The 144,179-nt window shown below is 46.1% G+C and overlaps 4 protein-coding genes and 1 pseudogene across 8 annotated transcripts in view; 1 reads left to right on the forward strand and 4 right to left on the reverse strand.

Moving 5' to 3' along the window:
• Positions 1 to 22,621: 22,621 nt before the first annotated feature.
• On the reverse strand, positions 22,622 to 25,842 carry LOC147020916 (uncharacterized; annotated as a pseudogene).
• A 1,696-nt stretch (positions 25,843 to 27,538) lies between these two features.
• SNUPN (snurportin 1) lies at positions 27,539 to 76,037 on the reverse strand. 3 transcript variants are annotated; one of them, XM_085890568.1, is made up of 8 exons: positions 75,807 to 76,033; positions 60,052 to 60,211; positions 58,966 to 59,070; positions 57,428 to 57,521; positions 52,182 to 52,279; positions 33,193 to 33,270; positions 29,530 to 29,610; positions 27,539 to 28,038 (listed from the first exon to the last, which is right to left on the reverse strand). In XM_085890568.1, the coding sequence occupies exons 1-8, from the start codon at positions 76,010 to 76,012 to the stop codon at positions 27,715 to 27,717; spliced, it is 1,146 nt and encodes a 381-aa protein (XP_085746694.1). In that variant the 5' UTR covers positions 76,013 to 76,033; the 3' UTR covers positions 27,539 to 27,714. The 3 variants fall into 3 exon arrangements, with proteins under 3 accessions (XP_085746694.1, XP_085746696.1, XP_085746695.1); XM_085890570.1 differs by lacking the exon at positions 75,807 to 76,033 and adding an exon at positions 60,784 to 60,953; XM_085890569.1 differs by lacking the exon at positions 29,530 to 29,610 and having other exon boundaries at positions 75,807 to 76,037.
• Positions 76,038 to 81,624: 5,587 nt separating this feature from the next.
• On the reverse strand, positions 81,625 to 85,531 carry MKRN2OS (MKRN2 opposite strand). 3 transcript variants are annotated; one of them, XM_085890574.1, is made up of 5 exons: positions 85,410 to 85,531; positions 84,474 to 84,716; positions 83,714 to 83,763; positions 82,983 to 83,145; positions 81,625 to 82,838 (listed from the first exon to the last, which is right to left on the reverse strand). In XM_085890574.1, exons 2-5 carry the CDS (start codon positions 84,677 to 84,679, stop codon positions 82,592 to 82,594), a joined length of 666 nt encoding a protein of 221 aa, XP_085746700.1. In that variant the 5' UTR covers positions 84,680 to 84,716; positions 85,410 to 85,531; the 3' UTR covers positions 81,625 to 82,591. The 3 variants fall into 3 exon arrangements, with proteins under 3 accessions (XP_085746700.1, XP_085746701.1, XP_085746702.1); XM_085890575.1 differs by having other exon boundaries at positions 82,972 to 83,145; XM_085890576.1 differs by lacking the exon at positions 85,410 to 85,531 and having other exon boundaries at positions 84,419 to 84,716.
• Positions 85,532 to 86,075: 544 nt separating this feature from the next.
• NARS1 (asparaginyl-tRNA synthetase 1) lies at positions 86,076 to 129,888 on the forward strand. Its single transcript, XM_085890577.1, has 15 exons — positions 86,076 to 86,340; positions 92,666 to 92,748; positions 99,516 to 99,581; positions 99,743 to 99,835; positions 102,312 to 102,401; positions 110,081 to 110,159; positions 110,340 to 110,410; positions 110,540 to 110,626; positions 110,728 to 110,949; positions 115,386 to 115,585; positions 121,112 to 121,247; positions 122,103 to 122,216; positions 122,483 to 122,614; positions 122,711 to 122,842; positions 129,168 to 129,888. The coding sequence occupies exons 1-15, from the start codon at positions 86,313 to 86,315 to the stop codon at positions 129,297 to 129,299; spliced, it is 1,665 nt and encodes a 554-aa protein (XP_085746703.1). The 5' UTR covers positions 86,076 to 86,312; the 3' UTR covers positions 129,300 to 129,888.
• Positions 129,889 to 133,070: 3,182 nt separating this feature from the next.
• The window catches only part of LOC147020920 (uncharacterized), a 20,436-nt gene continuing 9,327 nt past the window's right edge, over positions 133,071 to 144,179 (reverse strand). Inside the window, exons 2-3 of the mRNA XM_085890578.1 lie at positions 137,748 to 138,072; positions 133,071 to 134,159 (exon numbers count right to left, since the gene is read on the reverse strand). Coding sequence (XP_085746704.1) covers positions 134,009 to 134,159; positions 137,748 to 138,072 — 476 coding nt within the window. The 3' untranslated portion in view covers positions 133,071 to 134,008. The remainder of the gene's footprint in view (positions 134,160 to 137,747; positions 138,073 to 144,179) is intronic.

The following is a 144,179-nucleotide window of genomic DNA, read 5'->3' on the forward strand; positions in this document are numbered from 1 at the left end:
GCAAGTGGATGCAACCCTCGGGGGCCACCAGCTCCCCATGCCGTCTCGTTCCACAGAGTTTGGGCGCCCAGGCGATCTGGAAGAAAAGAACCCCGTGCACACCGAACATATACATCCTATAGGCAATCACCATTTTCAATTCTACTAATCAGTTTTTATTTGAGCAAGCCGCTCGAATTCTTTTTCCCTTTCAGTTTTTAAGATATCTGTATTGTCCCACATCTCTTCATCACGACCATCCATCTGTTTTTGGTTCTTTAGCAACGATTGTTGAAATCTTTCAAAAGGGTTTTTGTTAGTCCCAAAGGCATGAGTGTCTGCACTTTCGTATTCTCCATAAAATCCCACCGACACGGTGTCTCGACTCGATTTCATACGAGGTTCTTCATTTTCTGGGTTTTCTGGAACTTCATAGTTGCTCAAAGATTTGTCGGTCCAGGGAAACTTCATGCGTCACCAACGTTGTCACTGGCAAATTTTCTCACACACACACAAACCGATTATTGCTCTTATGCATGCTATGATGACAACAATAGCGACGAATATCACGAGTCCAATGAACAATACGTGGAGTATCCATGCTCCCCATCCACCAAACATCTTTTCCAACCATGACCCGAAGTTCCATCCCTTATTATAATCATGATATTTGGCGCCTTCTGCTTTAATCTTCCCAGCCAGATCGTCAATCTCCTCCGAGTTATCGGGGATATAGGTGCAACATTCCGACCCTACGACTGCACATGTGCCTCCCTGTGCAGCCAATAGGACATCAAGGGCGATACGTTTCTGCATAGCTACTGTCCGTCTAACAACCATTTCAGCATTGCTTTGGTAAAACCATCAGCAGTTTCATTCGCAAGCTTTTCTAAAGAGGCTGCCAGGTTAATGATTTCTCTCGCAGCTTTCCCAACGCCATAAAAGGAAAAGGCTATCATGAAGAATCTTTCAGTTTCTGAAATTGATCTTTATTGTTTGCTCTGTGACATGAAAGGTGATTGGTCAAGAATACGGATTTGGGGTATTACATATCCTAAGTAACAAGATCCCGTCCAGCCGGCTGGTAACCACGAAAATGCCCTGTGCCCACATATGAAATATGTACCGTTTAATGGTGCCTGGGATTCCATGAGTCTATTCATTCATATCCTTATATCTATCCTTGTCTTAGTAAGTCGTCCCTCAATGGCTACTTTTTCTTACCCATCTTTGGCATAGTATTGGCATGTTGAGTTACCCAAGTAAGGTCCATTTCCTTTTCTACTTACGAGGCAAACTATTCCTACTTTATTTATCACCTCAAAATGCTGTGGGTATTTCTCCAATCCTTCCCCCTCAGATAGTGAGGAAAAATTTGGCCTATATCGGGGAGAGTGATCATATCTTTCCCCTGTATATAGGAAGTTACATTTCACCCGATACTTAGGATAGTACCAGTGCCAATAGTCAGTACATTTGTACCCCCCTCCTTTTTCCAGTTACTTGTTATCTCTCGTACTGTCGCACTTACTTCCCCTCCAGTCCCTTCTATCCTAGATAGGGCTGGGTTAGCCTGTCTACAAACCAGGTACCCACATATATCTTCTCCTGAAAATGGGACTGCCAAGAGGGGCAGTCCATGCTTGGATGAGTGGAGAAGCTGTGAGCAAACCCAACTCTTGCTCCTGTTCATACTTTTAGCATGTTGTAAATATATTGCTGAAAAGGTGTTCAGTGGATGTCCAGTTATCCCTTCATGTAACAATATGCCTCGTTTCAGGTGCGACCATGGGCGTACAGTGCCTACGTCCCTCCATCCCGTGTCACACGGGGTGCATAATTACATGGAAGGGTCAAATAAGTGTTTATCCCATACATGCCTTTCTCATGCAATTGGTCCCGATGTTTACCTTCTTCTGCCCTGCATACCCAGTCACGACCCTTTCCTTGTTTTTCTGCTCTCCATGGCATTCCCATAATGCCCTCCGTCTATCATCGTCCATATTATCACAATTATGCATGTGCTAATCAGAAGCACTACTACATATGTTATGAACCCCCGGTAACGTTCTTCCCACTTGCGGGTTTCCTCTATTCTCTTTACGACTTCCTGTATGCTCCTTTGCAGTGAGATGTGCGAGTCCATGATTGCTTACCTTCACACTTGACAGCTGTGTGGGTGACCAATAATACCTGGTGGGGTCCGGTCGAACGTGCCTTCAGTGCGTTCTTCCACTTGAACACTTTTATGTGCACCCAGTCACTGGGCTGGATGCGGTGGTGTTCCTCCGCAGCCGGTTTGGTAGCGCTCGTTTGACCTGCGAGTCAAATTCTTTGACAACCTTTGTTCAGGCAACACAAAAGTCTCATCCATCATGTGTATGTCCATCTGTTTCAGAGTTAATGGGGAAGTTACCGGCACCTGCATTGGTCTCCCCATCAGTATTTCATGTGGGAACAATCCGCTGCACCTGTTTACCATTGACCCAACTGACATCAGTGCCAGAGGAATAGCTTCTGGTCATTTCAAACCTGTTTCATCACATATTTTATCGACAGTGGAAGTGTTGTTTCATTTGCAAAGCTCTGCAGAATTCCTAAGTAATATCCGATGTGATGAGCTTCTTTCAGTTGTTTAAACACTTTGCCAACATTATAACCTGGTGTTGGCTTAGCAGTTCGGGTGGTGGCTTGGGATCCCAGAGTCCTGAGCTTGAGCCCCGCTGGCCACCGAATTAACACCAGGGGGTTGACTCAGCCTGTCTTTCCTCCGAGGCTGGCGAAATGAGCACCAATATACTGGTAATAGGGTCACTGCATCAGCGGCATAGCCGCGCCACCCACCAATGATGCAACCAGCAGCCAAAAAGGCAGCACATTATGGGAACCAACATTATGGTGTTGGCAATACACACAGCTTCTACAAAAATTTTCTGCCACAGCTGTAAATCTTGGAGCATGCCATGCTAGTAGCACCTCCTTCTGCATCCCCCTTTTGCTTGTGTGTGCCACTTCCATGAGCCAAACGAGTTGTGTGCCACTTCCATGAGCCAAAGGAGTAAGCCATGGTAAAAAAGCCTTTGGGGCAACCACCTTATCCTCCTTTGAGACCCAAAGTTTTGTTTCCATGTCATAACAGCAACCTGTTTTCTTCCACTTTGCTCTTTCACTTTCCTCAGTTGCCTCCTGTGGTGCTGCAATGTCGTCAGTAGTCGGCGCCCTTTCCCCATTTTTCTCTTTGGCGAGCATATTTGTTATTTTATACTGCTTGTTTTGCTGCGAAATCAGTGAAAGCATTTCCTTTTGAGACCATATCTCTTTGCTTTGTATGTGCTCGGCATTTCACTATCGCTATTTGTTTTGGTGAGTGAATAGCTTCTTACAGTTCTGCTCATAATCAGGTAAACCCAAGGCTGGTGTTGTTAACAGAGCTGTTTGGACCTCACCAAAGTTTTCATCTGCCTGTTGTGTCCACTCCATCGGCTTCGGTGCTTTGTCCAGCATCATCTCGAACAGTGGTCTAACCAGCGCTGCTTAATCATGTACCCATTGTCTACAATATCCAGCCATCCCCAATAAACGTCTCATTTCTTTCTTTGTTTTGGGTTTCAGAACGTTCAAAATTGCCTACACCCTGTCATTTGCCAATCTTCTGGAGGTTCCACTCAATATATGCCCTAGGTATTGTTACGGCTGTGGAAATTCGCATTACACCATAAAGGGCCCTCAGGTGAGATATCACCATAGGTACATGTGTAGTTAGCCCAATCCCGTTGTATAGAGGGAATTTATGTGATCCATCCGGGCTGCGGAGGAGGGCGGAGGAGCTCCTTGTGAGCCAACGGCCATCCATATCTAGTGCCCAACTGTGTCTGCGGACGTCCTCCTGCAGTTGGGTTACTTCTTATTAGGAGGTTGGTGGCAGGTTTTGCACTCCGGCCACCGTAAAACGCTTCATTCCGCAAAACGCAAAAACGCAAAAAAATCTGAAAACCCACTCCGTGGGAGTACCTCCTGTGCAGCTTCCCTTCACAGGGCAGCTCACCGGATGACAGGATTGGGGCAAAGCCTTCGGGACCCCCAATCTTTGATAGGAGGGAAACCACGGGGTAACATCCCTGGGTCAGATTGCGGGAGAGTGTGTCGGAGTGGTGCTGAGGTGTCGTCCACCAGACGCCGGTCTCCTCGGGTTAACCTGAGGCGGTCCCTTCGGGTGGGTGCCTGGAATGTCCTATCCCTAAGAGAGGATGATCACCTGTCTCTGTTATCATCTGAGCTCAAGCGTTTGGACATCGGGATTGCAGCTCTCTCTGAGGTTCGGAGACCGGATTGTAGCAAGACCATAGTGGCTGGTTACACCTACTATTGGTCTGGTCGCTCTGATGGTTACCATACCCAAGGAGTTGCTGTAGCTGTGTCCAATAAGCTGACCCCAATGATAATTGAGGTAACACCGGTCAACGAGCGTATTATGAGATTAAGGATTCGCCACTCCTTAGGTGTCATTTCCCTGGTCTCTATTTATGCTCCGACTGAGGCGAGTGATCTCACCGTGAAGGATGCATTCTACGCCACACTCGAGTCTGTGGTTGATCAGTGCCCCAGACGAGATACACTTCTAGTCTTGGGGGATGTCAATGCATCGACTGGAACTGATAGGGATGGTTATGAGGTGTGTGTTGGTCCCCATGGGTCAGGAACTATGAACCAGAATAGCACTAAGTTCCTTGACTTTGCAAGAAGTCATGGACTTAGGGTGGCTGGTTCATGGTTTCAGCGCCCGCAAGCTCATCGCTGGACTTGGTATTCCAACGCTGGCGGTGTGGCAAAGGAGATTGACCATGTCCTCATTGACGGTCGTTGGAGGATGATCCAGAACTGCAGGGTCTACCGGAGTGCTCAGTTCCTCAATACTGACCACAGGCTTGTTGTAGCAACTCTAAAGCTGCACCTTAAATCCTGGAGAATGGTACCATCCCAGCCTAGGCTGGATGTTGCCAAGCTCAGGGATGAGAGAGTAGCTGAGGAGTTTGCGAACAGGCTGAGTGGACACTTGGGGGGTCTGGGTGCTTTGGGGGGTCCTGAAGAGTTGTGGAGCACCTTCAAGACCACCGTCCTTGATGTTGCCGGTGGATGCCTTGGAGTTCACCGCAGGGCAAAGAAGAATTTTGTCTCTCAAGAGACACTGGATACCATTGACCAGAGTCGCAGGGCCAGGCTGAATGGCAGAGCTGAGCTGTTCAGGGAGCTGAGGCGTAAAACTGTACGTGCACTGAGGGTGGACAAGGAGGCCTATGTGCGAGGAATCTGTGAGGGGGTAGAGCATCACCTGTGGACAGGTGATTCTCGTCCCGCTTACAGGGGAATTCGCGCATTACGTTCATCCAAGCCCATCCCTCGGAGCACTGCAGTTCGAGCAGAGAGTGGTAGGCTCTTGACAGAGGAGTCTGAAGTGAAGGCCCGCTGGGCCGGTTACTTTGAGCGGTTGTACCAGGCTGATCCCCCAGCTGTCGAGTTGGACGTCAAGGGTGTTGCAATCCCTGTTGCTGACCCTCGAATCAACTGTGGTCCACCATCGCTTGTGGAAACACGGGCTGCGGTGAACCAGTTAAAACGGGGCAAAGCTTCAGGGATCTGTGGCATCCATGCCAAACTTCTCAAGGCTGGTGGAAATGCTGCACTCGTGTCGTTGCATGCAGTTTTGTGCTCTGCCTGGAACACAGGCATCATCCCAACTGACTGGAAGAGGGGCCTTGTTGTCCCTCTCTGGAAAGGGAAGGGTGATCGCCAAGACTGCAACAACTACCGAGGGGTGACGCTGCTCTCAGTGCCGGGCAAGGTCTTTGCTCGGATAATTCTTGATAGGGTTCACCACCATCTGCTTGAGCACCAGCGTCCAGAGCAGTCAGGCTTTACACCAAAGAGGTCAACGATTGACCGTATCCTTGCACTTCGTGTCCTCACCGAACGCAGACGAGAGTTTCGGCAGGGGCTGCTTGCAGCCTATGTTGATCTCTGTAAAGCGTTCGATTCAGTGAATCGGGATGTCCTTCCCCCTGATTCTTGGTCTTCGTGGGGTGCCACCGAAACTGATCGATCTGATGTCTGAACTCTACTCTGGTACTGAGAGTGCTGTGAAGTGTGGTGGTACCATCTCTGACTTATTTCCAGTTGTTACTGGAGTTCGTCAGGGATGTGTACTTGCCCCCACACTTTTCAGCACTTGTATGGACTGGATTTTTGTGAGGATGTCGGAGAGATCAAGTTGCGGTGCATCGTTTGGCAATGTCAAGATCTCGGACCTTGATTTTGCAGATGATGCAGTCATCTTTGCGGAGACCTTAGATATCCTTTTAGGGGCCCTCGACGTGCTGAATGAGGAGTCGGAGCCGTTGGGATTACGGATTTCTTGGGTCAAAACTAAGATCCAGGCTTTCGGTGACATCTTGGATGCTGCTGTCCTGTCTGTGTCTGTTTGTGGTGAGGATGTTGAGGTCATGGATAGATTCACTTACCTTGGCAGTGATATTCATGTCTCCGCAGGTTGTGAGCCGGAGGTCAATAGACGTCTGGGTCGGGCCTGGGGAGTCATGGATTCACTGGATCATGGGGTGTGGGACTGCCGGTACCTGTGCGGGAGGACGAAAGTCCGAGTCTTCAGGTCCTTGGTACTTCCAGTCTTGCTCTATGGGTGCGAGACTTGGACTTTGACCAAGGATCTGAGATGGAGACTTAATTCCTTTGGTACCAGGTCTCTTCGGAGAATCCTTGGCTATCGCTGGTCGGATTTTGTGTCCAACGAGCGGTTGCTGAGAGAGACTCGGATGAGATTTGTTACCTGCATAGTCCGTGAGCGTCAGCTGCGGCTGTATGGACATGTGGCTCGTTTTCCTGACGCTGATCCTGCTCACCAGATTCTCTCAGCGAGGGAGTCTCATGAGTGGAGGAGGCCAGTGGGCCGACCACGTGCCTCATGGTTGCAGCAGGTTGACCATCATCTCAAGGAGATGGGGATGGGCCTGGCATCTGCCTGGGGGATGGCCAGACGGAGGCCCCTGGAGTACCGGCGGAAAGTGGACGCAGCGACGCGCTGTTCTGGCACATGCTCCCATACCTGACCTGACCTGATCCGGGCTGCGACGCTTTGAGTTAGTCGTTTTTCTTCTTCTATCTATTATTTCAAACACAGCATCTCAACAACCATGCCATCCCCATCACAGCGCCAACCACACTGCAACCATGCTACCTCCACCATCTACGCTACTACATCTTTGCCACTACGTCCGCTTCGGCAAACAAAGGTGCCAAGGAGGAAACTGCGAGGATGCGCAGGTTTCCCCGCCTGTTTCTCCCGTTTGACTTCCCCGCGCTTTGGAGTGGAGGAGGGGCGATGCCGGTCAAAGGTCAGAGGTCATGTGAAGGAGGGGTCTCATTTTGGGGGAATAATTCTCTGGCCCAGAGCCAAAAACTGACTCCCCCGGCCCCCGCACGGGGCGGGGTGGAGAGAGGGCGTGAGGGAACGCCCTTTTCGGGAACCCTCTCAAAGGAAGGTGGAGCCGAGAACGGGACGGGGCAAAGGGCGGAGCCCCGCGCTATAAAAGACGGACACGGGCGGGGCGCTCTGGAGCCTCTTCCTCTTGCGCCTCTTCCTTTTTCGTCTTGGCTGGTGGTCTGGTTGGTCTTCGGTTGGTTTTTGTCGAGAGTTGGTCTTCGGGAAGGGGTCCTGCGCCCGCGGCTTGGCGAGCGGCCCTGTCACGAAGGCACGGACGGGAGACGCGGCAGCGCCCGTTGTGAGGTGGACCTGCGCGTCCGGACGGGGAGTGCCGGAGAGGGTTCGCCGGCCGCGAGAGAGGTCGGGGCCAGGCGCGACCACGCTGGCGGTCGTGGGAGAGGGACTCACCAGCTATAAAAGAGAAGTCGCGACTTCTTTCTTTCTTTTCCTTCCTTTGCTTTTTGTATAAATGTGTGTATTGGCGCCATCTGTGAAGTAGAACTGCGTAAGTGTTGCCGTGTGTCGGTCGTAGTCGGTTGTAGCTCTGCATTTGCTTTTGTTGCATGACTGTTTTAACTGTTATATGTGCATTTTTGACTGTATGGCTGTATATACGTGCTTGTCTGTGTGTGTGTGTGTGTGTGTGTGTGAATAAAATGCTTGCTTGTTGAACTGTTCCCGCTCTGCTTCATCTCTTTTCCTTTTTATTGACCCTCCATCTTGCATCATGTAAGGGGTTCGTAGTGGGTGCAACATCCCGGTAACTAATCGGAACCGTCAAGGCCGACGATAACACCGCTCGGTTATCACTGTGGCACGGAACGGGCCGCTTAAGCGGTTCCTGTCTCGAGTCGGCCTGTGGCGTGGTACGATCGCCCGGTCGACCATTCGCGCAGGTACTTAGGTAGATCGAATTTGGCGAGCGACCCTATCCTGCACGGGTGGGCAATTGGCACGATTGTGGTGAGGTTAAACCCCCACCCGTGACTAGCTCCCGGCGTTGTTCCGAGAGGGTCACGACTGAATTGTCCGTCCGGTGGGCGACGTGCCGCGATTCGAGTTACATGGCCGTTCGCACGCCGGCGGGCGTGAATTCGCAACACTATGTTACCTGCGTTTCGCACAGTTGTAATTTGGCCTTTGGCACTTGATGGCCTTTGGCAGCTTGTGCTCTTAAAAGGGTTAAGGTGTCCTTTTTGCAATTATCCTCTGATGTTGAGCAAATCAGTAAATCATCTACATACTGTACCAAGGTAGACCCTTCAGTAAGCACTCTTCTTCTTCTTTCGGTTGCTCCCTTTCGGGGTTGCCACAGCGGATCATCCGTATGATCCGCATAGTGATTTGGCACATGTTTTACGCCGGATGCCTTTCCTGACGCAACCCTGGTCGCACCCTTCAGTAAGCACTACGTCATTCAAATCCTTGTGGAGTGCTCGAGAGAACAATGTAGGGCTATCTGCAAAGCCCTGTGGCAGCACATCCAAGTGTACTGTACCCTTCATAGGTAAAACCAAACAGGTTCTGCGAATCCTCATGGATAAGTATTGAGAAGAATGCACTACTTAAGTCAATTGTGGTGTAACACACTGTATTGGATGGAATTGATGACAATATAGTCACTGGATTCGGTACCACAGGGTGAATTGACACTATGCATTTGTTAATTGCCCTTAAGTCCTGCACAAATCGCCACGTCTGTTAACCTAGTTTCTTTACAGGCAAGATTTACAGTCTCTCTAATTACCCCCTGCTTGAGTAGTGTCGCGATTACTGGGTCGATTCCTTTTCTGGCCTCTTCACGTATCGGGTACTGTTTGACACAAGGTCAAGGCTTGGTTATATCCACCAAAGTATACACTTTCTCCGCATCTTTTATCCTCCCGACTTCATTTGGGTGTGTAGTACACAATTCCTTGGGCACCTGTGCCAACAAGTCCTCTTTCTCCACCATTGATAATATTTCTCTACATGGTAGCTTATTTATCCGCTCAAAGACAGCCACAGAAACCACAAGAGGCTGTTCCCACGCGTACCCTTCATTCTTTTCCATGCGATACAAATTTCAGCCCCGTACCTGACATAAATATTGCCTCGACAAACCCTTCAATCGCGTGATCATCGGCCCAATATCCTTCGCTCTGTGTCCTTTTGCGCCAATTAATGTGATATGGGGCGTTATATTCATGGGTTGGGACATCAAGTCGCATTGTTGTTGTGTAAATTTCACCTCCAATCCAATTCCTTATTTCCCCATACCGTGCACACAAATCCGTGGGGCAAGGATGAACAACTTCACAAACTACACGGCACTCTCGGCACGGCCCGGATGTCAACTCTGCTCATCACAAGTGCGCCCCAACACCAGGCGACTCCTCCCCTCGAACATCCGTGCAGTCTCCACGCCCGGCTCAGTTGCGCATGTTATCTATCTACAGCCCACAGCCGTCACACACAGAAAAATACTTTGCACCATCGTGAGTGGTTCAAATCGTTAAAGCTCATTCACATTAACTCATTCCTCATTCAAATATGTCATGGTAACCATATACCTTGACTCATGGTTCATAAAGTTGGCATGCACATGGCTGGAGTTATTCCTTTCCTGACCACCATCGGAAATGCAATGGCAAACCACCTTGTGCAATCCTTGCACTGAAATATTCAAACTTGAGTGTTGTCACCAGTTGCCATGGTTTTCGTGTGGCATCCTCACCTGCTGGCATTTACTTACACACACACGCTCACCTCCGTGTATCTGTCTGCAGCCATTCACATAATGAGCAATCTGTACCTGTATGCTCTAACATGCCACGCCCTCTGCCACATCTGCATGGTTGGCTCACTCAGTGTTAGCTCTTACCGTCAATTTTAAATCTTTCACCTCTTGTGATAATTAGCATGCGAGATACTCACCAAACACAAGCCATCGTTGGTACATTGATCAACCACAAATTCCTGCCACAATCGACTGCAAAAGCTCAAACCAACAACCAAACACAACCAGCAATACAACCACCCACTCACATTGATGCCATAAAGCTTTGTTATGCTCAAAGAATTGTCATTTTAAAAAATCTTGATCCCATGTTCACTTTGCGATCAACAGATAAAAATCGAACAATTCTTTTAGTTTCAATATTTTTTTCCCAGCAAAAGTCAATTTCCTTATTTCATTCAGTTTTACAAAAATATTTTTTCCTGCAACCAGTTTCTCGAGCATTTCAAAGATGAGCTACTACGACCATTTTTCCCTTATCAGGCAAATCACACACAGCCTGGCAAACAAGGCAAATTCCTCCACTTCACAGCAGGGAATTCCCACTGCATCACTTTTCATTTTGGCTCTTCTCCAGTGAACACAAGCAACTTTCGCTTTAATTTCACACAACTTCTCCATTTTGATGTAAATTCATGTTTTTCTTTTTCTCTCGAAACCAAAGCAGAACTCAGATATTCTCTCCTCATAGGATCCTTTGTTGCCAAGCCGGGTATCGGCTGCCAGCACGACCGCTAGGTGGAGCAGTAGGGTCAACTCCACCGAACACCCGGAATTTAGATCGTACCTTTCGGAAAACTCCGACAGGTACGGGTCCCTTACCGGACCGTGAATCGTCAATAATTCCATGTGGTACAGGGTTATTTTCCAATCTTCAAAATACCGAGAGATCCACGTGGCGAGCTACCGAGTATTCACACCCTCGACGGCACTTAGCGTGCCCGACCCGTGCGCAACCCGAGCAGATGGTTGCTGAAGTCCCGTCGGTCCAAATGTACATTAACAGCAGCAACAGCCTTTGTAATTCACCAACACGCACCATGCTAAGCCAATGGAAGCAACACAGAAACAAGCTGATACATTTAACAAATGGGGTATTTATTCACAGTAGTTGGTGAAGGAGGGAAGCACGTAAGGGCAGAGTTATCACGACTAATAGAAGATGCAAGGCAAATAATGTACAGCGAAGGCACAACAATTTACGACTCACAGACAGGCCCACCGACAGACACACACAAGGAGATACCCACAAGGACATGGACCTGTCCACCTCGTGTGGTTCGGCTGACACGGGAAAACCAGGCCAGCGTCAAGATGAGATGATAGAGTCCAGAGCCCCATTCAGTGCTCGTACCGGCAACCAAAACTCTCCTCTGTATTCCAAACTGTCGAGAAGGCAGGAGGTTTCTCTGCCACTTCTCCAAGTCTTTGAGTTGAATGTCAAAGCGAGGGCTGATAACTCCACACTCGTTCAACCTGCCCGTCAGATTGACCACAACCTTGCCTGCTCAATGGTCATCAACTATCTCAAAAGCTCTCTCATTCACCGACAGAGAGATGGCGCGCAACCGACTTGCGGTTCTTGTCGAGGAAGGATCTCTCCTCGTCCGATCACGCCGTGACCGTATTCACCCTTCTCCAGGGGGGGGGGGGACGCCTCCGCCCTCCACGCACAGAATTGGCATGCAGAATCACTCGTCGCCCTGTCATTGGCCAAAACGAGCGGCAAGCCCGTCGATTGGCCCGGGGGCGTGGTGACGTCACGCAGAATGCCTTTCTCACCGTCGCGGGGTCTGATTGGCTGAGCGGCGGCCACCTCAATCATAGCTGATTGGTCGAGGGCCGCCGCGAGGCTCCTCCTTGAACTCCGCCCACCATGGCGTCGGCCAGAGTAAGGTGAAGGTGAGGGTGATGCTGGCGTTGTTGTAGTTGATGGTGGTGTAAAAATAAAAGAAAACCCTGACTATCAAAATAACTTCGCAGCGCATGTACATTCAATTACCCATTATACAAGGTTAAGGGGAGCTATCTATCCACATTTACTTATCGAAATAACTGAGCTATAGGACCTGTATGTTGAGTGCTCATGGCTTCCAGATTCGCAACACCTTCAATCCAACTATCTCTCCACTGCATCCAACACGATGACCCCACACGTTCATGCCTGATCTGACTATCAAATGTCCCAGCAACCTACTTTGCATATACACAGCCAGGCAGAGATTGTGCACCCTTCCGGATGCCCCTCGCTCTGCACTCAAGCCTCGTGTAGATTTCATTATAATTTTCTCACGCTTGTAATCACAACACAACTGCGTATATGTTCGACACACACGTACTCACGTGCACTGAAAGGTTGTACGCGACACTTTCAGGACATTGACTCAATATAAGCACCTCACATTAACTCACTTTGGTTCCATGCGCGATGAATTAAATAATTCTGATGTTGATTCGTTACCGGGTTCAGCATCCTTTGTTCAAGGAAGAGGTAACGTGATACACAGTGACCTCCAAGTGAGAGGTAACATGATAAATAGTGACCTCCAAGTGAGAGGTAACATGAAACACAGTGACCTCCAAGTGAGAGGTTCAAGGAAGAGGTAACGTGATACACAGTGACCTCCAAGTGAGAGGTAACATGATAAATAGTGACCTCCAAGTGAGAGGTAACATGAAACACAGTGACCTCCAAGTGAGAGGTAACATGATACACAGTGACCTCCAAGTGAGAGGTAACATGAAACACAGTGACCTCCAAGTGAGAGGTAACATGAAACACAGTGACCTCCAAGTGAGAGGTAACATGAAACACAGTGACCTCCAAGTGAGAGGTAACATGATACACAGTGACCTCCAAGTGAGAGGTAACATGATACACAGTGACCTCCAAGTGAGAAGTAACATGAAACACAGTTGCCTCCAAGTGAGAGATAACATGAAACACAGTGACCTCCAAGTGAGCGATAACGTGAAACACAGTGACCTCCAAGTGAGAGGTAACATGATACATAGTGACCTCCAAGTGAGAGGTAACATGATACATAGTGACCTCCAAGTGAGAAGTAACATGATACACAGTGACCTCCAAGTGAGAGGTAACGTGATACACAGTGACCTCCAAATGAGAGGTAACGTGATACACAGTGACCTCCAAGAGAGAGGTAACGTGATATACAGTGACCTCCAAGTGAGAGGTAACATGACACACAGTGACCTCCAAGTGAGAGGTAACATGATACACAGTGACCTCCAAGTGAGAGGTAACGTGAAACACAGTGACCTCCAAGTGAGAGGTAACATGATATACAGTGACCTCCAAGTGAGAGGTAACATGATACACAGTGACTTCCAAGTGAGAGGTAACGTGATGCACAGTGACCTCCAAGTGAGAGGTAACGTGATATACAGTGACCTCCAAGTGAGAGGTAACGTGATACACAGTGACCTCCAAGTGAGAGGTAACGTGATACACAGTGACCTCCAAGTGAGAGGTAACATGATACAGTGACCTCCAAGTGAGTGGCAACATGATACACAGTGACCTCCAAGTGAGAGGTACCATGATACACAGTGACCTCCAAGTGAGAGGTAACGTGAAACCCAGTGACCTCCAAGTGAGAGGTAACATGACAAGCGGGTAGGCGGACATGGGTAGTCGATCAAGTCGAATTTAGTAGTTTTTCAGCCGTTACTAGCCAACAAAAGCGTCCATAGCAACAGTTCTCTCACACATAACTAGGACATACCATGAACCTACCATACCAGTTTCATGTATATCTGACTCAGTCTCTGAGATATAACGAACTTCATTTTTTTATTGTTTTCGACCAGGGTTCATTCAGTCTATCTTCTCCGACAGTTTTTATAGGATCCAGCTGGAAATTTTTGACAATATGGCTGAATGTACTGCCCACAGTCGCTCGTGGCCTGATTTTTTGAAAAATTTCAAAGGTCCGTTGCTAGGCAACGGATGGGTCCATAGCAACGATTCTCATTTGCACACAACTAGGTCATGGTATGAACCTACCAACCAAGTTTCGTCAAAATCGCCATTGTATTAACGGAGCACTGGACCGAACAGATATACATTGACAGACAGACAGACAGACAAACATATCAACGGAAATACTGACAATAAGGGTAGATAGACTAGATCGACCACCCAATACACAGTGACCTCCAAGTGAGAGGTATTGTGGATCATTATGGCGCCCAGGAGGCCAGTCGCCTGCAGAAGCTGTACAGGCACAGTAGAAAGCGTGCCTTTAGGGTGGTCCTCGGGAAAGCTGCGGACAGATATTCTGGCCTATGAGTACCGGCCATATTTGGCCGATCAGGTCGGGGACGACCTGGGTGTGTGGGGGCGTCTGTGTTGCGTCCGCCGCACCGTGGTCGACAACGGTCAACCAGGACACTGGCGAACGCCTCACAGACCTTTTCAAACTCCTCCCACAACACTGCGTTCTTTAACTGTCCAGTCCAATACTCATGGAAACTGGGGCCAGTGTCGACGCCCGAGGGGGGGGGGGGAGGAGACAGGCCGTGGAGCCGGGGGTGCGCCGCGTCAAGGCGAGGGAGCACAGGGCCGGCCGGTTGGCCGGGGCGGGCGGGGCCGTAGCTTCCGCCTCACCCGCGAGTTCAGGCTCCCCCGCTCCATCGCCGCACCCCACCCCGTCTACACTACCACTCAACCCACCCCCAGCCCAAGTACCTGCCGCCTACAGAAAACTGTCACAGGCCTCTTCGAAGCCGGGCCCCTCGGCGGCCTCGAGAATAGCCAACACCAAGTGGTCAAGAACCTGAGATGTCTCCACATCACATTGAGGGATAACCCAAACAGGGGGACCCTCGGCGACTGGCAACACCGGAGACTCGTTACAGGAAACTACTTGTTGCTCCAAGATGGGGAGACACACTAGGGGCTCTGAAACCTGGCTAGACTCCAGTATCAATTCAGCCTGCCCTCCAGAGGGCACAGATCACAAGGCCACCGGTCGGGAAGCGGATAGGTAAATACCTGGGTCTGGGGGCCGATGGGGGCGTCAGCCTCCTCGGCGACCACCCGGTGCATACGGGCGATGTGTCGACGCCACCCCGCGAGTATGGCGAGATGTTTACCGCAGTACTCACAGGGGAAAGTCTCCACATCACAAGTCGCACCTCCGCCTCACCGACCTGGCCTCGGTCCGTCCTCATCCATTGGGAATCTGAATTCAAAAGGTTAAAATCATAAACAAGAGAGAAAAAAAGCTCATTCACAATGATTCAAAACCAGTTCCCAGGATAGAACGGCCACCACACCTACCAAGGATAGAACGGCCACCACACCAACCAAGGGTAGAACGGCCACCACACCAACCAAGGATAGAACGGCCACCACACCAACCAAGGATAGAACGGCCACCACACCAACCAAGGATAGAACGGGCACCACAGCAACCAAGGATAGAACGGGCACCACACCAACCAAGGATAGAACGGGCACCACAGCAACCAAGGATAGAACGGGCACCACACCAACCAAGGATAGAACGGCCACCACACCTACCAAGGATAGAACGGCCACCACACCTACCAAGGATAGAACGGGCACCACACCTACCAAGGATAGAACGGCCACCACACCTACCAAGGATAGAACGGCCACCACACCAACCAAGGATAGAACGGCCACCACACCTACCAAGGATAGAACGGCCACCACGCCTACCAAGGATAGAATGGCCACCACACCTACCAAGGATAGAATGGCCACCACAGCAACCAAGGATAGAACGGCCACCACGCCTACCAAGGATAGAACGGCCACCACACCTTTTTTTTTTTTTTTTTGTATACCTTGGTCGAGGCTCGTATGAGAGCAAACACACAACTCACAGCAAGGAGGCATGAGACAAGAGGGGCGGGAGTGGAAGGGACAAAACATTGGGGAACAGACACAGGTGAACTGTGGAAGGGAGAGGGATGGGGATGGGACGGGGAACATGGCGAGGAGAAGATGGACATTACAGGGACTTTCAGGAAGGAAAGCAGGAGAATTGAAGGAAGTGGGCTTGGGTGGATTATCGGGGGTAGAAAAGATCGAGGATTTGGATGGGGGAAGATAAGAGGTGGTGGTGAACAGCTGTTTTGAAAGCCTGGAGGGAAGAATGGGAAAGAATAGAGTGAGGAAGTTTATTCCAAAGGCGGGAAAAAAGAGGAATGAAAGAGTGAAGATGAGCAGTGATTCGTGATTTTGGTAGTTTTACCAGAAGGGGGTTGTTGGCGGACCTTGAGCGCCCTGTGGAAATGTGGTTGGGACAAATCGCAGAGAGAGCAGGGGGGGCAAGGCTGGAGAGGAGTCGGTAGAAGACAGAAAGACCACCGACCAACCTGCGGTGATTGAGTGAGAGGCCCAATGACTCAGCTTCATTGTGGGAGATGCCAATGATCTTAAAAGCCCTGGTTTCGACAGCGTGAAGTCGAGAAAGGTGGGAGGCAGGAGCACCAGCCCAGAGGGGAGAGCAGTACTCCATCAGGCTACGGACAAAAGCTTTGTAAGTGGTCAGGAGCTCAAGAGGGCCGAGGAAGGACTTTGCACGACGGAGGATTCCCAGTCGGCGACTGGCTTTTGAGGCAAGGTTGGAAATGTGACTTTCCCAGGAAAGGTCATGGCAGATAGTGAGACCTAGAAGCTTGAAAGAAAAGACTTCTTCCAGAGGATTGTTGAGAAAGTGGATGGGGGGGGTTTTGTAAACGTTTGTTTTGTTTTGTAAACACCTACCAAGGATAGAACGGCCACCACGCCTACCAAGGATAGAATGGCCACCACAGCAACCAAGGATAGAACGGGCACCACACCAACCAAGGATAGAACGGGCACCACAGCAACCAAGGATAGAACGGGCACCACACCTACCAAGGATAGAACGGCCACCACGCCAACCAAGGATAGAACGGCCACCACACCAACCAAGGATAGAACGGCCACCACACCAACCAAGGATAGAACGGCCACCACACCAACCAAGGTTAGAACGGCCACCACACCTACCAAGGATAGAACGGCCACCACGCCAACCAAGGATAGAACAGCCACCACAGCAACCAAGGATAGAACGGCCACCACACCTACCAAGGGTAGAACGGCCACCACACCTACCAAGGATAGAACGGCCACCACACCAACCAAGGGTAGAACGGCCACCACACCTACCAAGGATAGAACGGCCACCACACCAACCAAGGGTAGAACGGCCACCACACCAACCAAGGATAGAACGGCCACCACACCAACCAAGGATAGAACGGCCACCACACCAACCAAGGGTAGAACGGCCACCACACCTACCAAGGATAGAACGGCCACCACACCAACCAAGGGTAGAACGGCCACCACACCAACCAAGGATAGAACGGCCACCACACCAACCAAGGATAGAACGGCCACCACACCAACCAAGGGTAGAACGGCCACCACACCAACCAAGGATAGAACGGCCACCACAGCAACCAAGGGTAGAACGGCCACCACACCAACCAAGGGTAGAACGGCCACCACAGCAACCAAGGATAGAACGGCCACCACACCTACCAAGGGTAGAACGGCCACCACACCTACCAAGGATAGAACGGCCACCACACCAACCAAGGGTAGAACGGCCACCACACCTACCAAGGATAGAACGGCCACCACACCAACCAAGGGTAGAACGGCCACCACACCAACCAAGGATAGAACGGCCACCACACCAACCAAGGATAGAACGGCCACCACACCAACCAAGGATAGAACGGCCACCACACCAACCAAGGGTAGAACGGCCACCACACCAACCAAGGGTAGAACGGCCACCACACCTACCAAGGATAGAACGGCCACCACACCAACCAAGGGTAGAACGGCCACCACACCAACCAAGGATAGAACGGCCACCACACCAACCAAGGATAGAACGGCCACCACACCAACCAAGGATAGAACGGCCACCACACCAACCAAGGGTAGAACGGCCACCACACCAACCAAGGGTAGAACGGCCACCACACCAACCAAGGGTAGAACGGCCACCACACCAACCAAGGGTAGAACGGCCACCACACCAACCAAGGGTAGAACGGCCACCACACCAACCAAGGGTAGAACGGCCACCACACCGCGCCACGAAACGATGGGGAAAAATACAAAAGGTCGAAAAAAAAATATTATAACAATAATAAAAATAGAGGATTCTTAATCATATTAATGATCATGTTCATTCTTATGTCTTTCAGACGGTGTTCATTGTTGATGTTTCAAAAATCGCCAACTGGATTAACAAAAAGAACGACAGTCTTATTTATGAACACGGTCTCCAACCTCGCCCGACCAAGGCCACGATGCCTGAGGTAGGATGCCCAATCGCCGGTTGTGACTCCACCACTGAAGACCTCGATCCTGCTATCGTGGCCGCACTCATCACTGCCCACAGTGCCATCCACGCCCCTGGACATTCCGCCAAGGCTGAAAAAGTCAAAAGGCAAAGGAAGTAATAATTAAGGACAGTGACGACATCACACAGGCTCCTCCTGTGGAAAAAAGGGGACGTGGTTCGAGCGCCCCAGCACATGTTCGCAAGAGAGAAGGTGGGACTTATGGTCACAGATGTGGGCATTGCGATCACGATAATCACGTGGAGAGTGGATGTCGCAGTCGGTAAAAAAAAAAAACCGAAACGCACGAGTCCCTCTTCCAATAACAATGAAAATGCTGTGTTTGATACCTTATGTACTGTTCATGTATCAGCACAACGGTCGAATGAAACTCCTAACATAACTGGGCATGAATGTAATGAGTTTGATAACGTTATTTAAATAAAAAATTATAACAATAATTAAAAAAAATTAAAATTCCACCACATTCACCCGAGACAGCTACAAAAGCAACAATTAAACTGATAAGAACGAATTTATTAAAATTTAAAAAAGACCAAGATAAAAAAAAGTTTAAAAACAAATAGAAGTTGAGGATAAAATTCCTCCACACCGTTAGAATCAAAGAAGATAGGGAAAGGGTCCCTGGGGGAATGCCCAATCAAAAAAAACGTCCCCCAGGGACAAATTAAGCGCACCGGGCCACTAAAAGAAGGGGGACCAGTCTATTACAGAAATTTGCGCTTCTCGCCCAGTTGGCGGTATCCATTCACTCAGACAAACACAAGGAAAAAGAAGAAGAGAAGGAGAAACCCACCACCAACACTAAAAATGGGGGGGGGGGAAAGGGGGAAGACCATCCACACCATTCAAAAAAAAAAAGGGGGGAATGGGGGGGGGCACCACCCTCAGACCTCCTCCACATACTGGCGATCACCTGACATGTGCTCCACGTAGATGTCACGCGATCCACTAATCGCGTCGATGCAGCAAAGACCTCGGAAGGATGACGGGCAGAGTTAACCCCACCTGGTGTTAATTCAACAGCCGAGTGGGATTTGAACTCAGGACCGGAGGATCCAAAGCCCACCACCCGAACCATTAAGGCAACACCAGGTATGTATACAGAAAACTGTACTTTTGTATTGCATTATCATCATTATCGATGGTTTTGCTCGTGAGATTTTGATCAAATCACCAGGATTCTCATCGGGAGAAGCGAAATACGAATTGTCATCCTGGCGTTTCGCAGGCAGGATGGACGTCACTTCAGTGGATGTCAGAAATATTGTAAAGATGATGCTGTGCATCATTCCCAACAAAGTAATGGCGACCGACTCTTCGACCAAGGACATCTTGACCACGTGACGCCAGCTATATTTACGTGATATATCTAGATGTACCAGGCAGACTTTACCCCCCCCCCCCAACCAAATATGTTTGCTTCTCTGAAACTACACACACAATTTCGATGACACTTGACCATAACCTTTATCACCCGTGATGTACCAAAGTTTGTTCATGGATTAAAAAAAAAAATTAAAAATCCAGATTTATTCATTTTGTTCTCCAGTACATATTTTACGCATCATCCACACCTACCAGTGGTTCCCTGGTTGCCTTCTCCATCCGCTACCAGGTGAGAGCCCAGGGGTATTGCCCGTATGTTTTCAAAAAAATTAAAAGTCGACCTTGTAGTGTACTTTCCATGGGTGCCAATTTGTTTGTAGTTTCACATCATTAACTTTGTTCATTAACTTGTGCTACCAATGGTAGTAAAGTAGTCGTGGTTTTTATCAGATTTTCCAACCAATCATTTTGCCCCACACTGCAGACGTTAAGGGATGCCGAGTTCAGGGATGGTTCCAATCAGATGTCGTCTGTCATCTAATCTTAACGAGCTCATGAACTGAAGATCTTAGAACAAATAGATCTTCTCCTGCGATGTTCCGACATGCTGTCCATTTCATCCATTGGTAAAGTTTAATAGTTTGTTGTGACTCGTGAACCCACAGTTCCTCTTGATGGCGTTTCAAATTCAATTCAACGTCATTTGATGACAAATTGACCACTGGGTTATCGACCAAACCGAACCGATCGCCAAACGACATTGTTACCTCCACCACTGAAGGTGAACGAGGTTATGTTTTCACCTCTTTCTGTCTGTCTGTGTGCAGGACATCTCAAAAAAGTTGTGGACGGATCCGGATCAAATTTGGTGGACAGGTTGGTTGTGTGACAAGGACGAACCAATTCGAGTTTGGTGAAGATTCGGATCTGACTACTCAAATTTTTTAAAGTGATTCTTCACCATTGAGAGATAGGGTCAACAACGATATTGTAGCACGATATCTCAAAAATGTATTGGGCCCGATATGTTGTCGTACATCAGGCATTACGGGGTGGAGGTACGCGCTCTACCGAGTGCCCTCCTAGTTGTCCTGCAGCGAGCGTTCACAGAAACATTTAAGTTCCTCTTTTAAGAAGAGAAATCCAACGTCTCCATCACTCCTTCTCTGGCAATGATCCTGATGCTCCACCCTTTTCTTCCTTCCCTGGTTTACTGCCCCTCGTTCTGCACAACCATCACATTCCTTCCACTCTCCTTCATCCTGGTTTCTAAAACCGCAAACAATCTCTCGCTTAGTGACGTTTTAAACGGAAGGAGCACTTGAGCAAGTTGAGACAAGGATGAGTGCTTGGGTGGTCGAGCTGCACTGCTCCAGTGGAAGGTGTGTCCTTAGAAGACCCATAGGTGTGGGCAACACACAAATTCTATCCACAGTGTTTGTCAATTCTATGGTTGGTGTCGTGTGTTTTGTGTGCACCACTTTTTATCATTTTTTATACGATTATCTCACATTGTACTATAACTGTTCACTTTCCATCACACAGTGTTGTGCGAATGGGTGGGTGGTTGTGGTTACAATTTCGATAACATCTCCTTTCCTTTTACTCTCAACAGAGATCGTGGTTCGCTTACTGCAGTCGTGCTTCTGAAGCCACACGTGATCTGAAGGTGAGTGTTTGTGTGTGTGTGGTGTGCGTTTGTGTGTAAAATGAAGTAAAACAACTTCCAAATGGCCTCACGTTTTTACTCCACAGAACACAGTCGTGAACAGTACTCCCGACTTTTCCCAGCACGTACCTACGAGAATCCACAAGCATTCTTGACTTTCCCAGCACGTATCGCATCCTGTCGAAAATGGGTGCTACATTTTCCTGTACGTACCACGTCTTATCCCTGAGGGTTCACACATTTCCCAGCACATACTCTCCCCTTTCCCTATCGGAATCTTTAACTCATTGTACTGGTAATCCAATCCAAGTTCAAATTCCATTGTTGTATTTGCTTATTGTCTGCTTACGAGTCACGCATGCGTACACCGACGTTCCCCAATGTGCTTCTCCTGAATGCAATCTCGTGCAAGTTCCTCCATCAATCATAAATTAATGCAAAAAGCACACAAAAATTTGTCAATAATTGACATTAATTAGTTGGTGTAATTGTTTTCTCGATTTTGAGTTGTTTCACTTTAATGTATTCGACAGTAGTAGGGTTCCCCTGGCATTGCCCGTAGTCCTGTTGCCCTTTTGAGGAAATAAAAATTTTCCAGTTTTCAATTTTTGTGTTTTTTTGGGCGGGCCGATAAAACTCTCCTTCACCCACTAATGACTAAGGAATGGGGTCGGGGATCATTTAATATTACCTTTCACAGAGGCACGAAGCCGTTGGCACTACAGAGAGAGAGGTCAAAAAAATAAATAAATAAATTTTCTTCAAAATTTTAAAAATCTTTTTTACCCAAAACACTCACCAGCACTCATTGATGAACCTCAACGTTTGACGAAGAATCGTTCAGTCATCTCTGAGAAAAATGGTGACATACATACATACAAGCTCTCTCATAGTGGTGATTGCTATTAATGTTGTGTCATTAATATGATTGGAAGGGAGAGATAACAAAAAACGTGTGTGCGTGTGTGTTCAAGTGCAGTGGGTGCTGCAAAGTCGACGCAGAGGAATATCAAGGAGGACACCAGAGGAGTTCTCAATGAACTGAGGAAAGTGAGCATTGAGCAAATACAAATCATCAAGAAGCATCGACACCAAGATTCGTTTCAACAATTGAAATGTGATTTAAAAGGTTTTACAAATGTAAACAAGGATTTAGGCAAACAGGCGAGGCAGCACAAATCGTTCGAAGACCACCTGGGTAGAAGACAACATGAAGTTCAGGAGGACCTCCATTCGTGGAAATTTTGGCTATCTACTAAATACCTGCAAGATAGTTTGGCCAAGGTCGAAAAGATGAAAAACGATGTCTCTGAAGATAGAGATATCCTAATAAAGCTGCAGGCTCACCTTCATGAGGTTCAGGAACGAGCAGAGCGCTTAAGAGAGAACAGCGCGCTCGATATCAATTTGAAAAACATGATTCAGCATCACAATGACATGATCACACTTGTGGAAACGTACTGTGACGAGTAAGGGTTGTGGCGTGTAATTTGTGCATTAACAACTGTAACACACAAAGATATAGTCAATAAAACTTGCTGTGCCAAAATGTATGTATCTTTTTTCGCCACTAAATAAGGTGCAAGTTAGGACCGTCCAAAGCTTTTGTTGATATGTTACCATGACAATAAATATTGCTTATCAAAGTCGAGCTGTATACATACCGGTGGAATGCATTTCTGCTCTTTGGAAGGAAACAGACTCTTGGAAGAGATCGTTCATTCATTTCATGTACAGCTTATGATGGTCCAGAAGCTGGCCCTGGTGATGGGAGGTGTGATGCCAGCTATCGATGTCGCCTCCAGCTAATGGGTGACGCGTCAACACAAGTCAGTAAATAGCGGTGCCCATTTTAAGGTGGTAGGGGACTGACAAGATCCACGTGGATCCGTTGAAACGCCTACCTGGTGTTGAAAAGCGATCAAGTGGTGCGACAGTATGACGTTGGATCTTGGAGCGTTGACATTGAAGAAATTGTTTGGACCAACGGCACACGTTGGCGTTGATCTGTGGCCAGACGTAGCGCATGGTGATGAGTCGCTGGGTTGCTCAAATACCCAGGTGTGCAAGTGAGTGAAGTGTCGAAGACCGTACGACGGAATGCCCCAGGTACAAAAGGGCGTGACACATGAGGGTAGTGTTTGTCCCTTGGAGTGATACTTCACAAAATGTAAGTGAACCTGCTGCAGACTGTAGACGATGGAGCTCTGTGTCCTCCTGTTGTGCTGCTGCATGTGCATTAAAATCGATGGCCAGTGTGTTGGTAGCAGACAACGCCAATATCTTGATGTGTGAGAGAAGGTCGGCCACCAAGTTCGTGATTCCTTTGATGTTCCGGATGGCGGTGGTGAATTGAGAGATATAACCGAGTTGGCGAAGTTTGCGAGGAGAGTGAGAGTCTGAATGCGAGGACAGAGCGAAAGTTAAAGGTTTGTGGTCAGTCAAGACAGAGAATTGTCTGGATGCTAAGAAGTGGCAGAAGTGCTTGATGGTGAGGTATACAGCGAGTAATTCCCAATCAAAGGTGCTGTACTTGTGCTCTGGTGGTTTCAGCATTTTAGAGAAGAAGGCCAGTTGACATCAATGAACTAGTGAGGGGTCACACCCACCGTGACCTCAGACAAGTCTACAGTCAGGTATGTTGGTGCCTCAGGCTTTGGACGGATCAAGAGTGAGGGGTTGGCCAATGTGTATTTGATGGTGTGGAAGGCTATCAAGGTGGGCAACGCCCATTGGAACACTTCAGGGTGCTTTCCAGTTGTGAGTAATTCGTTCAGCAAATGCAGTGTTGTGGCTGCATATGGAATAAATCCATGGTAAAAGTTGATGAGGCATTGCGTAGGCTGAACGGCATTCAAAGGAACTCGAACAGGTTGAAAGGCATGGTGACTGCTGCCTTCATTATGTCCTCTAGGTCCACGAGAATCTGATAGTATGCACGACCGAGGTTGACGTTGGAGAAGATTGTGGCGAAATGGAGTGTGGCGGTAAAATCCTGAATGTGTAGAATGGGGTAACGGTCTGGAACAGTTGCGTTGTTTAAGGACCAGTAATGGATGCCAATCACCAGGTGGTTTTTTTTGGTACTATATGTTGAGGTGAAGACCAACCGATGGACAATGGTCTGATGATCCCATGTTGCAACATATCGTCAAACTCCTGGCGGGTGATGCATCATTTATTTGGCGCCAGTCGGCGAGCATGCGCAAAAACAGGGGGTCCCTGTGGTGTCAATGTGATGCATGATCTGGTGTTTGATGGGCTGGATTGTCGGTGAATGGCACGTTATGGACAGGAAATCATAAAGTACTTTCTGAAAAATGGCACGTGGGTGTGGGTGGAAGACGGGTGGTATCCAACGACGAAACGGTGGACGCTGTACCCAGAACATGAAGTTGTGTCGAGGCATCCAATAAATGTTGATGCTTCACATCTGAGGATATTGAAAACTGAAATGATGCAAAAAATCCGCACTGATGATGGAGTATCTGGTAATGGTAATACTAATCACCCATGGAAATGATCGATGTAAACTCAAATCAAGCTGGAGGAAATGCTCTCCAAAAGTAGCAATAGCACTGTTGTTAGCACAATGTAATAAATATTCCTGTCGATTTTTCTGCTCCGCAGCAGACGGCGGCACAGTGCACACTTCTGCCCCTGTATCCACAAGGAAACGAAACCCACGATTATGATCCACAAGGAAGAGAAGGCGACTGACGTATGGCCCAGGTGAACACATCGCCATTAGTTGTGGGCTTCGTCGTTTCCCTGCTGCCAATCTGAGCACGGTGCTCTACACCGACGGACATGAGCACCGAAGGTTACGTGGTACGAATACCAATCTGGAGTGCTCATAGAAGGTGAAGGTGAATGGTAGCTTGAGCTGTGGCGTTTCTTTCTGTGCCTACAAGGAGTACGTGAAGACAGGGACGACTGGCATAGAATGGAGCTCCAGGACGAGCTTCTTATATCCGCCATTTCAGATTGTCGCTGTGTGATGTGCTGTAGTGGAGGTGTTACATAAGCAATGGTCGGTGTAATGGTATCAATGGGATGTTCAGCCATAATCTGCAGCAGTGAGAAGTGCCGGCTCTGCATTAGCTGCAAGTATCATGCGGATGTGTGGTGGGAAACATTTCAAGAACAACTCTTGAAGGAGCTACCGATCGAAAGGCAGTCACTGAGAAGCTGCTGCATGATGCAGTAGTTGTGTGAGTCTTCGATATCCCAAGTCCTCGGTTGTAAGACGTTGTCGAAAGCCTTCCGGTTCCGATTCTTGATGGACTTCTTCCGGTTCCGCTCGGTGGTGTCCCTCAGGGTCTCTGCCGACCTTCTCAAAGATAAGTTTCCCGGTCGTTTTTTTTGCTGTTTTCATGTTTACTGTGTGTTTGTGGTTCGGTTTAGTTCTAAAACTTGTGCTAATTGGTGAGTATTCATTGATCTGTAATGCACAGCAGCAGATTCCTCGTGAAAAGTTGCGTACGTGGACCAATTTGCAACTGGCTGGGTGGAGCCATTTGGGAAGAGAAGATGGACACACACACACACACACACACACACACACACACACACACACACTCTCAAATATATGAGAAGATTATAAAATCAAAGGCAAGATGATGCCACGACACAAGCATTTTGCACCCACCTGAATCCTCTTCCGAACCACCACTGGTCACTGTCCCCCCCCCCCCCCCAATACTCAAACCTATTTCCGTCTGATCTCCCTTCGCCTCTCATCAGTGTGACATCACCACCTCAGTCTTCTCCAGACTCATCTTCAGCCCATGTTTCTCAAATTCCTTCTTCCACCCCCTCCCCAGTACCTCCTACATCTCCTGTCCACTCTCAACCACAACAGCCACATCATACAACATCCTCCCCAGAATACCTTTCATGCTTATCCTCCTGCTTACCAGCTCCATCACCATGATAAACATGAGTGGGGTGAGAGAGAGACAGAGAGACAGAGAGACAGAGAGCCAGAGAGAGCTGCCTCAAACTGATGCTCACACTGAATTCCTCTGACATTCTCGGACCAATCAAAACTCTTTCCTTCGTTCCCTTGGACATCCCTTCCACCAACCTAACTTCTGCTTTGTTACTCCCACCCATCTCAGTGTCACAATCACCATGTACTTTGTACTTTGATTCATCGACCAGTTCTACCCGATCCAAATGCTTGGCTCTCATGGCCACTCTTGCCCATCACCCATAGCAATTCCCCCAACTCGATCCTCAAGATGACCTTTGACCTCAAAATGAATGGGTCTCTCAGTTGTGACTACCTCTACAACTTGGTAAAGTTCATGACGATTGGTTTGGAATTTTGACCTGTAGGTGGAAATTTGACAGACAAACAAGCAGCCAAAGACAGACAGACAGACAGACAGACAGACAGAATAACAGTCGACCAAATAACATACTCGCAAATCTTCGATTTTGCAAGTAACACACAGACAAACAGGTGTGAAAACATAACGTCCTTCCACCTTTGGTGGCGGAGGTAATAAGAAGTGTCTTCCCACCTTTCGATTCCCGCGCTGGGGGAAAGACTGCCGGTTCGGCTGTATTGAACAACCTTGGGTGGTATTAAATTATCACGGAGGCTCCAGCTAGTAGAGCATGCATCGGACTACAAGAGCTGTCTACTCACAGCGACTTGTGTAAAGAACGTTTGGCCATTTGCAGAGATTTAAACCTCAGGCTCAGATGGTGTGCATTAGTGAGACTCATCACGCCCTCCCCCCCCCCCCCCCAAACCCGAATAGTGATTTGACCACAAGACCTTGCAGGGTCTCCATTGGTGTCTGCAAACAGAGAGCGACCAATGCCAAGCATGTACAAAGAATACAAGGATTGCAATCATGGGAAAAACAACAGAATGATAATTTATTCGCAGAAATGGCAGATCAATCTGAATGTCCAGCTGACACATTGATTGAAACAAAGTACAAAATGACACCACAGACAAGATGTCTTTGACCACTGAATTGTAATAAAAGTAATAAAGTTTCAGTTCATGGCCTTAATCCAGGTTAAAGAACCTTACGTCATGGTCACGGAGTCACCTGCAGCCTGTGGAGGATTTGACAAATGTACAAGCTCGTACTTGCAGGACTTTTGTCCCTGCACGGAATCATCCTCTGATGACTTGGTGGAATCTGTTTGCTCAGCACTGCGGCTCGCCAGCTTACATTGTCGAATGAGCTGGAGTTGTTGGGTCGCGCCAGCCGGACGCGCAGCTAAGATGCCAGGCGGCAATGACACACCGAGCACATCTGAAACCATGTACGGCTTCAACCAGCCGACAAGGGGTGTGCTGCCTGGGGTGTAGTGTGTCTTTCCATGATAAAAGAGCAAGCCATCAACCTAATCATAAACAAAAACAAACAAAACAAAAACATTGACACCAATGTGTGACATCAATCAAAGGATACAACATTTATAGGACAGTCGCCAGCAATGGACATACAACAAAGAAAGTGTGCTGCCGAATAAAATAAACACCCTCAATTGGAAACAAACAATATTAACGATATGTGATACAAACAATCAAATGGACTACGAATGGATTCGTATCAGGTAGCAGGTCCTGTCGCATCATGCAACGCTTCAATCCGTGAAGGTACTGAGTCAATGATATCCTGTTTGAAAGCCTGAACTAGATTTCTCTCAAATTATTTTGTTCAAGCTCTTGCATATCACTTGGCAGACAGAGGTTGGTATTTCCGCAGCCCCAAATCCATGTTCCCAGACGTGTTCAATGGTGTTCATGTCGGGACTCTGTGGTGCCAAGGGATCCATACTCCGTGCTGAGCGTTGGTGCTGCCAAAGCAGTCTCTTTGGCTATCGGGCACAGTCCTGGACGGGTCGACATTCCGACACAGGATACCAGCAAACTGGCACTCATTTTGCCGACCTCAGAAGGATGACAGGCAGAGTCAACCCCACCTGGTATTAATTTAACAGCAATATGGGATTTGAACTCAGTATCCTAGGATCCCAAGCCCACCACGCGAAGCATTAAGTCAACACCAGGCATGCCAAGGGATGAAGCTGGAACATATTCTTGCAAGCTGAGGGGGTTTTGGATGCACGGTATTCAGCACCATCTTCCCACAGTAAATGTGTTCAATAATGCAAAATGCCTTGTGGGAATACAAGAAACCCTCTTATTATTATAAGATTGTAATACAGAATATCATCGATTCTGCATCTTCACAGGACTGGCAGGATAGCTTTGAGGTACGCACACTCGCCTGTGATCTGTCCAGCCAGGGTTTGAATGTTGGCCCAGATACAAGCCGTCATCCTGGTGTTTCCCAGGCCAGGTGATTAATCAATGTGTGCGCTGTCCTTCGGATGGACGTTAAACTGGACGTCCCATCTGCGAGCAAGATCCCATGGTTTCTTTCACGAGGAGGTGGTGAGCTATCGCCAGCATCCTAAAACAAATTGTAAGTTCCTGCTATGAACACGAGGGAGCACTGCATCAGCAGCACCACCCCTGCAAGAACTGATGCTATCCCGCAGCCACATGCTGCATACGAGTGACGATGCCAACGATCTTATAAACCTGAACGTCAGGAAATATGTCGATGAGCGATAAGCATTCATGGTGGTATGTATTCTAGCTTGGGTAGTGACAAAGCAGCGCTGAAATAAACTTCCGGCTGGTATTCAAAGTTTCGATTTCACTTTATCTAATACCGGACAATCTAGTTTTGCTTACGTGAAAAGATAAAACTTGTTTCCAGATCAGGCACAGTCAGTAAAAAAGCAAAAAAGAATGAATGAATGGATGGATAAAAAAAAAAAATTAATGAATTATTATGAATGCAGATCTTTGTTTGTACGTACGTCATAGGGGAAAGGGCCGGACAAAGCTGCGCCGATGCCCTTTGGCGAGCACGGATAGGTCTGCAAGCTCACGAACCGGAACTGTCGGCAGAGAACGAGCAGATTTACGAGGTGCAAGAACGGAGAACGTTTCATTCGCATTTTGTTTAAACAACGTAACACTCGGCAAGCTTGCCCAGAGCCACGTCTAATGGCTATTGTACGACCGAGTGCCAGCGACTCAATCATCGACACGAGGAAGACATCTCGATTTATATCTCCATCCATTGTTCCTGTGAAACATAAACAGGATAACTCCCATCACTCATAGGATTAGCTTTTGCTCCTTGGCAACATTTTAAATCATGTGATGCCTCGAGCCTCCCTCTGGCCTCCCAACATCCCTCCAACATTAAAGTAGGACATCCATCCCCTTCGAGCCTCCCAACACCCCAGAGATCATCTTTTATGCTTTTCCACTCGTCGTCCCACTCTCTTGAATGATGCGGAACAAGGGACAACTCCAGTTAAGGGATTGTGCACATCAGTCGGGATGGATTTCACACGAGTCGGGATTCCCACCCCTGGGGTATGAACGTGGGGTCAAATCCTTAAAAAATCGTTACACATTCCATGTTGATTGTCCCCCAATGTTGATTGCATATTCAAAGTTTCATTTTAAATGATTTAAAATATGCCCCTAATTGCATTTTTCAGCGTTCGACCTTTTGACCCCACCCCAGGAGGACGGGTTCAAAATGACTGCTGTTTCACCTTCTTGCCATGTGGTGATCACAACTACCAAGTTTGGTGAATTTCTGCACAACCGTGTAGGAGGCGATGGCGTGGCAGATGAAGCCGATTGCACTATCTCAGTTATTTCCAAAAAGCGTGGGGATAATATTCACCAATCAAATGTTGCCATAGACGGGTCAATATACTGCCTGACCCCCAAAAAAATTGCAAAGTTTTGTTTTATGCTTATTTCTAGTAGTTTACGATGTGGAAGACAACATATTAAAAGTTGGACAATTGTGACGCATGGGAAAGTCCCTCAGTGACGTCAGAAAACAAGATGGCTGCCGGCAGATAAAACGTCAAAAAAAAAAAATCGACTGATAATCATCAGACCACGAAACAATTTAAAGTTAATTTTGCACCAATATTTGTATTATGATCGTTGCTGGTAGTTTATGCAGTGCTAATCCTGAGACCATTCGCAATTTAAAGTAAATATTTGCACAAATATATGTCCTTTGATTGTTTCTGCCAGTCTATGACATGGAAAGCAACATATAAAAAAATTGGACAATTTTGACACATGTGGAAGTAGCATATGCCTTCTAGTCTTAGATTCCAGTTTCATCGTCCTCCTCCTCCTCTATCTCTGGTTCAACATTCATATTGTCACAGTTGCTGTCCTGGCAATGTCCACATGCACTGGTGCATTCGAATCCATGATTCCTACATGAACACATTAGTGTTTTGCACCCCCCTGAACAGTTGCAGTGAATCATCTGAAGTAGTATGTCTGGAGCAGGGCTTTTGTCTGTCATCACCGGAACAAGTTTTCCTCCTTCTACCTTCCATCCCCACTCCGTTGGCTCCATTCCACAACAAAGGCCCATCCATTCCATTACCTGGTAATAGGTCCGCAGAGAATGAAACTTGCAGGCAGCGGATGTCGGGGGCAGTCTTTCAGGAGTGACAAATGCCTTAGCCCTTTCAACCTTTTTGCAGAGAATGTTGTATCTGATCGATGCCAATGAGTCGTTCTGATTTGCTTTAAACAATGCCACCATTGCTCTGCAGCCTGCAGTTTCAATAACATCCTGACTCTGCTGTGGTTTACAGAACACCTTTGAGCTGTCTATCAGTTCCTTTTCTTTCTTGATGATTCTTTGAAACCCTGACTTCTTTCCAATCCCAAAGACACGAGACGTTGCACTTCGGAGTAAGATGAGGAAAAGCCAAAGGTTGATAGACTATCTATCAAGAAACGAGACCTATACAAGTGATGCATTTGCACTGCAAGACCAAGCTGCGATGGTGCAATTACAGCCCTTGGACGCACTGCTTGGATGACTGCTTGTCCAATACCAGCAACCTCCCTGGATGTGTCTTTCCCGACCAAAAGATGCTGCAGCAAGAATCGCAGGCTAGCTGGGACATACCCCAATGCAGCAGTAAGGCTTAGGTCTGCAGTAGTTGGGTATGTATCCCCATGTGGTGCAACTGTTGTTTTTATGTCACTTTTTTATTAGTTTTGCAGCAGTCTGAAGAATTGCACGTTTTTGTGCTTCTTCATCATCTTCTCGTGGTGCATTGTAGTGGTCACGGAGGATCTGGGACGTTTTTTTCTCTGAATGTCACAATGTCTTTTAAGCCTCTACCCTCTGCCATGAATATAGCTGTTCCTTCATGTATTGGTTCCCATATGCATTGGATTCACCATCGCCCAGGTATTGTTCCATTCTAGCCACGAGGTCTGTAATTGTTAACTGTTCCTCATCATTGTCTTCAAGAAAAGAGCACACCTTATCGAAAGCCTCATTCTGGTCACTGTCCTTAGGCCTTCCCATTTTTCGTCTCTTGTTTGACTCAGTCGGCTTGAACCGTTGTGGAATGTCTCGCATTGTGCGAAAATTAATGTTGCAGGACTTGTGGTACACACAGTCAGCTGCATGGAGATCACCCTCAAAATATTCAATGCGGCCTTGAACAGCAATGGCCCATTCATCGCTCCTTGTTTTGCAATGAACCGATATAGTTTTAACAAATGCGTCAGTCTTCACGTCGCCAAAACTGGCTGTTTCTGTATGGCCTCGCTTTGGGTCCTCTTCCTTAACTTTAGTGCCGCAGAAAAGGCAAAGTGTTTTACTGTCATATGGTCCCAGGGAAATGCGAGCACTCCTCTTGACTGATGGACCTGATTCCGCATGATCCTTCTTGGTTAAAGCAATGTCCTTTTTGTTTATGTGATTCACTCGGCATGATTTGTGAACACTGGTACCAGCTGGAATTCTGATGTCGACACCCCTTTCGGCACTTGCACGGTTGATGCCTTCTGCTCCTTTCTCACAAGCTAATACTGTTTCCTCACAGTCCAATCCCCTTTGGCATAAAGGGCAGGTTTCTTTACCATATAAAGAGTTCATTTTCTATCTCTGGAAATACAAAATTGAGATCTTTTAGAAGCATGCAGTCAATTTACATTGGCCATATACATTGAATACCATCAGAGCATTCTCCGCCCCTGAAACCGAGATATTTATGTTAGATATATATTAGGAGGAAACATACTATGGAATAATCTGCATCGTGGTTCGTTTTCGACGTAGTGAATCGTGCATGGTTTTGTGACATTTTTATCATGTCAAAAATTTTTACTTTCCCATGGTCCATTTCTGTCCACCTTTTGATATGTTCCTAAGTAAGTCTTAAAATATAAGGAAATGCAATAAAACAAAAATTTGCAATTTTTTTGGGGTACGGCTGTTCTGGTTGTATATTGACCCGTCTACCATGTTCAGGGTGGAACACAAATACAACCCAGAACTCTCAACACTCGAGTGTTCAATGTTATACCCTGTGTGTGTTTACCTCTCCAGATGCAAAGTTAAAAGTAACTTGTGTAAAGTAAGGGATGCGTGCGACAACGAGCCACGACAAACGGTTACAAACCGGGTTCAATGCTCCAATCTCAGCAATGGCCTTATCTTCTTGAAGTTTTGTCTGTAGCCAGTAGAAGCGAAACTCGGTCTGTGAAATAAGGATGTGGTTTCACTTTATTCCCTTCAGTCCAAACCACAATTCAATCAGAGTCCGGAACATCTATTTATTATAGACTAGCAAATACAACCAGTCACTTCGCCGACAGGGATATTAAGGGGGGGGAGAGGAGGAGCAGGGAGAGGAGGACGACGGAGGGAAAGAGAGAGGAGAGGGGAAGGAAAGAGAGGAGGCAGAGGAGGTGGATGGAGGGAAAGAGAGAGGAGAGGGGAAGGAAAGAGAGGAGGCAGAGAAGGAAGGGAGGGAGAGGGGAGGGGGGAGAGGAGGACGAGGGAGGGAAAGAGAGAGGAGAGGGGAAGGAAAGAGAGGAGGCAGAGAAGGAAGGGAGGTGAGGAGGAGGGAGAGGAGGAAAACGGAGGGAAAGAGAGGAGAGGGGAAGGAAACAGAGGAGGCAGAGAAGAGGGGAGGGATAGAGGAGGGAGGGAGGAATGGAGAGAGAGGAGGGGTGGGGGAGCGAGGAGCTCGGAATGGGAGAAGAGTGAGGAAGGGGGGCACAGGCAGAGTGACGCTTCACCAAACATTGCCATACATTCTGGGAGGGAAGTGGGAATGAGAATGGGGGAGAAAGGAGTGGGGAAGTGAGAAGGGAGAGGGAGTTTGGGAGGAGGTAAGCACGAGGAGAGGGGGTTCTGGATTTTCGTTTGGTAGGAGGATTTGAGGGGGAAATGGGGGGGAATACAACATGTCCATGGGGGTGGAGAGGGAAGGGAGTTTGGGAGGAGACAACTGTGAGGGGAGCCATGGCAGCATGATCAGAAGGGAAGGTGGTGTGACGGGGAAGGGAAGGTAAGGCGGCGTGATGGGGAAGGGAAGGTAAGGCGGCGTGACGGGGAAGGGAAGGTAAGGCGGCGTGACGGGGAAGGGAAGGTAAGGCGGCGTGACGGGGAAGGGAAGGTAAGGCGGCGTGACGGGGAAGGGAAGGTAAGGCGGCGTGACTGGGAAGGGAAGGTAAGGCGGCGTGACGGGGAAGGGAAGGTAAGGCGGCGTGACGGGGAAGGGAAGGTAAGGCGGCGTGATGGGGAAGGGAAGGTAAGGCGGCATGGCGGGGAAGGGAAGGTAAGGCGGCGTGACAGGGAAGGGAAGGTAAGGCGGCGTGACGGGGAAGGGAAGGTAAGGTGGCGTGACGGGGAAGGGAAGGGAAGGCGGCGTGACTGGGAAGGGAAGGGAAGGCGGCGTGACTGGGAAGGGAAGGGAAGGCGGCATGACTGGGAAGGGAAGGGAAGGCAGTGTGACAGGGAAGGGAAGGCGGTGTGACAGGGAAGGGATGGGAAGGCGGCGTGACAGGGAAGGGAAGGGAAGGTGGCGTGACGGGGAAGGGAAGGGAAGGCGGCGTGACGGGGAAGGGAAGGGAAGGCGGCGTGACGGGGAAGGGAAGGGAAGGCGGTGTGACGGGGAAGGGAAGGGAAGGCGGCGTGACGGGGAAGGGAAGGGAAGGCGGCGTGATGGGGAAGGGAAGGGAAGGGAAGGGAAGGTGGCACCGTATAGGGCCTGAACTTTGTTCAAGTCGATCAATATATTCAGTGACAGTGCGAATCCTTTTGCCATGTATGACCATGGCTTGGAAACGAACAACCAAGCTCACCAAGTGGCTTAAGCACTCAAGCAAGCACTCCAACGAAACAGTTAAGGAATGGCTGGCTTGGAAAGCGATTAGCGATCGCCGACCGGGCATATAAACACCATGCACCCGGAGACGCCCGGAATATCAAGCAATGTCTGAATTGGACAAACAAACACTTTATTTTTTTTTTTTTTTTTTTTTTTTTTTTAGCAGTCGGAGCTGCGAGGTTCAATTCCGGATTTTATATTTTGAAACTTGGCTCACATTCAGAGATTGTAGATGAAATAAAATAAAGCCACAAACGCTGGCGTCTGCAGGCGTTTATAAGCGTTGCAATGGATCCAGCGATTCGTAGCTACGATTCGATGATATGAGTAAGGAAAGTGAAGAAAAAAAAAACTATCAAGAAACCATTGCGACCTGTTCCAAGTCAAGACAATGTTGAGCAGGCCAACAAAAAAAAATAAAATAAAAATAAAAACCAAAAAAAACGCGATTTAAGTCCACATCGAGGGACAGCGAGATGACCAAGGATAAGCCTTCATAGAGCTTAATTAAATAAGGCCGTTAATTATCTTCAAAAGGGGTGTTCCCTTAGTGTGCATGCAGTTTCAGGCTGCTCGGTTTCATGGTTTTGGAGGCGACACACACAGTGACGCATTATTACCTTCGCAAACTTCGTTTGACCAAGGTATTGTATTGACCCCAGTGTATTTATTTATTGGTAAATATGTGTGCGGACAACATTGCGCAAAAACTGCTGGACCGATTTGCATGAAATTTTCAGAGATGATGTGCAGTGACTCAAGGACGCCAGGCGAAGCTTTTGGGAGCAATCGGATGAAAGGTCAAGGTCACGAAAAGGTCAGAATCGTTTTTTCGTCATAACGCGGTCAATTTTTATCCGAACGAGATAAAACCAACACCAAAATGTTCATTACTCAATTCTACATTCTAGGCTATGCCACATGAAAGTGTGGCGTAATTACCCTAGGTAGCGGTTGGGGGTCAAAGGTCAAGGGGGTGTTGGGGAAATTATTACTCTCTAGACAAGAAACCTTTGTCTCAGTCTGAGTAGGTCAAAGTGTTTGTTTTTTTTTTCCTCTACTGTTCTATTATTTAGTTGTTAAGGCCTACCACCTACTTATAATCTTGTCTTTCTTTGACACTTTGGACATTGCTTGGTTCTTCTGCAAGTACAAGGTGACCGGGCTGATAAGCTGTACATTCTGTTCTTTGCGATCAAAAGCCCTCTCTGCTTATAAAATGGGATATAGATATATGGAGAGGGGAGAGAAGAGTGGAGAGACAGCAAATAAATTGTACAGAAGAAAGAACTCCTTGTGGACATTGATTTTTTACTGAACTTCTGTGGTTTATTTATCCCGATACATGCAACACCGAGTCGGCTAGACGTTGAATCCTCGAGGAGGACAAGATCCCTCAACAATCTAAAGAATCCTTTCGATCACGACGCGGTTCGAGGATAGAAATCCACGTCAGTTTTGGTGCCGTGACTCGGATTCGAACCGGCGTTGTGCGGCGCTCGTGACCAGAGGTGCTTAATCTGCCGGAGGCAGTGCCTGGAGGAACGACAAGTGCTTGAGCGAAGGTAAGCAGGGAGGGTTCTCCGAGGGTGCGATTTATTTTATTCTGTGATTTTAGAGTGAATTTAGCGGTTGTGATCTGTGTGTGATTTTAGAGATAGGAAACAGAAATTGTAAAAGGAAGGAAACTGTGTATACCGAGGAAAATTGGATTCAAAAACCACGGAGAGGTACATGTGCAAGAATTATGTTTGATAAGTATGGGCCTGAAGCTGTGAGAGACATGGGGAAATGGTGCAATTGGACCAAAAATAGTGGATTACCCTTCCCTGAGAATGGAACGTTCGATCACGAGTGTTTAGACAATTTAAGAAAAGTACTGGAAGTGAAAAATAGTGACAAAAAGGTCCAGAAGCAGGTGAACTGGAGCGTTTATATAAATTGGATGAAGGAATGTCGTGACAGAATCGAAAAGGCATGGTTGTTAAACCTGAAGGGTCAGCTAGACCAATTAACGAAGCAAATGCCGGTGAGACTTGAAAATAAAACCAAGAGACAGCGAGCAGTGGCTGTCAGATTTGAGGATGAAGAAGAAGACTCAGATACATGGCCAGAGTGCACAGTTCCGATAGCACAACCGCTCGAGGACGAAGAAGCGGGAGAGACAGAGGGAGATGATGCCACAGGGCAAGGAGAGGCTCAACGGGGAGCCAGGCGAGTAATTAAGAAAGAAACAAGAACACAAAGCAAAAATAAGGTTCCTCTTGCTGACAAGGGTAAAATACAAACTCGATCAAAAAAAATAATGCCGGAGACCGCGAAGGACGGAGATGATGAGGCACTCATAGGCGCATTTCCATTGCGAGATTACCAAGGTGCAAGGGAGGTACAAGCGATATATCATCCGTGGGGCTCTGAATTAAGAGCCATCGTAAATGAGATGCCGAAGATACGAGAGAACCCAAAAAAATTCCAGGCGGAACTACGCGTGGTGGTGGCATGCCATCGGCCAACATATATGGACAGGGAAATATTATTAAAATTAGTGGTACCAGAGGGGTTACTCCGACAATTGAAACAGGTCGCTGCATGGCCAGATGAAGCTCCTGGAGACAGGGAGGAGCTCAAAGAACATATTGACACCCTCATTGACGCTGTCACAGAGGTGGTAACACTTAAGACCGACTGGGCAAAAATACAGATGTGCAGGCAATGCGCTGGCGAGGACCCATTGGAGTTCTTAGAGCGTTTTCGGGGTGTATACCAATGTCACTCTGGACTGAAAGAAGAGGGAGTACCATTTGCTCATGTATACCTTAATGGTTTGACGGCCAAATTACAAAATGAGATAAAGCGAGTATGTATTGGTTGGGAATTAAAGGAAGTGAAAGACTTGATGGAATATGTAACACATTGTAATTCATTGTTGAAACATCGTTCTGACGAGGAAAACGAATCAACATTAATGCTATCCCAGGTTCAAGGTCAAGGTGAATGCCCCGGGGGAAGGAATGTGAGATATAATGCACAAAACCGAGGGCAAACCTATTACCGTCAGAGACCAAAATACAGAGACCAGCGCAGAGATTTCTGTTATACATGCGGAAAACAAGGACACTGGGCTAACGAATGCCGAAATCGTAGAAACAGTCGAACTTATAGTTCGTATGAACCGGTAGAACAGAGACCAGCGGCACAATACAGAGATGAAACTCGCAGACACTCCACGCCTCCAGTGAATGAAAATCCATATTATAGACAACAGGAAAGATGGGGAACACAGTTTGAGCAAGCTGGTTCATTTCAACCCACTGCACCTCAAACCGAATTCCCTCCTCCTCCTCCCCCAGCCTCGTTCCCTCCTCCTCCACCCTCATTTCTTCCTCCTCATCTCAAGGTTCATTTCAAACCCAAAACCCATTCGTTTTATGACAAAGAAAAGAAGCGACTTCGTCTGAGTTACCCTTCCTGACTTTGAAACCATGTGACGAACCGAAATTGACTTTGAAAATTTAATACAAGGTCAAGAGATTCCTTTCTTCGTCGACACAGGAGCCACCAAATCTGCGCTCAGAAGGAGTGATTTCCCAGACGCCCCGTTATCGCGAGAACGAGTAAAAGTAGTGGGAATGTCAGGAGTTGCTAGTACCATTCCACTGACAGAGCAGCTCCGGGTGGAAATTGGACCGTTGTCTGCAAACCATGCATTTTTGATGGCAACTAATACACCAATTAATCTGTTGGGGAGAGATCTGTTATGCAAGCTGAATTGTTCAGTTAAGTGTACCCCTGGGGGCGTATATTTAGAAATACCTCACGAATCACACATAACTATGATGAATTTATTACAGGAAAATACAGAAAATCTTGTATATCAATGAACTGTGATTAATTGTGAAGCATTTAACCATTTGCAGGAATATTTATCACATTTGGAGAGAAACGTATCCGAGGTGCTCGATTGGGTGAGTAAACACGGCATGGACAGACGGTACTTACAGACTCGACTACATTGCATTGCAGATTGCAACATCAAGGGAAAAGATAACGTCTATGCGAGTGAAACACTCTCGAAATTACACCAGACATTTGACTTAGTGTTGGGAACAATTTGGATTGGGAAGCAAGGGATTGGCCTGGAGGTGCATCTCACGCAGGAACAATTAAAATTGTGGAACCAACCGTCCAGTGTTACACCACATGTTACTTTAGCGATTGCAGAAGGTTACCAAGAAACGGACATTGGTCACATGGTAACCTCTTTGAAGAAAGCATCACAAGCGACTTTGATGGAATTGAGCCAAGTAAACGGACTTTGGAAGATCGGGGAACAGGGATACTGTTGGTCAGAATGTCAAGGATCAGCAAAAGCTGTGTTCGAGATGGTCGATCTCTCGGAATTAAATGGGTCAGGAAAATTACCTGAAATACTCGAACAAGTCCCGACTTGTCTGTGGGCAACACATGCCAACGATGTCGGCCAAATTAAAAGTATGAATCCAATCAAGATCACTATAGATCCAAAAAAGAAACTGCCTCGAAAACCGCAATACCCTTTGTCTCCAGAAGCAGAGGTAGGAATTGCTCCCGTAGTGGAAGCGCTACTGAGACAAGGGATAATTATTCCCACCGTTAGTCAATGCAATACACCGATCCCACCTGTGAGAAAACCTGGGAAGCCAACGTGGAGATTCGTACGGGATTTGAGGGCAGTGAATGATGCGGTAATTCCAGCTTTTCCTGTAATTGCAAATCCAACTACCATTCTATCAAGCATCCCAAGTAACACTACCTATTTTAGTGTTGTGGATCTTTGTTCAGCTTTTTTTAGTATACCAATAGCCCAAGAAGTACAGTTTCTGTTTGCATTCACCTACCAGGGAAGGCAGTACACTTGGACTGTATTGCCCCAGGGGTATTGTGAAAGTCCAACATTATTCTCGAGGGCCCTCAAAGACGACTTGGATGATGTAGTTTTCCCTTGTGGATCCACACTGATTCAATATGTTGACGACCTGCTGATCTGTTCAGCGTCAAAAGACGCATGTGAACGAGATACATTGACATTGTTAAGGAAATCTTTCCTTAGCCAGGAAAGGACACAAAGCATCGAGAGCTAAATTGCAGTTTTGCCAAGAAGAAGTGAAATATTTGGGGCATATTCTGAAGGGAGATAAAAGACGCATCTCCCCTGAACGTATAGCGGCAATATTAAACCTGCCCAAGCCAACTACTGCTGAACAGATGAGGTCTTTCCTCGGAGTGACCGGCTATTGCAGACAGTGGATAACAGATTATGCGGCCTTAGTGCGCCCCCTGGTGGACATTGGTTCGGCAAACCAGCCCACTTGCATGGACACAAAATGCAGACAAGGCTTTTGTAACGTTAAAGCAGGCTCTTTCTTTGGCTCCCGCTCTGGGTTTACCAAACTATGAAAAACCTTTCCATTTGTACGCATGTGAGAGACAGGGGTTTGCACAATCTGTGCTGACACAGAAGCACGGAAATAAATTACGGCCTGTTGCATATTACAGTACTAAATTGGATCCGGTAGCGCAAGGATTCCCCCCTTGTCTCAAGGCAGTAGCAGCCGCTGCGCACGCGGTGCAGGCGACAGAAGCGCTCGTCGTGGGAAACACTTTGGCTCTCCTGGTACCGCATGCAGTGACAGCTGTACTGTTAAAAACGAAAACACAGCATTTGTCGGCTTCAAGAGCAACGACATACGAACTCTCACTCACAGCACCCACAAACATTACGATTAGAAGATGCGCACCGCTGAATCCTGCTAGTTTGTTGCCAGGAGTACAAGATGGTGATCCTCACAATTGTGAAGAGATAATCGCCCACACATGTCTACCACGTCCTGACTTGAGAGACACACCAATCCAAAATTCTGAATTGGTTCTATATGTCGACGGCTCATCATCACATGCACCTGATGGATATTTATTAATAGGCTACGCCGTTTGCTCTGATCACGAAGTAATCGAAAGCGGGAGATTGGCTGAGAGCTGCTCCGCACAGCAGGCAGAACTGTTCGCCCTCACTCGTGCATGCCATTTAGCCAAAGGCCAAATAGTGACAATCTACACTGACTATGCCTTTGGTGCTGTACACGAATTCGGAGCACTCTGGCGCGAAAGGGGGTTTATAACATCATCAGGTGCGCAGGTGAGGAATGGAGCATGGATTGCGAATCTGCTGGATGCAATACTTCTGCCTCACCAAATTGCAGTGGTAAAATGTGACGTCCACACCAGGAGATCTGATGACGTCTCACGGGGAAATGCCAGGGCAAATGCAGCTGCAAAATCTGCTGCCCACACCAGAGCTCTTTTAATATCACAATGTGTATTGAGACAAGAGGCAACGCCGCCCATTGACGATATAAACACTTTGCAGACAGCTGTTAGTGCTAAAGAACGAGATTTGTGGATACTGGCTGGATGTGAATTTGAAAATGAATCCAAATTATGGAGATCATCTGATGGTCGTGTGGTGGCACCAAGAGCTCTATTACCTTGGCTCGCCCGATTGGCACATGGGGCCGGGCATATTAGCAAAGGCGGCATGAGTGCTTCAATTGGGAGACAGTGGTTTGCCCCGGGGTTTAGTCCAATTGCAGAACAGTATTGTAAGACATGTCATATTTGCCAAAAACATAACCCAGCAAGGGGGGTGGAGATGGCCCCAGGGGGTCATCCAATTCCATTCGGACCTTTTGTTCATATCCAGATGGATTTTGTCCATTTACCAAAATGCTGCGGTTTTGAATTTGCGTTAGTCATCGTCGATTTGTTCACCAAATGGGTTAAGGCTTACCCTTGTCGGAAAGCAGATGCCATTACTGTGGTTAAACTGTTGATGAAGGATTTCATCTGTAGGTTTGGAATACCTTGTAGGATCTCCAGTGACCAAGGTACTCATTTCACAGCCGAAGTGGTGAAAGAATTGTGTCGCGTATTGCAAATCAAGCAACATTTCGACTGCCCGCATCGTCCGGAATCTGCGGGGGCAGTAGAGAGGCCTAATGGATTCCTGAAGAATAAACTGGCCAAGATTTGTGAACAAACTGGATTAAAATGGCCAGATGCTCTGCCAATTGCTCTCATGACTATGAGATCGACCGCAAATCGAAACACTGGCTTATCTCCGCATGAGATTCTGATGGGAAGACCAATGAGATTACCGAACTCACCTCCTTTGACTATAAAAGACATGAACGTGCAGCAAATGGACGACACGTTGCTTACGTTCTGTGTCTCTCTGAATGATGCTGTAAGAACTTTTTATGCACAGGTGAAACAAGCTCTGCCAGAACCAGCCACATCTGATCATCACAACTTCAAACCCGGAGACTTTGTTTATGTGAAAATTTACAAACGGAAGAACTCTCTTCAGGCACGTTGGTGTGGGCCGTTTCAAATACTGCTAACTACCCATACAGCTGTGAAGTGTAAAGGAAGAGCAACATGGATCCATGCCACACACTGCAAACTGGCACACGGCAGAAAAGAACCCGAGGAGAACATTGCTTCCTGATAACTTTAATGATTCTTTCCATTGCAGGATTATTTGTACGACTAAATGCAGGTGGTGCAATGTGTACTTGGTCTGTTAAACCGATAAGTACTGTCTGTGATCAACGTTATTTGCATGTTCTTTGGAGATGGGCCTATCAGACTACCCACCAAACTAAGCCTAGGGCGTTCAGAGACCGAAGAAGCTTAACGAGCAGAGTGGGTTCACCACGTGTAATAAACACTTATCTGACTCTTTCTCGTAAACACGCGAAAGCTTTTAATAAAACCAATTGCTGGGTTTGTACTAAGATACCTCATTCAGCAGTTACTGGGATACCGCTTTTGGCTATACCATTTAATCTGAGTGAATGGTGTGGATACTGGGCAAAGGGAAAAAAACTGGGATAAACAAGATAATAACCTTGACGACCACATCGTTACCAATGGAAATGGAAATTGCCTCCGACAACGAAATTTCAGTAACTGGTTTTGGCCAAATTTTAATTTAAGTAAAATGCCTCCACATTTTATGGTTGAACGGGCAACAGAAAAACCCGAACTATGCTTGGTACAAGAGGCATGGGGAGAAAAAAGATTAGGGAATTCTGAATGCAGTCATTATGTTTATGAAAATCACACGATGGGACCACAAGTCGCTTTAAATAATATCTATTTCGTGTGTGGAAATCGAGCATACCCATGGCTTCCAGTTAATTCGAGTGGATCTTGTTTCTTGTCATTCATTTTGCCGCATATGCGCCTGTTATCTAAGTCACCTTTTGAGCATTTGAAACGGGATAAACGGGGTTTTACGTCAACTGAATTGTTCTTCATGATTTTAATCCCTCACTACGGTGTAGGACAAACGTCTGTGGGATTGGCAGAGTTAGCTTCTTCGCTTGAATTATTGGCAAATAAAACTGCTCTAGGCATGGTTGATATCAACTCGGAGGTCGTCGCCTTGCGTGCAGTTTCAATGCAAAACCGAGTTGCGCTCGACCTCATTCTCGCGGCTCAAGGAGGAACGTGTGCTGTAATTAACTCTGAGTGTTGTACTTATATCCCTGATAACTCGGAGAAAATCACAAACATAGCTGACAAGATTAAGCAAGAAGGAGCCAAGTATCACAATTATTTTACGAAAGATGGGCTTTATTCCTGGTTTGAAGGGATTTTTGGAGGCTGGGGAACTACCCTATTGCATTGGATTTCCGTTGGGTTATTGTGGATCATCATTGCAGTGGTGCTTGTTAGATGTGCAACAATTACAATGCCGGCATTGATTGTTTCTTGTCTAAAGAGGAATACTGCTAAAAAGGTGATGGTGGCCCAAGCACCACCCTCATACCCAGGTTTTGAGACTGAGTCCTACGACTCTTTTGAGATAGAACCTGAACTTGGAAATCCATAAGTAGCGCAAATGAATGTGTTCAATATTCACGGGAATTGTCAATCCACTCTTGCCCATCTGCTTTGTTCCCGAAATAGGTTGTTGAAAATCAGCTGTGCAGCCCAACGGGTAGCCTTATCTTCTACCGGTCTAGGGGCCTACCGGAACCTCGACCAGGTCCAAAGCTGTACAACCACATGAAGCCACCTGGCTTGCGGGACAGGAAAGGCTTAGGGACTGAGCTCTACAATGTGAAAGAGGGGGGATGTGACTACCCAAGAAAATGGGCACACTCAAACGCAAGAGAGAATGTATTTCCAAGTGAAGAAAAAAAATATATATATATATATCGTTAAACTTAACTTGTGTTGCCTTTTTAGGCAACAAGGGGGGAGTGTTGGGGAAATTATTACTCTTTAGACAAGAAACCTTTGCCTCAGTCTGAGTAGGTCAAAGTGTTTGTTTTTTTTTCCTCTACTGTTCTATTATTTAGTTGTTAAGGCCTACCACCTACTTATAATCTTGTCTTTCTTTGACACTTTGGACATTGCTTGGTTCTTCTGCAAGTACAAGGTGACCGGGCTGATAAGCTGTACATTCTGTTCTTTGTGATCAAAAGCCCTCTCTGCTTATAAAATGGGATATAGATATATGGAGAGGGGAGAGAAGAGAGGAGAGACAGCAAATAAATTGTACAGAAGAAAGAACTCCTTGTGGACATTGATTTTTACTGAACTTCTGTGGTTTATTTATCCCGATACATGCAACACCGAGTCGGCTCGACGTTGAATCCTCAAGGAGGACAAGATCTCTCAACTATCTAAAGAATCCTTTCGATCACGACGCGGTTCGAGGATAGAAATCCACGTCAGGGGTCACACAAATTCACATTTATAATCGGAAAGTGTTGTGGACAACTTAACGCAAAAAAAAAACAAAACGCAGAGAGGCTTTAACTGTTTTGGATTTGTTTGGCATCATGAAAGGACAAATCCATTAGATTTTGGGAGCGATCGGACCAAAGGTCAAGGTCACAAAAAGGTCAACATCGTTTTTTCATGATGAAAACGGTTAATATGTTTCCGATTTACATCTAATTAACTCCAAATTGTTAAGTGTTCAATTCCCCATCTTCTGAAATGACACAAGGTATAGTACTATTGTCACCCTAGGTAGCGGTTGTGGGTCAAAGGTCATGGGGGTCACGAAATGCATATTTGTATTGAGATGCGTTGTGGACAACTTAATACAAAGGTAATAACTAGAATATATCTCTGTCTCTAAACTGTGTGTCTGTTGATGCAACAAGGGCCATAAGGGCCCTACCAAACTTAGTTACTAAGTAAAATACAACAAATTTTCATTAAGGAGACTTGGTATAGTTTGATATGCACACAGCTTCGCTCATGGTTTAGTAAAAGGAGTTTTACTTTCTTGTTTAATTAGACGCCAATTAAAATGACGTTTTTGTCCTCGCTCGGATTTGAAAACATGATCTACTTGATCCAGGTCGTGTCTGCGTGGTCAGTGACATCCGACCGAATCCGACCCTACATGCTACAGAGTTCGGCACTCGGGACAACGAATCACCTAAAATTGTCATAATCGTAATAGTTCTAAGAACAAAATCCTTTTACAAAATCCGGATCATGGACTTTAAATTTGCGAAATTCCCGAGCAGATTTAGTGGAATTTTAGTTCCTCATTTCACTCTCATGCCATGTTCAAACTAGTGGCTGCGGCGAAGGTATGCGCTCTCCGAGTGCCCGTTCTAGTTGTAGATGCATGGGGAAAAAGTGGGGGGGGGGGAATAATTGAGAAAGGAAAGAGAAGAAAGGCGACAGTAGAATGAAAGGAGGGTGGGAAGAGTAAGGGAGGGAGGTTAAGGGAGAAGAAGAATAAGACATATAACGAGGAGAAGGAGGAGGATGAGGATGAGGAGAAAGAGGATGAGGATGAGGATGAGGAGGAGGGGAAGGAGGAGGAGAAGTAAAAGGAATTTACATCGCATTCGAGATGTCTGAGGGGGATACAAAAATTATCTTATTTACACATGCCATAGTTTGCGTTACACCAGAATATAAATTTACAAAGTGTACACATGGTGTGGAATTGAAATTGGCTTCAGATTTTCTCTGGAGGCGATTAAGGTTTCACCTGAGATCTCAACAGGAGGCTCGCTGTATGAGCAAGTGTGGAGACTGAAGGCACCGTATATTGGGCATAGTTTTGTTGCACATTGACATCACCGACCACTTCAGCCGACTCCACATTGTCGTACAGTACACCGGAGAGACAGGTAGAGAGCAGCTGCATTACACACTGCCGATCTGGATGCTGGTCTGGTAAGTGGAACACGTTTTTCAATCCTGGAAAATCTTACGGGTCACCCTGGCACTTCAGACGGATCGTCGAACTAACCTTCCTGTCTATGTCCATGGTCAGTCGTTGCAAGAGATCTCTTGACCTTCTAGGCCTCAACATCAACGATGACCTGTCCTGCACCAACCATATAGCAAAGCCAGCCTCCAAAGCCATCAGCACACTTGGCATCCTCCATCGTTCAAAGTCTTTCCTTGAAAAATCTGACCTACATACTCACAGCTGACAATAGCTTAATGGAGTAATGCTCTTCATTATGAGCTGACATTCGTCTCTAATGGATTCTGTGCCATCTAAAACTGTCAACATTATTGGACTCTCCTCCCATGAGGCTGACAAACAAGGTCTATTACTCTCACATTGCTATTTTAGTCCTGCAGCGTAGTCTGATATTTCAGATCAATTGTTCAAATTTTGCATAAAAGCACCAAAATTAGTACACATGTAGAATAATGTATTCCGAACAATTCTAGATATGGAGCCACCTGAGATTGTGCCTTGGTCAGCTTCAGTGACCATTTTCCAAAATGGCCGCCATTCTACTTTAGCAAAATTGGCTATATGCTCTTATTTTCTTATTGTATTGGTGGTAGATATAAGGAAAGTGTAAAATTCAGTAAATTGACCATGAAAAGGCGTATTCAAATATTATGAGCCAGTATTTTCGGTAAAAAAGCCATTATTTGATTTGTAAATTGCTGTTCTCCTGAAACTTTTCACTGAAAAGTACCCATTATTGCCTGGAGAACAAGAGTCATATGATATTCATCACATTCAATGGGTTTGGAATCAACAATAATTGCATTATAGATTACATACTTTACTTTATTTTGAAAAGGGAACTGATAATCGTGATAATGACAAACTCAGAAAATGTAGTCAACTTATTGCACACTTCACTTTGAAGCGGCTACGGTTGACCGTCTACTACCATTCTACCAGGACACATGGTACACGCATACATCAGTCTAGTACAATCTGAGTTTCTGAGCTCAAGTCTACTGGCTCTAGATCAAGAAGTCAACACTTTTACAAGCAATGCGACTTTGCATTTGCACATTCTAAGCTAGGCCGATATCTCAGTCTGTGTCTACTGCGTCTGTCTACTGGCATTCTCCTTCACAAGCACACAGTCCAGTGCATTGCGGATTAGCCTTCTTGCATTTGCAGTGGTTTCTACAGCCTTTTTTGCAGCCGCACGACACCAGCTCAAAGCAGCTTTTTGAAGCCTCAAGGAGTGTGGTCCAGAGCGGTTCGTAGGACCCATCCTCTGTTTGCCGCCAGCCCCAGCTTGTTGGTGATGGAAGCACGGGTTGAGGGACCAAGACCTGCGCCCAGACATAGCCACCCTGGAAGACTGATCTCTTCACATGCTGTTCCAAAACATCGTAGGTAGGTGGGATGCGCTGGACGGAGTTCCTCTTGGCGAAGAATTTCTTTCTGGCCTCGTTGACGTCGTATATGGACTGGTGCGGTCATAGAGAAGCACCACAAACCATTCAATGCAGTGCATTGTGTCATCCTGGATGTTGACTAGCATGGTGGTCAGGGTCACAAGAGAATCTGTCAGTTCTGGAAACGACTTCCATGTGGCGCAGGCAGATTTCTTCCCATGCCCCACGAATGCTGATACCGTGTCACATCCGGTCATGGCGTGGAAGACAGGGAGGGCACGTGCCTTCTGTGGACCGAGGAAGGCAGCTATTTCATGGGCAGGGATGTAGCGGTAGTTCTTGCCCGTCCCAAAGGCAATCCAGAGTTCATCCACGATGGTAGTGCCTGGGCTACCATCACAACCAAGATGACGACGTCGGCGTCTACGGTAACCAATATTACCAATTACAACACCACTTCCAGCACTACCACAAAATACTTCTGAACCTGTCACTGATGCTGTGTGCGAAAATGGATTTTCCCATAAAAATGACCATTTTTCCCCAATACAATGGTTGGAAATATAATACATCAACACAAATGACATTTGTATTGTTTTCCTTTGTAAATGCACATCACATGGAGTATTTATCACCTCTGATAAACCTACAAAGAGAATAACAATGACAGATATCCCATGGTGTTGAAGTAGAATGGTGGCCATTTTGGAAAATGGCCACCAAAGCTGACCAAGGCAAAATCTCGAGTGGCTCCATATCCAGAATTGTTCAGAATACATTAGTCAACATATGTACCAATTTTGGTGCTTTTATGAAAAGTCGAACAATTGGTTTGCTATGCTGCAGTACTATTTCTTTATTCCAACAACATATAACCACCCCACCCCCACCCAACTGACAAGGGCATGTATTTATTTTAACAACCCCTCCTCCAGTCAAGCTCCCTCTGCTCAGTCTGCCCTCTGACTGTTGCCTAGCTACCCCAACAGGTCACACCCCCTGTAACTCTGCTCTCCCACGAGCCTAGATCTTGCAAAGGAAAAAAAAAACTGTACTGTTCCAATCTGCACTTTCCAATTTCAATGATCTAGACCAGGGGTCGGGAACGTTTTTGACTCAGAGAGCCATTAAAGCAAAATATTCGGATATCTATTTCAGTGAGAGCCATATAATATATTTTAAGACTGAATTCAACTAAATGTGAGTATAATAAGCCTCTGAATTTATTATTTTAAATAATGTTGTTATAATACTGACCATTAATGGGACTTCTGGTGCTGCATGGATTTGCTGATGGCTTTGTAGTCTGGTTGGTACTTGGTGAGGTTAAGCTTCATGCAAGCGTTGAGGCTTTCATCCGTTAGACGTGATCGTAGGTTGGACTTGATGTTTTTAAGATGTGAGAATGACTGCTCACATGCATACGTAGATCCAAACAAGGTCAATACAGCAATACTCACACGCTGCAGTGTGAGGTATGTGACAGGAAGCGCGTTCCAAGTTTTGATAATCAGCTCGTCTTCGGGTTGAAGTTTTTTTCATTTCTGTCCACATGTGCTTGCTCGCCAACTCTGCTTTCTGTCGTGCGATTCTTTCCAAATCTTCATTCAGTAACTTGAACTTATTCACCCACATGTCTGAGGCCTTCAGGTCAGCCACTTCTGCTTCAAAATCTCTGACGGAGACACCAGGAATGTAACTGAGGTCGGCTGTGTTCAGTGAACACTCGTTTGGATGGGTGATGAACTTAAAAAGACGAGTGTGCTCACGAAATTCTCCAAAGCGTGCTTTGAATGACTGTAGAAGACTGGATGTGAAGCCAGCTAACTGGTGGAGATCAAAGTTTTGAGTGGGCTCACTTGCTGTGCATGCATCTTTAAATTGTCTCAGTTTTTCAAAATGTAGTAAACGACCTGTTTCAAGATCCATGATAAAGAGCTCCAGCTTGTTTTCAAAAGCAAACACGGCTTGTTGAAGGGATAACACTGTATTTCAATGCCTTGCATTTTCACGTTGAGCTGGTTCAGATGTTCAGTCATATCCACAAGATAGTAAAACTTGAGGAGCCACTCAGTTTCGGCTAGCTCAGGATGCTCAATCCCTTTCATTTCAAGGAAAGTCCGGATTTCGTTCAGGCAAGCCACAAAACGGCTAAGCACCTTCCCTCTTGACAACCAACGCACATTGCTGTGCAAAAGCAGACCGTGATAGTTATTTCCAACTTCATCCAGCAGTGTTTTAAACTGGCGAGCATTTAAGGCTCGGGCAACAATAAAGTTGATCACACGAATGACCAGCGACATCACTTCGCCAAGCTGCCCATCACACATCTGAGCACAAAGTGCCTCCTGGTGTAGAATGCAATGGAAACTTAGGATGGGTCTATTTTCATGTTCACGGAGAAGCGCCACAAATCCTTTGTTTTTCCCCACCATACACGGAGCACCATCAGTACACACCGAGATAAGTTTATCCATTCGTAGATTTTTTTCCTGAGCGAACTCCATGAAAGACTTGAATAAATACTCACCTCTTGTGGACCCTTTTATTGGCAGAACAGCAAGACTTTCTTCGCGCAGTGTATCACCAGCAGCATATCTTGCAATCACACTGAACTGCGACAAATGGCTTACGTCTGTTGACTCATCCAAAGCCAGGGAAAAGAACGGCGCTGTATTTATGTCCTTCACTTGCGTTTCCTCCACTTGGTTTGCCATCATGATGGTACGATCATGAACAGTTCTTGCCGACAGAGGCATGTCTTGTATCCATTTGATTATCTTGTCTTTGTTCGGAAGATCATCAAAACGTTCATTGGCGACATCCAGCATGAACGTTTTTGCATACTCTCGCCATCTGTGAATGGTTTTCCGTTCCTCACTATTGCTAAAGATCCAGCAAAGCTGGCGGAATTATAGTCACCTTGCCGGGTCCATACGCGGAGTTGCTGCTGGCTGGCTTGCACCCTGCTCAGTAGCTCTTGGCACGCTTTCTTTCTGCTGTCTCCCACAGGGTATTTTGATGCAAAGGTAGCATGGCGCGTGTCGAAGTGCCACTTTATATTCGACCGTTTCATCGATGCAATTTTGTCATTGCAAATTAGACACCACAGAACCTGCTCTCTCCACAAAGGCAAATTCTTCGGCCCATTCGTCCTGAAATGTACGATACTCCTCATCTTTTTTTCTTTTCGCCATCTTCTTCGTCGAAGGGTTAGCTTTGAGCAAATGAGAGAGAGGGAGATGTTGACCCAAGTGAGTCTGGCTGGCCTGCGCACGGGCTGACATACTCGAGAGGTGCAGCGCGGCCGGCCGACTCTGGGATGCTGTCGCCTCAGCGGTGGCGCGTGATTGGTCGAGATGAATTCCGTGACGCGTCTCGGCGGCGGCAAGTCATTGGAGGAACCGAAATCACGAGTCGCCTCAGCGGTGGCGCGTGATTGGTCGAGATGAATTCCGTGACGCGTCTCGGCGGCGGCACGTCATTGGAGGAACCGAAATCACTACTCGCGTCGGCCGCATGACTGGACGAAACAAAAACCGCTTCAGACAATTCGGAGGTGTTTTTTCTTCTCTCCTTCTGCCAAGTTCAGCCCTGCACGTGAATGAAGCACGGCACCAAACTATAGGTAAAGCTTCTGCGAGAAATATTGGGCTTTCCAAGTTTCAAACTCCAATTTTATCTGCGAGCCAGATGCAATCATCAAAAGAGCCATACCTGGCTCGCGAGCCACACGTTCCCGACCCCTGATCTAGACATTTGCAAAATAATTTGAATCGGCAAACAAAGGTTTTTTTTTTTAAATACAAAGTCGAGGCTCATGAAGGAGGAAAAGTCGGACACTTGCAAGAACTGATGAGGACCGCTAGGTACATCAAAAGGCATTTTGCCATGGAAACCAAGGCCTTCAAGATCATTGGAATCTCCACCATGAAGTCAAGTCTATGGGCCTATCAATTCGCCATCGCAAACAGGTTGGTGTTCTCCGTCTTATACCACCTCCTTTCTGGTCTTACACCCTCTGTTCTGTGTGCTTTGTTCCCCCAATGTTTCTGCAGGGCTCACATGGTCCATCATCAACCCCCTTCTGGTGAAATTACCTAAATCCAGGAACATTGCTCACAACTCCACTCAATTGTTCCTCTTTTTTCCCTCCACCTGTGGAATCAAGTTTCACATCCTCTTCAATCTTATTCCTCCCTCCAAGTATTCGCAACAGTTGTTCATCACCATCTCAGAAATTTCCAAACCCATGATTTTTGTTTCTACCCCTCCCTGCCCCCACCCAAGCCCACCTCCTTCAAATTTCGAGTCTTTCCTTCCGAAGAGTTTGCTTCTGTTTTGACTGTCTACCACGTGCATCCTTCCCTTCCCCCTCATCCCTTGTTTGTCTGTCTCTATCTATTTTGTGTCAGCCCTGCTCCCCCACCCCTCTCTCTGCTGTTCCTTTTGTCTTGTTACATCATGATCCATTCTGTGTTGTAGCTGTTCCACAACACTCAACTGATTTATTTTATTTATTTTTGCAAAAAAAAGGAGTCTTACAGTGACCTATCCATACAGGTAACAACTCCTCTCACCTCACAGTCGTACAGAGGATGTCCACGCCAGCACATCACGTCCAAGATGTAGTACGTACGCTTCGCCTCGTTGAACACGCAATCCAGGATGCTGTACTCTGTAAAGCCATCCCAGAGCTGAATATACACAATGTCTGGTCTCCGGGATCCTTCACATTAGCATATATCAAAATGATGCCATTCAGTATCATAGCAAAGTCCATATAACAAGCTCTTAGTTCCAACAGTGAGGTCAGTACTGTATTATTATTGCATTATTCCACAATAAAATACTTGTTGTGAGTGAGGGTGAGGAAGACTGCACAATGCACCGTATCATTAAGGTTCCAGTGAAAAACAATGACCATCTTATCACAATTTTACAATCAGGATCAAGACTAATGTCCATTAGGGTGCATCATTCCCCCCCTTGGTTTGAAAACTCCCTGTCCCAACCCAACAAACATTTCATTATGAATAAAAACTCTGCGAACTTTGAGCTGATTTGGACCACCATGGGTTTGAAAACTTCCAGTATTCCAAGTTCCAGATTTTGATGTTCAACCATTGAGCAGGTTGGCGCAGACCGGTCAAAGTCACCACCAAGCATGATAAGAACAATGAAGAACGACCAGGTACGACGACTGGGAAGATTCAATTTTTCATTTTCAGGGCTGATATCTGACCTCATGAACATCACTTTCGTCCTCAGAAATGTTACAAAAAAAGTTCAGAATTTGAGAGTAACTTTGTTTTCTCTCCCTTTCTCTTTGTAGGTGACGATTGAGGACGTAGCGGTGGATGAAGGTGCTCCAGAAAATGGACAAGAGGTCGAAAAGTCAGTTAGTGGGGTCAAGAGCAAGCAGACTCGTGAGAAGGCACAGCTATTTGGATTGAGAAGCACCATAGCTGTGTCAGATGCTGAGCTTACTACAAACATGCATAAAGGTTTTACGCTGTTAATTGTATCACAAAGAGGAGGGTTTGCCGCCCAACAGAAGTAAATGCGAGTGAAAAGATACTCTATTCAAAGATGATAATATTCGAAGAAAAGGCAAATATTCCAATGCTCTTTGAGTGGAAGGGCTGTGAGAATATAATGAAGCTTCGAGAATATAACTGGAAGATGAGAGATATCCCCAAAAATTGCAGAAGTGCAATAACAGTTGAGTAGAAAAATTCGAGTAGATGAAGACAGAGCTGGAGAAAACTTTCCAAATTTGGCCAGCGAATGCTGAATGGATGATAAAGAATCCTGAAGATTGAGAATTCTGGAAATCAATGAAGACTGATCATGTTGCGACATTTGGTAGCCAAGATGAAGTGCTATTTGACAAGATCCAACGGAAGAAGGCTCGAGACCCGACTTGCCGATGATGCCATCAATCCTAATATGTCGCGGAGCACCATCACAGCACTGGTGAGACACCTTTGGTACCTAGCTTAGCGAAATGGTGCCCCTTGCACTCATCAGCGAAATCGTACCAAGCAAACGACGAGTTCGAGCCGACAATCTACTGCCATCAAACCAGCTGTGGAGGTCACAGCACCTACACAAATATTTGGTAGAGGTTATGCAAAACCAAAATTTCCTGTAGAAATCAGCAGTAGAACACCACTTGCCGACCTTGTTAGCTCGGACTCTTGGTTCACACTCCACGGCCTGAAACTGGAACATGACTTTCTCGTTGAAGAAGTTGAAAACTGGACCGAGTCGGATTCGTATCACGTTTCTTTGAAGAACATTTCCTCCATGAGTGACATAAATGATGGAGCTGAAAGGGGAGTGAAAATAGGTGCAGACTTGCTACAAGCAGCACGTACTGAAGAACATCATCAGAACATCTTGCAAGTCGCGGAAAGTAGCAAGAAAAGAGATACCGAATCTCCACAAGAGAAAAATCACAGAATGAGTGAATGAATGTAAAGAACTTTAATAACTCAACTCTGTGTCCCTATTCAAGCTGAAATGTATTGGTTAATACAAAAATTAAAATGGTTATGCAATGATTTGCTTCATTCAGTCCCCCGGACTCTGTATAGAATTGATTGATGAATTTTGTGTGGACAGTGGTGTGAAAACGGGAAAGCGGGGGGTGGGGGGGTGGTGAAAAACACCTCAATGGATAGGTTATGAGCTGGAGTTGTGCACCTTGACACTGGTTTTTTGACAGACATGAAGATGCGAGGAAAAACGGTATTTTTAATCGCGCTAATATATTATATTGCGAGACGCCAACCATGATGACGCTGCTAAACATACCCTTATTTCTGTGTTCCCATAACGGCCTTTAACAACAAGAACGATAGCTTCATGGTCATAGGGGACTCATGCTCAAAAGAACAAACCCTTATATTTTGATTTTTAATTTTTTTTCATTTTCTTCAAATTTACCAGAATTTAAAGCCTTGGTGCCCCCCCTCCCCCACCTCTAAATTTGCTTCAGTTTTTTTGAAATTTGGGCTGGAGTTGACCTTCGGGTAGTGAAACAAAATAAACCTCAAGACAAGATGATTGTTGAAACTTTTTGACAAAATGGGGGAAAAGATGCACATATCCATACAACACGTGACAAGTTCAATTGGTTCGGTCAGTTGACAGAATAGCTCAGGGCAGTCTCGTCTTGGTTTGATTTGAGAGCAGACTCTGAACTTTCACTCTGGTGTTTCCCAGGTAGGACGTGGACTCGATGAGTGTGCCATTCATCGGAAGGGATGTTAACCTGGGGCCCATATGCCAGCATCAATTGCTGATGGATGTGGAAGATCCCACAACACCTTTCATGGAGAGTAAATGGGTTATTGCCAGCAGCCCTAACCTACGGGAAGAACAGCGGCGGCTCAGTAACGATGGAACCGGTTAGCCGAATATATACTCAAGTCTGTTCCACAAAGAATCAAGAATGTATAAAATTGGTTTAGAAACGGAAGTATTTTTGGATTGGTGAATTGGACCAGTTCCAATTTTCAAATCTTGATTCACGTGATGGCTTTGGGTGATGCTGTGTGGATTGCTTAGTTTCCCCCTTGAAATTAGTGCTTGAAGCAGTGGTTTTCCAGGTGCTCCTTCATGTGGGTTCCGTATCCATTCACAGCTTGGGTAATCTCTGAACCGCCATTTATGGATGGTTTGAGTACACATACAGGGGGGCGTTCGCACGTGGTCCGCTTTAGTGGGAGGGAAAAGCAAGAGGGTTGTTCGATTGGTTCCCTGAGAGGCACTCATTTGGGATAATCGTGCAAATCCAGTCTACGTGCCAGCGGTATTCAGGACTTCTCTTAGGCCTGCAAATATTCTTGTTTTATAATTTTAATTAATTTTCTAAAATTTCTAGAATTCGTTTTTCTCTTCGAAGTTGTGGGTTATCATGTTAAAGAAAAGTGGAAAAAGTCTGATTTAATGCAATCAAGTTCAAGGTTACAAGGCAACAAAAGGTGAGAATTTTGAAAGGGAGTGTGGACTTTCTATAGGCACTGTGTATATATAGAAAGTTACGGATCTGGAAACCATGTGCATTCAACATACAGGTCCCAAAAGTCAGTTATGTCATTAAGTTTGTGGGTAGACAGGTCCCCTTCCTTTAGTCTCGTGGGAGAATCAAAGACGTGTTGCGATTTCCTTTTAGTTAGGTTATTACATCTAACAACCATCCCATCTGCATGACTCCTCGGCCCATCACGATCCACCACCAACCAGCTGCCTTCTCGCACCCTGACATGCCAATGCAAGATCTCGCGGTTCCGGTTTCTCGGCTCCCACAAACGTTGTAACTCTTTCACGATGATCTTTGAAACATTGATACTGTTGCTCATCAAGTATGAACCCACGTGGAAGAGTGGCTGGGGTTTCCCGGCAGGAGCCGTTGTAGCGTTGATACTGTTGCTCATCAAGTATGAACCCGCGTGGAAGAGTGACTGGGGTTTCCCGGCAGGGGCCAAGGCCCCACCACGGAAGGGTGGGCCATAGGACCCTGTCCAATAAAAGGTGGACAGCGAGGTGTGTTTCACCAAGGGCACCTCCCCATTGAGAAAGGTTGATAAATTCCCAAGCACTCTCTGAGAGCAGAGTTTTGGTGGGTTTTTGTTGTTACGAAGGGGTTACGAAGGCTGTTACGAAGGGGTGGTAACAGTGGTTGTTACGAGGGCTGTCATGAGGGTTGAGCAGAAGGTCGTCGAGGAGGTGACCGTGTCTCTGCTGGCCCTCTACAAGTAAGGAAAGAGCGACCCCGACCCCCCTCCATGGACCCCGGCCATTCACCACCCGAGCTCCACCGTGAGTCCCGCACGTGCGACTGGAGACCAAACTCGCGACCATTGTCAGGTGCTGCAGCATGGAGTACCCCTTTCTCCGGCGGCCAGGTACCCATCTGAACTCTGACCCCCAGCTTGTCTCTCTCCTCGGCTGCGCGGTTCCAATAAAGAACTCTGGTTTCTTTTCATTTGTGTGTGTCTGTGTGTGGGCCCGTCTTTAAGTAGAACTGAATAAGTGTTTTTGGATCATTATAAATATTCCTTGCTTGCATATTCGCTCTGTCTTGCCTTTGTCTTTTACTGAAAATAAAACATATTAGAAATGTTCCCAGTCCGTTTCCGTCCCTTCTTGCATTGGTCCAGCATGGTTTGGATCTGAGTTTAGCCGGGTTTTTATACCCGATAATCCGTTCATTCCAGCCGGCACGGCTTTGGTAGTTTCCGCTCGGCTGCACCCGAACCGGAGTTGGTAGTCGGTACTCGACCGCAGTCTGTAGAGTGACCCGGTTCGAGCAAGACGTGCCGAGGGCGTTGTTTCCCGGGTAGTCGAAATCGCGTAGTCATTTAGGTAAATTTGTTATAGACAAATAGACCCTACGCTACGCGGTTGAAATATTGGCGACCACGATCGGTTCAGCGACCTGCCACGTCACGGAAGCGACGGCATACAATTCCGGGGAGTCTGGTGGAGACGACGTAGCTTTCCCCACCGACCCCCAACAATGTATGTATGTATGTATGTATGTATGTATGTATGTATGTATGTATGTATGTATGTATGTATGTATGTATGTATGTATATATATATATATATATATATATATATATATATATATGCACATACAACCCAATGCTTCGCTGACGGTGGAAAGAGAGAGAGAGAGGGAGAGCGAGTATATCAAAGACAATGACATGTTATGCTTAATGACCGAATACGCATGCACGCACACAGTATTGGGGGGAGGGGGTGAATGGAGAAGAGAATAAATACAGTTGTAGTGCGAGTGAGTGCAAACCTTTTCTCGTGGTATGCTTGCGGGTTCCACCAGGAAGTAGAGAAGGAAAGCGGTTTATACAGTACCCACTCTTTGTATAAACAGCAGTTGTGCCCTACAAAGAAAAGATAAGGCAAAGTGCATCCTCTCATTTCACATGGTTAACAAAATCAAACAGTGGTGTCGGCTATCAAAACAACTCCATGAAATCAATTTTTAAGCGGTGAAGCCGCTTCAATATTTGGAATGTCCCCGTCCATCCATCCGTCTGAAATGAAGACGAAGAAGAACCTTTCTAACCCACCGCGTTTCATTCATTCTCGGCTTTGCTCATTTCATTTTAAAAATGCCAAACTCACCACTTCCTTTGGACATGGGTGCGATGTTATTTTATGCAACTGCTAACAATTGCACGATCTATTCCAACCGCACAGTGTGAATAATGAAAGGGGTGGTGAACACATTCCGACATGAAAGTTGAACTGGCCGGTCACCAGCCAGAATTTACCGCCGTTGTTGCAGCGTCTTTTACACCACCTTATTCAACAAGTTAAATTAGTTATTCGTGCCTGTTGTTTGTGTCCTTTATGACGTCCATAAAAACGGTAAGTTTCCTGTTTGTAATGATTTTTTATTTTGTTTGATTGTCAGACAGGCAGAGCAAAAATATCATCTCACTCCTCTCTGTGCATGTGCGATCGAGACAAATTCAGAGCCAAAGTACGGGAAAACTAGAGGTTTGTTTTCCGATTAATGTTCAAAATATAACATTCAATTTAAATTAATTTGTTCCTCCATCATAAACTCAAGTTTGTAGACAGATGGACGGACGGCCAACAGACAGACGGTGAACCAATTGCTTAACTCCACTTTTCGCTTCGCGTGCACGTGGTAATGAAATATGAGGGCGGTTCGAATTTGTGCTGGACTTTTGTTGAGAGAAAACAATTATTTCAGGTTTAACAGACTCAACACTACAAAACTATTGTTCACCAACAAGCTCATATGATGAACAGAAAATCTTCGGTCAGTCAAAATGAGACCTCAACTCACTTGACGTTTGCATTGTTGATCGATTTGGTCGACCTGGTGGCAAAGTGGTTAATGCTGGAGCATTTTCATCTCAATCTTTAAATTATTTACACAAGTTGAACACAGACGTCCTTGACAGGCAAGAGTTACCGCAAAGTGCAACCAATTATCTGTAAATTTCAACAGGCTTGACGTTCGTGCGGACCAGAAGTTTCTGAACTTTCATTGTTCCACCATCTTGTTTACCCTACTTGCTGCAATCCCGACGTTCAGCAGGTGCAACAAAGCAGAAAACACAAGATTATGGATGTTGCTTACCGGCACTAGAAAGGGAAATTACCGATCAAAATCTAAACCACCTCGCATTCGTACAGTACAATGACCGCCTAAACTATATACTGGACTTATCTATCAGTGGTATTTCATTTCTGACAAAACCAGACACCTTCACAATGAATACTGAAAAGGTACAATTTCCTCATCTCAAACAAGAACTTGACGACGAGGTGTTACCTGCAACAGCTTACCTTTGACGCTATGACAAGGGAGCGTTTCCCAGTTGGGCACACGACGAGGTGCCACGTTTCCTCCAGGTCATCAGGCACTTCCACAAACCATTCGGACAGCATTAGCTACAACAGACAGAAAGACGAAGAATACCGTATTGATAGCTCACACGGTTCTTATCGTTATAATGTAGCTCTTTCCATTTTCACTTGTAGCGATGTCCACAATTTCCAAAGACGGGGGTGAAAACATAAGCTCTGTCCACCTTCGGTGGCGGAGGCAATCAAGGCGTTTTGTGGCGCTCATGAAATAATAAATAAATAAACAAAAATTAAGTGTGCGACTAACCGATGGCCCAGACACCATCAACTCTTCGAGAGTTTCTCAAGGTAGAATGAAAGATGAGCCTCGTTTTGTTTCTCTGCATTAACAATCTAATTTATTCGCAGGAGTAGATCCGGGACACACCATTGGTAACTGCTGCGGGTCTGAACAACACGCCTTGCATTCAAATTAAGCAACGCAAACATTAACCTTGTGACTTGTAAAATCGGAGATTTTTCAAGTTTATTGGTCAGTCGATTTTGTCATTCTGTTCGTTTATCACCGACAGGTCACAATTTCAAACTGATCTTCACGAAACTTCACGACATGGTAGAGTTTGTCAGAAGGAAGACTACTATTGTTTTTCAGGTCAAAAACTAAAGTGACATTTCTAATAATCCTCAATTTTCATCCGATTCACTTGAAATTTGAAGAGGATTTATATTTCAGGTCACTCTTTTAAAAAAAAAAAAAAAATTGACGAGTTTAATTCAAAGACTTTCCAGTATGTAATCACATGCGGTCAGCAGTCTTGCAAACACCCTCGTGGAGAACAATGCGTACAAGTGAGTGAACAACATTTTAAAAGCTTTTATACCTTCCTAATTGTTCTTCACATTTCATGGTTTATACACCTTCCACGAACTGACAAAGCTTTGGTTTACGTTATCCTCAAAATGTGTCAAGGTGCAGGACTCCAGAGCAGAGATCCGAACATTCGCCTGTGAACAAAAGCGGTCACAATCAAAATGGCGTGCAAGTTCAAATGCTCAAACACCTACCTGGTTGGCATAGTAACGAGGGAGCTTACAACGTTTAAGTTCCACTTCCATTTCCTGACCATCATCTTCTTCATCCTTGCCATCTGTTTCGTCCTGACCGGTTTTAGACCAGTCATCGGCGGCGAGCCGCCGAGCGTGGTTCACATAGTCAAAACGACGCCTGCACAAAACCAGAGGAAAAACAATGTCATTAATCATGGGGGTCGTACCAGGAAGATAAACATCCCCCAAATCTATTTCATTAATATACCAGACATGGTGCCATTATGGTTAGACCATCCACTCAGAATGTGGGGGATCGGCAGTTCGATTCTGACCCTGGCAGAGTCTAACCAAAGACTTCACAAATGGTACGTGGGGTTTCCTTGATTGATGCTCAGCAGTTAAAAAGGATGGAGCAAAGACAAACAATCACCGGTTGTCAATCAGACAGCACAACCTTTGATGGGCCCAATAGCCTTATGCTGTGTTTAACTTCTTGTAAGGGAATATATACACACACACACACATTGTCGGTGTGTGTGTGTGTGTGTGTGTGTGTGTGTGTGTGTGTGTGTGTGCACATTTCCTCTCGGGAGATAGGACAGCAAGAGGATAAATTGCCCGGGGAGGGATACATTAGAGAGTATGGATTTGACTATTAGAGAGACAAGAGTGAGGGACTAAAGGGGAAAAGGGTGATGAGGGATTAGTGGGGGTAGTTAGGGTCAAGTTAGGGCCAAAGCCGGACACCTGATCTGCCGACCCCGCACGTTCCTGCTCCCCATGATGAATGATACCATCACGAGGCCGGACAGCATCGCCTGCCGGCCTGGTCCGCCTTATCTTGTTTGCCTTTGCCTTGCCTGCCGCCCTTGACATGCCCTCCAGCAGCACACTGATCATTCATCACCAAAGGACTGCAGTGTATGGCAGCCCACTCATGAGTCAACAAAAGACCGCAAGCAGCCCAGAAGAGTTGTGTTTTTTTGTTGGCCATTTCAAATGGACTGTGAGATGGCAAATGGCCTGCCGTGTTAGGGTAGGCTGCCTCCTGGAGCCGATAAAGGGAATCACTCCGTTGGTTCGAGCCATTATGCCTTGCATTGTGCCAGAACATTCATGTTTGTTAATTTTTGCAGATCCTCAACCATGGTCATGTAAATGAGTTGTTGTTGAACCCACCAGCGTGTGTGTTTAGATGAAATTCGAGTAATGTAGTGTAAGGCTATCTGCGAGAGTCGGATAGTTTTGTTATACAATACATTCGGTTATATTATTCTTGGGACATGGATGGAACTTTTGAAATTTCACACACTGAGGATCCGTAGGTAATTGCCATCGAGGGGACGACACCTGCACGTGTACACGATGACCTGACGACTCAGGACGAGTCTGGTGAAGGGAAGGGGGTAGTGTGATAGTTCTGAGAACCAAGACCCTTAAGGCAATGGTACCCAACATATCGCGGTTCCCAAGTTCGTTATTATGTTATTACTTGTTTCAGACAGGGTCCTCCCCTTGTGTCTGATGGGTTACAAAGAGAATAGGTAGTTTTTTTTTCCTTATTCGTCCCCATTTTCTTCACTGCACACAAACTTCTCCTCACACAACTGAGCACAAGGTGCTCGCAGCCTAATTTGCATACACACTAAAACCTGTTTAAATCTGCGAGCCAAAACCAAAAGATCAAGCTGCGGTGCATCTTTTGGGAATGTCAAGATCTCTGACCTTGATTTCCTAGATGATGCAGTCATCATTGCGGAGACTCTGGATATCCTTTTGGGGGCCCTCGTGATGCTGAATGAGGAGTCAGAGCCGCTGGGATTACGCGTTTCCTGGGTGAAAACTAAGATCCAGGCTTTCAATGACATCTTGGATGCTGCTGTCCTGTCTGTGCCTGTTTGTGGTGAGGATGTTGAGGTCAGGGAGAGATTCACTTACCTTGACAGTGATATTCATGTCTCTGCTGGCTGTGAGCCAGAGGTCAACAGACGTCTGGGTCGGGCCTGGGGAGTCATGGATTCACTGGATCATGGGGTGTGGCGCTGTCGGTACCTGTGCAGGATGACGAAAGTCTGAGTCTTCAGGTCCTCGGTGCTTCCAGTCTTGCTCTATGGATGTGAGACATGGACTCTGACCAGGGAACTGAGACGGAGACTTAATTCCTTTGGTACCAGGTCTCTTCGGAGAATCCTTGGCTATCGCTGGTCAGACTTTGTATCCAACAAGCGGTTGCTAAGAGAGAGAGAGACTCAAATGAGATTTGTTACCTGCATAGTCCGTGAGCATCAGCTGCGGCTGTATGGACATGTGGCTCGTTTTCCTGACCCTGATCCTGTTCAGATTCTCTCGGTGAGGGAGCCTTGTTAATGGAGGTGGCCAATAAGCCGACCACGTGCCTCGTGGTTGATCAGCATCTCAAGGAGATGGGGCATCTGCCTGGGGGATGGCCAGACGGAGGCCCCTGGAGTACCGATGGAAAGTGGACGCAGCGACGCGCTGCTCCGGTGGCATGCTCCCATACCTGACCTGACCTAACCTGGCCATGGTATCCCACATTGTGAAGTTCTTCTGACCGTTTTCGATGATTCAGGATGCTCACAACCCACATTGAACTCCGCATACAGTTTGTCCGCCATTGCCCTCGTGTTTCACCTTGCAGTCCGGACTAATGCCCGTGCATAATGCTCATCACTTAAGCGCTTCCACCCTCTCTTGCCCTTTCTTACGCCTATGATGATGACATCTTTGCTTCTTTTTCCCAGGCTGACATCACCTTCGAGACAGTTCCTCATGACACATTAGTAAGTCCGCAGCCTTTGTCACGTGCAACAATTACACCTTGTTCGAAGTCACCGAGGTCTCCTACTGTGGCATTTTGGCTCTTAATAATGGACTTGAGCCGCAGCCCACACATCTCCATATGAGAGAACTGCCAGGAAGTGATTGGCATAATTGACATGCCGGTCACGTAGTGTGGTGGCCCCACATTTCGTATATACAATAAGGCTGTTTGTGTACTCTGTAGTCTCCATTCTTTTTCCACCATCTGTATACAAGCAGCAAGGTTGGTTGAAGAGGGTGATGTTAGTTGACTTTCAAACAGATGGGAAGATGACCATGGTGGGGGGGGGGGGGGAAATGACAGGGTGAACAGAGCAGAATGTTTGTGAAGTACAACATATGCCGTCTTTTGATTAAAGCCATCAGCGAAGCGATGGGCAAAATGTTGAGTTGCTCATGAATACAAAACCTCGCGTGTTGCCGGAAATTGGGGCAAGGTGGGGTGGGGAATGGCCCCCGCATTTTGCCTGTGATTTTATTTTTAATATGAAATCCCTCGTCACATTTTCCATTGTGTAGCAGAAGATAAGGCCATTCACACTTCCACACTTTCATCGCATCTATACCAGCAGGAGTATACCGCATCACAGCGTTTCAATAGTGACTGCGAATAATCATTCCGCTGGATAAATTTAGAAAAAGCCATGAGACCTGTGCTAATTCATCCAGGGTGAAGATTACTCGTATTAGTGAAGATGGCTCAGCACAACACGTGGCTTTGATCAAGTGATCACCTTTTCATGCCAGGCTCATCTCTCTTCATACGGTGTATTAAGCATTCCATTCAAGTATAATCTGGATATTTGTGAAACTGTCGCTTGAATATTGTTTTCTCTACATTGGCGCCGAGCACGGGTGGGGAACGTGACAGTGCGCTGGTTGTGACTCTCCCAAACACAAGTGAAGCCTGTGATGATCACAGAATCATTCAGGTGCTCACAAACCGGACAATTCAAATCAGTGCGAGATGGACGGACGTGTGGGGTAAGCACGTTATGAATCCAGTGCTGGGAGATTTTCGGGACCGTACTACCTTTTTGACTGTTACCCAAAAAGTGTTTACAGATGTTGAAGTTAAACATCTGCAAATTAATCATCATTATGCATGTAGTATTTGTTGATTTTCAGCCATAAAAATGAATTGGCAATCAGCATCAACAAAATAAAACAACAACTTCAACGTTGTGGATCAGAATAACCATAAGAGCCAGCAAGGGCAGAGTCTGCGGATACAACATTATTTCTCTTCCGTGTCGAGGCGAAACCAGGATGCCCCAGAAATCAGGGGGCAGGCATCACAGTGGTGAAAGTGAGGGACCTGTGGCTTGTGCAGGGAATCAACCAGCAGGCCAAGGAATCCATCTTACCGGGGTCGAGCCAAAGGATGGAGGATCAGAGTAATCGTGGATAACACGTTTTGGGCATTCTATTGAATATGTGTCATCTCGACAACATTTTGTTATTGTTAAAATGCGATTTCATTTATATTTATGGTCAACGTCAGGGGGAATTTACACGAGGTACTGTACATATAAAATTATACACGATTGTGGATGAAGGGCATGCCAGAGATAACAATGACTGTTTGATGAACGTGATGGTAGGTGTCACCACCACGTGGAGATCTGAAAGAATAGAAATACAGGTATAAACGTGATGATACATTGTTTGTTTTGCAATGTGATGAGTTGAAAATTTCCAAAACCCGCGAGATTTTGCCCAATTTCCGATCATCAATTTGGATTCAGCCCAAGTCACTCTACCCTGGACTTGCTGCTCCTGCTTTACCCAACAATGGATGGAGGTCCTCAATGCCAGACATTAAATTAGAGCCATCTCCAAAGACTTATCGCATGCTTTCAATACGGTCTGCTACCCTGCCCACCAAACTCTTCCTATGGTATTCAAGGCAATCTCCACTCATGACTCGCAGACTTCCTCTCCTGTTACGGCCAACGTGTGGCCCTTAATGGAGTTCTCTCCTACTCTTCCTGTCCAGGCTGGAGTTCCTCAAGGCAGTGTTCTGTGCCCTGTTCTTTTTCTGGTTTTCATCAATGATCTCTCTGACTCTGGAAAATCCACTTTATCTCTTGGCTGATGACTCGCAGCAGCCTCTTTACTCTCTGCAGATCTCGATAAAATCACAAGCTGGTCCAACTCGTGGAAGATGTCTTTCAATCCTGACAAATCTCACACTCTCACTATGTCTCTTCGAAAGGACCGTCTGGAACACCCCCACCCTCCCCCATCTACTTTATCAACAATCCTCTGGATGAAGTCCTTTCCTTCAAGCTTCTGGGTCTCACTATCTGCCATGATCTTTCATGGGAAAGCCACATCTCCAAGCTGGCTTCCAAAGCCAGTTGCCGGCTGTGAATCCTCCGGCGTGCGAAGTCCTTCCTTGGCACACCTGAGCTCCTGACCATGTACAAAACTTTCGTCCACAGCCTGATGGAGTACTGCTCTCCCCTCTGGGCTGGTGCTCCTGCCTCTCACCTTTCTCGGCTTCACGCAGTAGAAACCAAGGCATTTCGGATCATCGATATCTCCCGCGATGAGGCTGAGTCTTTGGGTCTCTCACTCTCTCACCCCAGGCAGGTCGGTGGTCTTTCTGTCTTCTACCGTCTCCTCTCTGGCCTCTCCCCCCTCCCTGCTCTGTCTGAGATATGTCTCCCCTATATTTCCGCAGGGTGCTCAAGGTCTGCCAGAAACCCCCTTCTGGTAAAACTACCAAAATCACAAATCGTTGCTCACCTTCACCCTTTCGTTCCTCTTTTCTCACCTTTGGAACAAACTCTTCAAAACCCACTCTCCCTCCAGGTCTTCAAAACAGCTGCTTACCACCATCTCTCATCTTCCCCCATCCAAAACCATGATCGAGTCTACCCTCGTGAATTCACCCCAAACCCACCTCCTTCAGATTCCCTGCTTTCCTTCCTGAAAGTCCCAGTAGTGTCCATCTTGTTTACCCTGTGTACCCCACCCCATCACACTCCCTTCCACAGATCTCCTCATGTGTCTATTCCCCATTGTTTTGTGATTCCATCTCCCATACCTCTTGTCTCCTGTTCCCCTTGTTAAACGTTCAGTGAGTTAGCTCTGATACGAGTCTTGATATTGTATTGTTACGGCTGTGGAGGTAGATGGAGGAATTTAAGCGGGAAGTAAGGATTGAATAGAGTTGTTTGGTCCACGGACATATAGTAGACAACTCGATGTAATCAAGTTGGTAGACTGTGAGCTTAAGTGTAACGTGTCACCACATGGGCGGTGGTGTGGTGTCAATTCGATAGGGATCAAGGATAAGTTCCCCCAGTATGTAATTGGCCCCCTGTGACTTTTCCCTCTGTTTTTGTATTACAAACCATGGAAGAATTGCGTTTTTATAATATGACCAAGTAGGAAGAAGCCCCGCCTCCAAGGGTGATGGCGGGCGAAGTCACGCCCCCGAAGCTGATGATTGATGGGCGTGACGGTTGACGGATGAAGAGGAAGAGGGCGTGGAAGCGAACAGATCTTTGAAGTCAGTGAGAGGCGAGAGATCGGGAGAGCACACGCACGAGACGCAGTTTGGAGGAGGAACGGCTCAATGCGGAATGAGGGACGCATGCGGTTGAGAGAGAATGTAGCTTGGCGATGGCCTGTAAGAACAGGGCTTTACAGCTGGCTTTCCTTTGATGCTTGAAGACAACGGCACGATTCTCTTAATCGTGTTGAGGCGAATTGACTCGCGTAGTGAAGCAAGACACTGGCCTTTGGCACTTGGTTGGGTCGCGAGGAACGGACCCCGAGCCTCATTTATGTCAAGTAGCGGGTCGGGAAGGACGATTGAAGCATGAAGCAGCTGCACAGGGTCTCTGAGCCTTGGTGTTGAATACCGCTCACGAATTGCCTGACGTACGTTTGTCCTGCTGCGAGAGAGTGAGTTGGCACCATTTTGTGAGCATCGACACATGCAAGTAGAAGCGCCGTGATTCCAAGTTCCACAAAGACCATCTCTAGGCCAAGCTAAGCGTAAGACTAAAGGAAGGATCACTTTTAAAAAATATATTTCCCCTTGTTTGCATTCAAGTCCATGTGTCGAGGCACCTCGATTTAGAGCTTAATTTTCCTCATGTATTTATAATTATTACATTTATTATTGCCCTTTGTAAATATTTGTCCATTTTCATTAAATGTGTTCATTTTAAGAGGCTGTATCCATGTATTTGTCGTGGGGTTCGAGTATAAACCCCCCTGTGCTGTGCTTCCCCATGCCTCCGCATTGCCCCATGCCTCTTGTGCCGTCCTGATGCAGCGCTTAACTGTTTTCCCAGGCACGCGTTATTCTCCGAGAATTTTGGCTGTCGGTCTCCAAGAAGTTCGACCGTCCAGGCTGGCGGTGTTAACCGCACATCACCACAATTTGGGTCATGGGATTAACCTGGGCCGCCAGCACGCGACTATATATATTGTTGCAGGGCCGGGTATCGGTGGCGAGCACGACCGCTAGAGGGAGCAGTAGAGTTGGCTCTACCGAACACACCGGAATTAAGGTCGTGCCTTTTGGATAAGTCTGAAAGGCACGGGTCCCTTACTCGACCATGAATCGCCAATAATTTAACCGCATGGGGTAGGGTCAATTGCCAAACTTCAATATACCTAATTACCCACGCGAGCAAAGCTATCAGAGAATTCACACCCTCGACGGACCTCGAGCGGAAGGAGCCGTTACCGTGCCCGAACCGTGTGTAACCCGAGCGGAGGTTACCAAGGCCCGTCGGTCCAAATGAACAATTTTACAGCGCAAACGGCCTCGCTATTTCTCAATACACACCGAAAGCCAATGAAAGAAACACAGAAACAAGCTGGGACATTTAACAAAAGGGATATTTATTTATAATGGGGCAGGGGAGCACGCAAGAAGTCAGAGTTAACCGAATAAAAGGAATGCAATTTACACACACGGCACTTAAACGTTTCTACTTAAAAAAACAGGCCCACATGCAGACACACCCCCCAAAAAGAAATGGTGGCCACGGCCTTTATTGATACCCCCAGCTCGGAGGGAAGGTGAGCTGGAGGTAAGAATCTGGCTTGGACCTTCCCGCTTCGTGCGGTTCTCGATGATCTGGCCCGGTGGGACTCGAACCCGCAACACGATGCCGCTCCAAGCACCAGGTATGAAGGGTAGCGTCGGACGCTGGCACGCTCCACTGGCAAAACAGGCAACGAGGCAGGCAAAGCAAGTCAGTTAGGCAGGCAGGCAAGCGATTCTCCTCCGGCTCGCAGGCAGGCGATTCATGGCGGGAAGACTCTCTCAGAGGGTCGCCCCCACCCAATTATCCCTTTTTCTTGACAGGTGGAAGGGATCCGTCTCGTGTCATTCCCCTCCTCATTGGACAGGCGTCGGGCGATCTCCCGGCCGTCCGAGATTGGTCGGGGGGAGGGGGGTGCTCATATCTCCACCCCTCGACCAGGAAGTCGAGCAGCAATATATTGCGTTGGATCCCATTGGCCGAGAGGCGGCAGACGTGCTCGCACCCCTCCGATTGGCTGAGAGTGGTGCCATGCCCATATTTGGAGCGAAATCCAAGACGCCAACATCCAAAGAAACCCAGCCTGGCACATTGGACTCCGCCCACGGCTGTGCTTGGCACGCATGCGAGTGGGAAAGGCCGATGGTGAAGAAACGAGGATGGGCGTTGTTGTTGTTGAAGTTTAAAATGTAAAAATCCTAACTATAAAATAACTCACAGCACACGTACAATTAATCACCAATTAAACATAGGACGGGACCCTAACTCGAAACACATACTTACCGATATAACTGATCTATAGGACCTGGCTGTTGTGTGCAGTAAGCTTCCAAATTCGCAAAAACAACAACAAAAAAAATTATATATATATATATATATATATATATATGTATATATATATATATATATATATATATATATATATATATATATATATATATATATATATGTATATATATGTTAATTACCGGGCATAGTGGCGTGCGCCTGTAATCCGGCTACTCGGAGGCTTGGGTTGGAGGATCGCTTGAGGACGGGTGCTCTGCACTGGGCTGCGCTATGAGAGGGTGTAGGGCAGCCCGGAATCATGGCGAAACCCAATCCATATCCCTGTGTCGTAAGAGGCGACCAGGGTTGCGTCAGGAAGGGCATCCGGCATAAAACCTCTGCCAAATCAGTATGCGGATCATAACGGATGATCCGCTGTGGCGACCCCTAACGGGAGCAGCCGAAAGACGAACAACATATATTTAGTTAATTATGAATTTGGAAGCCTTGTGCACACAGACAGACAGCAGTCCTAAAGTGTAGTTATCTCGATAAGTATGTGTTTATAGTTCGGGTCCCCGACCTGTGTCTAACGGGAATTACATGTGTGCGCTGCGATGTTTCTTTATAGTTAGTTTTTTTTTTTTTACAACAAATCTCCTTCACTTCACTTCGATCACCGACGCCATTGCCCACGTGCATTCGACCACGTACGTGGGCGGAGATCATCATAGCCTCAGCTCTGACTCCACCCCTTGTCCAATCACGCACAGAGGGCGACTTTCCCATGACACCCCGGCCAATGAGGGTGGAGATCACGCAAAGAGGGCGACTTTCCCATGACACCCCAGCCAATGAGGGTTGAGATGGCCACAGAGGGTGACTTTCCCACGACACCCCTGCCAATGAGGGTGGAGATCACGCACAGAGGGCGACTTTCTCACCCCGGACAAGAAAGATATAAAGGAACGCCAGGCTGGGGAGGTTGGTCGTCTTGGGGAACGCGGGTTTTGGTGCTGGCTGGTTCATCTGGTCCTGGGTCATCGTCATCTCCGATCTTCTCCTTGGTCTTGGTTGATTGGTGGGTGGCCGGTTGGAGAGCGTGGTACCTGGTGCCTGGAGCGGCATTGTGTTGCGGGTTCGAGTCCTGCCGAGCCGGATCATCAAGTTCCGCACGAGGCGGGAAGGTCAAAGCAAGCATCCTTACCTCCAGCTAACCTTCCCTCCGAGCTGGGGGTATCAATAAAGGCCGCGGCCATCATTTTTTTTTGGGGGGGGGTGTCTGTGTGTGGGCCCGTCTTCAAGTAGAATTGTGTATGTGCTTTCTTTTGCTCATTGTACAATACCTTTCTTTATTCGTGATAACTCTGCTCTGTGTTCCCCTCCCCGATTATTGTTATAAATAAATATTCCTTTTGTTGAATGTACCAGCTCGTTTCTGTGTTTCTTTCATTGGCTTGGCACGCTGTGTATTGACAGATAGCGAGGGTAAATTGTTCATTTGGTCCGGCGCGGCTCTGGTAACTCCGCTCGGTTACGCCGGATCAGAGTCATTACCTACGACTCGGATCGGACAGAGTCGGCCGAGGGTGTGGTGCCCCGGTAGTTGGACTGTGTGGGTATTTAGGTATATTGAAATTAGGCAATTAACCCTACCCCACGCCGTCAAAGTATTGGCGACCATGGTCCTTTAAGTGACTTGTCGGCTCCGGAGTTATCCGGGGTGACGGACCTATAAATTCCAGGTGTTCGGTGGAGCCGACTCTACTGCTCCCCCTAGCGGTCGTGCTCACCACCGATACCCGGCACCACAACAAGATATATAGATATATACATATATACTAGCCAAACCCACGCTCTGTGCGAAATTTTTAAAGTAAGGGTTCGTTAGGACGTCAATATATCCAGTGTTCACAATGTGATTTATAGAATTTCTGAATTGAGTCGCCGAAATAGGTGACCCTTATTGTCAGTAATTCTGTCTGTTTGTTCATTTGTCATCAGCATAATTGGTAGTAAACGTGGGCGGATTTTGACCAAACTCGGGTGGTAGGTATATCTTATGACCTAGTGCTTTGGAAATTGTGATGGTTGATAGGGACGCTTTGGTTCCCAAGCAACAACCGAAAAACCTTCAAAATCGGTACCGTTCACGCGGAATCAATTCCGAAAGCCGTTATCCCACGGAGGATTATGGAATTTGGCACGAATGATCTACAGTTGATGCTCTATCAAATATATTCCGGTTTTTGTGATATATGGAATACTTTACCCGCAGCGCCCCCTACAATTAGGGTATGAGCGAAAATTGAAGGCCCCCTAGTGACCAGGTGAGTGCATCGATACGAATGAAACTTTGCAGGTTCATGGTACTCAATGAGTACTACACCTTTGCCTCAGGACATATTGACCGATTTCGCTTGGGTCAGGGGTCAAAGGTCAATTAGTGGAAAAATCGATAATACGCGAGAGCTGGAGGTGCCTTCGCGCCAAATGCTACTCCTCCTAGGGTTATGGTCGGATGGTCATGAAAATTCACACTAATCGTCTGGAATACATTGTGCACAAACGATCGAGCCGGATTTTCGATTAAATCTTTGTTCACCCACAGCACCCCCTCGAACTTTGGGGATTTCCGATTTCAAACCGCATTTTCGGTACTTTTCATTCAAATGGATACCGAGTAGTTATCAGTAGATGGAACTGGATGAGGTTTGATATGCATAATCTTTAGGTGATTCCCTATCCGCTACATGACATCCATTTTGCTCTATATCTGAAAGTTTCCATGCTCGGCGACCCATCGCCGCCTACCGGCTTGTATACAATGTTACTTGTTACATTAATTGTGTCAAATTCACCTTCTGAGGTAGTCAGCATGTGCAGAAGAGGGTTTTACATTGCAGACGCTGTTTTCTCGAAGTGGAATTACACCTCTCAGTGGCGACGGTCTGTCGACGACGTAATGACGTCAGCAAATGACTGATGATGTAATGACGTTATTTCGCCTCTCAGCGGTGACGTCACACGTCGCCATGCAAACGAATGTAAAAAAAAAAATAGAAAATCGTCAAAAATTCCCAAACGTGTCCGTCTGGCGGGATCTCACATAGCCCATGATGTTCATTAGACCACAGAGAAACCGCACGCCGAAAATGGCGACAATCTGTCCGGCAGTTTCGGAGGAGAAACTGTGATGAATTGAAGGATGTGACGCGTGATCACACGTCGCGCGGCTCGCGCACGGGATAGATAAAGCCAAGATTCCGCGCGGTCGGTGGGATTGTCCCTGGGGCATTGTCATTTACGGCGGCGGTTCACTTGGTGCTCGTTGAATGGTAAGAATTGAGAGTATACCGGACTCCGTGCTAATTGCTGATTTATTTTGCGGTGATCTACTGCACGTGTATACATTGCTACACATGTACTCCTTGCTGCACATGTATCCCCTGATGTGCCCGTAGAAGCGGCTTCAATCAAGTGAAATAAAGCCTACACTCAAGGTTCTTCTCTCGCATTCATTTCAATTTATTTCACTTGATTGAAGCTTCTTTGAATTTAAATGCTTCTTTTGTGGGTAAAAAAGACACCTCCGCAACAAATGCCCCGCCAGGGATGCCACATGCATGAATTGTGACAAGAAAGGGCATTATGCCAGGGTATGCAAATCTACTCTTAGAAGAAATAAACCCACTTCTGCGGCTCTCTACTCACAAAAGAAACTAACAGCAGCTTCACCGGGGAATCTACCCAAGGCTATCATCAACGTACGAATTAACGGGCATATGGCTGAGGCTCTGATTGATACCGGTAGCTCTGAAAGTTTCGTCAACAGCTCGCTAGTGAAGGGCAGGAAATGGAAGATCCACCCGACTGACAATACGGTATGCATGGCCGCCACATCACTACAGTCCCGCGTACGAGGGTACTGCAATGTTGAATTGGACGTAAAAGGGTACACGCATCGGGATGTAAGGGTACTGGTGCTTCGTGATATATGTGCAGACGTAATTCTGGGTCATAATGTCCTCAAGTAGCACACGAGCGTCGAAATACCCTTTGGAGGAAGCAAACCTCGTCTAATTCTAAATGCTTTGACCACCGCAGAGGTAACGTCCCCCCAGCTGTTTGCTAACTTGTCACCGGACTGTAAACCGATAGCGATCAAATCGCGACGATACACCGCCGCCGATATGAACTTCATCACTTCTGAGACCAAGCGATTACTGGAAGAAGGAATTATAGAACCGAGCGATTCGCCATGGCGCGCGCAGGTGTTGGTGACCAGCAGCCAGAACCATAAGAAACGAATGGTTGTCGATTACTCTCAAACAGTCAATCGTTTCACCCAACTCGATGCCTACCCTTTGCCGCGCATAGACGAGATGGTCGAACGCGTGGCCAATTATAAGATATTCAGCACCATCGATTTGCGAAGCGCCTATCATCAAATTCCCATCTGAGAGGAAGACAAACCTTACACCGCGTTCCAGGCAGGTAGACGCCTCTACCAATTCAGGAGGATTCCGTTCGGTGTCACGAATGGAGTAGCTTGCTTCCAACGAGTTATGGACGACATCATCTCAGATGAAAACCTCAAAGACAAAGACACTTTTGTTTACGTGGACAATGTCACGGTGTGCGGTAGGGATCAGGGGGAACATGATATGAATCTGGACAGATTCTTGAGCATTGCTAGAAAATATAATCTGACCCTCAACTACGAGAAATGCGTATTCTCGGCAAGGTCAATTGACCTTCTCGGCTACACAATAGCCGACGGCACGATTAAGCCTGATCCTGAACGATTGCGCCCACTTCGTGAGCTACCCCACCTCAGGACCTGCAGACAATGCGCCGGGTGATCGGCATGTTCGCTTACTATGCAAGATGGATTTCCCAATACTCCGAGAAAATACATCCCCTAGTGCATTGCAAAAACTTCCCACCAGATGTCGCTGTTGTAAAAGCTTTCCACAACCTCAAGGATGATATCGGTAATTCCGTGGTTTTATCGATCGATAGCTCGGTGCCCTTCGTGGTGGAAACGGACGCTTCCAATCACGCGATCGCCGCGACGCTCAATCAGTCCGGCCGACCCGTCGCGTTCTTCTCGAGAACTCTCTCTGGAAGCGAGCAGAGACACTCAGCAATAGAGAAGGAAGCGTACGCCATTGTCGAAGCCCTACGTAAATGGAGACATTATTTGCTGGGAAACCACTTCACGCTCGTTATGGACCAACGATCCGTGGCATTCATGTTTGATGGGAAAAATAACGGGAAAATTAAGAATGAAAAAATGAGATGGACGATAGATCTAGCTTGTTATAGTTACGACATTGTTTACCGGCCCGGGAGGGAAAACCCTGCTGCAGACACCTTCTCTCGGGTCTACTGTTCGGCGACAATCAGTCGGGCTTTTGCAAGACCTCCATGTGTCTCTGTGCCACCCGGGGGTAACCAGAATGGCACATTTCGTGCGCAGACAAAATCTTCCCTATTCTATCGAAGACATTAAACAAATGAATGCTTCATGCCCTGTTTGTGCTGAACTAAAACCCAGATTCTATGGTGCGGCTTCTGGCAGATTGATCAAGGCCACTTCTCCCTTCGAGAGACTAAACATTGACTTCAAAGGGCCCCTGCTGACCGAGACAGACAACAGATACATATTCACTGTTGTTGATGAGTATTCAAGGTTCCCTTTCGCGTTTCCGTGCTCGGATATGACCTCGGGCACTGTCGTGAAATGTCTCTCTGACCTCTTCGCTATGTTTGGGAAACCTTCGTACATACATTCAGACAGAGGGCCGTGTTTCATGTCGGCCGGGCTAAAACAATTCCTACTAGAGCTCGGCATAGCAACTAGTCGAACGACGGGTTACAACCCACAGGGTAATGGGCAGGTGGAAAGGTATAATGGAGTTATTTGGAAAGCCGTAACTCTGGCGCTGAAATCGAGAGGACTGGGCCCCGAGCGGTGGGAGGTTACCCTTCTCGACGCTCTGAATTCCATACGCTCTTTGCTCTGCACGTCCACCAATGCAACTCCTCACGAACGAATGTTTACTCACCAGCGACGTTATGTTGACGGCCAATCGGTGCCCGACTGGCTAACCCATCCCGGAACAGTGTTCATGAAACGCCCGGTACGACAAAGCAAGTATGAACCCATGGTGGAGGGGGTCGAGCTCATCGATACTAATCCAGAATACGCTCATGTCAGGCTCCCGGATGGCAGGGAGACCACTGTGTCGGTTCACCATTTGGCTCCCTCAGGTACTCCTCCCGCAGGTACACCTCCATCTGGCACTCCTCCCTCTGACATTCCCTCCCCAGGTGTTTCCCCCCCAGGAACTCCACCCGGGAATGGTGGCGACGGAGCTGCCGCGTTCCACCCGAGAGCGATCGGGGAGTCATCCCCGGCGAGAGTCGAGGCTCACCAAGAGGATCGGAAGCCTCCCTCAAGTGAAACCTCCATTTACTCCCGGAGAGGTCGACGGATAATAATACCCCCTCGCCGACTCGATCTGTAAAGGGGATTATCGGCATCCTCGATGCTCATGCTCCTATATGCTCGTTACATAATATATCGATGCTCATTACCATGCTCCTACAACTCAAAATAATCCTCACTGCTTGGCATGTATGCTTCTGTAGTTTAGATAGTTCGCGTTGCTTGAAATGTATACTCCTGTAGCGCTGAAGTAATCATGGTGCGTTAGTTGGGCCTCTAGTTACATTTTAAAGACGGGGAGAATGTGGTGAATTGAAGGTCGTGACACGTGATCACATGTCGCGCGGCTCGAGCACGGAATAGATAAAGCTAAGGTTCCGCGCGGTCGGGGGGATTGTCCCAGGGGCATTGTCAGTTACGGCGGCGGCTCACTTGGTGCTCGTTGAATGGTGAGAATTGAGAGTATATCGGACTCCGTGCTTATACTGATTTATTTTGCGGTGATCTACTGCACGTGTATACATTGCTGCACATGTACTCCTTGCTGCACCTGTATCCCCTGGTGTGCCCGTACAAGCGGCTTCAATCAAGTGGAATAAAGCCTACACTCTGAAGGTTCTTCTCTCGCTTTCATTACAAAGAGGTACCCCCGAGGAGGACGGACGAACACAGAGAGAATCACGTACAGTTTCTGTTGTTCAAGGAGTTCCCGACGTCGCTCAGCCTGTCCGTGCTCCTCTCCTCGAGCCTTGTACTGTGCGAGCCGCGGATGTGCACGCTTCGTGCTGTTTGCTTCTGTGGACACGGCGAGACCCAAGTCCAGCGCTTCAGACAACTGATCCATGTGCGAGTCGAGTAACGGACAACACTGAACACCGGAAATGATATACATACATCCGCTTGGTGAGTTGGTGGGGCTTCCGGTCACCACAAAATGTCTTCGTCCCGCGCACGTTGTCGTTTACGTTTTACTATCGGAGATTAGGTAATTAAATGTTGAAAGAGAATAAATTACTCAAATCGACAAGGGAAACCGATTACACCGTTCATTGTTGAACCGCCTGCTACACCACCTCACCGGTCGAGTGCCTGCTACACCGCCTCACCGGTCGCGTGCCTGCTACACCGCCTCACCGTTCGAGTGCCTGCTACACCACCTCGCCGGTCGAGTGCCTGCTACACCACCTCGCCGGTCGAGTGCCTGCTACACCGCCTCGCCGGTCGAGTGCCTGCTACACCGCCTCACCGGTCGAGTGCCTGCTACACCACCTCGCCGGTCGAGTGCCTGCTACACCGCCTCGCTGGTCGAGTGCCTGCTACACCACCTCGCCGGTCGAGTGCCTGCTACACCACCTCGCCGGTCGAGTGCCTGCTACACCGCCTCGCTGGTCGAGTGCCTGCTACACCACCTCGCCGGTCGAGTGCCTGCTACACCACCTCGCCGGTCGCGTGCCTGCTACACCGCCTCGCTGGTCGAGTGCCTGCTACACCACCTCGCCGGTCGCGTGCCTGCTACACCGCCTCACCGGTCGAGTGCCTGCTACACCACCTCGCCGGTCGAGTGCCTGCTACACCACCTCGCCGGTCGAGTGCCTGCTACACCGCCTCGCTGGTCGAGTGCCTGCTACACCGCCTCGCCGGTCGCGTTTTTGCCTCAAACTACCTTCCTGGAGCTCTCGCGGATCTCAGAACGAAGTAAGCGATATTAAAGGAGGGATTCCCCTCCCCACCACCTCGGTAGGACAAATCACACCATGTTTTTTTTTAAGGTTATTAAATGGGATGACCGAAGGTGGTGGTTTGGTTGCTGGAATTTGTGATGGCTACGTTCTTCAGGATGGTTTACATGGGAACCACCAAAAATTACTGTATTTACCTAATTAACATAAAATGACCAGATTCGTTAATTTTCAATACTAGTACGTGCCCATACGTGCAAAAAAAAAGAAAAAAGAATTGTGACGTCAATCGTGACGTCATAGCACCGTGTTCTGTCATTGGTTTGGGAAATAAATGACAATTACTTGGGAACCACTTGTCCGATTAATATCAAACCTTGAAAAGGCACATCCTCAGGTCCCCAGCAATATATCTGGCAAGTTTCAATTAGATCGGACCAGCGGTTGTCGAGAAACAGCGGTCACAGACAGACAGACAGACAGACACACAGAGATTGCTGGAATTATACAGAGATAGAGAAGAAAATGTGGTATCAACTTGATCATCATGGAAGGGGTTTCCCGTTTATGACATCACATTTCCTAATGACCTCATTTGCATGTTCATTATTTGATGGAATTTGCATTTTTCCATGAAAGTAATTACACCGAACAGAACAAATCTCACCAGAGAGAGAGAGAGAGAGAGAGAGAGAGAGAGAGAGAGAGAGAGAGAGAGAGAGAGAGAGAGAGAGAGAGAGAGAGAGAGAGAGAGAGAGAGAGAGCCAAAGTTTCCATGGCAACCATTAAAATCATCATTAAATTCTAATTAAATGGAAATCGTGAAACCAGAGAAGGAAAAAAAAAATCATACTTGAGATAAAAAGGTGAAATTGGTATCAAAACGGTCATTGTGAGAAAAATACCACAGGTGTGATGTAAAACAAGCTCAAATGAGCTGAGATCCTCGTCCTCTTAATGATGACGTCACAAAAACGAATATGACGTCATTGTGATGTATCAGGTTTGCGATAAATTACACTGAACAACAAAATTTTTTACTGGAGATGTGTAAAGTGATTTAGACTAATTTGGGTACGCTGATTTCAAAAATCATAACCGTTTTGCTGTATCACGTCAGGATTTTCAGTAACAGAAATATTCCCATTACCTAGAAGTCAGGATTTCAATGAAATTTACAAAAATTCATTTATTCATTTATTTCATCATGAATGCTTCAAAATTATAGAAATTACAGAAAAACTCCACTAGAATGTAATTAAAAATGCTTTAGGCATTTGGCTTTGCGTTTGTGCTGCTCTGTGTCAGTTTCACGATGCAGGAACCAGCAGAAATCGCCCATCATGTTCGGGTTGTGCCGCCCTTGGTAACGCGTCTCCATGAGTGAAATCTCTTGGTGGAATCGCTCGCCGTGCTCGTCCGAGACTGCTCCCAAGTTGTCAGGGAAGAAGTTCAGGTGCTGGTGTAGGAAATGGATTTTCAGGGACATCCTGGAGCCAAGCTTCCTGAAGGACTCCAGCAGCTGCTGCACTATTTCTTCATAGTTGTCCGCGCGCTCGTTCCCCAAGAAGTTGTCCGTCACTGCTTTGAAGCTCCTCCACGCTGCCAGCTCTTTGGGGTTTAGAGTTGTCGGAAAAGTTTCGTCCTTCATAATCTGTCAGATTTGCGGTCCAACAAAGACACCAGCCTTGATCTTGGCCTCCGACAAGGTGTTGCCAAACTTTTCCTTGAGGTATAAAAACCCACGCCCATTCAGATCCATTGCCCGTACAAAACTTTTCATCAAGCCGAGCTTTATGTGGAGTGGTGGAAGGAAAACCTTGGCTGGGTCGACAAGGGCGACATGCTTCACGTTGTGTCGACCAGGTACATGCTCTTTTCGCTCTTCCCAATCTTTCTTCGTCCAGTGATTCTTGTCGTCTCTGCTATCCCAGAGACAAAGGAAGCACATGTATTTCGTGTAGCCTGACTGCAGCCCTAACAACAGCGCCACCACTTTCAAGTCTCCGCAGATGTGCCAGTTGAAGTCATTGTACTTGATGGAATCAAGCAGCTGCCGCATAGTCTCATAGGTCTCTGTCATGCCGAACGCGTGAGCCAGTGGGACTGATGGTTTCTCGTTGCCATTGTGGAGCAAAACAGCCTTCAAGCTGTTCTTCCCCGAGTCGATGAAGAGGCGCCAGTCTGCAGGATCGTGATCACACCCAAGTTCTTTCAACAGACCGTTGATGTCACTGCAGAATGTCATCGTGTCTTCCATCTCAAAGAACTCAGCCATGTCTCTGTGACGTGCTCTGAACAAGGATATCTTGGTGTTAGGTTCAAGTAGATTCCACTGCTGCAGCCTTGATCCAAGCAGCTCTGCCTTCGCCTTTGACAGCGAGAGATCTCTTACAAGATCATTTAAGTCTCCCTGGTTCAGAAGGTGTGATTCTTGAGTGTCGGGTTCAAAAGGTTCATCATCACCATCCTCTTCACCACTGCTTACAGCTATGTTCTGATCAGCTGGAGGTGTTGGAACGGGGTTCTCGTCATCATGAGGCACAGGTTTACGAGCAGAGACGCAGTCAGTGTACTTGATGTGACCTTTATTCTTCTTGTTGAAGCCGGCGATGCTTGTGCAGCAGAAATAACAATCATCATGATGATTCTGCGGCTCACGCCATATCATGGGCACCGCAAATGGCATGCTCGCGCGCTTGCCCACCAACCACTGAGTCAAGGTTGTGTGACAGCTTGTGCAGCAGATGTGTGGTGCCCAGCTCTGTTCTTGGTCCCCCACCTTACACCCGAAGTAGTGAAAGTAGGCGGCCTTCATTTTCACTGCTGTAGATATACTTCGCTGTTGATCTTTTTTGGTATACCGACCACAGACATAACAGAAGTTGTCAGGATGATTGGTACAGGAGCGCCTACTCATCTTTATCTGAAAGAAAGAAATATAACACAAGTTAACAACAATTGTACGAAATAGACATGTTAAAGACATATGTAAATTTCATTGAAATCCTGACTTCTAGGCAATGGGAATATTTCTGTTCCTGAAAATCCTGACGTGATACAGCAAAACGGTTATGATTTTTGAAATCAGCGTACCCAAATTAGTCTTAATCACTTTACACATCTCCAGTAAAAAAAAATTTTTGAAATTTGTTGTTCAGTGTTATCTGTGCTAATGCCCGGCTTGATTCCCGCAAACAAAATTCAAACAGCTTGCCTACTTTCGGAGATAATGGTATAAGCGATTTCCATTTGCGGCGATATTATGACGTCAACTTTTTTTTCTTGGAAGAATTTCCCAAATCGGAGATGGTCACTGCCTGCGCGTGGGCTTTCTACATATACATAGCAAGTTTCACGAAGATCCGATGAAAACTCTGGGTTGTGAAACAAAATATGTCAAAAAATAGGAATGACGTCATAAAAATTGATATCACGTCATAGTGATGCATCATATGTGCGGTAATTCATCTCTGCTAATGCCCTGTTCGATTCCCGCAAACAGAGTTCAAAAAGCTTGCCCAGTTTGAGATAATTTTTAGGCGATTTCCATTAGTGGAGATATTTTGACGTCATAACTTTTTTTCTCGGAGGAATTTTCAAAATCGGAGATGGTTCCTGTCTGCGCAGGGTATTTTTACATATATACGCCAAGTTTCAGGAAGTTTCGATGAAAACTGTAGGCTGTGAAACAAAAAAAGTCCACAAGAAGAAGATGAAGAACAACAACGTGAGTAAGAATTAGAGGTCCTCCACGAGGATCTAATAATACACAAAGTGTGAGTTCGGACTTTCACAGAGAAGGGGCTCCAATATTTAAACCAATCATTAATTATCTGGGAGGTAACTGGTGGAGGACAAAGTGCCCGCTCACGACAAGTTACCCACAATGCGTCTGTCCTGAATACGTGAAGAGAGGCGGACACAAGAATCGTGCTCCACGCCATCGATCTGTGAAAAGGCCATTCGAGACTCCCATCGTTTGCTGTGATGACGCAACGTCTTCGTCATGAAACGGTACGTTACTGCCGTGGAGATGTGCAGGCTCGTGATGTGTCCATGCGTGCTCGTTATTCGGGAAAGATGGTCACACGTGACACGTCAACTCTCCGTACCTGTCCACAGCATGTCAGGAGAGGTGGTCGAGCGGGAACAGAGCGGGAACATGGTTACCCAAGCGCTCAAGATGTCTGTGAAAGAGTGTGCCTCCATTAAACTGAGGAACATCGCCCATCTGTACTGTGGTGACAAGGTCGACAATCTCATCTACCAAGACATTGTCCGTGTCTGATGGCTGGTTTGTCTTGCACGTTCGTGTGCACCAAATACGTACGAACGAGGAATCGTGATTACTCCGCTCGATGAAGACGACACCGATGGTGATTGTTAACATGGCATCGCATCTCTTGATAGCTCTGCTTTATGAAAACAAGTCTTCCATGTACATCAGGTGGTGACAGTCTCCACGTTCAGCAATTCTTCGTGTCGGGAAATTTAATCTGATGAACAATCACGTGATCATTCGCAATGTGAACACTAAATATATAAACAACGAGCAAATACGACCCGTCGCTTTGCTGACGGGGTGTGAAGGAGAGGGGGGGTGGAGTAAGAGAAAGGGAGAGAGAGGGGAAGGGGAGGCAGACAGGACGGAGGGAATGGAGGGGCGGGGAGAGGAGGGAGGGGAAGTGAGGAGTGGGTGAAGAAGGGGAAGCGAGGAAAGGGAGTGGAGGTGGGGAGAGCAATGCCTCACGAAACGTTGCTATACACTGCGGGAGGGGGTGCAAGAGAGGGAGAGAGACAGAGACAGAGAGCGACAGAGGTGTGGGAGGAGAGTGCTGCATTTTATTCGGAGGGGGAGTGAGGAGGGGACAGACAGAGTGGGGGGGGGAGCGGTGAGAGGAGGGGTGGAGGTGGTGTTTCCAAAGAAAGTGATATGTTAGGCTTAATGACCAAACACAAATAAATATTTTTAAAACTCATGTCAGAACAGCTGTCCACACAACAACACAACAGAGTTTGGAAGTACCGCTCACGTACGACCTAATGATCTTATCGAGCGTGAACATCGAAAACAAAGCATTGCGATCAGACATCATACTTAGGTACAAAAAAAGAAAGAAGGCATTGCTGAATGAGGTGTTAAAATCAGTGATTTTGGACTAAACGATGCAGAAATCAAGAAAATGAGCAAATACCAAGACCTCAAGAATGAAGTGAAAAGATCATGGAAGCTGAAGAATGCCAAAGTAGTACCAGTGATGAAGAAGAACCTCACAGAGATATTAATCACCATCCCTGGGAATATCACTACAAATGAACTACAGTTGGAAGCCGTCCCGGGCTCAGTGACGATCCTGAAGAGAGCCCTCAGCACAAAACTTTGAAAACAGAAAACGTCACGGCTTGGTCTTTGGATCGTGACCCCTTACCGTAATGAAGGTGATACTTTGAGCCCACCCTGGGAGGACTCCATTCCACATTCTGAAACTCGGAGTACAAGGAGGTTCGTAAAGGACGGACAAATCAAGACAGTATATGATATTTGAACCTGAGATCCCAGCATGAGTTCGGTGTTCAGTGGGGTTTGGGGGAGGGGGCATGAGTTGGGTGTTTAGAGTGGCTGCGGAGGATCAGCACAGCAACACAAAACTGTGCTTTTATTTAACCTCAAAACCCCTAAGAGTGCGTTCGCCACACTTGTGGTGTCGTTTTTAATCTGCTTGTATTTTGTTTCTCTTTTCAATTACCTCCACTCTGTTTTTTGTTTAACCAGAAAGAATCCAGAAACATCATGAAAGCATCATCGAAGCCAGCGAGTCGGTGCTGTATGCCGCACACGCCGTATTAACAAGGTGGCATCCATGCTGCGTTGCTCCTTCAAGTAGGAAGAGGTAGCGAGAGGCACGGCGCAAGACGGGCAGCACATAAAGGGCTGTGAAGTCCAATTTGGAGAGCGGTGGATGCTGCTCTCGGGCAAGAACACTGTTCCAAAAATCCAAGGCAAAATCCAGGCAGTTGTGATGATGTTCATCGTAACTGCACAAAAACACACGTCAGCCAAAAATGTCAGCCGCAAAGCTCAAAACTCAACATGAAACGTGATGAGACCACGCGGAAGCAAATTTGATGAGATAAAAGGGTGACATTTGTTAATAAATATGATTATTACAATCTGCTAACCGCAGAGATTGCCAGGCAGGAATCTCGGAAAACGTGTCCAGCCAGGCGTCCCAGGCGTGTCGAACTGCGAGGGCACTGGCCCCGAGCAGCGGCACGACCAAGCACTGCCCCCAGCCATCGCCATCTCTACCGACCCCATCTGGGCCAAAACTAAACACTTCACCTGCAGTGACACCACAAGTGCTCAATAGGAATGCGAGAAACTTAAAACGTATTCAATAACGAATCTTTTGTGGTTCATTTTGTTCTTTTCCATTGTTTCTTTTTCAAATTCCAGCTGTTCCATGAGCCTCGATCATTGCAAAAAAAAACAACAACAACAACAACAACATAAAAACCATTCAATGCATGTTATCATCAATAAAAATAGTAAATAATAACATCATTCCTTTCGTGCCGGGAAGGCACATTGGGCTGCCGAGGCAGTTTCATCATCAAGGAGTACGGTCCTGGACGGGTCGCCACTCCGATGCAGGTTACCCCGAATGGTTATTACCCCAGTACACCGGTACTCATTTCACCGACCTCAGAAGGATGACAGGCTGAGTCAACCCCACCTGGTGTTCATTCAACAGTTGACAGGGGCTCCAACTAAGGACTCTGAAGTCCCAAGCCAGCCACCTTAACCACTAAGCCAACACCAGGCTATCAATGCACGTCATAAAGCCAGTATATTCATCGTTAACCAAATACAGACATGAACGTAACAAACGAGCTTCCAGATGACTTACCATTGGATGAAGTGATACCCACGTGCAAGTCGTCATCTGTTTTATATCCGCTGCAATAAAGAGGAATAAGTGGAGTTACCCACGGATGTTCGCAAATGCAGACTGAGCCTCGTGAAAGAGCAAACCTGTTCATAAAGGTCGTTTGTCCATTCAACTTCCCTGGAGTAAAAACACCAATCCCCAAAATAATTTATTTATTTTGAACAAATGTAATTTTATTCTTGCCTTGTATGTACCAACTGGGCTTGCTGGATGGCCTACGGGTACGCACACTCATCTCTAAGCTGTTACGCCTGGGTTCGAATCCTGACCCAGCTTTTAACTGCCATCATCATCTGGTGTTTCACGGGCAGGGCGATGCATCGACGCGTGTGCCGTCCGTCAGAAGAACGTCAACCCAGAGATTCCGTCCGCCAGCACGGGTTGTTTGTGAACACTGAAGATCCCAAGGTGTGTATCGTTTTCGAGGATGGAAGTATACCCGAGCCAAATTACAAATTCCGGCCCAAACTGTGGGTATTAAGCACTCCGCTCTTCCGGGATACCCCTTGACACCAAGTTGCAGTGCTTGTTATCTCACAGTGTGGTTGTTGTCTGGACACCAGCTCCTACACTACAAACCATGTCTAACGACAAAGTTGGCAACAATAAACACAAAAACACAACGTCCAATGTTCTACAACTGGTCGGTGTGATGATACGTACATCAGAGGGAAGAGCACATCACACATCGAAATGAATGGGCAGCAGGTTCAAGCACCTTAAAAAGCCACCAAGAGTGGGCTGCAACACAAAGGCAAAAGGATGGCGATGCCCAGAAACGATGGGGCTTGGCAGAGCTATCGGGGGTTCTGGCAGGGGGTTCAGGGCCAGTGGTGCACGGCAAGCAGGGCAACATGTTGGGAGATCGACGACCACGGCGCGGATGCTGCAGTGAGTGAAGATGAGTAGTGGTGGGGCACTCATGGCATGTCAGATGAGAGCCATTGCTGGAGTAGCAAAGCTGTGGCACACATTACACATCATTAATTATTTTCAATTCAGCTGCTTATGTCAACAACAACAACAAAAACAACAAAAATTTATAAAAACTCATGATATTGCATTTTATGCCAAAAAGAGATTTTTCCCCTTGGTGGGGGGTTTAGGGTGGAATTCGTGTCGAAATCCCAAACTACAAACAGACTCAGCCCTGTCAACGTTCCCACCTGAACCCCTGCACGTGACGGAGGTTCAAATCCCATGTACCACGTGACTGTCCATCGTCCACCCTCGACCACTGGTCCGATCTAATTGAAACTTGCCAGGTTTATTGCTGGGGACTTGTGGATGTGCCTTTTCAAGGTTTGATATTAATCGGACAAGCGGTTCCCAAGTTATGGCCATTTATTTACCAAACCAATGACAGGACACGGTGCTATGACGTCACAATTGCCATTACAATTCTTCTTCTTAATTTGATATGACGTCACAATTGACGCTGGGGACCTGAGTATGTGCCTTTTCAAGGTACGGGCACGCACGTACGGGCATGCACCAGTTAGTAAAATAGCTCCACAGTGCGTACGTAGTAAATAGATGATGTCGGAGGTAAAAGGGAGAGGGAAATATCGAACATATACTTCAAAGATTTATTTCTCATTGTCATAAAATGGGTGAAAGATTTATCAAGCGAGGCATAAATCCGTTTCATTACCCTGAAGACAAAGTGCTCAAAACTCGAATATTTCCACCTTTCGAGTCTCCGCCGTCAAGGAAGTTTGAACTTCCGCGTTGAGAACGTAACGAGTCATGCATTTGCGTGATGACGTCACGCGTATTTTGTCAATTCCCGCTGTGGCGAGATTTAAATTTTATGCTTTAATTGTATTTTCATCGCACGTTATTGATTTATATATTTTTTCCATACAAACTGCCGGCTCACTCACCAGCAGGAAAAAAATGGTCCGCTCTTCGCAGTTTCCGGTCAATGCGACGTTGCACGTATTAATTTTCCCCGCCCCCTGTTATTTGGCCACGCCTCCACAGCTTACAGCTTTCACCGCCTCATTCTGAATGAGAATGATCTGTGTTTCCCTTTCTCCACGAGGACCTCCTTGAGGAGTGTTGCCGCGTCATTTTAAGCGGTGCTGTGTTCCCGATCATTTAATGAGCAGCATAAATGTCCGCAACGTGCAAAAAGAGTTTTCATTTTGAAAAAAATAAACATATTCATTCGGTAATTAAATTATATATATATATATACAGGCAAAATGTGAGGAATGGTTGAGGATGAATGAATGAATGAATGAATGAATGAATGAATGAATGAATGAATGAATGAATGAATGAATGAATGAATGAATGAATGAATGAATGATTTGGTTGTGAATGAAGAAAACACCCTGAAGGGAAGGAACCCGGTCCTTCCTTGGCTGATGCAACTTGTACATTGAAAGCGGTTGAGGCAGTTGAGGCAGTTGAGGCAGTTGAGGGAGTTGAGGGAGTTGAGGGAGTTGAGGGAGTTGAGTTGAGTTGAGGTTTGTTTTGTCTCCAGAAAACTATTTTATATTCCGATTCACTCATCGTCCGATTGGCCTGTGTTGTTGTTGTTGGAGAAATGGCTGAAGATACAGTTTTGACACGGGGTAAGTTTTTGAGATTTATTGATTGTCTTTGTTATGACGGAGGGAGGGGGGGGGTTGTAGCATCGTTGAGGTGGGAGGGGGGTTGTGGCATCGTTGAGGTGGGAGGGGGTTGTGGCATCGTTGAGGTGGGAGGGGGTTGTGGCATCGTAGAGGTGGGAGGGGGTTGTGGCATCGTAGAGGTGGGAGGGGGTTGTGGCATCGTAGAGGTGGGAGGGGGTTGTGGCATCGTAGAGGTGGGAGGGGGTTGTGGCATCGTTGAGGTGGGAGGGGGTTGTGGCATCGTTGAGGTGGGAGGGGGTTGTGGCATCGTTGAGGTGGGAGGGGGTTGTGGCATCGTTGAGGTGGGAGGGGTTGTGGCATCGCGGAGGTGGTAGGGGGTTGTGGCATCGCGGAGGTGGTAGGGGGTTGTGGCATCGCGGAGGTGGTAGGGGGTTGTGGCATCGCGGAGGTGGTAGGGGGGTTGTGGCATCGCGGAGGTGGTAGGGGGGTTGTGGCATCGCGGAGGTGGTAGGGGGTTGTGGCATCGCGGAGGTGGTAGGGGGTTGTGGCATCGCGGAGGTGGTAGGGGGTTGTGGCATCGCGGAGGTGGTAGGGGGTTGTGGCATCGCGGAGGTGGTAGGGGGTTGTGGCATCCTGGAGGTGGGAGGGGTGTTGTGGCATCCTGGAGGTGGGAGGGGGTTGTGGCATCCTGGAGGTGGGAGGGGGTTGTGGCATCCTGGAGGTGGGAGGGGGTTGTGGCATCCTGGAGGTGGGAGGGGGTTGTGGCATCCTGGAGGTGGGAGGGGGTTGTGGCATCCTGGAGGTGGGAGGGGGTTGTGGCATCCTGGAGGTGGGAGGGGAGTTGTGGCATCCTGGAGGTGGGAGCGGAGTTGTGGGAGGGGGGTTGTGGCATTGTGAAGGTGGGAGGGGGTTGTGGCATCGTGGCATCATGAAGGTGGGAGGGGGTTGTGGCATCGTGGCATCATGAAGGTGGGAGGGGGTTGTGGCATCGTGGTGGGGGGTTGTGGAGGTGGGAGGGGGGTTGGCATCGTGAAGGTGAGAGGGTGGTTGTGGCATCGTGGAGGTGGGAGGGGGGTTGTGGTATCGTGAAGGTGGGAGGAGGGTTGTTCCATTAAGTGGGTTGGGGCATTGTGAGGGTGGTTGGGGGCATCGTTGTGGTATTTTGGGGATGGGGTAGTGGTTGTAAACCGTTGGGTTATTTGAGTGTGCTGAAAGTAGAGAAGAACCCACGAAATGGTTCAGGACAACTGTTGGAGTACAATATGGTGGCATGCTTTCACCAGATTTGTTTTGCTTGTGTTGACAAGCTGCAGTGAGCAAGCCTTGACTGGTGAAACTGGAGGATTTGTGTCCGTGTGGGTCTCTCTGAGAACTGTGAATAATCCAAGATTTGCAGGTGATGATAACAGAACAATCAAGGAGGATCCACACAAAGTAACGGACAAGGTTCGACCAGGAAAGCAGAAAATTCAAAATTCAGATCAACATGCAAAAGTTCAAATTCATGATGATTGGTAAACAAGAAGACAGAACGATTTAACGTTGGACACGAAGAACTAGAACAAGTGGACCATCTCTACACCCTGGAGGATTATTCACAAAAAGCAAAAGTGGATTGTGAATTTTAATTATTTTAATTTTTGTAGACACTGTCGAGGCTCGTAGTCGAGATGCCAAACAGCCATTTCAGGGTAAAGCGTACTTTAGTGTCATTACGAAGTTATTATTGTTATTATTGTTTTTTGGTTGATTCATCATCTCTGAGCTATCCTGAATCAGAATCAGCCGGGTGCCAGACTCGCACCCTTGAGGAATTTTTTTTAGAGGCGACAAACAAATGACCACCGACTTTCGATAAATTCTGTTTTAGGCTATATCTTCACTTCTAATGCACTTACAAACACAATTTTGGTGTCGACTACTATGTTTCATGCGACAGACAAGGTAAACGTTGATGATTCTCTCAAGATTGGATGACAACAGATGGTGGAATTTGAATCTGGATGGACAACAAGCTTCAACAAGACACTAACCAAGAAAGTGACCCTGATGACTTCGACCGAACAGAGCATCAATCTGGATGGAAGGCCAGTATATGATACCGAATTGATGTACACCCGAGTCAAATGTCTCCAACAATACAGGGATATTGATATCGAGGATGTCCTCTCTTACGAGCTGTCCCCTGTCCCAGCCTCCTTGTTTGATGAGAGCGGTGCGATGCAGGCTCAGTCGAAAGAAATCCTGAAGACGAAACTCTAAGTTGAGCAATCAAGTCGAATCCAACGTGTTCCAGATGCTGTCATCATCCATGGATGCGCCATGTTATGGACTGTACATTGGCCCACAAATGGTACAGTTGAGGATTATGTGACCAACTTCATGGGAACCATCAAATACCACCTGAAGTGTTGTGACGTATACCTGATTTTGACAGGGACATCAAAATCAGCACGAAACAAATGACGAGATCCAGGCGCGCAGGTCATGATTCAAGTCGAAAACATCAACTCAACTTACACACAACACTTCCAGCGCAAAAAGTGGTCCTAAATGTAGCCGACAACAAAGTACAACTGATCGATTTGATCTGTCGGTATCTGGTGACCCACACTGTGGACAACCAGACCAAACTGGTGATCACCAGAAAAGATCCTACACCAGTACAAGTATGGAACAATTCCACTCTCCAGAGACAGGATCTGAAAACACACCTTGAAGAAGCAGATATCATCATCACCATCATCCATCACTTAGTTAGAATTGTGTCAGGAGTCAGTGGTGACTCACACATCAAAGTGGTCTGTGACGATACAGATGTCTTTGTCCTGTTGATTCATTTCTACCTCGAGGAAAAGATGACTGTGGATGTCAGCATGGAGAGTCCGTGTGCTGGGAGGGCGAACGTGGACATTCACCAAACAGCACTGAAACACAAAAGCATCGCCAAATATCTGCCTGCTGTACATGCTCTGACCGGATGCGATACTGTCGTATTTGTTTGGCATTGGAAAGGCCACTGCGCTGGAGGTTCTAATGGGCGGACATCATCCCACCTTACTTGGTCAACTGGAAGCAGACGAGGAAAAGATGATATCTGAGGCAACTTCCTTCATTGGTGCCTGTTATGGTTCCAAAGTCGAAGGTGATATGTCGACACACCGGTATCAGTTGTGGAAGTCTAAGATGGCCAACTCCAAGATTACCTCTGCTCCGAAATTGAAGCCGTTGCCCCCATCGCATGATACCTTTGTTCAACATGTACATCGCGCTCATCATCAAGTCATTATATGGAAATCGGCCACTCAGTCAGACCCGCCGAACTTGGATCCCATCAAGTATGGATGGCAAGAAGTTGAGGACGGTGCGACGTTGTGTCCAACCACACTTCCACCTGATGTGTCTGCTGCACCTGTCACCATTCTGCAGCTGATCAAGTGTGGATGCTCCACCAGCCGGCCATGCTCCACCGGGAGGTGTGGTTGTGTGGCGGCACAGATGTCATGTTCGATGTTTTGCAGTTGTAATGCTGGATCAGACTGTTGGAACGAACAGACAAGGGCAGTAGCTGCTAATCACGACGATGACGATGACGAAGATTGAACATAATGGAGAACATTGCATCTTTAACAAAGTTAATATTTGTTTGCCTAAAAATAAAAGGTAATTTCAAAATCATATACATGTACCTACTTACTTTAAGACAAAACCCAAAGTCAGAGTCAACTATCCACATGTATCCGGATATATTTGTGTAAAAATCGTATTCCAATATAATCAATTCATTGATCATTGCAAGTAAGTTACTTCAGCCGTCATTGACTATTATTGTACGTAGTATTAATATTTGAGGGTTCATCAAATTAAATTTCTTACTCGAAGTGATCAGGGGAACTGCAAAATAGCCATTTTTCATGTTTAAAATGGAGGCCATCTTGAAAACATGAGACAGGTCTTGTATATACACCTTCAATTTTATCATTATCGGATCCCTTGACCATGAAAACATAGTAGTAGACACCAAAATTGTGTGTGTAAGTGCATTAGAAGTGAAGATTTAGCCCAAAACAGAATTTATCGAAAGCCGGTGGTGGCCATTTTGTTTTTCGCCTCTAAAAAAAAAAAAAATTCCTCAAGGGTGGGAGTCTGGCACCCGGCTGATTGTGATTCAGGATAGCTCAGAGATGATGAATCGACCAGAAAAAACTTCATAATGACGCCACAACATGCTTTTTCACATTTCCGCTGGACTACCGTGTGAGAGCGAACACACAGAACGTACAACAAGGGGAGCAGGAGACAAGAGGGGAGGGGGAGGGAAGAACAAAACAGTGGGGAACAGAGACATGAGGAGATCTGTGGCAGGGAGAGGGATGAGGTGGGGGACACGGGGTAAACAAGATGGACACAACAGGGAACTTTCAGGAAGGAAAGCAAGACATTTTGAAGGAGGTGGGTTTGGGATGGATTTACGGGGGTAGAAAAGATCGAGGATTTGGATGGGGGAAGATAAGAGGTGGTGGTGAACGGCTGTTTTGAAAGCCTGGAGGTAAGACTGGGAAAGAATAGAGTGAGGAAGTTTATTCCAAAGGCGGGAAAAAAGAGGAATGAAAGAGTGAAGATGAGCAGTGATTCATGATTTTGGTAGTTTTACCAGAAGGGGGTTGCTGGCGGACCTTGAACGCCCTGCGGAAGTATGGAGAAGGGGGGGGGGCGAGGCATATTGCAGACAGAGCAGGGTGGGCGAGACCGGAGAGGAGACGGTGGAAGACAGAAAGACCACCAACCTGCCTGCGGTGATTGAGTGAGAGGTCCAAAGACTCGGCCTCATCGCGGGAGATACCAATGATCTGAAATGTCTTGTTTTCCACAACATGAAGCCGAGAAAGGTGAGAGGCAGGAGCACCAGCCCAGTTGGGAGAGCAGTACTCCATCAGGCTGCGGACGAAAGCTTTGTCTGTGGTCAGGAGCTCAGGTGGGCTGAGGATTCCCATTCCCATATGCACGACGGAGGATTTTGAGGCGAGGTTTGAAATGTGGCTTTCCCATGAAAGGTCATGGCAGATAGTAAGATCCAGAAGCTTGAATGAAAGGACTTCTTCCAGAGGATTGTTGAGAAAGTCGATGGGGAGGTTTTCTAAACGGTCCTTTCGAAGAGACATAGTGAGAGTGTGAGATTTGTCCGGATTGAAAGGCACGTTCCACGTGTTGGACCAGTTTGTGATTTTATCCAGATCTGCCGAGAGCGAACAAGCTGCTGCTTGCCGGTCTGAGGGATGCCCAGATGGTACGGCAGAGGATGTAGTTATCAGCAAAGAGATAAAGAGGATTTTGCAGAGTCAGAGATGGTTAATAAAGAAAAAAACAATCTAAAAAAGCCACTAATTAATTATACAACTGTTCGGTTACGAAACGCTAAAGGCATTTTAATAAACAAATTAAGAATGGTGTACAGTATATGAAAAGGTTCGGCCAATACTTTTCAAAGTGTATGTGTTGTCATTTGAGGAATGCTGATTAAAAAAAAAAAACAAAAAAAAAAACGATTATTGCAGAGATGAGTAGAGCAGTAGATTAACTCCCAATTTTATCAATAATTGTCATGGAATTGATCATTGCTGATGATGACAAGTCTTGTCTATTTTCAAACCATCTGATTACTGATCAACCAACGAACAACTCAACTCTGGACGTGTTCCTGGAGCAGTGGTCAAATGCTCTAAATCACAAACAAAAGGACAGGACCATCTCCTTCCACATATCCTCGGCATTTGAAACGGTCTGGCATATTGCTCTACCTTTCCAGCTCGTTACCTGTGACGTACAAATCCACTTTCAGAGCTGGCTTTATGATTTCCTCCACTTGAGCAGTCAATCGTGCTATGAATCGAGCCCCCTCCTCTCTCTCTCTCTCATCCTGCTGGATGCTGAAATTCCCCAAAGCAGTCTTAGGCGCAGTCTTATTCCTCATCGACATAAATGATCTCTTCATTGCTCTGAAAACCCTCTCTTACCTTCCCCAGATGATGACTCGTCGTGCCGTACCGGACCCTCAAACCGACTGAGCCAGACATCAGCCGTGTCGCTCTCTGCTCACCTGTAATTGATAGGATGCTGGTTTAATAAATGCAACATGTAACCCAATGGGCATTGTCTCCTGTCGGTGCACTGTAATGATCACAGACTTGAATCGAATAAAGCTCCATATACATATATCGCAGTGAGAGTACCTTATTGAGGAAAGTTTCTGGGCTGGTATTTAGAAGATCTTGGAGCTCCAAACGAAACCTTTCACATTGATGATGCTTTATTGCCTTCCTGGCAGGTGAACTGTATACTTCAGAGAGGGCAGGCAGTGATGTGAATGGTGATGGAAGTGAAGGAAACCCTTTCCAAACTGTGCTCCAGGCAAGTTGTGCACTTTGTGATGACGGCTCATTACAATCATTCCTGTAATGGTTTGTTTTTGTAACCCATCGTATTAGCCCGTCATACATCATACGTGTCCCATTCCATACCATAATCGTGCAAACCATATAATGTGTCCCGTACAATCATACAGTATATACGATGTGATGTATTGTTGTTTGCACAGGGTGTGTAAACCGTGTGCTCACCTGCTCTGGATGTGTGGTGTGTGTAACTGGGACAGCTGAACAGTGAGTGAGTGAATGGCTCGCTGAATTTGAAACCGTGCTTGGGGGGGGGGGGGGGGGGAAATGAAATCTTTTACAACTGCTTCCTCTCTTATATCACCCTCATGGTGGGAAGAGAAAAAATCCCCACACTATTAAATCGATTTATTATCGAGCCATTGTCATAAAAACGAGCACATAGTCCATGGGCTTATGTAACATTTTCTGGATTTGTCATTTTTTGGGGGGTAGATTCGTGTTACCCATGTCTAAACACATCTATAAACTTCACTGGTTTAGAAAAAAAAAGGTGCCAGTTTTTCCATTAACATTTCGGGCCTCCCTTTTGAATTTCAAAATGGCCACTGCCGAAAATCTTCTTTTAAAAATAATATTGCAAAGTAACCATAACTATTCATTCAAATGTCATTCAATATTTATTTTATTTTATCTAAACTCATATAAAGGGGACAAAGATTCATTAGAAGCAAACTAAGAGCACGAGAAATACTCTAAATATTGGGAAAAATTCAAGATGGCCGCCTGATCTCGGGGGTTTTCGATGTAAAATGCCATTACTTTTGAACCAATAGACATAAGAGGTTGTTTTTGGTGTCTAATCATATGTTTTGGCACAGGAGGATTCCAATAATAACATATTTATGATTGGAACACTCTTTGCCAATCCTAAGCCTGGTGTTGGCTTAGTGGTTTGGGTGGCGGCTTGGGATCCCAGGGTCCTGAGTTCAAGACCCGTTGGCTGCTGAATTAACACCAGGGGGTTGACTCAGCCTGTCATCCATCTGAGGTTGGCGAAGTGAGTACCAGTGTACTGGTCCCGGTGTATGCCCCGGTTAGAATAGGTGTACCATATCCCTGTGTGTCGTAAGAGGCGACCAGGGTTGGCGTCAGGAAGGGCATCCGGCCATAAAACATTGTCTCAAGAAAAAGCCAAACCCCTGCACAGCAGGGAAAAATGGCTGTAAAAACGGTCATTATATAACTCTTTGCCAATCCTCCAAAACATTTAACTGAAATAATATAGAGCATGTAATTCAATACAAATTAATTTGGGCGGTTATAAATACAATTAGAAGATGGATAAGTTTTTTTTTTTTTTTTTTTTTTTTTTTTTTTTTCAAAGGTATGAAAATGCGACTTGTATGAATCAGGAATGTCAATGTTACTGATTAAACATTTATAGTTGTCATTGCTTCAATCATCTTCTAGATCTTTGCCAATCCTTGGTGGTGTCATGTTCGTACAGCTGTCGCCTTCCCCACCACATTTGCCAAGTTCGGTACAGACCACACTGTTTCCTCTGCATGAGCACCTTTTTGAACACTTTGATTTCTCACAGTTACACCTGACGAGCTGGTGCAACCTGAAAAAGAACAATCAGTAGCTTTTTGTCTTGGTTTCGCCACCCCAAGGCTAAAGGGTCAAGAAAAGGTGGGTTCAATACCATATCCTGGCACCAGATATTACACTGGACATGGGCACGGCGTATATGTTCAATCCATGCTCCCTGAGTCGGTGGCAGTTTGTCAACTCCTTGTTCATCTGTGAGTTGCTTGAACAAAAACCATCTCAGAATCTTTGCTTGCCCAAAGTGGACTCCAACTGGAGAGAAAAGAGAGCAAAGAAACTCTTCACAACCACAAAGAACTTCTTCAGATGGTTCAGCCCCTTTGCCAAGGTCAGCTAGTGCTCTCAGAATGGTGGGGCTTGCCTTCAGGAAAGTTGTAAAGCACCCCTTCTTTCCCTTCCCTTGGATATGTCCTGTCATATCACAGCCTGTGAGAGCAAGCCAGTTGATCAAAGCTGCTGATTTCTCTGGGCCAAGCTTGTCATATATATATATATATATATATATATATATATATATATATATATATATATATGTATATGTATATGTATATATATATATAATATATATATATATATATATATATATATATATATATATATATATAGACTGTAGGAAGACTTTCCGTCGTTTTTCGCTTGTGCCCATGATTAGTGCAGAATGGTTGCCAAGTAGTGGTGTTCTTTGTAGAGCCAAAAGTAGCACATCAGTGTCTTGTGAATATGTGTGGACATTCATTCCATTGCTCGCAACTTCAACAGCATGATAACTTATAAGAGTGTCCGCCTCTTCCTGTGTGCTGACACCGGTCATTGTTTCAACTTCATAATTCGTCATGACCTCTTTCCGTGTTGCAGTCATAACCTTGACGGTACTGGAGTGGATGAGCTGATGGGAAAGGTGGAGAGTTAGTGAATCCTTTGTGCTGCTGCTGGCGAGAAACATCTTTTTGTCTTTGATGCCTGTTGAGTCTTTAACAATGTAGGATTTAGTTCCCTTCAGCTTGCCTTTCCGCCGCTCTCTCGTCTGCTCCTTCAGTGATGCATTCTTGGTGTAATTATCAAATATAACTCGCACTTGACAATATCCACGAGCCTTTGAGTCAATGAGTGTGACAAAGGATGTTGCAACTTGTTTGCAAGTCTTGAAATTTGTGACTGCCATTAATTCCTGTACCACTACCATTCCATCAACGACAAGACATGTCTCAGATCCCTCATCAAACTCGGCAGGTTGTGCAGAAGCTTGAGCTGTGCCATTGGCCACCAGATCTTCCAGAAGCTTTATCACTGTGCTCTTGTCTGTAGTGGGATGCTTCCTTGATCTATAGATTCCTGAAATTCAGCATTGAACTCGATCTCTGCAGAAATAAATTCCACTGTATTTTCTGCCTGATGTTCTCTGTTGCTGACTCTTTCTTTGGCTTGTATGTACTTGCGCCATTTAATGGTATGGCATTTTTTGTGATATTTAATGTCCCTTGAAAGAAAGTCGCCATCAGTTATGTTTGCCAGGTTTACTTTCCATTGTTCATTCCCGCTAACATCAACTATGTTTTGGATTGACACTCCAATATCGACACTTCGACAAGTAATAAGGCGTTCTGTGTTACCATCACAAATCTTCTCGTTTTAACAGAAGAAACAGTGTTCCTTTTGGAATGGAGGGTAACGAGATCTCTTTCGTGTGCTGGTAGATGCAGGAGTTGCTTGCTTTGGGGTGTTAGATGTTTGTGATGCGGGAGGGTGACCACCGACTTTACTGAATGACAATACACTTGATTCTTGAGATAAAACTGCTTTGTCATATCGAGCTTTGTCTCCCTCAATGTGTTGCTTGTGTGTTGCTTTACCACGACATGATTTGTGCCACACTGCATGTTGGTTGTTCAGTTCTTTTCCAGATATGCCACTCGGTTGTTGATGCAAACGAACATACTCAGGGTTTTGATATTGAGCCCTCTTGCTTATACAGTCCAACAATGATTGGTATGATTCCAGCTCTGGTTGTCGCATATGCTCCAGTTGATGAACACCTTTAATGTCAGTGAACTTGTCTCCTTGACACAACAAGCAGATTCGAAAGTCAATGGAAGGTTCAGTTGCACGCTTCTTACATGATGGTTCTCCACAGGATGCCATAGTTAATCTGGAATCAGAACCATAAGTGAAATTAACAATTTGCCATAAATTTCAATGCGTTAAGTATTTTACAGGATGGGATGTGCACTGTGCATTTTTGGTCTTCTGAGATAAAGCAGTAAGTTATTTGGTTCACAGTGGATATGCATCATATTGCAAGCAGAAAATATTCGTCAGACACCAGTAATAAGTGTCACATTCAAACCAATATTTCTTGACATTAACATCAAACCTGTTGATATCCATGCAAACAGAGTTCAAATGAACAGTTGTCTCAACGACAATGCATTTGGTACCCAAACTCTATTTGCACACACTTTGAATTATATGTTCAAAATAATGTTAAATACCGAAAAATCGTACATATAGGGTAAAAACAGCAGCCATTTTAAAATTCAAAATGGAGGCCCAAGAAGCTAATAGAAAAACTGGCACCCTTCTTTTTTTTTCCTGAATCGGTGAAGTTTATAGATGTTTAAACACGGGGGCCAAGAATGTACCCAGAATTTTGCTTTTTTTACATAAGCCCACAGACTAACAGCACTCATCAATTAATGGCTGCACGAAACTACAACACGATGAAGCTCTCCCATCCCATGATGCATCTCAATTGGGCCCTGACGGGAAGGGACGGCACAGGGCGGCACAGATACTTGTACGTCACTAAGGGCTGCGCCCTTTCCCGTGCACTGCACATCATCATATCCTTTCCCGTCCCGTACCGTGCCCCGCCCGTCCCGTCGCGCATCATGCCCCGCCCCGTCCCGTGACGCATCGTGCCCTGCCCCGTGGCGCACCGTTCCCCGCCCGTCCCGTCGCGCACCGTGCCCCACCCCGTCCCGTCGCGCACCGTGCCCCACCCCGTCCCGTCACGCACCGTGCCCCACCCCGTCCCGTCGCGCACCGTGCCCCACCCCGTCCCGTCGCGCACCGTGCCCCACCCCGTCCCGTCGCGCACCGTGCCCCACCCCGTCCCGTCGCGCACCGTGCCCCGTCCCGTCGCGCACCGTGCCCCGCCCCGTCCCGTCGCGCACCGTGCCCCGCCCCGTCCCGTCGCGCACCGTGCCGTGCCCCGTCCCGCCGCGCACCGTGCCCCACCCCGTCCCGTCGCGCACCGTGCCCCACCCCGTCCCGGCGCGCACCGTGCCCCACCCCGTCCCGTCGCGCACGGTGCCCCACCCCGTCCCGTCGCGCACCGTGCCCCACCCCGTCCCGTCGCGCACCGTGCCCCACCCCGTCCCGTCGCGCACCGTGCCCCACCCCGTCCCGTCGCGCACCGTGCCCCACCCCGTCCCGTCGCGCACCGTGCCCCACCCCGTCCCGTCGCGCACCGTGGCGCATCATGCCCCGCCCCGTCCCGTGACGCATCGTGCCCTGCCCCGTGGCGCACCGTTCCCCGCCCGTCCCGTCACGCACCGTGCCCCGCCCCGTCCCGTCGCGCACCGTGCCCCGCCCCGTCCCGTCGCGCACCGTGCCCCACCCCGTCCCGTCGCGCACCGTGGCGCATCATGCCCCGCCCCGTCCCGTGACGCATCGTGCCCTGCCCCGTGGCGCACCGTTCCCCGCCCGTCCCGTCACGCACCGTGCCCCGCCCCGTCCCGTCGCGCACCGTGCCCCGCCCCGTCCCGTCGCGCACCGTGCCCCGCCCCGTCCCGTCGCGCACCGTGCCCCGCCCCGTCCCGTCGCGCACCGTGCCCCGCCCCGTCCCGTCGCGCACCGTGCCCCGCCCCGTCCCGTCGCGCACCGTGCCCCGCCCGTCCCGTCGCGCACCGTGCCCCGCCCGTCCCGTCGCGCACCGTGCCCCGCCCCGTCCCGTCGCGCACCGTGCCCCGCCCCGTCCCGTCGCGCACCGTGCCCCGCCCCGTCCCGTCGCGCACCGTGCCCCGCCCCGTCCCGTCGCGCACCGTGCCCCGCCCCGTCCCGTCGCGCACCGTGCCCCGCCCCGTCCCGTCGCGCACCGTGCCCCGCCCCGTCCCGTCGTGCCCCGCCCCGTCCCGTCGCGCACCGTGCCCCGCCCCGTCCCGTCGCGCACCGTGCCCCGCCCCGTCCCGTCGCGCACCGTGCCCCGCCCCGTCCCGTCGCGCACCGTGCCCCGCCCCGTCCCGTCGCGCACCGTGCCCCGCCCCGTCCCGTCGCGCACCGTGCCCCGCCCCGTCCCGTCGCGCACCGTGCCCCGCCCCGTCCCGTCGCGCACCGTGCCCCGCCCCGTCCCGTCGCGCACCGTGCCCCACCCCGTCCCGTCGCGCATTGTGCCCCATCCGGTCGCGCATCGTGCCCCGTCCCGTCCCGTCGCGTCAAGAGTTGTGATAATGAAACACTCGGAAATTTCTGGTTTTCATGAATCCCTGTTTAATCACTTTTAACTCCATTTGTTTTGTGGATATATTTTGAGGAGTCTTTCGAATGACAGAACCAACATGATGCTCTGATTGCACAGACGTGGCAATCACCCATGGTTTTTCTGTTGAAGAAACACAAACATTAACCGAATGTTTCTGTGGAACCTCTCTTTTTTTTTAAATTTTACACAGCAGTTCTCTCTAAATGAATTGCTTGCACGACCTGGAAGGAAAGAACCATGTGTCGAGACTCTCAGCACGGTAGTTTACTGTCGATGGGCATGTCGTGTGTGTGACTCATGTGGATGACGTGTTTCAAGTGTGAGGAAAGCTCATTGGGCGACAAGACACATCGGACTTGCTGAACCTCTATCTATATAACTTAGCCCGTCATCAAATTGATTGAAAGGTGCCTGCCATGTCTGATGTCTTGGCACTTCTGACTGCTCCCAGACCACTTTGAAATTCAGGCTCTATCTTACCTTGCGATCACGTCAAAAAGCTTTTATTTATGCAGATCTCTCTTCAAGGCTTTCACAGAAGGCAACCTTAAGCTTCAGGCCATGTTTCGGTTTGCGAGTATGGCCCTTAGGTGTCCAACAGCGAGAAAAAGAGTTGTGATGTGACAATAATGAAATATTTATTTGTTGCTTGCTGTTAATAGCAATTAATATCCTCTCTCATCTTTCAGGCATTGAGAACACCCAAGAAAGAACCATTTCCCACTATCTATGTGGATGCGAAAGGGAACGACGAGGTGGGTTTTTGTTGATAATGGTGGTTGGTGTGTTTCACACACACACTCACGTTCTGCAATAATTTGTTAAAGGCCTCCCCAATTAAAAAAGTGTGGCTGGTTATCGAGTTTTGGTTCAATAACAGAAAAGCAGTTAATTTAATAATCCTTTGTTCTTGCAGCGCTGGGAAGTCGTGTCCAAGACCCAGCTGAAGACGCAGAAGAAGATTTTCCAGCGGGAACTGATGAAACAAGAGGCAAAAGAGAAAAAGGAGGTTTGTACCAGAACTTGTTTCACTGAAGCTGATGCAATGGCTCGGAGGTCGTGTACGGACTCTCCTTCGAATCAGGTAGTCTGCATTCAATTTCGGGGCTTTCCGACCTTGTTCTTTCCAGGTAGGGTGTTTCAGCAATGAGTACGTCGTCATTAAGAGGGATCGTGAAGCCATTGTGTGCTGGTAACGTCTGCACGTTTCCAAAATTTGTCCTGTACGCTACAGGGCCGCTACATAAGTAGCGTAACTGAATCTCGGTAATGATGCAAACGGCAGACAAGGTTCGTGATTGAAGCTCGGTCAAATATGCATCAAGGAGACTGATTGACATCACCAAACAATTATTGATGCTCATTGGCCCGTTCTCCGCGCAGCAGGAGATGGGGTTTTGTAATTGTGTGCGTGTGCGTGCGAGTGTGTCCATGGCATTACTTTTTAATTTTTTCAGTGTTTTTTTTTTTTTTTTTAATCATTTTGACGATTTGTCATCAAACTTCAAACAAACTTTATTTTGGGAATATGGTGAAAATCATTTATAATTTGGTCAAAATGTGAAATGGCAAAGTCATCGGAAGGATAAAATAGACTCCATCTTTGCTCTTTATTTCTTCGGGTTCCTTCTTGGTCTTCCGTTGCATTTGCCTGACTGCTACGCAGTGTGAAACAGCTGGATTTTTAAAAAAAATAAATTCCACGTAATCAGATTTTGTATTTATTTGCCCTTTGACCCTTTGTCATCACATTTTCAACAAACCCTTATTATGAGACTATGAAGGACACGAAATAACAATATGGACGTCGTGCAGAACACGATGCTTGCAAAGTCCCTAAAACTATCCGGTGCTTGAATTCACTGACCGATATGCAAATCCTCTTAAAATTGAGGATTTTACAATTGTCATGTGAGATGCTGACCTCAATAATAATAATAATAATGTGTGGCTGAATTAAATCCAGGGAAATTCCTCTTTGGTGATCCGATAAGTTTGAACATCATGAAAAAAAAACCCATAAAACATCAAAGGGGAAAAAAAATCTGGAAGATGGACTAAATATCAAAATGGCAAAGAATTTGAATTTGACACTTGAATTGCACGTGGTACAAATTACTTTTTGGAAATGTTCTTCGTCGGCCGAGCACAAAAGCATCTCCATGATGGCAGCTTTTCAAAATGTCCGTTGAAGAAGTACATCCACGCATCGTCTTCCTTTTCAAAGCTCGCAAATATAGAGACTCCATGCTGGTTGAAGGCCTACACACTTTTAATACCAGTGTTATGACCTTTCTCAGTCTTTACTTATTCCGTACATTTAGATAACTATTCCAAGAAACCAAATCAAAATGACAAAACGCTGATCAGCAAGGAATCGGTTAACATCCGCACCACACGTGAGCGAACACCAAATGAATTCAACTTCCTGAGAAGATACAATCTTTGCATTGATTTCTTGCACACGGCATCGGTATTTTCATCACAAGTTACCTTGTTATCAATAACGATTGATTGGAAAGAGAGCAAACGATGGCGGTATCATCCTCGTACTTTTATAAAGTTACAGGCACAAGTCACCCAACACTTTCAGAAGGGGAAATGGTTGCACAGTGCTAAAGGCTGACGAGAAATCAATAAATAATATCCCAACATACGCAGGTTCCACTCTGGCCAAGGTGACATGATTCGATGAAGCAAACTGAGCCATGTATCTTTGACACCGCGTCTTGCTTTGTATGCGGATTGTAAAGAACCCAATTTGGGAGCTCCATCTGATATAAACTCGATGATCAATTTCTCCATACACTTACACAGGATGGAGGTAAGTTAGGGCAACTTTTTAACTTCCTGTCCCAGTCGTCCACCTGCTGCAGCGATGAACATGCGTCACCATATTGCATTTTCATTCTGCGCTTCATTCCACTGGGAATTCACGCCCTCACTTCCCAAGAAACGGATGACAGAACGTTGCTCCTCCCTGGTGCATGCTTCGAAGGGAGCCGCCGTCTTGGAACTGCTCGACTGACGTCGTACGCTCAATGTTGTCAGAGCTAAAACAGGCAAAACATGACTCTTACCCATAGATATAACGCATGTCGTCGACAACTACACGCATTACATTCTCGAGTTTATATCGCCATTTTAAGGTTACTTATTGACTGGCCCTCGTCCTTGAAAAATCTTCTATTTTGCAAGTAACAAATAGGCAGAACAACACGTGTGACCAACCAAGTCTTCGATTTTCGCAAGTAATCAATTTTACATTTTGATTTTATTTTCTAGCCATTGTTTTCATCAAGTTTAGTTTGAGTCCAAAGTGGACGGGAACAGGCTTTGCATTTTGAGGTTATCTCTCGTTCGTGTTGATGTTTCATTAAGTTTTATTTTTATTTTTTATTTTGTTAAAGACAGCTTTTGTAACTTCTGCTGATGCAGTGTGCAAGTTCCTGTCCTTGTTCCACCCATCCTTTACCTCCCTAAAGGCGGAAGATGTTTTGCGTCGAGAAAAGAACTTGGAAGAAGCCAAGAAAATCACAATTGAATTGGACGCAAGCTTACCTGCTCCTGCTCAGGTGGGGTTCATCGCAAAGCTGTGAATGATCATGATAAGTTAATTTATTTCGAAATTAGTTCTAACAGTGTGGAGCTTTGTTCACAGCAAGCGATTTTACAGGTTGGTGAACTTTTTGCTACTGGGAAAGGAGTGAAAAACAGTGTGAACGAGAAGGGCACTCGGTAGAGCGCGTACCTCCACCACGTAATGCCTGATCCACGAGAACATATAGGGCCCCATACATGTTTGAAATATCATGCAACACACTATTATATCGGTTTAGCCCAATCTCTCAATGGTGAAGAATCACTTAAAATGTTCTCGTAGTCTGATCCGGGTCCGGATCTTCACCAAAATCTAATCAGTTCGTCCTTGTCACACACCGAACCTGTCCACAAAATTTCATCCGGATCCGTTCACAACTTTTTAGAGATATCCTGTACACAGACAGAAAGGGTTGAAAATTACCTCCTTCACCTTCGGTGGTGGAGGTAACGATGTAGGTGAGGCCCAAGTACAGCCAATCAGGAAAGAGCATAACAGCCCCTTCGATGTTCCACGGGATTTGGAGGTGCAGACAGTTGCACAGATCAAGGGAGTGAATCAATACTTCGGCACGTTCTCAGCGTTGATAAAGAACAACATGACATTGACTCGCGCCGCTCACAGAACCTCGGCAGCTTTGGTCAGATGAGTCTATAGTCGGACACAGTAAACACGTGAGTTGAATTCCAAACAGTCGCAAGTTCCCTTCATTTATAAGTGACTGTCTCAGTATTGAGGTGTATTTTGTGTCGCTGACAACCTTTCGAAAAGCGTTTTTCCCACATTTAAAATAACAAAAGCTACATTGACAACCTTCGACATCACCAGATATGCCTCTGCCCACATTATTACATCATTATACACACTTGTACCAAGTTTAATTTAAATCCCTGAACCAAGATTTAAATTCTATTAAATAATTCTGCCTGCCAGACCATGCATCCGCTCAGGTTGAAATTTAAAACATGTATTCCACCTGTCGACTCATTCATAACTGTGATATTTCACGTCGATTGATGAAGCGGTTCAAGAGAAAGATTTTTTTTTTTTTTTTTTAAAGAATTTTGTACAAACCAATATGGCTGCCAGACCATGTGACCTATTAATTATTCGTGAACACCCTGGTATCCCCAAGGCTTGGGGCACATGAAAGTGAAGCTTCCCCTCGATCTGTCGAGCTGTTCTGCAGAATAAGATTTTAAAAAGTTTATTCTTCAAAAACTCATAGCTGCCAAACCTATGACGTAGGACATAGGTGGAGAACTTTTGGTTCCTTGTGGATATGCGATTGTCAAGGCGTCGATCACCCTTTACTGAGGCATGAAGACGTCGATGTACTTGAGAGAAAACTGTTTATTATCTTTCAAACATGTGTGCACATGGAAAGCAGTCACCAGGTACATCAATTAGCAACCGAGGTAACCCGGAGAGTGCTCTGCCATAATGTTCGAATCACTCCCTCATGTGTATATATATATATATATATATATATATATATATATATATATATATATATATATATATATATATATATATATATATATATATATATATATATATATATATATATATATTGTTGCGGATTCGCGCCCGCCGGCGTGCGAACGGCCACGTAACTCGAATCGCGGCACGTCGCCCACCGGACGGACAATCCAGTCGTGACCCTCTCGGACTAACGCCGGGAACTAGTCACGGGTGGACCTTTCAGTCTCACCACGATCGTGCCAATCGGCCCCCCGCGTGGGATAGGGTTGCTCGCCAAATTCGACCTACCTAAGTACCCACACAGAGGGTAGACCGGGCGATCGCACCTCGCCGCAGGTCGACTTCGGACACGGGCCACTTTAAGCGACCCGTTCCGTACTATCAGGATAACCGAGCAGTGTTATTCGTCGGCCTCGACGGTTCGATTAATTATCGGGCGTTTTAGCCCACGACCAACCCTTTACGTGAAGCAAGATGGAGATTCAATGAAAGAAAAGACTAAGCGAAGCGGGAAAACAGTTCAACATAACTCACATTTATTTCGCGATGAACGGGAAGCACACATATACAATTACACCAAAAGCACATGTAAAAGGAGAAGAAACACAATATTACACAAAAAGCAAATATAAAAGAGAAACACAATGCAGAGCTATCCGACTACCGAGCACACGGCAACACTTATACAATTTTACTTCACAGACGGCGCCGACAACACAGATACCCAAAGCAAAAGAAAAAGAACCACCCTCCAGGATGAGGGGGTAGGCGGGCCTGGGGCCGAGACCGTGTCGGGCCTACCCGTCTGATGATGAGACGCAAAGCGGCGGTGGCGCCTCAACTCCGCGGGCCTCGCGGACAGTGTCTGGTAGGGGTGGGAAAGGGGCCCCCTTGTCGCACTATCTCAGCGCGGGGGGAAACAGGAGGGGGTTGTTGATGCTCGGGGGGAGGAGGATATCACCCTGTCTCGGGTCCCGCGACGAGCGTCTCCACCTCGACCTCGGTCGCGCCGCCGGCCTCTCCCTCCGCCGCTCGCCGACTCCGACGCGAGCACCCCCTCGATCGCCTTCGCCGCCGCCACCTCTCCACAGCTCCGTCCTCTTCTTCCCAGCTCCACCGACAACTCCCAACCGCGAACTCGAACTGCCTTGACTGACGAACGCAGCCGTTTATATCCCCCGTGGCCTCGCTCCCCCACCTTTGACCCTTTACCTCCGACCCTTCACCTCCAACTGGCTCCCCATTGGACCGAGGAAAAGTGGGCGTGAATGCTTTTTGATCCATGAATTTGCAGATAGCGACCTCACTCCAACGCCCTGGAGGCGGGGCCAAATCGCCCCACGCTCACCGATAGGACGGAACAGAAGTGGGCGTGAGTCGTTTTTGATCCGTTTTTCTCGGAAAGTCTGTGATGTTTCTGAACACGCTGCTCGGTGCGCGCCCTGCACGAGTCCAGTATCGGTGCCCACAAGTGGCGCAAGAATGGTGGTGATGCGATGGTGGCGAGTTGTGACGGTAAAGGTCGTGGCTGTTGTTGTGAAGCGGCGTTGTGGTTGGTGGTTGTTGTTGTGAAGCGGCGTTGTGGTTGTGGTTGTTGTGTGATGGCTGTTGAGACGTGGTTGGTGGTGGTAGTAATGGCGGCTGGTCCAAAATAAAGATAGTAAAAGAAAAACGGCTATCCTGAAGAGTCGCAGCCTGACTGAATGACATTTATTCCCTCGAAACAACGGGTTTGGGCCTAACTACACATATACTTAGAGATATCTCACCTAAGGGACCTGAATGGTGGTTTGTGAATTTCGTCAACCACAACAATATATACACACACACACACACACACACGGTTTTATCTCCAACAAATTCCATTATATAATCGTCCTTCCTTTCATCCCAGGACCAGCTGTTTACCAACTGTTTTATGTCCTTTCAACACCTGTGTATTAAGCAGATAAGGAGGACCTGGAGTTACTCTCAGATCCAATTGCACATTGTTCCTGTGGAACAGCAAGCAGGAATATATTTTAATTAACTGCAAGTAAGTGAATCGAGTTGAGAAGAAACAAAAAGCTTTTTGAAGGAATGAATCCCAACACTATCATTCATACCTGTAAAGTTTTGCCTCGATTTGTTCAGCCGTTACGGAGAAGTATTTATTGTTTTTTTTTTTTTAACACTTTATGTTAAAAACAACATGACTGCCAAACCACGTGACCGATGACGTCATCAATGTTTTTGCCAATTACAATTTAGCCCGAGATGACTTTCATAAATTTTCATACTCATCGGAGAAAGTGTTTGACATGAAATTATATCATCATAAGGAAGCCGCATATGATGTCGTCAAAAAAAATCACTCTTGTTTCCCATGGGGACTACTTCACATGTGCCAAGTTTCCATGGAGCGGTTTTGGAGATGTAGAGGTACAAAGTTTTTCCTTTTCCCCATTATGGTGGCCACACCATGTGACCTGTGACATCATAATGATCACAAAAACATTCTATATGAGTAGTCGCATCAATGGCAAATTTCATGAAATTTCCATGGTGAAAAAGAATAACCATGCCGCCCCGCTTTGAGACGACCCCGCTTCAATCGGACTCCTGACCCACGACGTCCTTTATCAAATCAAATTCAGAATGGGTGGCCGATCACGTCTTTGGAGTTTTGCGTTGATCAGATGAGGCTTTTTGTCCAACATGGCTACGAGACCATGTGACCGATTGATGTTGAAATTTTCAACCAATATTCTCCATACCGAGTCGATCATATTAAAAATATATATATTTCTTGAAACCGCTTCGCCTTTCGATGAGACTTTGTCGTGATGATCCACGACTGTTGCTCCAAATATTTTATTGAACAATGATCTCATCAGTCACATGATGTGGCAGCCACGTTGGTTTTAAAGAATTAATTAAACTATTAATTATTTATCTGAAACCGTTTAACCTATCAATACCCGACTTTACAGTTTTGATCCACTGCCCTTGCTGCATACATTTAACTTTAAAATGAGTTGATCAGTCGCGTGCTATGGCAGCCACATTGGTTTCAAGGAAAATATTTTTAAATTGTATTTTGGAAACCACTGTCGCAATCGATGCAGTTGTGATTTATTGCCCTTGCTCCGTGTAACGCAATACGTTTCATCATGATCTGAAAAGTGGTTTTGGAGAAAGGTTTATAAATCTTCAGTTTTCAAACGAACAAGGCTCCCGGACCACGTGATCAATGACGTTGAAAATTTGGACTCTGCTCAAGATTTGGTGGAGGATGACATGAGTGAAGTTTCGTTTTGATCGGATAAGGTTCGTTTTTCTATCTGATATGATTGCAACACCATGTGACCCATGACATCATCATTTCCACACTGTATGCAGGTACATGGTTTGATGATGCTTGGTAAATTTCGCTTCAATCGGATAAGCGGTTCCAGAGAAAACATTATTTCATATTTTTCTTCAATCAAATATGGCTGCCGAACCATGTGACATCAATTATTATTTATGAGTAAATACAACTTGTCGCTTCGCTAATGGGAGTGTGAAGGAGGAGGCATGGAGGACGGAGGGAAGGGAGGGGAGGGGAAGCAAAGAGTCGGTGAAGAAGGGGAAGCTAGGAAGGGAAGAAGAGCGAGGAAAGGGGGTGGAGGTGGGGAGAGCGACGCCTCACAAAACGTTGTTATACACTGTGGGAGGGAGGGTGAGGGAGAGATAGGCAGACAGAGATAGTGAGTGGTTGGGTGGGGGGGAAATAGAGGGATAGATGAGGGGTGGAGGTGGAGATGGAGGTGGAGTTGGCAAAGAGAGTCATATGTTATGCTTAATGACCGAACATGAAAAAAAAAAACTCATGTCAGAACAGCTGTACACACAACGACACAACAGAGTTTGTAAAGTAATTCGCTGGCACATCTGCAAAAACTTTGATATCCCAGTTCCAGAAAATTTGTGGCAACATGAACCAGAAGCATAGACTGAAAACATGGAAGTACCGCTCACGTACGACCTAATGATCCCATGGAGCGAGAACATCGAAAACAAAGCATTGCTACCAGAAATCATACTTGGGTACAAAAAGAGAGAAGAAGGCATTGCTATATGAGGTATTATTTCCAGTGATTTTGGACTAAACGAGTGCGTGCCCATGCGTGCGTGGCCGTAGGTGCAACAAAGAAGAAGAAAAAAAAAATCAAACCGCGTGCCAGAAACAACAACCACACAGGCCGTTCCTTCGCTCTCACGTGCCCGTACGTGCGTGGTCGTACATGCAAAAAAAACATTTCAAACCGCGTGTCAGAAATGACAACCACACAGGCCGTTCCTTCGCTCTCGTAAACGACGACTTGGTTGGGGTATTGTGTTTATCTATAAATGCGCATAAGATATCGAGAAATTATTAGAATACACAAAGTCATCACTATCCGGAAGTCCGTACGTTGTAACCCGTAATGGGGAACGCGCTCTAACTTGACCATAACTTGGGAACCATTTGTCCGATTAATTTCAAACCTTGAAAATGCAAACAAACAGAGATTGCTGGAATTATAGATAGATAGAAGATCGAAACTGTGGGTGCAAAACGCCAAGCAACGTGTCCTGTCTTTGGTAACTGATGATCTCTTCCCCAATGGCCACACCTACGCAGCAACGTGTTCTGTCATTGGTAACTAAATGGCGCCCTTTCCCCATCGGCCACGCCTATGCAGCAACGTGTCCTGTCATTGATTTGGTAAATAAATGGCCATAACTTAGGAACCACTTGTCCGATTAATATCAAACCTTGAAAAGGCACATACTCAGGTCCCCAGCAATATACCTGGCAAGTTTCAATTAGATCGGACCAGTGGTTGTCGAGAAACAGCGGTCACAGACACACAGACATTGCTGGAATTAAAGATAGATGATGCAAAATCAAGAAAATGACCAAATACCAAGACCTCAAGAGTGAAGTGAAAAGATCATGAAAGCTGAAGAATGCTGAAGTTGTACCAGTGATGATGATGAACCTAACCATCCCTGGGAATATTATAACAAACAAACTACAATTGGAAGTTGTCCGGGGCTCAGTGACAATCCTGAAGAGAGCCCTCGACACAAAACTTTGAAAACAGAAAACTTCACAGCTTGGTCCATGAATTGTGACCCCTTACTGAAATGAAGATGGATACTTTGAACCCACCCTGGGAGGACTCCACTCCACATTCTGAAATCCCATATGTAGATACCAATCAAGCACACGCACACGCACACGCACACACTACTGCCTGCTTTTATATAGAATCCAACGGTTTAAAAAAAAAAAAACCTTGCTGATTGGGTGCATTTTATTGCCCTTCCCTTCCCATCGCGATGCCTTCCCTTCACCTCCTCTCATGCTTACCTTCTCACCTCTCCACCCCCCAAGGACATCTCCCGGCGGTCTCCACGTGCTGTATTAATGTGCTGTTTTACCATACCCCATTTTATTCAATCCTGTACTACCCCCCCCCAACTTTCTCCACGAATCCCCATACCAAGTGCAAGTCCAGAACCCCCTCCCCTTACGCTTACCTCTTCCTCCCCTCCTCTCACCCATCCTCCTCACTCCCACCTCCTCCCAGAGTGCATAGCGATGTTTGGTGAGGCGTCACTCTCCCCACCCCCCCTTCTCATTCTTTCCCTCCCTTCCGAGCTCTCCCACCCCTCCTCTCTCCTCTCCTCTCCTCTCCTCTCCTCTCCTCTCCTCTCCTCTCCTCTCCTCTCCTCTCCTCTCCTCTCCTCTCCTCTCCTCTCCTCTCCTCTCCTCTCCTCTCCTCTCCTCTCCTCTCCTCTCCTCTCCTCTCCTCTCCTCTCCTCTCCTCTCCTCTCCTCTCCTCTCCTCTCCTCTCTCCTCTCCTGTCCCTCTCTGTCCCTCTCTGTCCCTCTCTGTCCCTCTCTGTCTCTCTCTCTCTCTCTCTGTCTCTCTCTGTCTCTCTCTGTCTCTCTCTGTCTCTCTCTGTCTCTCTCTGTCTCTCTCTGTCTCTCTCTGTCTCTCTCTGTCTCTCTCTGTCTCTCTCTCTCTCTCTCTCTCTCTCTCCCACCCCTCCCTCCCTCCTCTCTGTCCCCTTCTCTTTCTCTCCCACTCCCCTTAAGCTGTATTTGCTAGTATATAATAATAGTGAAATTTATATGTACATGCCTTTACAGGTTAAGATTTGTCAGTTATCTGAATATCGCCACAAGCGTGTGAAGGTTCACGGCTGGGTGCACAGATTACGGAGACAAGGTAAGCACAGAAAGCAAGGGCACATTGTAGGTTTTGCAATGTTTCTTTTAAAGTCGATATATCCAACTGACCTGCTGGCGATTATTATTTGTGGAGTAGGAAAATGAAGGCCTGCATCAATCGCAGGGGATTACCAGATGATTGTGGTTTTTCCCCCGGCTTGTGTCCGTTGCACGGCAGGCAAGACGCTGATGTTCGTGATCCTGCGAGATGGCACAGGGATCCTGCAGTGCGTGTTTAATGATGATCTGGTGAGCGACAGGCACTTGACACCAAATACACATTCCATAAGATTATGAATGATGATTCACTTTGAATTCAGAAGCACACTGGATTGTAGTAATACATTTATTTATTGTTTTGTTGTTCATCCCTCTCAGTGTCAGTGCTACAATTCTTTGCTTCTCTCGACTGAAAGCAGCATCACCGTATATGGCACTGTCACCCCTGTACCTGATGGCAAGATGGTACCACACGCAGTGCCCATTGATTTCACACAGTTTTCTGTTCCACGATGTCACCATCATTCGTGAGATGTCGGATAAATGGCATGTTTTGTGTCCTGCAGGCCCCGGGAGGCCACGAGCTGATTTGCGATTACTGGGAAGTGGTCGGATTCGCTCCAGCAGGGGGTGCTGACAACCTTCTCAACGAAGAGTCGAATGTGGATGTGCTGCTGGACAATCGGCACATGATGATCCGTGGAGAGAACCAGGCCAAGATCCTCAAGATGCGGTCGCTGGTCATGCAATGCTTTCGGGACCATTACTTCAGCCGTGGATACTATGAGGTGATGGACGTTTTTGTAGATGGACGTTTACAAAATTACAAGTTTTGTAAATGTGATATTTGCAATTTGTGTATGATTTAAGGATTTAAGGAAGCCTCCCCCTCTCCTATGGGATTGTTTGTTGGGTTTATTTCTCCAATTGGTGCCCCAAGTTTTTAAGGGTTCCTCAGTTTCTAACACCCCTCGGAATACTAAGCCACCACTTAGGTTTGTGGGTCCATCCCCCACTCATCGGAAGATGAGGTTTTGCAATCACTACTTTTATGTCTGTGTGTGTCCGTCCGGGCCATAACTTTTTTACTTGACGCAAAAAAAAAAAAATTAAAGCATTTTATCTCTGAAACCGTTGATCGGAAAAATTTGAAACCTTGGCACATCTCATTCTACTCCCACTGGGGAATGGAGAATTGTTAGGATGACATTATCATTGAAGTGGTAGATCAGTCATAAGTGTTTTACTCCAAATCCTTGTTTACCATTGAGATTCATTGTGTACATCCTGGCCGTAACATTTTTAACAATTGAGCTTTTGTCATCAAATCTTCAAACTTTTATTATGAGATTGTGGAGAACTGAAATTAATAGAATGTACAATTTAATTTTTTATTTTTTTTATTTTTTTTAACTGTCGTTTTTGTCAAGTTTAGTTCGAGTGGAAAGCGGATGCAGACCGGATATGCATTTTGAGATACTTTGTAGTGTTCTTTTTTTTTCTGCTAATTTCTGAGCTGTATCTCTGAGCTCGTTGGGACTTCCGGATTTAAATTTTACATCAATAATGAGAATAAAAACTACGTGGGGTTGACATAATTTTGACCTTGACAGTTTTTTAAGGTTGGCCCGTCCCCCTGACTGAAAAGAAAATTTTCCTTAAAATATATTTTTTGAATGTTTTATTTTTTTTACGAAAACGACTTCTTTTTGGTCCAATCAGAACAAAATTGCTCTCTCTAGCTCGTAAGACACATTTACATTTAATTTGCATCATAGCCCTCAGAGTTAAAAGTCAAGGTCAAGTTGCGCTCTGAAATTTTTTTTTTTTAAAGATGAGTTTATTATTATTATTTTTTTGTCATCACTCAGTTTTGCCAATGTGGAATCTCAAAGACCGCGCTTGGCCTTCCAAGATGTTCTTGCATCGTAATAGTGTATCTGCACTGAAGTTGTGTACCTGATATTTGTTTCATGCCCTTGACCTACTTTTTTCAGATTGTGACCTAATTAACAAAAAAGAAACACCTTTTTGAGTTTCTTGAATAGTTTTTCCTTGGATTTTCATGATTTGGAGTTTTATGTGTAGATTGTAGATGGAGACACATTTTCTTAATTATTCCCGCGCTTTCGAAGTAAAGCGGGAATATTGTGATTGTCTCCGTCCGTCCGTCCGTCCGTCCGTCCGTCCGTCCTACCCTGTAACTCCTCCTACACCATTTTAAATAGGAACTTGAAACTTTGGGACATAGTAGATATATGTATGGGGAAGTGCACAACACTTTCGGATTTTTGATATGACCCCTAGGGGCCGGGCCAGAGGGGTTGGGGTCATTGGGGTCGCTTAAAAAAATTGTCTTATAGCTTTTTTTTAAAGTGTATTTACCATTGTATATGGTAAATTCTTATATAAAGAACTTACTTATGTGGCCCCCACGAGTGACAAACAAGTCACAGGTTTTACTGTATTTATCTAATTGATTATGAATAATTATAATTAATATTATACACAGTTCATTCCTATGATTAAATTGATGCACAGTTCTATATTGCTGGACAATGTTAAATTAATGTTTCATGAAATGTTGACATGCTTGCAATGACTTCTGATTTAGTAAACATAGTAAGTCTTTGGTCATAAAGCACATCAAATAGAAAAGAATAGTCAATTCATTTTGCAAGATAAAGTTTCACCTAGCGTTAATGGGACAAAGCAGTGCGCGTGGGAATATGCGATGGTGTGCCATCGACAACGTAGTTCTAGTTTACAATGCATTCCTAAATGTTGAAGGTCAAGGTGATATGGCAGTCCGAACAAAAAAAAATGTCCATCATTGGATTGTGCTCTTACTGTGGGGAGGCTTCCCCTTGGCGATCGCTTTGTGATCACAGAAATCTAGTTTGTTGCTCTCCCAGTGACCTTTTTTGAGCCATGTTTGAGTACACCATGGGTTATCACCTCCACCACAGAAGGTGAAGGAGGCTATGTTTTCACCCCTCTCTGTCTGTTGGGTAGTCGATGTAGTCGAAAAAAAAAAAATTCAATTTTTTTTTTTTTTGAGATTTGTTCTACCCTTATCAGTATTTCCGTCTATCTTGGGTTGTCGATCGAGTCGAAAAAAAAATTCCCCCCAATTTTTTTTTGATTTTTTTCTCTCGTTATCAGTATTTAAAATGGCGATTTCAGTTAATACAATGGCGATTTCGATGAAACTTGGTTGGGAGGATAGAGTCAAAAAAAAAATTTTTTTTTTGATCTACCCTTATTATCAGTATTTCCGTCCATATGTTTGTCTCTGTCTGTCTGTTCGGTCCAGTGCTCCGTTAATACAATGGCTATTTCGATGAAACTTGGTTGGTAGGTTCATACCATGACCTCGTTGTGTGCAAATGAGAACCGTTGCTATGGATACCACCGTTGCCGAGCAATGGGACTTTGAAATTTTTGAAAAATCATAAATTAATTTTTTCGAAAATCAAAAATCGGGCCACGAGCGACTGTGGGCAGTACATTCAGCCATATTGTCAAAAATTTCCAGCCGGATCCAATGAAAACTGTTGGAGAAGATAGACTTTGAATGAACCCTGGTGGGAAACAATAAAAAAACGAAGTTCGTTATATCTCAGAGACTATGACTCAGATATGCATGAAACTGGTATGGTAGGTTCATGGTATGTCCTAGTTATGTGTGAGAAAGAACCGTTGTTATGGTCTCCTCTGTTGCCTAGCAACAGCCGAAAAACCTCTAAATGTGGGGGGTATTTTAATGAAAAAAACAATCTCCAGCATTAACCCTTGAAGCTGGATCAAGAATTTTCTTGTGCTTAATCCTCAGGTCATTCTCCATCGAATGGGCCCATCGCGTCAGGTTCTATTGGGTAGTCGACTACCCATGTCCGCCTACCGGCTTGTTTGTTTGTCTGTCTGTTCGGTCCAGTGCTCCGTTAATACAATGGCGATTTCGATGAAACTTGGTTGGTAGGTTCATACCATGACCTAGTTGTGTGCAAATGAGAACCGTTGCTATGGAACCATCCGTTGCTTCGCAACGGGGACTTTGAAATTTTTGAAAAATAATAAAATAAATTTTTTTTTCGAAAATCAAAAATCGGGCCAAGAGCGACTGTGGGCAGTACATTCAGCCATATTATCAAAAATTTCCAGCCGGATCCTATGAAAACTGGTGGAGAAGATAGACTTTGAATGTACCCTGGTCGAAAACAATAAAAAAACGAAGTTCGTTATATCTCAGAGACTATGAGTCAGATATACATGAAACTGGTATGGTAGGTTCAGGTATGTCCTTGTTATGTGTGAGAAAGAACCGTTGCTATGGACCCCTCTGTTGCCTAGCAACGGCCGACTACCCATGTCCACCTACCGGCTTGTCTGTCTGTGTGCAGGATATCTCAAAGTTTTGGATGGATCTGGATTAAATTTGGTGGGCAGGTTGGGTGTGTGGCAAGGACGAATTGATTCTATTTTTATGAAGATCCGAATCCGGATCTGGATACGAGAATTATTTATTTTTTAAAGTGATTCTTCACGATTCAGAGATAGGGCCAAAAACGATATAGTACTGTATAGTATGATATCTCCAAAATGTATTGGGCCCGATATGTTCTCGTGGATCAGGCATTGCGTGGCGGAGGTATGCGCTCTACCGAGTGCCCTTCTGGTTTTTTTTTTTTTAATGTCGAGGAGGTGAGCTGCAAAGCCAAGAATAGGATAAGTGATGGTTTGATTGTAATTTGCATTTCATGTCCTCCTTTTTATTTTATTCTTTAAGATGATTATCTTGGAAGTTAAAAGACGTTTGTTTCTAAAACGCGTGTCATTCTCCCAAAAGAGAGCTCGTCCTCTCAATTTAATGTTGAATCAAATAATTGGGAAGAAATAATAAAAGAAAGATTGTCTCGAGCTTCCAATTTACACAACTTGATATTTACAACTTTGGATGTAGAAGATCAGTTGAAGCAACTGAATGAACCTACAAACTGGTAATTAAAAATCACTTCTTAGCCCCCTTACCCACTTTTAAGGGGATGTCAGCCTGCAATGGCAGCTGAATTGCAATGAAGAATCAATTTCACCAAATGTATAAATATTTCTGAACTTTTTTTTGCCTTATCCACCATTTAGTTCTTGTATAGCTCGGCTGTAGGCTGGAAAATGGAAACATAAAGGTGAGTTAAGAATTCCCTTGGTCTGTTTCCGTGGATAGGTGACCCCACCGACCTTGGTGCAGACTCAAGTGGAGGGTGGTTCAACACTCTTCAAGCTTGACTACTTTGGCGAAGAGGCCTTCCTCACGCAGTCTTCGCAACTCTACCTGGAGACATGCATCCCATCGCTGGGTGACGTGTTCTGCCTGGCACAGTCGTACCGTGCCGAACAGTCGAGGACACGCCGCCATCTTGCTGAGTGAGTTTTCCTGCGATCGAGGGTAAAATTTCTCATCGAGAATTGACTGATTTTTAACTCGGTGTGTGCATCGGGAAATGTTTTTTTGTCGTCGCCCAGCAACAACAACAAGTTTAACCAGACTGTCGGATTTTCACAAACGATGAAAAGGCAGAACATTTCACAGTTCACTCATGGAGAAATTTATTTTTTGGTCTTATGGAGAAATTTGAAGCAAACGAGTTCTTTTTCTGTGAGGTCAGGTGAAGGGGCCTGGATTATCATTACTCGCGCACGTGTGCCGATTGTTTGTCATTGTGCAAAGTTTCTTCTGAGAAGTGCTTGATCGGTGGGAAAATAATTCCTTGTGCATATGAATAATCTCTTTCATCAGTCTCTGATCAATCATCAGATTGGTTTCGAACCAAACATACACTGCTTCTCCAATTGTCAACAATGGATAGATGTCTTCAATATCAAACAATAAGTCGGGGCCACCTTGACGGACATCCCCCGAGCTATTGATCGTGTGTGACACCCTCGCCTGCTTTCGAAACTGTACACAAATGGAATGCAGCGTTCCTTCTTGGACGACTGCTGTCAGATTTCCGACATGCTCGTGCTTTGGATGGTATTCCGGTGCTTTGGCATCGTCTTCAATGCTCTATCTATTAAGGCCGGCATCCCATCCCCAGAGTAGCCTTCTGGGACCATTGCCTTTCTTGGTTTTTTTAATGGCCGTCTGTCTCTGTCTCTCTCTTGTTACAAGAACAAGGCACATAGAAAAGCAAAGTTAAATTGAGTCTGTAAGCTGGGCAACAATTGTAGTCGGGCGCTTTAGCAAAGCATTTTGTGATAAGAGCACAACATTTTGCACAGAGAGAAACCAATCTAGAGATCAGTTCTGGATATTGGGGGCATTGCAGATTTGGCCCCTGATGACCGTGGCAGCCATCTTACAAAATGGTTACCGTGCGATTATGGTGACTATGAGGAACTGCTTAATTCAGAAGAAGTAGATGGTTCCAGTGGGGGTAATTAAACGATGATAGGTCCGAGGAGATTATTATTATTATTATTATTATTATTATTAATCATTTTGGTGACGGTGGGGCAGAAATGTCATTTTCTGTGATGATGTAACCTTGTTTTATTAAGAACATTCAAGGTAATCTCCACTCATGACTTCCTCTGCTGTCGCAGTCAACAGGTGGCTCTTGATGGAATTCTCTCATCCCCTCATCCTGTCCAGGCTGGAGTTCCTCAAGGCAGCGTTCTGGGCCCTGTGCTTTTCTGGTTTTCATCGATGATCTCTCAGATTCTCTGGAAAATTCTCTTTATCTCTTTGCTGATGACTCCACCCTTTGCCGTACCATCTCTCATCCCTCTGATCGGCAAGCAGCACTCCCTCTTCACTCTCTACAGACCTGGATAAAAATCACAAGCTGGTCAAACACTTGGAATACGTCTTTCAATCCTGACAAATCTCTCACTCTCACTATGCCTCTCCGAAAGGACCATTTGGAACCTCCCCCATCATCTACTTTCTCAACAATCCCCTTGCAGAAGTCCTTTCATTCAAACTTTTGGGTCTCACTATCTGCCACGATCTTTCTTGGGAAAGTCACATCTCCAAGCTGCCTCCAAAGCCCGTCACCGACTGGGCATCGTATGTCATGTAAATTCCTTCTTTGGCACACCTGAGCTCACTATTTACAAAGCTTTCATCCGCAGTCTGATGGAGTGCTGCTCTCCCCTCTGGTGTGGTGCTCCTGCCTCACACCTAGCTCGACTTCACATTGTGGAAACCAAGGATTTTAGGATCATTGATATATCCCGTGATGAAGTTGTCGTTGGGTCTCTCACTCTCTCACTGCAGGCAGGTCGGTGGTCTTTCTTTCTTCTCCCGTCTCCTCTCCGGCCTTACCCCCCACCCCCCCACCCCCCCGCTCTGTCTGTGATCTGTCCCCTCAATATTTCCTCAAGGTGCTCAAGGTCTGCCAAAAACCCCCTTCTGGTGAAACTGCCAAAATCAAGAATCACTGCTCACCTTCACTCTTTCGTTCCTTTTTTTTTTCCCCACCTCTGGAACAAACTCCCACACTCTCTTCAATCCCACTCCTCCCTCCAGGTTTTCAAAACAGCTGATCACCACCATCTCATATCTTCCCCCATCCAAAATCTTGATCTTTACTGCCCCCGTTAATCCACCCCAAACCCACCTCCTTCAAATTCCCTGCTTTCCTTCCTGAAAGTCCCTGTAGTACCATCTTGTTTACCCCGTGTACCCCACCCCCATCCCTCTCCCTTGCACAGATCTCCTATTGTCTCTGTTCCCCACTATTATGTGCTTCCCTCTGCTGCTCCACCTCTTGTCTCCTGCCTTGCTTGGTATATGTTTCTGTGTATTAGCTCTTTAGATGAGCCTCAACTTGGTTTCCAAAATAAATAAATAAACATGCTAAGCCAGTCAGCTGAATTGTCCTGATTACCAAGAAGAGCATAACAGGTGAGGTGTATGAAAATTATCAATATATATATATATATATATATATATATATATATATATATATATATATTGTGCTTGCATTTCTATTAACCCATGTCCAAGTGTCGGCCGAAATCATGAGCAGAAACTCTAAATCTCGGTGAAGCTATAAATCCTGTTCATCTTCGAGAAAAAAAAAAACATGACGATGTCATGGTGCAGAACAAAAGTCCAAATTCGTTAAAAAGTATTCGATAGATCAATCAAACAATGTCCCGATGGCATTAAATATTGAGCGCAGTCCTCATCAGATATCACAGTTAATTCTGTTCAGAACGTCAGGCCTCACCATTGTCACAGTCATGTTTCCAATCGTGTCTCACTGGAGGCTAGGGGTGTCAATTCTGTGAACATTCGCCCTCGCGTGCACACACACACACAGGGCTGTGCGGTCAAGTGCAACCTTTCTGAAGCGCTTCACACAACCCTCCTTGCATTTGCAAGACACAAGCTCACAGCAGGTCTGGGCTGCATCAGGTAGTGTGGTCCAGTGCGGCTTGAACAGACCGTAACCGGTCTTGGTCCACCCCATCTGGTTGGTGGAGGCATCTCTGGTCCAACACATGGTCTACCTGGTGGGCTGCCCTCTTGACGTGCTCCTTCAAAGCGACCTTGGTTGTTGGGATTAGCTGCCCATTGTTCTTCATCACGTAGAGCTTCTTTCGTGCCTTGTTAATATAGATCTGTGCATGTGCTGGTTCTGTCATACAGCAGGATAACAAACCTCTCGATGGCGCATGACATCTTCTGGTATGTCTCTCGGTGCACAGGACAACTTCAGCAGTGCGTCAGTGAGTTCTGGCAGCATGGTCCAGGTTGCCCAGGCACTCTTCTGACCATACCCAACAAAGCTGTCACATCCAGTCAGACATGGAACTTTGGCAGAGCCCGTACATTCTCTTGTCCCAGGCCAGCTGCCAGGTCCTGGAAACTCTTGCCAGTTCCGAATGCTACCCACAGCTTATCTTCTGGTTGTGGTTCCTGGGCCACAGACAGTGCCAACAGTCTGGATCAGTGTCTTGCGTTGGCCATGTCGGGCTGCATGGGATGCATGCTGCAACATGTTGGGGTCGGCTACTTCATGGCTGCATGGAGTGAGTTCGGCCAGATCCTGCAGTGGTTCTTCCCAAATCGAGCAGGAATCTGTTCTCTACCATGCTTACACGTGTCGTAATTAGCCTTTATTTTACCATCTTATCCTCAGAGCTCAGCAGATATGTGAAGTCGTTGCAACCACAGGTGGCCATTTTGTAAGATGTTTGCCACGGCCGTCAGAGGCCAAGTCCACGATGCCCCAATATCCATATTTGTTCGTAATATATTCGTCTATCCCTGTGCCAAGTCTGGTGTTTTTATCACAACACGCACAATTGTGAGTATTTCGGTATGGGGCCCCACTATTAGACACAACCCGTGTGTGAGAGAGACCGAGATCAGTGAATAAGCTAATGGGTGCAATTAAGATCATGGGTCAGGATGGGGGATAACTTGAGGTTGGCAGTGCACTGTTTGCTTAAATCCCTGGAGTGAAGAGTGGAAAAGAATGGCCTCTGGAAGATGGGTCGTGGATGAAAAAAGTGAAGAACAAAGGTGTGCGGTAAACCTGGATTTTGTACGTTTAACCAAGGGGTTATTGGAAGAATGCGTTTTTCCTGGAGTTGCTGGGGAGGATTGGAGTACTGAGAGCATGAGGTGGGAGCATTATTGGAGAATAGACAGTCGAAAACAGAGAGACCACCGACCTGCCTGCGATGTGAAATCAACAGACGTTGTGCTTTGGCATCATCACGGGAGATCGAGCTAATGTTGAGCGCTTCCAATGGTGTCTCTTCGTCACTGGAGAATCCATTATACAACTTGGCGTACGACTCCATCCGATGCAAGGCTGTTTTAATCCCCTCTGTCAAGTAAGTCGTGGCGGCGTGCCTGGACGGTGATCTTTTTATATATATATATATATATATATATATATATATATATATTTTTTTTTTTGCATGCAAAATCAATTCTCATGGTGTGCACTGACAGTGGAATAGTGTGGATACACCAAGCAAGGGGATGAATGAACAGGAAGAGAATAACATGTGGAACGTTGTGACAGAAAAAGGTGGAACAGGTACATCGTAAAAGTATGGACAATCTTGATATGTCGATGGATAAGATATCTATCACCTTCTCTTTGTTCCCTTTATTTTCAGCTAGTCTGTGCTTCCCCTTGGTATGCGAAACAAGAACTCCTAAATTTTAATCAAGTCTGTATCTCTTCATCGTGTGGCTGCAGATATTTTGAAGGTAATACCGCGCACTACTTCCATTCTTTGAGCTTCTTATCAGGTTGGCAGGATGGTCTCGATGCCTCAGCCATCCAGCCTGGATTTTAATCTGGGGCTCAGCGAAACTGTCGTCTCACAGGTTGGGCGAGGCATCGATGTGTGTGTGCCGTCCCTCGGATGGACGTTAAACTGGGTGTCCCATCTGCAGGCACGAGTTGGCGGACGTTAAATATCCCGCGGTGTCCTTTGTGAAGAGTAGGCGAGCTATTAGCCGGCACCACGAACAAGTTCCAAATTCCTGCCCCAACCTACAGAGGGTTTTGCATCACCGGCACAGCCCCGCCATCAGCCGATGATGCGACTCGCAGCCATGTGCTGCATCCGAAAGAAGAAGAAGAAAAATAATCTTACAAACCTTCGAGTGTACTTTGTTGAAATGCATCACAGTCGTTATGGGAAAAATGCCTTTCGAGTTTCCTTGAAAACACCTCCTCGTGCCGAGATCGCAAAGTCGGTTTCAGAAAGCAACTGTCCTGCATTTAATGTTTCCGTTTAAAACGAAGCATCTTCTGTTTCAAAGATTTGTACGCAGCTGATCGAGTTATAAATATTGATCATTATGGAATGCCGTGTGGGGAACAAATGTAGATTTTTTTTTTTTCATTGCTCAAGCGATTGTCGAGTTTTGCGTTTGCACCAGCGAGCAGTGACTTGTTCCCCCATCAGGTACACACACGTTGAGGCCGAGTGTCCCTTCATCTCGTTCGATGACCTGCTCGCACGGCTGGAAGACCTCGTGTGCGACGTGGTGGATCGTGTTTTGGCTTCTTCACATGCGGCATTGTTGTATGAAGTCAACCCTGTAGGTGTTTGATACCGCTGCTGCTTTCATGCACGTCTGTGTGCATGCCTGTACTCGAGTTTGAATGACAAATCTTGAAGCCTGGTGTTGGCTTAGCAGTTAGGGTGGCTGGCTTGGGATCTTAGCTTCCTGAGTTTGAGCCCCGTTGGCCGCTGAATTAATACTAGTTGGGGTTGACTCAGCCTGTCATCCTTCCGAAGTCGGCGAAATGACAACCAAATTGCTGGTATAGGGGCACAGCATCAGCGGCATAGTCACGTCCTACCAAAATGATTACAAGAATAAGTAGAAGAATTCCAAACATGATGGACTTGCTTACTTTCCTTTAAAAAATAAAAAAAAACTGTTCCTAGTGATGACTTGAGTTTTTGTCATGGTGGCAAACCAGAACTTTTTTTTTTTTTTTTTGATTCCTCATTCCTCTGACCAGCTTTGCAATTGCCAAGTTGCACTTCCTTCCATAAACTTCTTATCCTTGTTAGATTCGACGACCCTGCTCTCTCTCTCTATCGAGTGCAGCCTGTGGCTGCTGGTTGCATCATTGGTTGTGACGTGGCGATGCCGCTGATGCAGTGTCGCCCTTACCAGTACACTGGTACTCATTTTGCCGACCTCAGAAGGATGACAGGCTGAGTCAACCTCCTGGTGTATTAATTCAGCGGTAAACGGGGCTTGAACCCAGGACCCTAGGATCCCAAGCCGCCACCCTAACCACTAAGCCAACACCAGGCGACTACCCTGCTGAACATCATCAAACGGGTGTCTGATAGCTGAGTAAAGGAGTTCAGTCAATGGAGTGTTGATATTTCAGTGGCCTGTTATTTGCAATTTGCTTACATGCTTGTTTGTTTTCAGAGCTTCAAGGCTCCTCAACGACCATTTCGCCGTATGGACTACTCGGAAGCCATCAGCTGGTTGAAAGAGCACGATGTAAAGAAGGATGATGGGACGTACTACGAGTTTGGGGAGGTGCGCTTGTGCCATTAAAAATGAAGAGGATGTCTTTGCTTTCATGTAAACGTCATTCCACTGATGGGGACAAGGTCTTTAGATATATATATATATATACATATAAATTTCCTTAATTCTAAATCCTTGTTGGCTGCATAAACTGGTGGTCTGAGTGGCAAGAGAATTGCTCTTTTGTTTCGAACATTCATCATTAATTTCTCACTTTATTCATCCCTTTTCCTCAATCTACATCCTCTTTGTTTGACTTTGAATCCTCAATACAGGACATTCCGGAGGCACCGGAGCGGTTAATGACTGACACGATTAATGAACCCATCCTCTTGTGTCGCTTCCCAGCGGCAATCAAGTCTTTTTACATGCAGCGTTGTGCCGAAGACCGGCGTCTCACGGAATCGGTACAAAGCCCATGTACCCGTCGCTCCTTCATTGTTAGTCCAGTGGTATGACCAATGAGAAACCACATGGTTTGGAATGTAACGTTTGTTTGACAGGTGGATGTGCTCATACCCAACGTGGGTGAGGTTGTGGGTGGCTCCATGCGTATTTGGGATAGCGAAGAGCTTTTGGAGGGTTACAAGCGTGAGGACATTGACCCAACCCCATACTACTGGTACACTGATCAGGTATCCTCCACCATACATGACATTCTTTGTTTAAAAAAGTTATCATGCATGTATGTATGTATCACATACATACTATTGTGGGAATAAATAGTACAAATGTTTGTACTTTGTAGTCTGGAGGTTGGTACTATATGTAATCCTAATGAATCCGATGTTAGTTAAGCCAACACTACGCTTATTCTGTTTGGGAAGCTGGTCTTGAGTTCAAGACCCTGTTAAAGCTGTTCAATGAACACAAGGCGCGTTGACTTGGTCTGTCATCTTTCTGAGATCGGGAAAAATTAGCACCAGCGTGCTGGTAACAGAAGGAATTGCATCGGTGGCACAGCCGCGCCCCAGAAAATGATGCAGCCATGCAGCCACAGGATGCATATTAATAAATAAATAGATGTCAGAATGAAAAACTAGTCTTGCTGGTGAAGGAACGATGGATGAAATCAACACGACGCTGTTGGACGTATGATAACCACCGTGGCAAGCAAGAAGCTGACATTTTTGGCGTTAACCCTTTGTCGGAGCAAAAGAGGGATATTGGAGCTATCTTTTGCTCCGACGAAGGGTTAATGCCTGAAAGGTCAGCTTCTCCATGAGTGAAACTACTTCCGTATTTTAAGGAAATCCATATATTTGTAACGACCCATACGAGGGTTTCCGTATGTTCGTCATCAGAATGGTATGCCGCAATTATAGGGAACTTAGTTGCTATTCCGACACGCTGATTTGTTTGTTAACCCATTTCATCAGGATAGGGTGAAATGCGAACACAATAATGTGTCAACGACCGTGATTATGTGAGTTACTCTCGTGGTAGTATTTATTATGAGCTGTTCTTGTAGAAGTTACTCGGGTACAAAAGCTTGCAAGCGCGTTACCGTGATTAGACGGTGTTGTGCATCCGCAAATCCTCCCCTGCAGATTTGTCTGGACTGGTGATCATGTTGGAATGGCATTTATATTCGTTTACTTCGTCAGTGTTTGTAAACAATTTATTTTGGTACATTAATGTTGCTGTATTAATTTGTGGTTGGAATGACTCTGTTTGGAATGATAAGAGGGATTGGGTTTAAAAGACGACGGAGGAAATTGTAAAAGGGGTCGGGGAAAAGGAAAAGGAAAAGGAGGGGTTTCGCCGATCGGAATAGAATGGAATGGAAGGCTATGACCTGCATTCATCCCACGTGAGCAATTTATAATAGCTTGTTGAAAACTGCTCGAGTTGTCACCGAGACGGACTTACTATTTATCCTTCGGTAGAATTCTTCTTCAATCATCCCGCAAAAGGTCGAGGAGAACTTGCGTGCCATTGTGATCTGTAGCGGCATCACGTTCATGTTGTAATATGTAAATATTCTCGAGCTCGGGTTGATCGGGGGTTTTCCGCAACCGGAAGAGAGACGAGCGGGTTGTTCGGTCGTGGGTGGAATAAAGGATCGACTTGCATTCCGAACGCCTCGGACATCTTTTCCTTCCACACTAAAGATCCGTCTGCTTGGCGTTTTTGGCGCGAACGACCGCCATTTGTTGGTGTCTTTCAGACGCATTCCACGCGACAGATCTTCTGTGCCTGGGCAACCCTTATCGTGGAGTTGTGCTGATAACAATTCTTCCCTTGGTACTGGCACCTTCGTGTGGCAAGAGGTCTTCTTGTATTTTTTTTTTTTTAAATGCAATGTTGAGGCTCATATGAGAGCTAACAACGTACAACAAGGGGAGCAGTCGACAAGAGGGGTGGGAGAGGGAAGGAAAAACAGTGGGGAACAAAGACATTAGGAGATCTGTGGAAAGGAGAGAGACAAGGTGGGGCACACAGGGTAAACAAGATGGACACTACAGGGACTTTCAGGAAGGAAAGCAAGGATTTTGAAGGAGGTGGGTTTGAGGTTTATTAACAGGGGTAGAAAAGATTGTGGTTTTGGATGGGGGAAGACAAGAGATGGAAGTGAAAAGCTGTTTTGAAGACCTGGAAGGAAGAGTGGGATTGAAGAGAGTGTGGGAGTTTGTTCCAAAGGTGGGAAAAAAAGAGGAATGAAAGAGTGAAGGTGAGCAGTGATTCGTGATTTTGGTGGTTTTTACCAGAAGGGGGTAGCTGGCAGACATTGAGTGCCCTGAGGAAATAGGGGGGGAGACATATCGCAGACAGAGCGAGGGGGCGGGGAGGCCGGAGAGGAGACTGGAGAAGACAGACCACCTACCTGCCTGCAGTGAGAGAGACACCCAAAGACTCAGCCTCATTGCGGGAGATACCAATGACCCTAAATGCCTTTGTTTCCACAGCGTGAAGCCGAGAAAGGTGTGAGGCGGGAGCACCAGCCCAGAGGGGAGGGCAGTACTCCATCAGGCTGTGAACAAAAGCTTTGTATGTGGGCAGAGGAAGGACATTGCACGATGGAGGATGCCCAGTCGGCGACTGGCTTTGGAGGCCAGGTTGGAAATGTGGCTTTCCCAGGAAAGATCATGGCAGATAGTGAGACCCAGAAGCTTGAATGAAAGGACTTCTTCAAGGGGATTGTTGAGAAAGTATATTGGGGGGGGTTCCACATGATCCGTTTGGAGAGACACAGTGAGAGTGTGAGATTTGTTAGGATTGAAAGACATGTTCCACGTGTTGGACCAGTTTGTGCTATTACCCAGATCTGCAGAATGAAGAAGCTGCTGCATGCCGGTCTGAGGGATGACATGGTACGGCAGAGGGAGGATTCATCAGCAAAGAGATAAAGATGATTTTCCAGAGAGTCAGAGAGATCATTGATGAAAACTAGAAAAAGAACAGGGCCCAGAACGCTGCCTCGAGGAACTCCAGCCTGGACAGGAAGAGGGGATGAGAACTCTTATTCATGGATACAGGAGAGAAAGTCTGTTGGCTGCGACAGGAGAAGACGTCTGCGAGCCATGAGTGTCGATGTCCTTGGATACCATAGGAAGAGTTCTGTGAGCAGAGCAGGGTGCCAGATCATATCGAAAGCACAAGCTATCTCTGTGGAGATGCCTCTGGTTTCATGTCTGGCATTGAGGACCTCCATCCATTGTTGAGAGAGCAGAAGCAGCATATCCAGGGTAGAGTGACCTGTTCTGAAACCAAATTGATTGGAAATCAAGCCATTTGAGAAAAGGAAGGAATTAATGTCTGAAGCAATGATGGATTGCATAACCCTGCTGATGATTGGGAGAAGGCTGATTATTAGCTTTAGTGACACCTTGCACGTCTCACATTGTCTTATGCGGGTTGATGTAGCTCTTCCGAAGAGTCCAGAGTCGATTTCTCCTTGGATCCTTCATAAACATTCCTACCTTTGGCCCTGCCGGCTTCCAGAGGGCAAGTCAGTTAAGTACCTCGGCAATTTATCATTCCCTTGATGTTGGCACCTTCGTGGGGTTCGTGTGTAAAGGGGTATCAGCCTTAGTTGCACCTTACATGTCTCGCATTGCTTTACCACGGTTGGTGTGGCTCGTCTGAAGAGTCTGGAGTCGATTTCTCCTTGTCAGGTCAAGCCAGATGATATCTGTGACTTGCTGCAGGTACCATGTAACCTGTTTCATGGTTGGGTTGTCAGTGACTAAACCGTCTCCCCCACCAAGTTTTCTGGTGTGGAGGGTGTGTGGATATGGACACCCAGCAGGACTATAAACAAAACCTGTCAAAGGGCAGAGGAGTTCCTTGTGGGCCAACGGCCATCCATTTATTGTGCCCAACTGTCTGCGGATGTCCTCCTGCAATTGGTTTTTTTATTTTTATTTTAAGGAGGTTGGTGGCAGGATTTGCACTCCGGCCACCATTGACTTCCGGTTCTGGGTTTGGAGCATTGGCAGGTCTCCTTGGGGGCTCCCTGCTGACGATCAAAAAGTTAAGTTTCCGGTCGTTATTTGTCCCGTTTTAACTGTTTAATTTTCTTACCTACATGCTTCTGTGTGTTCCTAGTTCAGTTTTGTTTCAAAAATCGTGCTATTTTTTGAGATGAGGCTTGAGGCCTACCCTTTGTTCTCCTCGGTGTACGATCGTGTTTATTTGTTTTTTTTCTCCCCATTATCTTAAATTTCTATCTTTCCCACTTTCTTAACGTGCCCCATCCCAACGAATCACTCTATTTCTTATCTAAAAAAAAAAACCACTACCTTTCTCCAATTCTTCTTTTTCTTCTTCTTCTTCTTCTTCTTCTTCTTCTTCTTCATCTCTTCTTTTCTACAACACTTCCATGACCTAATCTGTTGAAAACTCTCTTAAACATTAATAATAATAATAATAATAATAATAACAAAAACGATCTCTTATGATTCATCTTCCTCCTTCACACGTGTGGTACTCATTACTGTATCAGAATGCACTACTCTTCTGCTATTTAAACAGACTGCTCTCATTTCGACCTTTCCTTCATACCTTGCCTAAAAAAATCCAACTGTTACAGCGTTTCTTCTCTCCATTCTCTGAATTCATCTTTATTGCATCCATCAAGAATTGTGTTAAATCGCATCTCTGACCTAAAACTTTTAAAAACCCCAGTTTGCTATGAATGTTCACTTTCCATCAACCATTCTTTTTTTCCAACTTCAGTGCCAACTAACTCCTCTCACCCCTCACTCTCAAAGCAACCATCCCACTCTTCTCCCTCCAAGCCTCCCTCTCACCTCTCTCAAAAACTCCCCCTCACCTTTCTCCCACCATTCATCCCCCTGACTCATCCTTCCCAAAGTTGCCCCCCCCTTCCATCCACAAAGCTGCCCCCCTCCCATCCACAAAGCTGCCTCCTTCCACTGTCCTCTCACCTCCATCTCTTCACTCCACCTCCTCAAATCCTCAACTGCCTTCTTCCCCTTCTCTTGTCCCCTCTCTCCCCCAGCACCACAGAGCCTTTTCTCCTCCTCATTCGGCCCCTCCCCTAGCTATTCTGCAATCCCCCACACTCTTTCAATAACACTCCTTACCTCCCCCCCTCGTCCCTTGTCCTACCCTCCCCCTCCCCACCCACTGCGCCCCACCCCTCCTCCCCTACCTCTTCATTAAAAGTATGGACCTCAAATATCTGGGGCCTTCGCTCAAACCTTTCAGATCTTTCCATACAGGTTGCCACTGACAAACCAGACATAATCTGCCTAACAGAAACTTTCCTCCCCCAAGTATCTCTCCCTGGTTACTCACTCCTCCGGTTTGACAGACCTGAGCCTCGTCCTGGTGGAGGAATTGCTCTCTTCACCAAAGACTCTATTCCTTACTCTCCATGCACTGCCCTCACTCCCCCACACCCCCAGGAATACCTCTGGCTACGGCTTCCCCTCCACTCCCAACTCATGTTTATATGTGTACTGTACCGTCCACCTAACAGTGATGACTCCATCTGCACCTCACTATCTGAAAACATGGACCAACTTCTATCTTCTCATCCAAACTCTCTCTTCCTCATAAGTGGTGACTTAAATTGTCATCATGCCATTTGGCTAGGTGTGGGTACCTCTCTCACCTGTCATGGCACCTCAGCAAAAGCTTTCTGCGACTCATTGGGACTGACTCAATCGGTCAACATCCCACGTGTCTTCAAAGCCTGCTATTCTGCTCTTGCTCACCCTCTCTCTGTTCTATTCACCCTCTCATTTGCTCAAGGTCATCTGCCATCTGCTTGGAAATCAGCAAACATCACTGCCCTGCACAAAGAAGGTGCAAAAACAGATCCCTGCAACTACAGACCAATCAGCCTTCTCCCAATCATCAGCAAGGTTATGGAATCCATCATCGCTTCAGACATCAAATCTTTCCTCTTCTCCAATGGCTTGATTTCTGATCATCAATTTGGTTTCAGACCAGGTCACTCTACCTTGGATATGCTGCTTCTGCTCTCCCAACAATGGATGGAGGTCCTCAATGCCAGACAGGAAATCCGAGCCATGTCCCTGCATATATCACGTGCTTTTGACACAGTCTGGCACCCTGCCCTGCTCAAACTCTCTTCCTATGGTGTCCAAGGCCATCTCCACTCATGGCTCGCAGACTTCCTCTCCTGTCGCAGTCAACGTGTCGCCCTAAATGGAGTTCTTTCACCCCCCCCCCTTCCTGTCCAGGCTGGAGTTCCTCAAGGTAGCGTTCTGGGCCCTGTTTTTTCTGGTTTTCATCAATGATCTCTCTGACGTATTTTATCTTTTTAATTCAATCTACAAATGTTGGAAGTTATTTTTGTTTTTCATGTTCTCTTGCACAAGTGAGATTGCAAATGCTTATGTTGAGTTTTTTTTTGGGGTTTTTTTCATTCAAATAAGCTTGTGGATTTAAAGATGTCATTCACGAAGACAGTTTGCTGAGAACGTTTTTCTTTGTAAATGATTTTGATCGTCCCGACTGCAGCGCAAGTTTGGCACCTGTCCACACGGAGGCTACGGGCTTGGTTTGGAGCGCTTTCTTACGTGGCTCCTGAACCGACATCACATCCGCGATGTGTGCCTCTACCCACGCTTTGTGCAGCGCTGCAGACCCTGAGCCTTCCAAGATGCTCGGCAAATCATAGGTTCCCTTGCTCGTAAAGATGTTGTCAAAGGTTGGTTTTGCAAACTTTTGGTGAGAGAGTTTGAAAATCACTCTTAGCTTATGGTTTTGGTGTAATTGGGTACCCTTCCTCTCTCTTGGACAAATGGTGAACATATCCTTTTGAAAAACTTTAATATAAAAAAAAAAGGTTTGTGCCTTCAGATTAATGAATTATCTTTAATTATGATGATCTGATTGTATGGAGATCATCGCATTCTGAAACATCAAAAAATAGAGAAATCTGGAGAGACTTGTGCATGGTTGGAACAGTAGGCTAACCAGTGTGTACCGAGTTAGGACTACAAATGTGAATGGTTTTGGGATGTTTAGAATTTATGATGGTGTAAATTTACAGTTTTCGCAAAAACTGCCTTACTGGTAATGAGGAATTGTGTTTTCAGATTCATGTTGGAAAAAGGTTAAGTGTACATCGTCGTCTCAACTACTTCATCTGAATGATGCTATAATGTACTTGTTCTTATATCCACTGCTTCTCAATACAAATTAAGCAATTGGACAAGTCAATAAAAGTTTATCTGTGGCTTTTTGTTTCTTGTAAGGGTGCAAAGGGTTGTAGTCTCTTTCCACCCCACCCATTTTCCCTCATTTTGTTGATTCACTGACACGAGGGTTAATTTCAGGGATCAATTGAAGATGCAATTTGTAGATCTGAGATTTTTGTTCAGCCCTATCCAATCTGGCAATAAGCACTTGGTCCAAAAATGGCAGCTGCAGATAGATTGTCATTAAATTGTATGAAAAAGGTCTGAATTGGTGAGACTTGAGGGTTCGAGTTGAAAGGGTGGAAACATAGTGAGAGGGAAGTGCTGGCAACCAATGTTCATCATTTGATAATTGCAATCATGAGAGAGTCGTCACTGATGGCGCAAAGGTGCGGGGTAGCTTGTCCATTAAAATATTAACTGTTGAATCCCATTAATTTGGTTCAACCTTTGTGATGCAGGTCTTCCACAGGGATTGTCTCGGTCCCAATTGTGACAAAAGGAGGAAGTGGGATTTTTGTAAAGTTTGGAGACACCAACACGAGGTCTTGCTTCAATTGAAGCACATGCCTTCAAAGTGCCATAAATACCTGCTAAAGACACAGTGGTGCCAGTGATGGCTGTAAGGGAGAGCGATTATGAGTATTTTACAAATAAAACAAGATATCTAAATAAACTTCTTTAAAATTTGAGCAACAAATTTTTTGAAGCTTTTATTGTTTGTGTATTCTTCTCATTGAAGAGCATCAACATATTGAGCTGTACATACTCCAAGCAAATAGAAAGGTCTTCCTTAGGTCTTGCATCATTATGAAAATGTCAGTAGAAGCCAAAGTTGGGTTGGTATGTGTACACAACTGAAATGTCTGAAATGAGTGTGCAAATTGGCAACAATGCCGGTCTAACCAATGATCAGACAAGTGTACAAAACAAGGAAACCACTTACTTATCCACAATGTTCTACTCCAACCAGTGCTTCCGGGATGAGGAGGTGGCGACTGGTAGCACAGAACGAACACCATGGGATTGGAGGCGAACCTGAAAAACTCGATGGATTATTGAATCTCCATTATGCATGAACGTGAAGAAAATAAGCCAGAAAAGATATCCTGAATTCACATTGCAAAAATTTTTGAAAGATAATTGCAAATAGAAAATGCTTTCAACATCAGAAATGAAAAGAGCAGAGAATACAACCCCAAATGAGTTAAAAAACGACAGGAAAATTGTAAAACGAAATCTCAAGTCAATGTTAGTAATTTGGAAAACGACAAGAGGACAGGTTAGGAATATCTAGGAAAGGCTTATTGGAGTGGTTCGAGAAGGTAAAGCTAACTGAGACGGAAAACGAGTAATAATAAATATGGTGAATATTGGATAACACGATACAGAAACGACTTCAAGAAAATGGCAGTTCAGGGTACACAAGTAAATGTCTTCAATTAAAGGAAAGAACCATCACCTCTTGGAATGCAAATAACTTGTCAAAACTGTCTGTAAACAAAAGCATGACATCATGCTCATGCAATGGCATCTGATATTTATCCACATGTCAGTTTCAATCAATTCAATGAAATAATCAATCAACTGACATCATTAGCATGCACAGTGGGGTATAAAAGTCTGAGTCTTGTTGCAAAAATGTATTAAATTTGATGTGATATCAAAATAAATCATTTAAGTATTAAACCAAAAGTACTTTCTATGGATTTCCATGACCTACAAAAGGCTATAGGTTGGGGGGTCTCTCTCTCTCTGTCTCACACACACACACAGGGAGGAGGAAAAATCAAATCTGTTTTTTACATGTTCCGTAAAACCCTGACATTCACCGAACCCAGCTATTCTCTGTTTATAAAATGTGAACTGCTTCTACTTTCATGGCCCCAGTGCACCAGCTACTCATGTTTTTTGTGGGCAAAAACAATCCACCACACCACAACCCCCCACAAACAATGGTCACACTACCCACCCCTCTTCCATCGACTCACCCCTCTTCCATCTACTCACAATCCCCTTGGTGATAATCCCTTGCACGGGTCTGTCATCGCAGCATGTCCCGATCCTAACTGTCCTCTCATCCTGCAGCCTTGACCTGCTGCAATTTCTCAGGCTCATGAACTTTTGTGCTCATTGTTGTTGTTTTTTTGTCAAAAAGTCCTTTCTGCATAAAAGTAACAAAGCCAAGAGACTGAAATATTCCCAAGAACATAAGAGTTGGGATGTTCTCAGTATGAGAAAGGTACTTTGGAGTGACGATTCAAACAGTTTCTAATACCTGCCAAAGCATACTTAGACTGCTTACATAAATTCATTCTCTCTCTCTCGTCTCTCGTCTCTCGTCTCGTCTCTTGTCTCTCTCTCTCTCTCTCTCTCTTGTCTCTCTCTCTCTCTCTCTGATCCTTCATTGCCCTACACATGCAGTGCAAAGCAGGGTTAAGTAATTGGTTCACTCTGTCTGTCAGTCAGTTTGACAGATATCTGTATGTTTGAGAAAGTAATTTCAATTGAATGTTATATTTTGAACAATGTGGAACATGAACCTGCAGTGCAGCAGTCCTTTGGCTCTGAATTTGGCAAAATGCATTGAATCTCGTCCCGATCACACGGGAGCAGAGGTGTGAAATATGTGTATATATATATATATATATATATATATATATATATATATATATGTGTATGTATATATATATATATGTGTATATATATATATATATGTGTGTATATATATATATATATATATATATATATATATATATATATATATATATATATATATATATATATATATATATATATATATATATATATATATATATATATATATATATATATATATATATATATATATATATATATATATATATATATATATATATATATATATATATATATATATATATATATATATATATATATATATATATATATATATATATATATATATATATATATATATATATATATATATATATATATATATATATATATATATATATATATATATATATATATATATATATATATATATATATATATATATATATATATATATATATATATATATATATATATATATATATATATATATATATATATATATATATATATATATATATATATATATATATATATATATATATATATATATATATATATATATATATATATATATATATATATATATATATATATATATATATATATATATTACTCTGACGGTGAAACAAAATTAAAAATCATTCCAAACAGGATACTTACTGTTTTCAAGGATGTCATGAAAGACACAAACAACAGGCATGAAGAACTAATGTGACGTGTTAGATAATGTGATGTAAAAGAGGGTCCATCATCGGTGGTAAATGTTCAATTCAATTGTTTGTTTGTTTTCTGTATTCTTTAAAACTTTAATTTTATTTCAATTTTATTATATGTTTGAACACTCAGACACAAGTTGCCCTGTTTGCACTTCTAAAAACCTCCAGTTTAGTCGTACTTGGGCAAAATCTTGCACCGTCTTGACCAATAAGATTTGCCGCACGCTGTGAGGGCGAAGTAACACCGAGATTCAAACAAAAATGATGGCACGTGCAGGGAAATCGTGCTCATGCTCAGAAACATATATCGTGCTCAGAACCAAAAACCCTCCCTATGTCTCTTTGCTCAAGACTGAGGGGTAAGGTGTTCTATTGAACTCTCCTGCTTATTGTGTGTAATAAAGTTTCAGTCAATGATAACTATAATAAAATGTAAGAATATCAATATTATGAGAAACTGCTGTTTAAAGTTGTGGAATGAGAAAGCTTGGCAGTGATTTAAATGGACTCAAACTTTTGTACCCGACGGCACATGATCAGATTTGAATGGCAAAACAGGCCAAATTACCTTGATTCCTTCCACAACGAAATTTCTAAAAGTTTATGGAAATAAAAAACTGAAATGAGCAAAACATAAATATGGAACCATTTGTCAATTTATATATTTCCAAATGTTAACACATTTAGTGATTTAAAAAAAACAAAACAAACGTTGTTGCCAAATATTTTGAAAGCCAATACAAATGAATGTTCCCACCATACACCTACTCTGCTTAGTTTGAGTTACCAATCTGGAGCGCACAGACTGCAGACATGAATGTTTGAAACACTTTTGTAATGATCATAGGGATCCATTGAGCCAGGAACAGGCGAGTGCATTGTCGTTTGAATCCACCAGCCAGATAATGGCGTGCTCGAAACTGTACGAAACGCTCTTGAAGGTCACCGAGTTTTCCACCAATGTCCATGACCCTCCCCTGTTTAAATTTGCCCTGAAATACAAATCGATACAGATTGTGGTGTTCAGTTTTCCTGTTCACAGAAATAACAACAGAGTTTTGTGTGGTGTAAAAATCGGATTCATTGAGTTTTAGGTGGAGTTTGGGTGAGATTGACAACGAAACAAGCTGAGCATGATGGGATTAAAATACTGCAGATTAAGAAGCAGGAATAGGAAATATAGTCATGTTTCCAGCACACAATATCATACTCTTTCGAAGGTAAGGTGGGATTTTTAATTCCCAGAAGTGAAGGTGAGCAGTCAACAGACAGGACTGTCAGCATAACATCACTGGAAGAATGGCATACGATGATGCTGTCAACGCACTAGGACAAGAATATGTTTTCTGGTCTTATATTTGTAAATCACAGGACTTTTGGCTCATACCAAATGCAAATACTACTGAATATGGAGTTGGCCATCCTGTCTTTATTACTCATATTACACACACACACACACACGCACACACGCACACACGCACACACGCACACACGCACACACACGCACACACACGCACACACACACACACACACACACACTTGTTGAAATGTGCTGAAAGTCAAGATTGTGGGAAATGAGATAAAATAGTGGGGGTCATTTGAAGTTTGGTGATTATTTCGAACTCTTCAGTTGGTTTCTCCAGCTTTCAGCATCCTGCCCCATCACCTACTCGGGACACTTTCAGTGTTTCAGCTAAATCTCCAACAGCAGCTTTAACTCCACATTTATAGATGGTGTCCAAAACATCATCTATGGCGACATCCTGAAAAAAAAAAATATATATATATATCCTTCCACAAAGCTCAGGACAAGTGTGTCTACCCTCAGGAGAGCCAGAAAACAACATCTTTCTCATCTCAAGTCTGAACTCTCAAATCTTTCTCCCTCCTCCAAATCCTGGTGTGTCTAAACAAATCTGTTTCTGGTGTATGTTCCCCCTCCATCCCCTCCCTTAATCAAATGGCCGCACTGCTGATACTGCACGCGAAAAGGATGAATCCCTAAACTCGATGTTCGCATCGAAATCTTGTGTCCAAAACCCATCGCTTCCTGTACCCACCTTACCCAGTCGCACCCAACTGTCCCTGGACTCTGTGCCCTTTTCTCTTGACAAGGTGGAGAGCTTGCTGTCAAACCTCGACTCCGATTCTGTAAACCGGTCCAAACAGCATCAGCCCACGTGTCCTAAAAACCTGCTCTTCTGCTCTTGCTCACGCTCTCACTGTTCTATTCACCCTCTCATTTGCTCAAGGTCATCTGCCATCTGCTTGTAAATCAGCAAACATTACCGCCCTGCATAAAAAGGTGCAAAAACAGATCCCTGCAACTACAGACCAATCAGCCTTCTCCCAATCATCAGCAAGATTATGGAATCCATCAACGCTTCAGACATTAAATCCTTCCTCTTCTCCAATGGCTTGATTTCCGATCATCAATTTAGTTTCAGACCAGGTCACTCTATCCTGGATATGCTGCTGCTGCTCTCCCAACAATGGATGGAGGTCCTCAATGTAAAACATGAAATCAGAGCCATATCCACAAACATATCGCGTGCTTTTGGCACAGTCTGGCACGCTGCACTACTCACCAAACTCTCTTCCAATGGTATCTAAGGCCATCTCCACTCATGACTTGCAGACTTCCTCTCCCGTCGCAGCCAACGTTTCGCCCTAAATGGAGTTCTCTCATCCCTTCTTCTTGTCCATGCTGGAGTTCCTCAAGGCAGTGTTCTGGGTCCTGTTCTTTTTCTGGTTTCCATCAATGATCTCTCCGACTCTCTGGAAAATCCTCTTTATCTCTTTGCTGATGACTCCACCCTCTGTTGTACCATCTGTCATCCCTCAGAAAGGGCGAGCCGCAACATCTTCGCTCTCTGCAGATCTGGATAAAATCACAAACTGGTCCAACACGTGGCACATGTCTTTCAATCCTGAGAAATCCCTCACATTCACTCTGTCTCTGAAAGGACCATGCCACAAACCCTTCCATCTACTTTCTCAACAACCCTCTCGAAGAGGTTCAGTCACTCAAGCTCTTGGGTCTCGCTCTCAGCGATGATCTCTCTTGGGCAAGCCACAATTCAAAGTTGGCCTCCAAAGCCAGAGACTGACTGGCCATCCTCTGTCATGCAAGGTGCTTCCTTTAAAAACCAAGTCAGAACAAAACACCTGAGCGAAACACCAACAGGCTTTCATCCACAGCTCAATAGAGTACTACTCTCCTATTTGGGCTGGCTCCCCCTGCTTCATATCTTACTCAGCTTGACACCATGGAAACAAAGGCCTTCAATGTCATTGAAATCTCTTGCGATGAGGCCCAGTCGATGAGCCCATCACTTCGACATTGCCAACAGGTCGGTGGACCGTCTTTTTCCGCTTCATTTCTGGACTTGCACCATATGCCCGATCCGTGCTCTCCCCCCCCCCCCCTTCCCCAGGAATCAGGTATCTGCAGGACGCAGGTGATCCACTTGTAAACCCCTCGTAGTGAAACTGCCTAAATCCAGAATCATTAATGTAATTCCAATTAATTTTATTCAAACTCTCCCTGAACCTGCAGCTCTTACAGATTACAACGCCATTGTTGCTCTTGGCTCCGCATCTCCAGATCTTTCACCCTTTCTCTTTCCTGAATCTCCAGATCTTTCACCATTTCTATTTCCTGAATCTCCAGATATTTTCACCGCAACTCCAATTTTCACAACTCAATACTTTCAGACATCTCATCCGTTAAGAATTTGAATGCCGATTTATCCAAATGCTTCTCCTCAACTTCATGGTTTACCACCAATGACAAAATATCTTCTGTTTTTCTACACCTTACCCAGTTTACTGCACCATTCAGGTTTGACGTGGCAGTGACAACGGGTAGAAGTGGGGGATTGGTGGGGTGTTTGGAGGGGAGGGGGGTCAAACTGACGAATGGGTGTTAACCCATCAGCCCGCCCCTTGATGTAGCAGCAGCGGAGTCCCTTTTCAGGGCCAGCCTCAACTGCTCACACAGCACCACCTGCTGGCAAGGGGGGCTTAGCAAGCCTCTCCACCCAGCCTTAAGGGCTGAGCATGGGTGGTCAAAGTGGGACCCCGCTTCTGATCTGTGTCCGATGGTCCACAAACACACTCGGGGTGGAGTATGGCAAGCCGTGTGTACTGCTGACCGGCTGACAGACCAACATGACCTGGACGAACAGACCAACAAGACCGCCTTTGGCACCAAACGAGTCCTCCGCCCAGGTAATGATTCCTTCACAAGTAAATCGTTATCCCACACCGCTTCACAGCAATGGTGGACCAGCCGGCAAGTTTATAAAACCACAGATCCATGTACTAGGGACCAACTACCACATGGGACTCATCCACTTCAAAACATCTCTCCAGCACATCAAGCACCATCAGCAAAAATACCAATTTTCTTTTTCTTGAGGAACATACAATTTAGGTTTCATCCATAAACCGAAAACCAACACCAGATTTCACAATCCATGTAAGGCATAAAAGAAACATGCTCGCCTCCCAAATCCGAGAATCAACATTGAGTGAATAAAACATTTGGGAAGCCCCACATTCATTGCTTATCGTACCTGTAACTCAAGAAGCCACTGCTGTTCAAGCCAAACACTCCACCTCCTGAAGTCACTTCGATATCTGTTAATGAACTCTGATAGTCGATTCGAGAGTCGGTGAAGGGGCAAGCGGTCTTTGTTATCTTGAATAAATCATACTTTGGACCAAGGCTCAAGCAGTTGGAGGAATCTGCACAACTAATGTCCGCACGGTAGTAATAATTATTTTGGAAGTTTGGAGAGAAGGGTTCTATTTGATTCGGCACAAGGCAACTGGTCTTGGAATATGTAGAGATACGATAAACATGGTCAGGGAGACTTGGTTCCACATCACGTGAGATTTCTGCATCACAGGAGGGGTAAAGGGAAGGGAAAGAGACGATTCATTATTGGTAATTATCTTTGACTGTTCCTCCACTTGCCCAGTTCATCATCCAAAATTGAGCAGACATGTGAAGTTCTCATGTCTGAAGTGAGGTTTTGTTAACTGAACCCCACAACACATATCCATAAGTTACCGACATGCGTATATTGTTATGAAAATGGCGATTTCCCCTTTTCCATGATGAATCGTTGCAGTGACGACTTGATTTATCTATATATTACTAAAACCCTAATCATATATATATATATATATATATATATATATATATATATATATATATATATATATATATATATATATATATATATATATATATATATGTTCCTGAAATACAGCCAAATCCATACATGATAGTGCAAAAATTTTAGGGCCACCTCACTCACCATTCACCTGCGGTGTGCAGTATCAAGTTTCGTTCAAATCGGGCAACGAAAAAATAATTGAAAAATCAATTCCCCATTCAGTCGAGTACTCTTCGGGAGTATTTGATCAATGAAAACAACCTTAGCGGTATAGTTCGCTGGAGCCATCTTTTTATTTTTCTTGAAATGATTTTTTTTTTTTTTTCATCAACCGCTGTCACAACGGGAACCCAACGGGTTCACGGGTCGCTGAGTTCTTCCTAATGCTGTACATTCAGTCACACGTTAAAAATATTGGTGATTGTTCATAATTAACGCACATAATCTTTTGTTAAATGTACTTTAGGAATCTTGGTTAGTGATATACAGGAGACTTTTTGGAATGAAATAAAATAAATGCATGGATAAGGTGGACTATCATATTAATGGCAAGAGAATATGTAAGCCAAATATGGTGATGATCATCAGGTACTGCTGGTATTGAACGTGCTCCCCAGTGGTATCGGCAATTGGATTTGTTGTTCAATTTACTTTTTCCCCATTGTCACGAATCGCCCATGCTTTGCTTTTGGGGGTGTGCAGGTGAGTTGGGAGAATTGGTGTGGGTGACGGGCAAGAGTGGCTGTATGAAAGCCAAGCACGTCGACTGGGTGGAAAGGGTTAAAAATATGGCATGCGTTGTGAATAAAGGATTGTTGTTTTGGTTTGGTTATTGCTCATTTCGCATGTTTGCAGGCCATGGCAGGTAGGAACACCACTTTTAGCATGTACTGCAGGTGTAGGTTGAAAATGAATTATCAGCTGGATAGGGATCATTGCATGTGAGGTTTGTGGGTGTCGAAAATGGCTCAGGCTCTCAAGGAGAACGAGGAATGGGGAGCTCCACCATGCTCCGCCCCCAGTAGCCTATCAAGTGACTGGGAACGGGAAAACCTCCGGGAGGAGGTTCGGCCGAAGGGAGGAGGACCCCTTGGAGTCCATGGAATGTCAAGGAGTGCCATTTGGGTGACCACCTCCGGCAAGTTGTGCAGCGAAGGGAGCTGTTGTGGAACTGGGGGGGGGGAGGGGGTAGGGGACAAATAAATGGAGAGTCTTGGATTTCCCTTTAGATGGGACTTTGTGCTGCAGGTAAGCACACACTGGTACACCACCACCACCCAACCACCATATTATAGGACCTCCCCACTGCCGAGTTGAGGCCACACCTGCAGGTAATTGAGATGCCACGGCCTTGCATGGAAGGTAATGGTTAATGTTGTTGTTGTTGTGTTTATGGAAATGTTCCACTCGGTCCCATGCAACTTGATATGTGCAATGGAGGGGACAGGTAGCCTGTGAAATTGGCTAGGGAGATTTCAAATTTGGTACTTGGGCTCAGCTGAGAGCTGGAGCAGGTGACGTTCTTGGAGGGGACGTGGCCCATTTGATGGGATTATTTAATTGGATAAGTTATAGTATGGTTAAAGTAGGCATGCTTCTTTGTTTGTTTTTGCCATCAACTTTCCCCACCCAAAGGATACCATATTGGACAAGGCCGGGATCAAAATTGATGATCTTTTTGCAAAAAGAATTTTGTACATTTTGAGTGATTGTAATTATATTGCAACAAAGGAGGTAGTGCATTAAGAAGAGGAGGTAATACTAGCAGCAGTACATTTCCCAAGCCCTCACTAATTAAGTGAATGGGAGCATGCACCAGAGCAGTGCATCGCCAGAACTCCGGCACATCTACTTCCCACCGGTACTCCAGGAGCCTCCGTCTGGCCATCCCCCAGGCAGATGCCTGGCCCATCCCCATCCCCTTGAGACGCTGATCAACCTGCTGCAACCACAAGGGAGGTGATCGGTCCACGAGCCTCCTCCAGTCACGAGGCTCCCTTGCTGAGATAATCTGGTGAGTAGGATCAGCGTCATAAAAACAAGCTACATGTCCATACAGCCGCAACTGACACTCACAGACAATAAAGGAAGAAAATCTCCTCTGAGTCTCTCTCAGCAACCGCTCGTTGGACACAAAGTCGAGTCAAGTCTGACCAGCGATAGCCAAGGATTCTCTGAAGAGACCTGGTTAAGCAGAGAATGAAGGATTTAAGTCTCCATCTGAAATCCTTGGTCAGAGCCCAAGTGTCACATCCACAGAGCAAGACTGGAGGACCAAGGACTGAAAGATTCGGATTTTCGTCCCACTGCATAGGTACCGACAGCACCACACTCCATGACTCCCCAGGCCCGACCTCCACGTCTGTTGACCTCTGGCTCACAGCCAGCAGACACATGAATATCACTGCCAAGGTAAGTGAATCTCTCCACGATCTCAACATCCTCACCACAAATAGGTACAGACAGGACAGCAGCATCCAAGATGTCATTGAAAGCCTGGATCTTAGTTTTGACCCAGGAAACCCCAAATCCCAGGGGCTCCGACTCCTCATTCAGCACCTCGAGGGCCCCCAAAAGGATATTCAGTCTCCGCAAATATGACTGCGTCATCTGCGAAATCAAGGTCAAACATCTTGACATCCTAAACGATGCACCGCAGGTTGATCTCTCAGACATCCTCCACAGAATTCAGTCTATACAAGCACTGAAAAGTGTGGGGGCCAGTACACACCCCTGAGAAACTCCAGTAATAACTGGAAATAAGTCAGAGATGGTACCACCACACTTCACAGCACTCTTTGTATCAGAGTATAGTTCAGAAATCAGATCGATCAGTTTTGGTGGCACCCCACGAAGACCAAGAATCCTCCAGAGGACATCCCGATTCACTGCATCAAACACTTTACAGAGATCAACATTAGCTGCAAGCAGCCCCTGCCGAAACTCTCGTATGCGTTGGGTGAGGACACGAAGAGCAAGGACACAGTAAATCGTTGACCTCTTTGGTGTAAAGCCTGACTGCTCTGGGTGCTGGTGCTCAAGCAGATGGTGGCAAACCCGATCAATAATTATTTGAGCAAAGACCTTGCCCAGCACTGAGAGCAGCGTCACACGATTGTTATTGTAGTTGTTGCAGTCCTGGCGATCACTGTTCCCCTTCCAGAGAGGAACAACGCCCCTCTTCGAGTCTGTTGAGATGATGCCTGTACTCCAAACAGAGCACAGAACTGCATGCATCGACAGGAGGACAGCATTTTCACCAGCCTTGAGCAGTTCAGCATGGATGCAGCAGATCCCAGGAGCTTTACCCCATTTCAGCTGGTTCACCGCAGTCTCTGTTTCCCCAAACGAAGGTGGTTCATAGTTCATTGGAGGTTCAGCAACAGGGATAGTAACACCCCTGACATCCAAGTCAACAGTTGGTGGGTTAGCCTGGTACAGCTGCTGAAAGTAACCAGGCCGGCGGGACTTCACTTTAGCCACTTCTGTCAAGAGCTCATGACTCTCCGCTGTAACTGCAATACATGAAGGGATGAGCTTTGAGGACATGTTTTATGCCTCAACTCCGTGAACAACTCAGCTCTGCAATTAAGCCTGTCCATGTGACAATGGTCAATGGTATCCAGTGTCCCTTGGGAGACAAAGTTCTTCTTCACCTGATGTTGGGTTCCAAGATAACCACTTGCAGCATCAAGGATGGTAGTCTTGAAGGTACTCCACAACACTTCAGGATGCCCTGAAATATCCAAACCCTCTGTCCATCAGCCTGTTCGCAAACTCCTCAGCTGCCCTCTCATCCTTGAGCTTGCCAACATCCAGTCGAGGCCGGGATGGTTCCATTCTCTTGGATTTGACAAGTTGCTACAACAAGACTGTGGTCACTATTGAGTAACTGAGCATTCCGGTAGACCCTGCAGTTCGAGAGAATCCTTCAACGACCGTCAATGAGCACATGGACAATCTCCTTTGCCACACCACCAGTGTTGGAATACCAAGTCCAGCGATGAGCTTGTGGGCGCTGAAACCATGAACGATTTGAAACCATGAACTTCTTGCAAAGTCAAGGAACTTAGTGCAATTCTGGTTCACAGTTCCAGACCCATGAGGACCAACACACGTCTCATAACCATCCCTATCAGTACCAGTGAGGTCTGGTTTTGGCTTTGTGGCTAGGGTGGATCACAGGGTCCTGAGTTTGAGCCCCATTGGCTGCTGAGTCAACACCAGGTGGGGTTGACTCAGCCTGTCATCCTTCTGAGGTTGGCAAAATGAATACCAGTGTGCTGGTAGAAGGGCACAGCATCAGCGGCACAGCCACGCTTCCAAGAAATGATAGCTACCCAGCAGCCAAGCCACCATATGAAAGAACAGAACGGTGTCAGTTGATGCATTGAAATCCCCCAAGACTGGAAGAGTATCTCGCCTGGGGCACTGATCAACCACAGACTCAAACGTGACATGGGATGCGTCCTTTACAGTGAGATCACTCGCCTCAGTCGAAGAAAACACATGGACCAGGGAAATGACACCCAATGAGTGATGATTCCTCAGTCTCATAATTCGCTCATTGACCGGTGGTACCTCAATTATCATGGGAGTCAGCTTCTTTAACACGGCGACAGTAACTCCTTGGGCATGGTAACCATCAAAACAACCAGACCAATAGTTGGTGTAACCACCCGCCATGATCTCGCCACTATCCCGATCGCCGAACCTCAGAGAGTGCTGCAATACTGATGTTCAAATGCTGGAGCTCAGATGAAAGCAGTGATGGGTGATCATCCTCTCTTAGACTTAGGACATTCCAAGCAACCACTCGAAGGGATTGCCACAGATTAAACTGAGGCGACTGCATCTGGTGGATGACACCTCAGCACCACCCGACATACACCATCACTGACCGACTCAGGGAGGTTACCCGATGCTTTTCCTCCTATCATCAAAGAATGGGGGTCCCCAAGGCGTTGTCCCAATCACGTCATCTGGTGAGTTGCCCTGTGAAGGACAGCTGCACAGGAGGTACTCTCATGGAGTGGGTTTTTTTTTTAATTGACCTTTTTTGTGTGTTTTGCAGAACGAACTGTTTTACAGTGGCCGGAGTGCAAATCTTGCCACCAACCTCCGAGAAAGAGGGAATCTAACTGCAGGAGGACGTCCGCTGAAAGATGGGTACCAGACATGGATGAGTTCAGGTTGAAAATGTGGCTTTCCCAGGAAAGATCATGGCAGATAATGAGAACCAGAAGCTTGAATGAAAGGACTTCTTCCAGCAGATTGTTGAGAAAGTAAGTGTGGGAGGGGGGGAGGGGGGGGTTCAAATTGCTCTTTTCTGAGAGACAGTGAGTGTGACATTTGTCCGGATTGAAAGACATGTTCCACGTGTTGGACCAGTTTGTGATTTTATCCAGATCTGCAGAGAGCGAAGAAGCTGCTGCTTACCGGTCTGAGGGATGACAGATGGGACAGCAGAGGGTGTCATCAGCAAAGAAACAAAGAAGATTTTCCAGACAGTCGGAGAGATCATTGATGAAAACCAGAAAAATAACAGGGCCCATAATGCTACCTTGAGGAACTCCAGCCTGGACAGGAAGAGGGGATGGGAGAACTCCATTTAGGGCCACACGGTGACTGCGACAGGAGAGGAAGTCTGCGAGCCATGAGTGGAGATGGCCTTGGATACCATGGGAAGAGAGTTTGGTGAGTAGGGCAGGGTGCCAGACTGTGTCAAAAGCACGTGATATGTCCAGGGATATGGCTCTGATTTCATGTCCGGCATTGAGCACCTCCATCCATTGTTGGGAGAGCAGAAGCAGCATATCCAGG

This window comes from Eptatretus burgeri, chromosome 8, assembly GCF_056783735.1.
Source record: "Eptatretus burgeri isolate ZD-2024b chromosome 8, Ebu_testis_v1, whole genome shotgun sequence".
In the NCBI taxonomy this organism is placed as follows: domain Eukaryota; kingdom Metazoa; phylum Chordata; class Myxini; order Myxiniformes; family Myxinidae; genus Eptatretus; species Eptatretus burgeri.

Bases quoted from the DNA above. Each gene is read 5' to 3' on its own strand.
- SNUPN (XM_085890568.1), bottom strand. From the start codon at position 76,012: ATGTATATCATTTCCGGTGTTCAGTGTTGTCCGTTACTCGACTCGCAC. The intron at 59,071-60,051 runs GTAGGTGTTTGA...TGTCTGTTGTAG, and splicing joins CTCGTTACTATGCCAACCAG to CTAATGCTGTCCGAATGGTT. The intron at 52,280-57,427 runs GTTTGCACTCAC...ATGGCTTTACAG, and splicing joins CAAGCATACCACGAGAAAAG to AGTACAGCATCCTGGATTGC.
- MKRN2OS (XM_085890574.1), bottom strand. From the start codon at position 84,679: ATGAGTGCCCCACCACTACTCATCTTCACTCACTGCAGCATCCGCGCC. The intron at 83,764-84,473 runs GTGCTTGAACCT...TCTTTATTGCAG, and splicing joins ACTCTTGGTGGCTTTTTAAG to CGGATATAAAACAGATGACG. The intron at 82,839-82,982 runs GTTAGCAGATTG...GTTTTTGTGCAG, and splicing joins CCTGCCTGGCAATCTCTGCG to TTACGATGAACATCATCACA.
- NARS1 (XM_085890577.1), top strand. From the start codon at position 86,313: ATGGCTGAAGATACAGTTTTGACACGGG. The intron at 99,836-102,311 runs GTTTGTACCAGA...ACCTCCCTAAAG, and splicing joins AGGCAAAAGAGAAAAAGGAG to GCGGAAGATGTTTTGCGTCG. The intron at 110,411-110,539 runs GTGAGCGACAGG...CATCCCTCTCAG, and splicing joins GCGTGTTTAATGATGATCTG to TGTCAGTGCTACAATTCTTT.